Consider the following 139,420-nt stretch of genomic DNA (forward strand, 5'->3'; position numbering starts at 1 on the left):
TTATCATTCAGCTCCAAAAGCATGTCAGCAGCGGGCTGAATTTGCAGAGTATTGCTGACATACTGTAGATATCCTTACAGAAAATCTACTTATATACTACATCCATATAAAAAAAAAACAAAAGGCAGAAGCCAGAAGTGACTTTGTACCGTTTTCTTCTTGTTTTGATCTGAAATCCAAAAGCCTAAAGCAGCAAAAGCATTTTTCCGCACACTATTAGTATTCTTTCAGAGGACACTCAACTGAGTATAACATTCTGTATTTTAAATGTAAAATCCATGTAAGAAATCTAAATGAATGTAGAAAATATGTATTTTCTTGTATCTTAAATAAAACCTAATTGAAACAAATAAACGACCTTATTTATTTTTACTGTATTTGAGCATTTTGGTAACTTTGGATCACCCATGACTGGTGTACATCCCGGCCAAATTTTGCTCCGTCGGGGTTAGCCTGTTAAAGTTTATAGCTTCTGAAAAAGTGCAAAAATTGGTACAAAACATTTCAAAAAACTGAGACAGAATTGTAAATGACTGACTTCCTGTTGTTCCTGTTCCTGTGGTTGTCAGGTCATAATGAAATAAGTTAAATGTGCAATAAAATGTTTGTACGAATTGTTTTAATTGAAAAAAATGTAAATGTCGAAAAACAATGTATTCAATTCGTCTGTTATTGTAGCTTTTCTGGCTGCTGCCTACACTGATCAGGGATACCATCATGACCACCTGCCCAATATTGTGTTGGTCTCCTTTTATGCTGCTAAAACTCCTCTGACCCAGTGGGGCATCAACAAAGGACCTTTGGGGATGTCCCGTAGCACTGGGATGGTGGCAGTGAATTCTGTGGGTCCTGTGGGCTGCAGGGTGGGACTTACCTAGATCAGGTTTATCCTGGTACATCGCACACATGCTCAATAAGATCTGGATCTGGGGAGTGTGGAATTGAGGGGGTTGGGTAAAATTGGGTAATTCTGCTGCACTTGTTTATAAGGGATAGTGCTATTTTATCTTCTGTGTTCTCTTTAACATAATACAGGACATGCAGTTGTCTTTAATGCATTTATTTCTTGTCTGACTCACCGTCTCTTCCTTCTTTGTCTCTCTGCTGTAGGTGTTGATTCGTGTTCACGCCTGTGGAGTAAATCCTGTGGAAACTTACATTCGAGCCGGAAATTACGAGAAACCCGCCCTGCCATACACACCGGGCACTGATGCAGCAGGAGTGGTAGAGTCTGTTGGAGAAGGAGTCACTGCAGTGAAGGTCAGAGAATAAAACAATGCAGCATATTAGCACATGTCAATAAAAGTATCCAAATGAACCACACAGATGCAGATCTAGAGTATTTACAACTTGTTTTAGATCAAACTTCAACCTCAGGAAAGTGTGTTTTTGTTTAATAAATAGTCAGATAACTGTTAAATCACCTGCCTGTGTGTTTTCCAGAAAGGTGATCGTGTCTACACCATAGCTACCGACACAGGAAGTTATGCAGAATACACAGTCGCTGCTGAGGACTGTGTTCACAAGCTGCCTGATGCTTTAGACTTTGCTCAGGGAGCAGCCATTGGGATCCCATATTTCACCGCCTTCAGAGCTCTGGTTCACAAGTAAGATCACATCTGTTGAGGAGGAAATACAAGAAATTACAATCAGTCTGATGAGTTGCAACCAGGAAATGTGTAGAACTTGTTAAAAACAACTCACCACTAGGTGGTGATCAGTTGACAGCTCTGTTCCTCTCTCCACCCAAGTGTCTGAGCCATTCGACTGCAAGTCTGATGACAAGATTACAAAGTCAATCATCAACTTTTGGTGCTCTGGTACCAGGTACTCTTATGAGCCACTTTATGCCAAACATGGTGTTCATTATGGCCAATCCATGACTAACACAGAAGTCCAATAACAAAACACGACTCAGGTTCAGATCAGGTTGTTCCTCCCAATCACCCCTCTCCAAGTTTCTCCATCATTGCCCACGTGAGCACTGAAGTCCCCCAGGAGAACTATGGAGTCCCCAGGCCACAGCCCGTCTCAACAGCCCTGAGACTCCACAAAGGCAGATTATTCCTAACTGCTGTTTAGTGTATAAACTCAGACAACAGTCAGAGTTTTCCCCTCCGCGACACAAAGTCGCAGGGAAGCGACCCTCATGTTCTCCGGGGAGAACTCCAATAAAGCGTGGCTCAGCCAGGAACTCGTGAGTATTCCCATATCCGCCCAATGCCTCTCACCATGGGCAACTCCTGAAAAGGAGAGAGTCCAACCCCTCTCCACGATCTTGGTTCTGGAGCCCAACTGCTGAAGGACTGCATCTGTACTTCCTGGTTATCTGGTGACAGCTGCACCCTTCCTGGCTGAGAATCTGTATCTTCAGGTGTCTTTCCTGTGTTAGGTTCCTTGTTTTATCCATTTTTGTCTCTGAAGAACTTTCAAATGTGCTCACTTTATGGAGATGGCAAAGCACGGCAACAAAAATTGTGTCTTAATAAAACGCATGACCTTCATTAGTGGATTACTGGAACCAAAATGACCCAATACTCAACATTTCTTGTGTATTTTTATGGAACCAATAAATTTTAAGTTTTTAATGGCTATTTTAGGATTTGTTTTGTATTATGGTTGTGACTGTATCAAAAGAAATTGCACTTGAAGACCTAAGACTGATTCTTAATGAAATATTTCACAAATCCATGGGGGTCTGAAAACGTTTTTCCACCACTGTATTATTTATTATTTACCTGCTGTGTTCTGCAGAGCTCGTGTCAAAGCAGGACAAACTCTCCTCATCCATGGAGCCAGTGGAGGGGTGAGACTATTTTTAAAGCTTTTAAAGCATTTTTTACACAGGTTCCAAGATGTCTTCACTTTGGAAGTTTTCTTTTTGCGTTTGCATGTTAACAAAACATCAAAAAATAAAGCTACTTTTTAAAGAAAACTTGTGAACTAGTGAACTCAGCCTTGAGATTGGTTGTTAATCAAACCTTGTGTCGATTAAATAGTAATCTGAAAGGAAATAGCCATTGACGAATACATGACGTCATCCTAACTTTACATCACCCAGCTTACTGTTTCACATGTATAATTTTTTTAAAAGCCCATGTTTATAGTCTGTGTCCTTTAAAATGGTATTATAGAGACTAAATTGTGCTCTAAAATCCAATATTTCCTTCATCTCATAGGTGGGTATTGCTACCTGCCAGCTTGCTCGTGCGATGGGCCTCAAAGTTCTGGGAACAGCAGGAACTCCAGAAGGGGTGAAGCTGATTACCCAGAATGGAGCTCACCAGGCTTTCAATCACAGAGAAAAAGGATACACTGATAAAATCATGGTAACCACACACATATAGCAGGAGGAATAAGCAGGAAAAGACCTTTGAAGTCGTACTTTTTTTTATAGAAATATGGATGAAATATATTCTGTGTGTTTGTGTTTTCCAGGCAGCCACAGATGGAAAAGGTGTAGATGTGATTGTGGAGATGCTGGCAAATTCCAACCTCAATAAAGACCTGCAGATGTTGGCCAAAAGAGGACGTATTGTGGTCAGTAGGACAGAATGTGTGCTTAAAACAGCATAGTAATGACAGAAGCATTTCAGTCATGATTCTAATCAGACGTCGTGCAAAGATGAAAATTTCAAGCAAATTTACAGTGGAACAGACGTTCCTTCATTTCTAAACTCTTCATCTCTTCTGTCTCTACGTGGTCCTTCCTCCGCAGATTATTGGCTCCAGAGGTCCCATCGAGATCGACCCTGTGGACATCATGGTTAAAGAGGCCTTAGTCACGGCAGTGCTCATTTTCTATGCGAAACCGGTATGAAACTGTGACAGTTATATGTAACTACATGAAAATGAAAAATAAATTGGACTTAAAGCAACACCTGCATGCACCAGTCAGTCACAGTGATGATATCACAGTCAACAGTTATTCACATGCATTCAGTTTACTTCAATAAATAGATACATCCTGATCATATTTCCCATTCAGTAATTTCTCCTCCCTGTTTGTTTCTCAGGAGGAGAACAAGCAGAGTGCATCGTACCTCTTTTCAGGAATGGAGGCTGGTTGGCTGCGTCCACTCGTTGGTTCCAAGTATCCGCTGGACAAAGCCGCCCAGGCCCACAAAGACATCATCGAGTCCCCTGGTGCTGGTGGGAAGATGATCCTGACCATGTGATGACAGCAACATACCTCAGCTCAAAACTCACACAGTGGCTGTTTTCAAAAGGGAGAGTCTGAAGGAGCAACAAAACTGGTTCATAAAGCCTTAATCTGAAATCATGTTTGATTGTTACAGCAGTTGAGTTGAACTGCGTCTGCACACAATCTTAAAGTTTACCTGTTGTGATACTTTTATGTGCTAATATGAGGATCATTTCAAGATACAAATTATATTTTTAAGGATGTTCACTCATTCCTGTAATTCAACCTGGTTGCTATGAGTTACACGATGACCAAGTTGTGTAATTAGCATTGTAGGTCATTTGGAAGTCATGAATACGGCTGGGAATAGTTTTTCATTGTTAATCAAATAAAATTGTTTTATTACATTCAGTATTCATGTTGTGATTCTTGTCCATCCTGGCTATAGATGTTAGTCAATTCAGTCCTCATCCTGCTGAGTAGAAAACAAGGGTCCTGCAACCACAGTCCTGAAAATGAGCTCTGACATCTCTTGACTGACAGACAGACAGACAGACAGATAGACAGATAGATAGATGGATACTTTACTAATCCCAAGGGAAATTCAAGTATTCACCAACTTACATAAAACAATACGTAGAAATAACATAAAGGCCAGACAGACAGATTAACAACATTAAAGCTTAGTGTATACTCTGAAAAACTTGTTGTGCAATTCTGTAAAAAAAAAATCCAATTTTAAAATCTACAGAAATATTAAGTGCATTAAAGGTCAATATACAATCTTTATACATTTCAAGGCACCATGATTTAAAGTGACTTTGACAGGTAGTAAGTCAACGATTGTGTTAAACTACATAATGGCATTTTACAATCACATTGGCCACTATACAAAAATATATATACAAAAGCAAAATTAAATATATATTTAAAATAAACTTTTGTCATTGAATCGTTGGTGGGGCGATGATTTAAAAACTGGAGGATAATGCAGATCCAAAGGTGGGAGTCGTCTCTAAGACCATTTACAAACCGACCAGCAGAGGGCGCCGAAACAAAACCGGAACCGGAAGTCAAAAATTCAATAGGAGAAGACGAAGAGGCATAAAAGGAGGTGCGTAAGTGAGTTAGAGTGAAAGTGAAGTTTCCAACCGTGTGTGTGGAGTTTGTGTTTGGGTGCAGACATGTCGGGCAGCAGAATGATGAGAGCCATCCGGGTCAGCGAGTTCGGAGCCCCGTCAGTCCTTAAAGTGGCGTCCGGTGTGAGCGTCCCTCAGCCCGGACAGGGAAAGGTGAGACACCCGCTGATCAGACTCAGGCCAAGTTTAGGGTTTTAATGCATAGATAGAAACTTTATTCACGGTGTTGAGTAGCTCACACATTATATTTAAGAAGAATAAGGACAATATTGTGCAAATCGTGCTGTTGGAGAAAAAAAAGTGCAAAATCGCACTGGTATTTTTGAAAAAATAATTTTAAAAAAGTATAATTGCAGTATAATAACAACAATAACAATAATTTGCAGATACTATTTTTTAACTGGCCATGAGGGGAACAATTATAAAGATTTATTCATCATAAAAAAGTAACTTTGTGCAAAAAAAAACAATGTAAAATGCATCTTATAAGATCATTTCCTATTTCAGTGACTGAAGTATTGCACAAATATTGACCATACTGTCAAAAATGAACACTGTTTAAGGAGGTTATCCCTCACATTGTGATTTCATTGACATCCGAGATTCTTCCTCGTCTGACCCACAGAAAACCTACCCAGGAATTAGTCTGATCCTTAGACCCTGTGAGCATTTAAAACCCCACCTTCATTCCAGATGTGGAACAGATACAACACCTAACCTTACATATATATTTTTTCAGACACAAATAATAATAATAAAAAACTGATGTATTGTTGCAACAGTTGGTTTTACAGGGTTAATACAACCATGTAATAAATGTAATAATAGGCTCACCAATAAAGAAATGTAGGTCAATCTCTGTTGACACAACGTTGAGTATGAGTCTGATAACAGTAATAAATATTGTCGTGCTTCCCGAAATACAACTTAACACAGAATGAGAAACAAGGCCTGTATTTTTTATATGTGCATGTGCACTACTACATATATGTATGCAGTAGTGCACATACCAAATACACCCATCAGCCACAACATTCTGACCACTGACAGATGAAGTGAAAAACATCGATCATCTTGTTACAATAAAACGTTCTGCTGAGAAACCTCGAACGTACCACTTAAACATTGCGGGTAAAGCAACCCTCCACCCCCTCATCTCATGTTAACAGCAGTTCTTGATGCCAGTTTCCACCTTCAGCCGGACAATGCACCCCAACACACCACAAAAACTGCTCAGGAGTGAGCCGGGGAACACAACAGAGCTAAAGTGTTCTCCTGGGTTCCACACTCCCCAGATGCAGATCTTACTGAGCATGTGTGGGATGTACCAGGATCAGCCTGATCTAGGTAGGTCCCCACAAAGTCCACAGGACATCCCTAGAGGTCCTGAGTCCATGCCCCACTGGGTCAGAGGAGATTTAGCAGCAATAAAGATGACCAACACAATATTAGACAGGTGGTCATCATGATTGGTCTATCGTGCACATTTTAGACACAAATACAGTCTCATCCAACCTGAAATGCATCTTGACAGTAATGCTAGCATACTATTGGATGTTCTTACAAAGGATTTTGGTCTAAATAACATGAAATAAATGTGAGAAGCCACTTGGTCTTGTTTTGATTTAAAAGCCTGAAGCAGTAAAAACATTGTTTTCACTCTGAATACTTTCAGAGGGCACTCTACTGTGTGTACTGGCTGTAAAATAGATATAGGAACTCTAAATATTGCCAGTAAAATACAACTGACATAAATTACTGCTGAACATGTCATGTGTTGTCAAAGAACCAAATTTAAAAAATCAAAAATTCAATTTTGCTTTCAGACTAATTCTTTTTAAATCAATGAGAAGTCAAGTACATTTTGAAAATATGCGCATTTACTTCATCAGCACAGATTATTAGGGTCTGCTTTATGATGCATTTAAAACAACTCAGCCATGTGCATGTTTTCGTCTATGTAAATGTAAATATGCATTAAAACAATCAGTCATGTACACCCCCTGTCGAAAGTTTTGAGACACTTTCTCATTCAAATAAATTAGAACCCGTCTCAAAACTTTTGACAGGGGGTGTAGTTCTGACTCAACCTGTGCTCAAACTTGCAAAATGGTTTCATTTTTAAGCCAACATAGTGAAAGTTTTGGTTATAAAGATGCAAAACTGCAGCATGTTTTCATTTATACAGGTAACAGAATTGATTTAGAGAGTCCAGTAAATGCATTCAAAGTTAGAGTTTGTTGTTTTGTCTTTGATTTAATATGCTCTTAAAATCTTTATTATCTTCATGTGTGTGCAGTCTGTTTTAATCATGCAGCCATTTCAGCTGTATCTGTCTTTTCCTCGGTGTCTCTGCTGTAGGTGTTGATTCGTGTTCATGCCTGTGGAGTGAATCCTGTGGAAACTTACATCCGGTCTGGAACTTACGCCCGGAAACCCGCCCTGCCGTACACACCGGGCAGCGACGCAGCAGGAGTGGTGGAGTCTGTTGGAGAAGGAGTCACTGCAGTGAAGGTCAGAGAATAAAACAATGTTTGCATGTCAGGGCATGTGATTGAAATGTAGATTATCCAGATTAGCTTCACAGAGGCTAGGTTTGAATATTTACAACTTTTTTTTGTTTTAAATCAAAATTCAAGCTCAGGAAATTGTGTTTTTTGTTTGATAAGCAGCTAGATGACTGTTAAATCAGCTGCTCTGTGTGTGTTTTCCAGGACGGTGATCGTGTTTTCACCACAGGCACTGAGTCTGGAGGTTATGCAGAATACACAGTCGCTGCTGAGGACTGCGTTCACAAGCTGCCTGATGCTTTAGACTTCTCTCAGGGAGCAGCCATTGGGATCCCATATTTCACCGCCTACAGAGCTCTGGTTCACAAGTAAGGTCACATCTGTTCAGGAGGAAATAAAACAGATTATAAAGATCAGTCTGATGAGCTGCAGAAGGAAAGTGTGTAGGTCTTCAAAAGTGTCAAAGCTACTTTTGTTGTCATTATTAATAGTAGTAAAACAAGACAAACAATTAATGATAAAAGAAAACGGGAACAGACATGATGTATTATGTCAAAATAATAATGTTGGCACAAGTAAACCACACTCCAGTCTCTTACTTTTGTACCTAAAGTGGATGTTTTTTCTGTTACCTGCCGTGTTGTGTAGAGCTCGTGCCACCGCTGGAGAAACCGTCCTCATCCATGGAGCCAGTGGAGGGGTGAGACATGTTTGACGTTTTCTTTGTCTGTGTATCCTGTCAATGAACACCGTAAACATGATCGGAGACGAGGGGCAGCCCTGGCCAAGTCTGACTTTAGAACGCAAACACAGCTTTCACTTTGGCTGTATAGGGAACAAATGACTCCTAACAACGAGCCCGGTACCAAATCCCTTTTGGACAAATGATACTTGTCTGCTGCTTCAGGAGACCTCTGAGTCAATCAGGCCAGAAAGGTCTTCAGCCTTCCTTCACCGCTGTGTCCACCAGCGGGTTTTTGCATTGCCGCTACAACAGACGCCAGTGAACTTCTGCTCACATCTCCTATCAGCTGCTTCAGCAATGGAGGCTTTGAACATGGCCCACTCAGACTCCATGTCCCCACCCTCCCCGAGGATGTAGGAGAAACTCTTCCGGAGGTGTTAGTTGAAAACCCCACAGACAGGGTCCTCCACCAGAGATTCCCAGCTCACCCTCACTACACGCTTGGGTTCTCAGGTCTGTCCAACAGTCTACTCCGCCATCAGAGCCAACTCACCACCAGGTGGTGATCTGTTGACAGCTCTGCACCTCTCGAGACATACGGCCACAGGTCTGATGACTCGACTACAAAGTTGATTATCAACCTAAGGTGCTCTGGTACCAGGTACACTTCTGAGCCACTTGAGCATGGTCTTTGTTATTGCCAGTTCATGAATAGCATTGAAGTCCAATGACAAAACAACGCTTGGGTTCAGATTAGGCCAGCCGTTCTTCCACCCAGGAGAAGCACGTTGTCCCCAGGCGATACCCCTTCAAGGTCACTACCCAGAGACTCCAAGAAGACCGAGTACTCTGAGCTGTAATAATAATAATAGTGGATAGATTTATATAGCGCTTTTCTGGGCACTCAAAGCGCTTCACAATGGATCCATTATTCATTCACTCACACATTCTCACTCTGGTGGTGGTAAGCTACATTTGTAGCCACAGCTGCCCTGGGGCAGACTGAGGGAAGTGTGGCTACCAGTCCACGCCTACGGCCCCTCTGACCACCACCAACATTCACACACCAGTGTGAGAGCAGCACTGGAGGCAAGGCGGGAAAAGTGTCTTGCCCAAGGACACAACAGTACATGACTAGGTTAGAGTGGGAATCGAACCGCCGATCATTGAAGGATCATTGGACGACCCGCTCTACCACCTGAGCCACAGCCGCCCCGAGCTGTGTCACGTCACTGTTTCTGTTATAAACATATGTTTTACATATATACATTGTCCAGGTCCAATCCAGGTCCTTTAACCATAACTATGTGCTCTAAAATCCAATGTTTTCTTCATCACACAGGTTGGAATTGCTGCCTGCCAGCTCGCTCGTTCTATGGGCCTCAAAGTTCTGGGATCAGCAGGAACTCCAGACGGGATGAAGCTGATTACCAACAACGGAGCCCATCTGGCTTTCAATCACAAAGAAGAAGGATACACTGATAAAATCATGGTAACCACGCACACACACACATACACAGCAGGAGGGTCAGCAGGCAGGAAAGGAGCTTTAAAACAGTTTTTTTTTACAGAAAAATGGACTCTGTGTTTGTGTTTTCCAGGCAGCCACAGATGGCAAAGGTGTGGATGTGATTGTGGAGATGCTGGCAAACGTGAACCTGAGTAAAGACCTGCAGATGTTGGCCCAAGAAGGACGTGTGACGGTCAGTAGGGCTGTTGTCTGTAAACTACAGCCTACTCTCAGATAAGAGAATGAATGCTTAAAGTTGTTCATTATTGACAGAACCACCATGGGTCATTCCAGGTCAGATCGTCAGATTTTAAAAACAGTTTCTGCGCGTCCATCTCTGACTCACCGGATATTATAACTATAGATATGTATACAGATGTTTATGCAGTTTTAACTTGGTACATTAAGTACTTTCAGAGATAAAATGTTTTTATAAACTGCCTGTAGACCCACTTTTATCATTTTTTTTCTTGCATATAAATTCGAAGCCGTGTTTGAGTGATAATGTCTTAGGAACTATTAAAGATGAAAGCCTGAAATGTTAAGTTTTTTCTCATCATGGCATTCAATCAGGACATGTGGCTCAAAGGGTAGTTGACTGTAGGTGAGCTAAAATGTGAAACAGTAAGGCCATAAAATTCCACAGATGCTTTTTTACTAGGGCTGGGACTTCAGCGCATTAATTCCGTCTAATTAGTTCCAGAAAAAGTAACATTTAAAAATAACAACACATTTAATTGCCCCAGTCAGTGGCTGTAATGAGCCTAAAGTCTGTTTGCCAGCCGCGATAAAGAGTGAATCAGCAGAGAAACGTCAGACCAGCATTTTAGTACGAAAACTGTTCTGCAAAAACTGTTTCTGAAAGCATTTGAGACGAGAAGAAAGCTGCTGAATCTGTCCTCGTTTTAGTTCATCGACAGCTAGTTCAGAAGTTTATCAAAAGTATTTGGATCAGAAAGTAAAGATTTTTTTGTGAATGTTCTTATGAAACATTTTTAGCATTTCTTTTTTCTACCAAAAAATGTTCAAAAATTTCCCAAAAATGTTGAAAATGTGGACATCAGAAGCTTCACTGTGGACATATATTTTTTTCCTACATTTTCAAACTTTAAACCGGGTCAGTTTTGACCCGCAGGACGACACGAAGGTGAACAGTCTAAACTTATGTTTCCGTTTCTCGTGTCTCTGCAGGTTGTTGGTTCCAGAGGTTCAGTCGAGATCAATCCCAGAGACACTATGGTTAAAGAGAGTTGCATCATGGGAGTGGTCCTTGCCTTTGCTACACCGGTACGAAACACTGACGTCACAAGAAATGCCACACTTGTGTTACTGTATGTAATGAAAATCGCTGTATTTGTCAGTTCAAATAATGGAGAATAATTTTCCATTTTTGTCATTTTTCCGTCTCATTCGTCTCCCAGGAGCAGAACAGGCAGTGTGCAGCGCAGCTCTTTGCAGGGATGGAGGCTGGTTGGCTGCGACCAGTCGTCGGTTCCAAGTATCCGCTGGACAAAGCCGCCCAGGCCCACAAAGACATCATCGAGTCCTCTGGGGCTGCTGGGAAAATCGTCCTGACTATGTGATGACAGCAGCATGCTTCAGGTCTGAGGTCACAGAGATGGAGCAACACAACTAATTCATGTGCTACACTCAGGTGTAACATCTTTAATTCAAATCACATTTGCACGTTACTGCAGTAAAGAGGAAAATTGCACTTACACACAATCCTATAGTTTACTTTTGGGGATAAATGTATATGCTGACATGAAGGTCATTCCATTTCAATGAATCACATTTTTTCAATAATTTCTGTTTGTTTGCTTGAATTTTTCATAGCAGAAAATATTTACATTGATAAAGCTATTTATACATTTTTTTTGCTTGATTTATCAAAACTTTCTGACATTTTTTTTTTTTTTTTTATAAAAGTTGCCCGTTGACCCACAGATTGATATCTGTATGAGCAACATTTTCTCAGAAGCTACTTAGGATAAAAGCCTGAAGTTTTCACAGGTTTTTTTTTGTCATACTGTCATGTGATATTGGACAATTACATCAAACAGTCTCTGATCATGGAGGAGTTGAAACATGAAGCCGTCAGAGTTCCATCTTTGAACACATATGAACAAAAATATTGATCATGCAGAAGTCTGGTAGTGATACTTTTTGAGCCATGTGTAGATTTAATATCACAGTTATGCAAAACAAAACATGGAATACTTTTAAATATTCAATAATACTCCATCACAAAATGAAAAATTATGAACTTTCTGAGGTGGTTGAGCAGGCGTGACCAGTCGAACCACAGAAACAAATGCAATGATTGTTTGAAAAAAACCCCACTAATATTCAGAGATTGCATCTTCTTGTCCAGTGATGTATTTGAGGCTTTTATCTTTAATAGCCCCTGAGATCTATCTCCACACAGGATATGCTAAATGGATTCCGTTAGCATTTAACTATTCCAGTGTGATATGGAGACAAAGTGTTACGATAAGGAGCAGGAGAGGACTGTTAGCTTCCCTTATCTGCTTGGTTTGACCTGTAAAGATGAGGACAAGGTTCAAATGAAAGATATTAAATATTAACCGCCATCTTTTGGAAATGTAAATAACGTTTTTGGCAGCTGAAAGCCAAGTGCACACCTGCTACTTTGTTATTCGGTCAAGAGCAGGGCTGGCCAGCACCCAAGTCATGTTAGATTAGATAAAGTTAAAAATGAATTATCAAAATTATGTTTGCTTTTTCTGAAAGAGAAAAGACATTTAGACATGAAAATACTCTAAAAATCAATGTTTGAACGCACATTTAGCTTGTAAACGGATTAATAAACAGCTAAAAATGACACAACATGGAAAACGTACCTTTCATTTTTGACTCTGCTCATTAAAGTTCAGTTTTATTGCACATTGATTCGAATTTCATCATAAAAGTGCCAAAATAATTTCCATTTGCACTAATTTTTCTACTTTTTTAGTTTGACTGGTAGTGACATAATCGCTTGAATTGTTGAATGTAAACAAGAAAATTGGGTTAAAATGCTGAATTTTCTGAATAAAAATGGTATATTCTGGAAAAGTAAAGCATCTTTGAGCAAATTTTTGATTCCTGTCATTAATAAGAGTTTGTTTATTCAGAAAAATACAAAATGTTAGCTGTGTGCTAATTAGTAACGGGCACAATAACTCAACGTAAACTCATATTATTTATCTATTTATTTCATTTTCTCTTTGGTTTTAAAGACACAATTGATACTATGCAACATATTCTCGCTTTGAAAATAAAATAAACTAATTTTAAAAGTGCATGTTTTTGGATTCTTTTAGTGGCAATCCTATCACACTTTCTGGCATTTAAGGGTAAAAAAGGACAAAGCTTAAAGAGGGAAGTTCAAGGCTCATACTGGACTCAGGAAACCGAGTCAGACGTGACATCTGTGCATCTCAGGTGACAGCCGGCTCTACTGAGCATGCTCAGGAGACAGCCTGGTAACCGAAGCCAGAGACACTCGTACACTCAGAACATGCTACTGCGCTGTAGCAGCCAGTCAGTGATGGGAGTTTAATCAGTAAATAGAGCTGCTGATGATACATATGGATTAATAAGAGAGTGGACTGTACCATGTCGTCAGCGGGGGTGGACCTCTGGGTTCTGTTCAGCAGGTACGTTCATGTGTTTTTAAATTGTCTTTCATGGTGATCTGAGTGTTAGTGGCTCAGTTTAGTGAAGAATACGGACGTTCAGAAACTAAAACCAGACAAGAATAATCTGTCTTTGGTTTGTACTTTTGATGTAACGGTCTCAGTTATAAGCAGGAGGTGACTGAACATCTGTAGGTGATGCTGGGAAGAAGTCAAATAGCAGCTTGAATGAATCTGATTCACAGGTTGCTCAGACAGTTTTGAATTATTCCAAAACTAACACAGAAATAACACAGCTCGTGGAACACTCCCTGAAGGGCTTCAGTGAAAGTTACACTAATGCAATTGTTTGGCAAATTAGCAGTTCATTAGCAGCAGCTCATTAAAACAGCTGACAAGGAAACCAAAGCTGCTTTACCAGCCAGGCAAACTAAACCGCTCTCTGCTCTGCTATTAAAACAACTTTTTACTAATGTCATTATTTGCAAATTTGCTTGCTGCTAAAATCCCCAGATGACCATATAATTAAATAAGTGCATGAGCAAGTGTATACTGTACATTTTCTATTTATGTTGAAGTTGTTTGGTTAAATCTTCAGGTCAATTTGTGCTCAATGAAAATAAGAATAACTAGAATAAAGCAGACCTGCAGCTTCACAGTAGAGGTTAAGTCTACCATGATCTAAACCATCCAAAAGCAAAAAAAACACTGAAGAACTACAGGCAACAGTCAACACCGCAGAATATTGGAAAAAAAAAACTTTGAATAAGTAAATTAAATTAGTGCCATGTTCAGCTGAACCCCACATTCAGTAACATTATACCATTATCAGAATTTGGACTCTGATGTACCATGAGCAAAAACAACTGCAAAGAGACATAAAATAACTACAAAGAGACACAAAACAACTACAAAGAGACATAAAATAGCTACAAAAAACAGAAAATAACTACAAAGAGACACAAAACAGCTACAAAGAAATACAAAGCAACTACAAAGAGACATAAAATAACTACAAAGAGACACAAAACAACTTCAAAGAGACACAAAACAACAACAAAGAGACATAAAATAGCTACAAAAAACACAAAATAACTACAAAGAGACACAAAACAGCTACAAAGAAATACAAAACAACTACAAAGAGACATAAAATAGCAACAAAGAGAGAAAATAAAACTACAATGTGACACAAAAACAGGTACAAAGAGAAGCAAAACAATGACAGACATGAAACAACAACAAAGGAGCCCAAAATACAACTACAAGAAACTACATCGAGACAAGAAAAAACTACAAACAGCTAGAAACAACTACAAATAGGCACAAAAACAACTAAAAAGAGATTGAAAACAGCTACAAAGAGACAATAAAACTATATTTAAGTGCCAAAAAAACTACAGAGAGACAAAAACAACCACCTTGAGATGCAAAACGACTACAAAGACACAGGAAACAGCTACTAAAAGACAAAAAACTACCACAAAGAGACACGAAACAACTCCATCTAAGTGTGAAACAACTAGAAAGAGAAGCGCCACAAACAGACACAAAACAACTGCATGTAGTAAATAATCAAAAACAGACAAACTACAAACAAATAGAGACAAAACAACTGACTGAAGCTTTCAAGATGACTCATGACTGAAGATGTGCAAAAACAACTACGTACAATGACTTCAAATATTACAGAGACCCACTGCTAAGACACCCAAAACAACAAAATGACCACAAAGAAACTGAAAATGACCACTGAAAGAGACACAATGGCTACCAAGAGGTGCAAAATGACCACAAAGACGACAAACAATGCTGCCAGTGTGGGTTTCATCCTCCTACATGTGGTAGGACAAGCAGGGAGGCCTGTTGTCAGCTAATCCCTTCATGTTGACACCAATACGCTGAAATCACCAAATAAAAATAAAAGTAAAACCACTGTACTTTGGAATGACACTGTTCTGTGGTTGGTGAGCCGCTCTGGTTCATGGGTTTTGTGTAGAAACTCACATTTGTCCATCAAAGCCTCACCAGAGGAAAAGTCCATTAGCAAAAGAGCTTGGGCAGAAACGTGATCGGCCTCTTTGGCTGTCATCCATCAGTCAGCATCCTCTGGGGAGAACCTCCACCTCCCCGATGAAACGCAAACAATCACACAGGTGCGTTGCCAACACACTCATCATTGTTTGTTTGCCTAGCAACCAGAGCAAAGTGTCACATCAGGCACACATTTACCAACACGTGTATAACAGTCTGAAGCAAAACTCGTACGCTACTGTTCAAAAGTGTGAGGTCACCCAGATAATTCCATGTTTTCCATGAGAACTCCCACTTTTGTCCATGTGATAACATAACTGCACAAGGGTTTTCTAATCATCAATGAGCCTTTCAACACCATTAGCTAACACAATGTAGCATTAGAACACAGGAGTGATGGTTGCTGGAAATGTTCCTCTGTACCCCTATGGAGATATTCCATTAAACATCAGATGTTTACAGCTAGAAAAGTCATTTAGATTGGACTTCTGATTCATTTAATGCTATCTTCACTGGAGAAAGCTGCTTTTCTTTCCAAAATAAAGACATTTCTAAGTGATCCAAAACTTTGGAATGGTAGTATACATGAATAAAAGTTGCTCTACATCAGTTAAAGTTGCTCTGTATTAGCTAAAGTTGCTCTACATTAGCTAAAGTTGCTCTACATTAGGTAAAGTTACCCTAAAATGAGCTAAAGTTGCTCTATGTTAGCTAAAGTTGCTCCATATTAGTTAAAGTTGCTCTAAATTAGCTAAAGTTGCTCCATATTAGTTAAAGTTGCTCTAAATTAGCTAAAGTTGCTCCATATTAGTTAAAGTTGCTCTAAATTAGCTAAAGTTGCTTTATATTTATTAAAGTAGCTCAAATATGAATTAAAGTTGCTCGATATTAATTCAAGTTGCTCTACATTAGTTATAGTTGCTTTATATTATTTAAAGTAGCTCTAAATGAATTACAGTTGCTCCAGATTAGTTAAAAATGCTCTATATTACCGTAATTAAAGTCACTCAAAAATGAATTAAAGTTGCTTGGTATTAGTTGAAGTTTCTCTATATAAAGTTGTTCTAAATGAGTTAACGTTGCTCTAAAATGAGTTAAAGTTGCTTTATTTTAATTAAATTTGCTCTAAAATGAGCTAAAGTTGCTCTACGTTAGTTGAAGTTGCTCTAAAATGAGTTAAAGTTGCTCTATGTTAGTTGAAGTTGCTCTAAAATGAGTTAAAGTTGCTCTACGTTCGTTGAAGTTGCTCTATATTGGTTACATTTACAGGAGAAACTGCACTGACATCATTGCTGTGATGATGATGATTTTGTTCTGGTCATGCCAGAGTTTTCAATTTAGAAACAATCTGCAAGCACAGTTCAAACACATCTCTGTATTTTTCATCGCTTCGTTCATTTTCATTTTCACTTGTTCCCATTCAAACTGATGTGACTATCGTGTTTCTATGACAACGTGTCTTCACAGGCCAAACAGATGATGATGGTGATGATGATGAAGCTGAATCAGGTTACAGCTCTGTAGAAGAGATGCCACCTCATCACCATGCTGCCTCCACTGTAACACATCATGACCAGTGAGTTTAAATCAGCGGGTTTCCATCACACTTACCAGATAAATACGTCACCATCAGGCAGTCAGGAGGTTTCTGTCTCCAGGTGTTTGGCTGATGTTGCTGCTGCCAGTCATCACAGCCCAGCGAGCGTCTCCATGTCCTGCTTCCTGTGTGGTTTGTTCTGAGGATGCTGTCATCTGTCAAAGACTGGCTCACATTATAGGTAAAACACACGGCATCAGTGGTCAGTATTTAGTAAATGGAGATCTGGGTTCTGACTCGGTGACTCCTAAATAGTTACCTTATTGTTTTTACACCATCTCTGTGTAGCTTTGAATGGATGCTTCAAGGCCTGGTTTCTCTTGAAAACAAATCTTTGCCTGAATAACTTTTCTCTTGGAGACATTGGTGACGATTGACATACGTCTGTCTGTCTGTTAGTGACATTACTCAAAAACGGACAAAGAGATTTGGACGAAACTTTCAGGGAAGTTCATAAATGACACAAGGACCAAGTGATTAGATTTTGAACAAGCAGCAGTGGTTGTATTTACAGTGTTTTCCATCTCAGTTTCTGAAGCTTCAGAGGAGTCATAGGTGTCTTGGTGGCCTCTCTCGCTAGTCTCTTTCTTTCACGATAATTGTCGTAAATGCTGTAGGCAGATTTACACATTCATTCCATTCCTTAATGTTTAATTTAACTCCAATTTAAGGTATATTCAGCCATTTGGAAACTAATTTGTATCCATCCTCCGACTTCTGTTTTTCAGTAGTCTTTTCACAGCTCTTTGGAGAGAGTTCTCTTGTCTTCGTGCTGTATTTACAACCAGAAGTACTGATAGACTAGTGACTGGACCTTCTAGATAGAGGAGTCTTTATACTACAATCACCTCAGACACATTCAGGGCACTCAGTTCATCTCCATTTTACTAACTGTACAACTTTTTGTCTGCACCTGTGTTGAATTAGGTGAGCCAGTTGAACGGGGATGAATACTTTTATTTACTTCTCATCAAAAAAGCCAAGTTAAATTGACCAGGATTCAATACTGAAGGGGGTGAATACCTTTTATGGGTGCTGTAATGCAGTAATACGACAAATGAACCTGTGTAAATGTTTTCCACTGAGTTAAACTGAAGATACGAGCCTCTAGCACAGCGTAATATAAAGCTGGGATGTAGTCTCAAGCGGTTTGACCTCTGAAGCCTGATGTGCTGCTGCTGTGTGTGTTTGTGTTAACAGATGCTCCAGATTCCACTCAGGCTCTGCTGCTCACTGAAGGCTTCATCTCTACAGTCCAACCGGCCTCCCTGTCTGACCTCAGCAACATCACTGTCATAGGTCAGCACAGCGTGGATCCATATTCATGTTTACTACACCTCTCATTCCATCTACATAACCCTTCTGGATGTCTCTCTTCAGCACTCAATAAATGAGAACGTACAATCGACGGCGAGAAAAAAAAACTGAATTTTTGCCACGTTTTGGGAGAATTAAAGTTCTATAAATTAGACTATGAATGATTCAAGAACAGAGATGTAAAAAAAACATCAGATGGAGATAAAACTGCAAAGGTTGGTGTGTGTAAGTGGTGCTGACGGGGATCAGAAACAAATTTTGCAAGATATCCCACCCATTTTAATTGAAAGCCGTTATTTAAAAGTAAATATTAGGGATCATGATTTCTACAGTCATAAGTCAGGACAAATGTACATTTTACAGTAAACTATAGCTCTAATTCCATCTACATATCCCCTCTAAGCAATTTTCTGAAATTAGGCGCTGAAATACATAAATGCTAGCCTAGCCGCGCTAGACCCATGCTCTGAAGACACAAGGGTCTAGGCACGCTCGACAGGGAGGGAGGCGGGCTAAAAGGTTGTCTATCAAATCACTCTGCAGCAATTGGGTAGGTATACAACCAATCAGCACAACGAATAGGCTCCTAGAGCGCCGGAAATCAGAGGATGCGGTAGTTCGGTGAAGCCTTATTTATACAGTCAATGGGTGAAGCTCAAGTATATTACAGACATGTTAACAGAAAGATTATTCAGAGTCGGTGCTAATGGAGCTCAACGACTGTTGTCGTTTTTGTTGTCGACCCTGACAGAGAATTAAATTCGTTGCCGTGGGTTGTCTAGCGTGGCTAGGCTAGTTGTTTCCGGTTGTTTCTGTCAGAATCGTCACGCCTCTGTCGTCACTTCGTTACGCCCGCCTTCTGACTCTACACTTCATGGTGATTGGTCCGGCCAGTTTTAGGAGCATCCAACCTCGAGCCTTATGGAGGGTAACTAGACCCACCCTGGCAGAGAATTAAATTCGTTGCCGTGGGTTGTCTAGCGCGGCTAGGCTACATAAATGAGGTAATAGTTTTAGGACACTTTCTCATTCAAATAAAGTAGAACCTGTCCTACAGCTTTTGACAGGGGGTGTATCTACCAAATTTGGTACACATATGCAGCACATCAGGCTGAACAAAAAAGTCAGTGACAGCCACATTCCAAACCCAACAGGAAGTGAACTATTTTGCGTTGAATGTCAGATTTTGCTCATTTTCCATTTTTTTCTAGAGCGAACTCCTCCTAGGGTGAAACTCCAATTCACCTCAAATTGGGCCAGTACATACAGGAGGCCTTAATGATCCAAAGTTATTAAAATCTTTTTCCAAAGTCAAAGGGCGTGTCCGTGGCGGCCTCTGGAATTTTGATCCTTCTCCATGAAATTTCAAATGCTGTGTAAATGCCCTGAACATGCTCCAATCTGCCTGAAACTTTACATGTATGATCAGAGTCCTGCCCTGATCACATCCATATGATGAAATACACCCCCTGTCAAAACTTGTAGGACAGGTTCTACTTTATTTCAGAATATGCTCGTAGATTGGGATGAAACTGGAAGGTTCACTGTGTGGAAGAGCTGCTGAAGTTGCTGATAGCAAAACTAATTTTGAGAAAACAGCCTTTAAAGACATATATTGTAAAAAATTCCAAACATTTTAACAGAAAATCATTATTTAAAGGAACAAATTTAACCTAATACACATCACAAATTAAACACTCCCAGCTGATTACTAACATTAGCATTTTTTTGTCTGTATTCCAAGTTTTCCAAAATGTTATGCATAGCTGTGTAAATTAGGTTTTATCCTATTAAAGAGTCAGTAATTCAGTAACAAAATGTATTAACATATAAATCCTGATGTGTATTTTTGAGGTTTTCTCTTTAGGAGACTCAAAAAAAAGACGTTCGGTGAGAAAACATCCCAAGATCTTCTACATCAAATCTTAAAATTGACCAATGCATGAAAAAACAAGTTTGTCTGTAGTGTTTCATCATCTGATAAAGAAAAGATCCTAAAGAGGAGCTACACCCAGGCCTTCAGTCTTCAGTCAGTGCTCCTTCTGAGAACTGTGCCGTACAGCAATCCTTTAACCCACAGAGGTCAGCGATGGAAAACTCTTCGTACGAGATCAAGTGCAGAGTTGCTCTTTAAATTATGAGCCACTTGGTAAATCTGCCAGACGGTTTTAGCACAAAACTGCCCTAAAACACCAAGTATTAAGCAATGGCAGATGGCAGGAAGGGTAAAGCAAAAAAATAAAAAATAAAAATCTGCTCCATTCTGTTAATTCTCTTTCAGGTTCAGGTAGCAGGAGGTCAGCTGCATCCTGCACTTCTTTCACATTATGATCTGATATTCTCAGCGGGAGAGCGTCAGAGTCAAACATGTTACTGATTGTGGCTTTAATATGTTGAATTTGTTCACCTGTCTGCCGTCCAGGTCTCAGTAATAACCGGATCTCAGAGCTCAGTGAAGAGTCCTTCAGAAAGCTGCCCTTCCTCCACACTCTGCTGCTGGACCACAACCTCCTGACCAGCCAGGCTCTGCAAGGTGGAGCTCTGATCAACCTGACCCAGCTGCAGGTCCTCGCCCTGGGACACAACCTCATCAGCATGGTGGGTACATCTGCTGGGGGAAATCTGTGGGAGCTTTAAGATGGTTTTAATATTGGTTGGATGAGATTAACAGAGGAGTAAGAAGCAGTCAGAAGATGCTGATTTTAAAGGATATGTCACACAGCTGTGAACAAAAGGTTACATACATGTGTAAAGATCATGAATACCACAGCAGGCTCCTCCTCCTTCTAGAGCTCTGAATTTTAATTGATGGACTCATTGAAACACAAACACAAAAACAACAGTCATGCATTTTGGTTCTTTCACAGATTTATTAGGTCTTCTAGAGATATATCAGGATCACTGGTCAAGAATACTTTTAGCAGCCGTCCACAAGTTAAGGCCTATCATAAATTATAATGAATCCATCATAGAAAATTCAGTCATACAAGTCAACAGAAACTCAAGAAAAAGCATTACTTTATATATGCTCTATACAAATGTATGTAAACTTTTGTTCCTGACTTTATGCTGTACATCAATTCAATTCAGTTTTATTTATATAGCACCAATTACAATTACAATTGTCTCAAGACCCTTTCCAGAGCCCTTATGCCTGAACCCTCAGAGCAAACCCTAAGGGGAAAGTGGCAAGAAAATCACCCTTTTAATGCAAAACTTTAAGCAGAACCCGGCATGTCATGACTTTAAGTGCACTGTCAGACTGAATTTGGATTCTTACGAATTTTCCTGTTGCTGTGCAGATCCAGGCCGGATGGTTTGGGGGTATAAAGGCTCTGCGGAGCCTAAAACTGGAGGGAAACCTGCTGACCAGTTTGGACTCTGGTTCTTTTCCTCTGAATGACCTCAGAGATCTGGAGACTCTGGATCTGTCAGATAATCTGATCCAGCATATGGACAAAAACAGGTTAGTGTGATTATTCAATCCTTTCTACAACTGTTTTGTTAGTTCTTTATTGTGACAAAGCTCATAATATAGGTACAATCCTTTCTTGCCATCTTAGTTTCCGTGGGTTGGTGAGCCTGAAGACTCTGGATCTTTCCAGAAACCGCCTGAGTTCTGCTCCCGTCGAGGATTTTTCCTACCTCACCTTACTGACCAACCTCAACCTGGACCTGAACTCGTGGAACTGCTCCTGTCAGCTGCTGGACTTGGCTGCTTTCCTGTCCACCTTCATGCAACAACCCGACAAGGTGAAGGAGTTCATCGTCAACCTTTGCAAATTCACATTCACCTGTTCTCAGAAACTGTTGCATTAAGAGGAATTAACGAAGGAATAGTCGCACAATAGAGTAATAATGACTGGAAATTATGACTCCTGCAGCTCTGTAGGTAGATGTTATGAATCAGTCTTTAAGCTAACGTGTCTCTTCTTGCTGCGTTCAGACTCTGTATAACGGCCGGAGGATGGTTTGTGTGAGTGCTGATAATCCGGCTGTATCCACGGTTCTGGAGCTGACCGATGCCAACTGCGTCCCGTCCAATCAGAACATCACAGTGCAGGTAGAGACGAGAGGCAGCGTGACGCCTCAACTGTACGCTCGAGATCTGGCCATCACTGCCGTCATCTGCTTCATCGGTGAGGTTGATCCACAACACAATGACAAGAAAAATGGTTTAATTAGATTAATCCTGCTGTGCCAAGTCACTAATGAATTAACCCCTGAAGTCTAAATATCTTTCTACCTAATTTAATGCATCAGAAATGAAGCATAACAAATACTATATCCATTTATGAAAAAGTAGGTTCCCTCTTCAGTTCTTCCATCAACCAGTAGATGGCACCATAGAGGCTACATCCATCCTTTACATACAGTCTATATTGCTATAGTAATAGTTTATTCATTAGCAACAATGGAAAAGAAATCTACGATGGGACACACATTATTTAACTTCTCAACAATCTAGTTGGTGAACTAGCAAGGATGCTAGCTTGTAGCATACAAATTGGTTTATACAACACACCAGCTTACCAAATTTTGCTAATTTACTGAACCCCATTTAGCATGCTAAATGGCTTGGACAGTAACTGCATAGAAATTTGACAGACAAACTGAATCACTTACCCAACCTGCTTTTTGTCCTGTGTAGTTTCTGAAGATTTAGATGTTTGAACAGAATTAACATAGTAGAATTCTCCAGTTTGAATTTCCAGTGTCAAACCCAAGATAAAATCCATCAGACTGTTCCTTTGATGAAATTTAGTTGAAAATGTGTTTTACTGACTTCATTGTTGTAATGTATGGTCTTCTGATTGCCATTTTTGTAAAATTCAGTTTATTGTGATGCAAAAGGACACTGCGCGTTGTGTACCGGTCGATCGCAGCAGACCTGCCCTGAAATATACCTGTTTTATTGTCTATTTTATTCAAAATGGAACCATATTATGCAAAATGAACTTTATGTCGTATCGGAGGAGACTTAAAACTAACAAAGAAGACCATACATTTATTAGGAGAATCCTTATTGAGGTAACAAACCAAGGCAGAAGTAGGGTCATTTTCTTGTAGACTTATATGAAATGCTGACTTCTGGCCCCCTGCTGGTCACCACAAAGAATGCAGGTTTTGAGATACTTAATGCAGTCTATGAAGGGTAGAGATGAATGTGAATACCCATATACAGCCATGGCCATAAGGTTGGACACAGCATGACTTACTATGTCTGTTTTGATGTCTATTACAGAACATAACTAATATTTTTTGACAGCACCAGTTTAATTAGTCAACAAATCAACAAGGGATATAATATTATCAATAAATTCCAACAATTGGAAAAACTTTGTTCCCAAAACATAATATCAGAAGAAAATAACAAAAAAAATGCAGTACTTTCACAACCGAATTTGGTAAGAATAACAAAATGACACCAAACTCTTTTGATTTTTTTTTTAATATGAAACTTAATATAGTTCTCAGGAGTTGTGTACTGTATTGTAAGTGACAATTTTGTGGTATTTTCTAAGATTCACAAGCGTCATGGTACTTGTGTCCAAACTTATGGCCATGGCTGTATTCCTGTCCTCCTGTGCTTCAGGTGGCGTTGGCTTGACCCTGCTGGTGGTTCTGATCTACTATCAAGTGTCTCGAAAGAAGAAACGGAAGCAAAGTCAAAGGCTGAAAGGGGAAGAAGAAAGAAGCAGCACCGTAGTGAACCATGTAAATCATCTCGATGCTGTTGAGGGCAGGAGGGATGTTTTCTTACAGGCCAACAAGGAAACAATGATGTTAGATGCAATGAATGATGTTGGCCAGTTTAGGTCCAGAGCTGATGAGAATAGCGGCTATTTAAGGTGTCCTAACTGCAGCACCAACGGGTCGAGGATGAACCCAATGAGAAGAGACAACAGGATGAATGGAGGGATGGAAACAGAAGAGGACCGAGAAAGAAGGAGAGCGAGGATGATGATGGAGGAAGAGAGGAGGAGGACGGCGTTTCAGCAAGGTGTCTTGAACAGGGATGCTTCCGACAAGTTTCCTCCTCGTGGCAATATGACCTCATCCTCCAATCCACAGAGAGAAACCTTCATTCAGAGAACAGAAAACCTGCCTTCCTACAAGACTTTAAGAGACATGGACAATCACAGGACTGATGTGGAAGCAAAGAGCCGAGGATTTGAGAGTTTGCACTGTGAGAGCTGCCACAGGACATATAGACCACCAGATCAGAACATGAGACATGGCAGGATTCAACCCAATCCAAGAGACTCTGCAATGTTTGATGGTTTCCCTCCTCAACACCGACAGAATGACAGTGGAAGGAATGTTAGCCACCACTTTGACATGGTGAAGAACGCTGAGTCGAGAAGGGAAACAAGAAACGTAACATTCGATCTGGCGAGAACCCTCGAACAAGGAAGCAGTCGCGTTGAAGACAAGACGGACGGGAAAACCTCCAGAGACAGAGAGAAGGAAAAAGAGAGGCAACACAAAGCCCAATCCAGCCGACTACTGAAGGTTAAACTAAACTTGAACCCACTACGAAAAAGCAAAGTCCATCCCAAGAGGAAAAACGAGCAGCGGCACTCGGAGAAAAGCAGCCCCAGGAAAAGTAAAGAGAAAAAACGGGAAGGAAAAGAAAGAGAGGAGAGGGAAGGTAAAGGAAAGAAAGCAAAGAGGGGCAGCAAGTCCTCCAAGACGGAAGGATTGACTAAAGATGGTGCGATAGAAGGTGGACAGAAAGACAAAACCTCTAAGCAGAAAAAAGCAACTTCCAAAGGTGAGCAAGGCGGCCAGGAAAGAACCGAAGACGACCTGAATAAACAGCCGGAGAACTCCCAACCTGCCGATGCTGGCGCCACATCAGCCACTACTTCTGTCACTGGACAGCCACAAAATCTTCAGAATGTTCAGTATCAGGCAGCTGGAATCACTCAACTTCCCTCCCAGCATCCCGTCTCCCTCTTACCCGCTGACAGAAGTCGAACTACCAACCTCTCCCTGCTGGGCTCTGCCGGCTCACAGCTGACCGGCAGCAGCCTCTCTCTCCAAGGAGGGAACTTTCTGCTCAACAACAACATGGCCTCAGGATCTACCGCACTGTTCCCCAGCAGTCCAGGTATAGCCCTCAGTGGGCCCAGTTTGGCTCCAGGTGGTGCCCCAGACAGCCGACCAGCTGCAGTAGGAGTCATGTCCTCTGGTCCGCCTCTTCAAGCTAATGCTGTGCATACTAACCCTTTGCAAGCAAGTTCTGTCCATGCAACTGCTCTAGCAGCAAACCCAGCTGTAAATCCCATCCAGTCCGTCTCTCGGAGCCAGATGTCTACCGACAGCTCTCCTCTTGTACCCAGACTAAAGCCCGATCCAGCACCAGGACCAGTTACACCACATCAGCTACCCACTGAATCTCAACCACCCTCCACCAAAGAGAGCCTGCCCGTCCAAGATCAGAATGAAACGTCCGTGGTGACTCCTCTGAATCTGGAACCAGCGACCACGGTGGAGAATATGTCAAACAACAACAGTCAGACAGACACCGGGCAGATCTTTGCTGGGTCCACAGTGGGTACATCAACTGGGGTTGTGGCTCTAACTGAAGGAGCTGCAGTGGAGGCATCTGGTGTAACGTCCACTTTGTCCACACGGAGTGGATCATCCACAGGAGCTGCAGCCACTCTGCTGCAGCAGGAGTATCTGTCCGAGGAAGGAGGCTCCTCCCCACGGAGGAAACTGAGGCTGGTGATTCCAGAGAAGACGTCCAGCCGACCTCCCACCGCTCTGGAGAGGAAAATACGCTAGCAGCTCAGGTTAAAGTGTTGTTTTGGTAGATTTGTAAAGAACAAAGTGTAACATCAGATACTTACGATGCTCCAGCTGAATCTGACGCCGTCGTTCTTGTACATAGTTAATGTGACGTTATGAACCGACGCAAAATGTAATGTTTATGTTTTATTTTTATAAAGCTGCAGAAGAGGAAAAATCCTTGCTGTTGTTTCTGAATTCCAAAGTTCATTCATGAGCTGGGAAACAGCTTTAAACTAAAAAAAAAAAAAAAAAGTCTTACCATGAGATCCATTTAGCAGCTTTACTGGTGCTGTCAGTCATACCACGTGATCTTCATCCACAGATGTTGTCATGGAAACACACTCCTTTAGTGCTTCATGAACTTCTTCTCCATGTTAATACATCTTCAGCTAACATTAGTTCAGTGGATACACCAAAGCTTTGGATCAGATAAAGAACACTAATTTTTCTTAAATCCACGATCTTATTCAAACTATTTTTTTAACCAAGATCATGTGAATGTGATTAAAAGCTACAGAGCTGCTGCTAAATAGACCTTAATGTGCAGTTGTTTGGTCAGTTGGTGTTTGTTTTTGGGAAGGTGTAAAACTGTCCAAAGAGACTAAAATGGATTTTTGTTATTACTTTATTGTGCATACATTGTATATTGTGATAACTTTTGCAGTAAATTCAGCCCGACAGCATAGTACAGAAACACGAACACTTAACGTGGCAAACCGCAACAAAATTTAAAGAGCAGTTAAAAGAAAGACAATGACTACATTTGTTTAAAATCATGTTTGGGTGTTCTGAAGAGGAAACTAACCGAGTCTGTGCAGATTGCAGCAGGTTACTAAGGTTTCTGTGTTTCAGTGCTGGATTGTGTTTCGGTTTTGGCACCACGACGGTTGTTTGCAGTGTGTTTGGTTTCACACAGCCGACCTCTAAACACCGTCTACAGAGGGTTAAGTTTACACCAAACCTCTACTGTCCGCACCATGAGTCACTGTGATCCGTTTCACCGCTGACCAAGCCTTCCACGTCACTCTCTTATTCGTTGTGTTGCCATGCAATAAAATTAGATCCTGGAGGAGACATTTTACGCTCATGTATCTGCCGTGCTGACCATCAGAGGTCAGAAAAGGAATATTAATCAGTAAAGCGAAGTGAGAAGTCCTTAATATTAGTTGGGAGTTCAAATAGCATCCAAGCCACGAGAAGTTTAAATCTGAAAATCCTTCATAATACATGAATAAACCAACGTGTTTCAACTCCAAGAGTTCTCATCAGGGTGTTGAGTTCAATGGAAACAGGTGTTGCATTTAAAATTCATTAAGCAGTCATGTGATACAAGTCACATGATATCTGTCCCTTCAAAATAAAACACACACAGACACAACTTTACGAAATGCCATTCTAAACATCTACTAAAATGACTTGAATAAAAGACAAAAATCTTTTTTTAATAGGACAAAAAAAAGCAGTAGTCTGACCTCATGTTGGTGGACAACTCTGTAAATAAAACTCTACATTATTTAAAGCTCAAAATAAATCACCCTCTGTGGTTATTGTCTGAAATCAAAGCTTATAGTATTGGCAGCAGAGAAAAATATTTCAATTGAGAAAATATGATGATGACCTGAAATAAAATTATCACAAACTCCAGAAAAATAGTTAAAATTTTTTTTGAAAAACATCTGACTTTGTATTTTCTTCACTCTAAAACTGCCACCATCGTTGTTCTTCCTATTTTTCCATCAAGTAGCTCATAATGTTGATTATCTCGCTGCATATCAAGGTTTGTGATATTAGACGCTAAGTGAATGCAATGCGTGAATGCAGGAAAAGTGGAGCTAAATCTTTACGACCACATAGCTAGACGATGATCTGGAACAATTCTGATCCACGGAGGCTCCAACCCAACAGCTTCTATGGTTTTAAAGATCTGCTACATGACACCACAGGACATCTTCAAAGACATATTAGGGAGCAGGGGTCAAACTGCATTCGCTTATTGGTGTATATGCTAACAAAACTGACGCAATACCAGGATCAAAACAAATGAAAAACCAACAACCAGAAAAGGGCTAAAATACTAGCTTAATTGCATTTTATCCTAATTTTTAGTAGAAAATACTGATATGTGCAGCTTTAAAAGGCCTCAGCTGCGGGATCTCTGCTCTGTTATTGGCTCTTATATTCATAATTTATCATTTTGAGGCTTTTTTGTTGCATCAATTCAGTTCAATTATCAATTATTAGAACACTAACACACAGAGACTGATTTGTGGGCTCTACAACAACACCAGGAAGTGTGAAATCTATGGATCTGAGCTGGTTGCAGGTCTGTGCTGTGGTCAGTAGGGGGCAGTATGTACCTGCTGACACTCCAACAATCAGCCGGCTCTTCAGCGCAAATGTGCTTTTGATTTATTGCTGGGACAAAACTGAAATGGAGACAAAATGTAATTACAGCAGAGGAGGAAAATAGCTAATCTGTTTAATAGAGTTACGGAGCTGTGTGAACAATCCAAACTCATTATTTTACAAAAAGGCTAATTTATTCCAGGAAGGCTGACAGAATAGAATCTAACCAGTTCTTGACATTTGATATCATCTTCTAAAACAGCAAAATGTCAGCTGGAAGAAGCAGGAAATCCAAACGGTCCAGAATAAAGGTTTTTAACTCACGACACATTTTGTTGGCAAAACATGATTCTTGTAAGAAAAGACGTTCAAGCAGCATAAACAAAGAACAGAAAGGAGTCATAAGATTGACTAATACCAGCCTGCAGTAATAACTGGACTTCACCGCTGACACCTCGTATTGTTGCCGTTAATGTAACTGTGTCTGCAGGCATCTGAGTGAAATGCAAATGCTGAATGCAGGAGAAGAAACGCCTGGTGGGCTGAGAAAGCTCCCACTGTCCCCCACACCCACAGGAGGGAAAAAAAATGGAAATATATAGAAATGATTTGTCAGAGCCAATATCTCCTGATCTCTGAAAGTCTCTCATTACGCCACATTAGTGCCCAGATGGAGCTGAATTGATTATTAATCATCTGGGGGGTTATTGGTGATGATCGCACCGATGACCCGTGGTCGAATAAATCATGTTCAAATCATAAACACATCACCAGCTCTTCAGAGAGGATCCTGATCTTATTAAGTGGAGCTGAGAGAGATGCCTCGTCCAATCAGGTGAAGGTTCTACGTCTTAATTCAGTGCTGGTCCCTCAGGATTAATAAAGCATCTATCCATCAGTCAATCTGTCCATCCATCCATCATTCCTTAATAATAAGAGCAAATGATACTTCATCCATCCATCCACCCATCCTTGCCTCTAAAGTGCTGAACAATAAAATAAATGCAGCATGTAACCATCTTATTTTCTGACTAAAATAAAAAGTTGTTTGGCTAGAAAATGGTGTATTTTAGCCAGCTGTACATGAAAAGTTTCTGCGTCAAACTTGTGACAAATTCTGAACCACTGAGTTTATCCATTGGTTGGTCAGATGCGACTTTAAAGGACAATGATCAGACAGTGAGACGATCACACAAACGTCTTTGAACAATGATTATATGACATGATGCCCACCGGCGACAAAAAGCAGGAACAGAAGGCCGACATGTGATTAGCTCGAAACTTTAACGTGCACAACTCCACCATTCGTTATCGAAGAAATCATTTCAAACGGCACGGTACGACCGATAATCCGCCACGACTGAAGACCATCCACCTTGTTTATCTGAGAATACGCTTGCAATCGACTCCAGAGATGCTGATGAAGTTGTTGGAGTAAACAACCAGAGAATATTTGACTCAACCTGTGAGAAATCATCTGATAAGCTGGTTTGTAATCTTGTGACCCACACCAAGGCCTTAAAGGAACGATACTCAACTCCAGTGGGCGACCACTTCCTGTTGATGGACACCAAAGAGATTTATGAGGGTCTTTTGAATACTCTGGAATGCTATGTGTTGTACAGAGAGAGATGGCGTCAGCAGGAAAGTGCCATGAACAAAGAATACATTTGCATTCATCAATGGCAATGCTGTACGATATCGAGAGGAAGCCCTCATCGTTCTCATGGCCATCCCGTTCATTCGTCGCCATCACTTGACATTTCAACCAAACAACGTGTCCTCATGTTGCTGAAGTACGGCCTGTCCTTCTGTAGCAGCTGAAAATGTTCCAGTCCTACCACAACCTGCAAACCAACACCTATGGGGTCCTGCAAAAGTCCAACATGCCAAAACGTCCACCAACTTCACCGAGACCTTCTGTGGGACAACATTCGACAACCTCTTTAACACTCTGCTTCACAAATGTACGACTCGGTACCGACTTGTGATTCCTGTTCGATGACCCCACGCATAAAAACTCTAATAATGGAAACCATGGAGTTTGCAGGTATGAGACAAAGTGAAATTTCTATCTGAGCCACAAAGTTTGAGAACTAAAAAACAAGAAGCACTGCAATAAGATTTACTATTTGAACCAGCGTAGGTTAAAAATACATATTTTCCAAGACTTCAAAGGCATTTGTTTTGCGATTGCAAGCTACTTTGCATAAATGCAAAGGCCAAGACAGAGACAAAGAGGTGTGGTGTGTCACAGGAGTGGTAAAGGTGTACATTATTATGTGCAGTTAATTAAAGCAGCTGTCACCGAGCGTTCAGAAATAAACAACATGAAAGAGGCAGGGTTTGGAGTAATGACTGCACATCAATGCAGCGCTGACTTTATTCTCAAACACATTATTAGAATCTAAAAATAAGAAAATCTTCATGGTTGTTGTTGCCCAGAGTCCTTTCATCTGCCAAAAAAACCACATTAATACAAAGAGATACAGAGCGAGAGAGATACGTCCCTCATCATCATCATTAGCACTAAAACAAAACTTGATTTGATTAAAAAAAAACAACATTAAAACACAGCCAACCCAGCAACAGTTATAGTTTCTTAAATAGCCTCTGTGCACAGAGAGAAAAAGAGATGATAAAAGAGACCATGCAACCCAATCAAGCACTCTGCTTCTCATTAACACTTCACACACTCACACAGTTTGGATCCAAATCAATATCAGCAACAGACATATGCCAGGAGGAGGAGCCGTCATCGTACAAAGGACTATTTTTGTGTCTTTTTTTTTTTTTTTCCTCCACCAAACAACTGTTTGACATTTTTATTATTTCAAGGACTAAAATACATCGGGCTTCTTTAAGAGAACAATGAAAGTTCTTTAATCGTACACAATTATTCACAGCCGCTGCCTGGTTAAACAGACAAACAGCTCTGCGTGCCGCCCCACACCTTCCTCTCATTTGTCTTCAGCTGAATAAAGCAGCCGGATTTCACTCTTTATCACTGCGTTTAAGAGAATCGCTGAAGGTTTTCCGTCTCCTCACTCATCAAATCGAAGACTCTTGTGATTAAAGAGCCGGAGGGGAAAAACACAATTTGTGTAGTATTTGGTTTTGCGCTGTGTTCTTCCGGTTTTGGCTGTAGAAAAACACGGCAACTATGAGGTCAAAGAAACGCAAATCAGTCGGGTTTAAACTGACAACTCAAACAGTTATGTTACAGCAATTTACACGGAGCTGATGGCAAACACCATCCTTACAAAACCAGGAACTAGACGTGACGTCGTTTTCAGAGCAGACAGGAAAGTAGACGGAGGTTGGAGTATTTACACCCATCAGCATGACCTCCCTCACAGGTAGAAAAGATACAGCGGATAACAGACGCTCCCGTCAGCTCTTAACACTGTTGTACCTTAAAGAGATAGTAGTAATACACAGAAATGACTCGACTGCTGGGGTTTTTAAGTGCTGAACTCGGGTCCGGTTCAGGTGGAGGTGGTCTGGAGGTCCACGGCTCTCAGTGGGGTTCAGGTTGGAGAGGCGAGGCCGGAGGTTTGGAGGTGTGGCAGTAGAAGTGGAGACGTTTGGTGTCGTTTGGTCCTGAGATTAGCTCAGATACAGAGGTTTGTCTCTCTGAAGACTTCTGGAAGCAGAGAGAGGAGAAACAAAATGATGAAAGAGCTTAACCCGTTTTAAAGTTTGAAAATGTGGGGAAAAAATAAAAAAAATGTCACAGTCAAACTTCTGATGTCCACATTTTCAGTATTTCTGGGAAATCTCTCAACATTTTTTGTTGGGAAAAAAAAAGAAAGTTAAAAATGTTTCTTAAGAACATTCACCAAGAAAATCAACCAAAATCCAGCAAATTCCACTGATTTTGGTTGATTTTTTTGTGAATGTTATTAATATGTAATCACTTTAGATATTTTTAGGATTTTTTACTCATTTTTGGAAATATTTACAAAAATTTTATTGCCACATTTGGGGAATTGTTTTTAAATAAAACTTTTAAGGAATTATTGGAGTTTTCTTAATGAAGGTTTTGCAAACTTTTAGAAATTTGGGGAATTTCTTTGCTGATTTTTTGGATTTTTTCAGACAAGGAAACAGAATTTTTTGGTGCCCGTAAATGAAGACAACAGGAGGGTTAAATACGTCATCCAGATTAGATCAGCACAGAAACTTTTACTGTGTGTGAATTTTATTTCCATCAGGACAACTCGTCCAGCTGAGGAATGTTGTTTGCAAAGTGAACTGCAGATTTAATGCTTCATACAGTCTCTAAAAAGTCTAACTGCACATGAAAAACTCTGAGCATAAATGCTGAAAATGGGAAAAAAAAACTCCATATTTTTTTTTCTGCTTGGCAGAGGTTGAAAAGTCTGTATATGGATAAAAACTAACAGAAAGTGGTAATGGAAGCAGCTATTAGCCAATAAATGAAGCATGTGGCATCCACTGGAGAGAGGAGAAACAGACGAAACATCAGATTTGGTGGAGTGATGAGAAAACTGCCATCTTAAACAGAAATGCCACGTTTCCATCGAGTTTGTCTACAGTGTTTATCACTGTGAATCGCTTCTTTCATTGGTTTAATGACACCGACTGGAGAATTTCTGCCATCAGCTGGTCTTTAACCAACTCTGGATGGAAAACAAACATTTTCTTTTGCAGGTTTTCTCAAAATTCAGTTAAAATTTGTGCTACATTTGGAAGCAAGCCCAGCTATGGTCACATCTTTGGTGCTATATCTAAATAACATGTAGGCTGTATAGCACAGGCTGATTTACCCTAATGGAAACATAATTCTGGGGAAAAAGTGACAGGGAAATTTGACACCTCAAACACTGAAAAGCTGAAGTCCTGCGAGCCTTTTAAGAGTAATTCAACACCTAGTTTTAGCTGGAACAAGCCCCCTTCACCATTACAGAAAGTGCACTTTAAAAGCTGGCAAACAGAGTTACCTCCACCTGGAAGCACCCAGAAGTGACGTGACGATCTCCCAGAAAGAACCCACGGAGAACTTTTGGAGGAACTTAAATGTCCATAATAACCTTTTAGCACACTGTAAGTGAAGTAGCCTGAGAGGAAACTGGATTTCTGCACCTCCTCGTGGTTCAGTTTTTTAGAAAAATCAAGCTCATGATGAACATTGTAGCCAGTTACAGGGCTTCACTGAAATCAAGTGAGAGAGAATAAACGGCAACAAAGTCCGCTGTTGGACAGATGGAGGACTTTCACTCGGGAGAGCAGAGCGTAAATCCTTTGTGAAGCCACAAATAAATATTGATTTCTGGTGCGGTGACTGTGGGGATGTTAATGATTCTTGCTTAACCGAGTGCCTATTAATGATTTAACCAATAAAAAAAATTTTAACTGTTAAGGCAGAAGATGATGGACATGCATGTCAGAAAAGGTGTTGTAGATTAGCTGTAGTACCTGGTTGCACCACCAGGTGGAGCATCTTACTGTTTGAGGCCTCGACACAATTTGACATCAACAATCTTACAAGTTTACAGCTTGCTCCACTGTACGACAGCTACAATACTTCACGTTTTCACACGTCTAGACTTCTGCTTATTCAATGTTAAATCTGCAGTACAGCGTTGATGCGTACCCGTTGCCATGGTAATCAGTGCTCCAGTCCAGAGAGGGGTGGTGGTTTGGTGTGTGTCGACCCAGCTGGTGGTAGTCCACTGATGATGACATCACCGGTCCACTATTCAGCATACCTCCTCCCATTGGCTGGTAGTCAGACTGGAGGGATGGAGGGTAAGCCTGGAATTTAAAAGGATGGTTTAAAGAAGGGGATGGTTGGTCAGACAAAACTAACAATTCAGGTTCCACAGATCTGACAGATGTTAGATACATTTACAGGTGGTGCTTGATATCTGTTGATTCTACTTTGTTTAACTTCAACTGCAGTCACAAAAAACAATGAGCAGTTGCAAAACACCACAGGCGACGTGCAGGAAAAAGAAGCCCAGCAGTTCAAAATGGAAAAAAATTAGATCAGAGGCTGGAAAACTTTGAAACACTGACTCAGATACAGTGTGACGTAAAAGAGAAAGGTGATTGTTTTTGTTGTAAAAAAACAAACGGAAGCTACTTATTCTGGTTTGGACGGCAGATTAAAACTAACTGCTGAAATGCACTTATTTGGTAAAAATGCCATGTTGTAAGTGGTGTAAACGATGGCAGACTTCTTCTACTCTAGCTTAGTGCTGTGGTAGATGTGTGTTAGCGATACACTGCCCCCAGCAGTTTGGAGCAAACGCTGCATGGAGTATAAAGTCACACTGTCTTCAAGCAGCTTTCCAAGCGTCACGTTCATGCAGAAAGCATAACCCAGCCTTAAGTGGGCGTGGCTGCTAAAATGACAATTGTTCCACATGGAGCCACACAAATACATCAAGCACAAAACAAGCTTTAGGTTGAAGGCACAGTTCACCTGGACAGGTCACCAGTCTGTCACAGGGCTACATTTACAGACAATCACACTCACATTCAAACCTATGGACAATTTAGAGTAACCAATTAACCTCAGCATGTTTTTGGACTGTGGGAGGAAGCCGGAGTACCCGGAGAAAAACCACGCATGCACAGGGAGAACATGCAAACTCCATGCAGAAAGATCCTGGGAAGACCGGGATGTGAACCGGGGATCTTTCTAGCTGCAAGGTGAAAGCGCTAACCACCAAAACAGCACATTACTAGATCGACTTACTTTTGCTAAGAGTCGGTTAAAATAAAATAAAATAAAAAAACACTACCAAGAATTGGAAAAATGCTGAATATCAGACCCAGTAATCAACCAGGTCAGCTGTTTGCACTCGTTTAGTTGTCTTTGCCTCCAATCGGTCGATCACTTGATCGACCGATTGGAGGCAAAGACAACTAAAGGAGTGCAAACAGCTGATCAGTCGTGTGAGTTTAAGCGTCAGAACTCGTTCAAAAAAAGGTGTTTAGACCTCCTATGAAGTGCATTAACTATTTTGAAAGGTTTCAAATTCTGCCATTCCCATTAAACCTTTCTACTGCGATACTTGGTGGAAACGCAGCTTGTGACACAAAACTCGTAGAGACAGTTTAGGAACTTAACCGCAAAGATAACTTTCCTTTAGAACAAAAACAAACATCCATAAACCAGAACCTGCCTGCTTTGGTAAGTTTTTTTCCCAGTATATAATCCAGTTACGCGGTATATCAACCATAACACAATAAACAGAAACTTCTATCAGCTAATTAACACACTTTTAAAATGGTTGAAGTTTGGAGTCTCGGTGTCAGACATAACTTCTATTTAAATGGAAATCGACTCCACTTAAGCCCTAACAGGTCATATTACTTGGCAAAAGTGATTAAAAAGTAAAATCCTTCATATGCATTTAAGTGCCATTGAGCGGTTTTATCGGAGGCCTGTTTACTTCCTCCTTCAACGTGAATCGCTCCTTTGACGGCTGATGGTTTCTGCAAACCAGCCATTAGCGCTTCTTTAGCGGGGGAAAAAAAATGGATTCTGATGAACGGGGGACGTGTGAATGAAGTGAAAAGGGAGACAGATCAGTTGCAGGTTCATCAGCGGTAATTACAGAGTTTGGAGTATCTGGCTGATTTTATCATCTGCCAGGAGGGCGGAGGAGACGCGGAGATGAAAAGGTAAGAGGAGGAGGAAGAGGAGGTGAGCGTGTATCCAACCGAGGAGAGGGAGGAGAGGGAGACGGAAAGACGAGTGGGAAGCGACGACTAAGTGCAGAAGTGTGTGTGTGTGTGTGTGTGAGAGATGGGGAGAAAGGGGGAGAGAGAAGTCTGAAAGGGAAGTTAATCTGAGTGTTGTGAGTGAAAGAGGAGAAAGAGGAGGACAGCAGGTGGTTGGGTTCTCCCCACTCTCCTCCCCCTCTCCTCCTCTACCTCACCTATTCATCTATTGTTGGGCAAATTCTTCTCCTTCACTCCTTCACAAAGACCCCATCTGCCTCTTTTGTCTCTCTCTCTCTCTCTCTCTCCCCTCTTTCCCTTCCCCCTCCAGTTCTCACTCTTCACCCACAGAAAAAAAAAAAAGAAAAGTTGGGAGTTCTGTCACCGTGTCTTCCTCCCTTCTTTTTCCCTTCACTTTTCTTTTTTGTTTTGCTCTTTTTCTAAAAAAAAATATGCAAAATGGAGGAGAGAAAGGGGATTATGGGAGTGTGGGATTTAAAAGTGCTCTATAAAAAGGGGGATAAAACGGGAAGTGAGACTCGGTGGTAATCTATCCCGACCGTTAACGATTTGCACAATTTGCACGTCGTCTCATGTTGGACCTTCACCATGAATTCATATCACAGCTTCTCATCCTCCTGTCTTAACGACTATAAACAGACCAAATAACCGCGATGAAATCAGAGAAAGTCGACATCAGAGTTGGTCAAAAGTGACGAATGAATGCGTTTTCCTTCCTGAGGTCTCCAAACCCTCACCATCACTTCCTGTAACGTTCCAAACTACTTCTTCTCATCATCATTTCTCACATCCAGGCTGCCAAAAGACTTCATATTTATTATTTTTAATGGTTCAGCGGCTCTTCCCTTTCACTACTTTAACCCTCCTGTTGTCTTCATTTATGGGCAGCAAAAAATATTGTTTCCCAAATCCAAAAATTTAGCAAAAAATTCCCACAAATTTCTGAAAATTTGCAAAACCTTCAGGAAGAAAATTACAATGATTCCTTGAGTTTTCCTTAAAAGTAAAAAAAAAACAAATTTGGCAAGAAAATTCTTGTAAATATTTTAAAAAAAATAGTAAAAATCTTCCAAAAAAACCCCATAAAAATGTCTAAAGTGATTACATATATATCAGAAAAACTTCTGTTTTCCTTAAGAACATTGATTTAAAAAAAAAAAATCAACCAAAATCCAGTGAAATTCGCTGAATTTTGGTTGTTTTTTTAGGATTTTTTTGGAAGATTTTTACTCTTTTTTTGAAAATATTTACAAGAATTTTCTTGTCCAAATTTGGAGATTTTTTTAAAATAAAAGTTTTAAGGGAAACATTTAAGGACTTATTGGAATTTTCTTCCGGAGGTTTTGCAAATTTTTAGAAATTTAGGGATTTTTTTGCAGAATTTCTGGATTTTTTTCAGACAAGGAACAATATTTTTTGGCGCTCATAAATGAGGACAATAAGAGGGTTAATGAGAATAAAACTGTCTGTCAGAGGATGAATGCAGAATAATAAGAATAAGAGTTTTTTCAATGTTCACCCAGTGATAGACCAAAAAAATGAAAACACAGATCTGGAAAAGTGCAGGATGTCCTTTAAATGTCTACAATTCAAATCAGATTTCATTTGAGAACGCATCTCATTTGTCAGCCTTTTCACAGTGTTTCTGCTGTGTCACTGTACACAGACAACAGAGAATAACAGCCTGAACACCGAATGCCAGTCTGAAATGACCTCATTAACTAACTGTGATGGAAACAGAGAGGGAAGACGGAAACGGAGGCAGAGTGACTCAGAGGAGAGCGACTCGTTCTGTCAGCTGCTCTGCTCAGAAATGAATGTCGGCTAAACTACTTTTGAACCTGATGCCCGTTCAGACTCCTCTCATCTACCTTCCAGTGCTTTCCCACCCTTCAGCTGACATCCAAAAACATGGAGAAACTGCAGCTGAACTCTGCACATCGTGTGTTTCTTGGACTGTCTGTAGATGTGAAGCTTTCACATCAGTGACGATAAATACATTAAAGTCATTAAAATGTGAGTGTGTTACGCCGTTAGAGGCTTTCAGTGTGCTGCAGCTGCTCTGCAGGTGGCCTGCACTGTCCTATATCTGGGTGGAGGCTGTGAATAATGTATTACTTGTACAGTAAAAGTATGCAGGAGGAAAAAAACATCAGTGAGAATTTAGAAGATGAAGTGCATCGTTAGAATAAAATGTGAGCTATATGCATGTGGAAATACAGTTTTTAGCTTGATAACAAACTGTCACCACAGAAACCACACAAAATGTATTAAATCACCTCACTTTTTCATTATAATTTTAGTTTTAGTAATGGATGAACATATTTCATGTCACTCTGGTGTGAGGCTGACATGTCAAGTCTGAATAAAAAGTTTCTTCTGAAGCACCTTTTCAAAATAGTGCTTCATTATAAAACAGGTGTCAAATTAGACAAAAGGAGAAAAAAATCAACAAACTAAGGACATTGCAAACACACAACAGTTACATTTTCATGCTGCTCATTCAAGAAAAAGCCACTGAGCCTTCCAGTGTAAAGGACTGTTAGTAAAGCACCACACAGACGTTTTAGCTCAGACCCTGTGGAGTTATTTAACCCTCGTGTCGTCCTACAGGTCAAAATTGACCAGTTTTAAAGTTTGAAAATGTGGGGGAAAAATATATATTTCCACAGTGAAACTTCTGATGTCCACATTTTCAAAATTCGTTGGATTTTGTGGGAACGTTCTTAAAGAAAATATTAGAAGTTTTACTGATACACGTGATATTTTTAGGATTTTTTGTGGAAGAGTTTTACTCATTTTTTTGAAAATATTTACTTGTCAAATTTGAGGGATTTTTTAAAAAATAAAACTTTTCAGGGAAACCTTTAATTATTGGAATTTTCTTCCTGAAGGTTTTGCAAATTTTCAGAAATTTGGGGAATTTTTTTTGCTGAATTTTTGCATTTTTTTCAGACAAGGAAACAATATTTTGATGCCCGTAAATGAAGACAACAGGAGGGGTAAGGTGTAATTATACCTGAGCAATTTACATAATTAAATAAACTTTAAGGATAAGACCCTACAGAGTTACTAATTATGGAGAATAAACAAACTGATGTAATAATGTAGCCAGGACTATGGAACGCAACTTAACAAATTTAATATTGTGGCTAAAATCCTACTAATTATGGAGATTATCTGACTGTTACAGAACTTTTCTTGTACTTTTAAATGTATTTTATATTTGCAGCAGTGAAGGGGAACGACTCCTCTGGTAGCAGGTTTAAGCTACACTGTTGCTGAACAAACGTGTAAAAACAGACGGAGACAAGCAGCCAGATGAGTTCTCAGCTCTGGATATTCTGAGTGTGACTGACCTGTGTGATGGCGGGGGAGTGTGTCCATTCCCAGTGAGTGTCCACTGAGCTGCTGGTGCTGGTGGTGAGGACTGTGCAGGCCTCCCAGGTGTGCCTGGCTGTGGAGGGGAGGGCTGACCTGGAGAGGAGGGGTGGACGCCGCCGCCACGCTGCCGAGGGACAGGGCTCCCTGGTGGGGGACGCCTGGCCCGCGGCACGGTCCCTCTGGAGGACAGAGCCTGGAGCTGGGGGTGGATCTGGGGGTGAGGAGGGGTAGGTGGGGCCCGAGGCCGGGGCTGGAGGCGTGGGAAGGGTGAGCGGTGAGGGTAGGGACATGTAATGCCAGGGGTGCTGGTGGGACTGGAGAGGGTGAGGGTGGGGGAGTGAGTTGGAGGAAGGGTGCTGGCCCGGGTGGCCGGGGTAAGACCGAGGGTTTGGGTGTAAACATTGAGGTAGAAGAGGAGGATGAGGAGAAGAGTGGGGAGGCTTCATGTCAGATGGGTCGCTGTAGCTCTGGAGGAACGGAAAAAGGAAAACAGAAGATCAGTTTGCTGGTTTCATTAGGACCCTATAAGCATCATGTCTCCACAAAAGACTGTCCCACACAAAGGAACTGCATTCTCAGTCAAGGTTTTGAAGGCAACATAGTTTAGCTTTGAAATAAATGTAATATATCAACCGTGACATGTAGGAAAGAAGCCAGTTTGAGAGAGAGGGAGGACAGAGGCAAAAGAAGATCAGGGTTCACATTCCATCACGGATGAGAGATTGTAAGTTTCAGACTAAAGTTATTCTCCCTCTGCGTTTATTTTAGGTTGTACAGTCGTCCCTCGACACATCACGGTGTCACCTGCACATTTTTTGTGAGGTTTTGCAGTATATATGTTTTATCTATTTACTATTGTGGCGAGCTGTGATGAAGAACAACACTGGAGAAAGGAAATCTGCCTTTTATGCACTCAGCGACTGGTAGATGCTTTTATTTTGACACTCAGAGATCAGCACTATGAAAAATGTGTCAGGAAGTGATCAAACACACTCACAGTCCTGACAACAAGACACTGAACCAAACTAACCAGGCTGACGAAACCACGGAAACACAATAAAACACAAACACTAAAAACGCTGGAACACCAACATAAACCACAATAACGACATTTAAACCCCCAACACCCCGAACTCCCATGATGCACTGCAGCACAACAGTTCAGTCACAGCGACCAACGCGATGGCTACATTATTTTAATTATTGTTGCAGTAAAATAAGCATTTTCTAGCCTAAAAAATTGAAAACAATATAAAACATGTCTAAAAAAAATAAAAGAATATTCAATCAAAATAAAACGTGTAGCGTACAGCGCTGGGCTCTGATTGGCTCATGTATATATTGGAATTGTTTTTATTTAGAATAATTTTTTGTTTTGTTTTTTATCATGACGAGCTATTTGCATCGAAATTTCAGCCATAATGTGCAACAACTAGTGTATGCTCTGGCTGACAAAAAAGTGGCTATTCTATTCTATGTGTCCTGTGTGCAGCATTCAGCATCTCGTCTCGTCCATTTCACATCGATGTCTGATCGCTGTACATAGTGTTGCTCAGGCGGTGATGTGTGGTGTGTAGGGAGAGTTTATAAAGCCTTCAAATATATAGAAATAACAGAATAAATATGGCTCTACTTTGCGGATTTTCCCCTATCGGGAGGGGGTCTGGAAAGTAACCCCTACAATAGACGAGGGACCACTGTACTCGCTTTCAGGTTTGGTTTAGGCTCAAAAACTACAGTCAGGTTTTAGAAAATATCATCCTCTGTTAGACACTTCGACACGTTAGAAGCTTAGCTGAAGTTAGACACCAGCATTACTTTGTGAGAGTTAGCAGAAACATCATTGTTTGGGTTGAAATGTGATCATTTCACTACATGTTTGAAGCTTCTAATCCATTTTCTGGGTTACCAGGGTGACAAGTAACTCCCAGTTCAATTTATAATGGGTTAGTGGAAATGTGTGACAGCAAGGAGATAAAATAAATGCAGTTTTTATGATGCATTACAAACATAGCCCAGCTGAAAATACAGAGATACAGAATGCAGTTTAGTGAATAGGAATGTAATTCTGTGGCGACTGAGTTGGGCATCGATTAAACACAAAAAACCTGAATTAAAGTGTTTGTGAAGCACCTGTGAGACCAGACTGGCTCTGTAGGCAGCCAGTTGTTTCAGGTACTCCTTCTTAGCCGTCTCTGTCTTCTTCTTGTACACCTGAAACACAAAATCCATCACAGCTTACAGCACCTGAGACACAAAAACATGGAAGCTCTTTAGTAAAACGCAGTGGTAAATAACAGAATTAGACTGCATCTGATCGTCATAACGGCGTAAAATGCGCTCTGGCACAACCGTCACAGGGCTCATAGTATTTCCCTCAGCTGACAAATTCATCTAATAACACATAACCAAAATAATGAATTCCCAAGCGCCTCCTGCAACTCTTCTCTGGATCCAAACGCCGTTAAATTCAGCTGATACGCCACTTGTCGAAGTGTTGCGAGCACAGTAATGACTGATGGTCTCTGTGGTGTACTTAGAGCTGATGTTTCCCACAAAAACTGTTCATTCCTGTCATAAACATGATGCTGCTGCTTATTGCCCCTCTCACTGCCGCTGCATTCGTTTCCTTTATAGCGTCACTGAACAGGATAACCATGTTCTTTACTCTCACAGGGCTGAGAATCTGCAGCAGTGATTTTAGGAGGCGGTGCTTGGACACAAAACGTCAAAAATCTCACAGTGTTTGGCAGACATAATGTTTGCTGTGGTGACCGTCTTCATTTTGAAGCTAAACTGGCTCCAAACTGGACCTGATCTGAAAAGCTACAGGGTCAGCTCATGAGACAATTATTCGTATCTGTACTAAATTTAATGACTATGTGTTGAAAATTGCCGCTGAGGCACCAGAATCTGCAGGATTGATCCCAATAAATGTAGCTCCAATACATAGCAAGCGGGTGCCGGTGTCGGATGAAAAGTCAACAGATTGCTGAAGCTCTTGCAGAGAATATTGGCACCATTTCAACCCATCCAACACTGTAAAGGTATTTCAGTCCAAATCAAAGTAGTGGACGGCTAGAGCAGCTGAAAAGTTTAGCCTCTGAATCTCCTGAAGCTTTTAAGTAAACTATGAAAACAATAAATTAGATGGATTAGATTTACACCACATCAGTTTTAGCAGGAGCTTCACTAAATTACTTTGATTACAACTGTGATAATGTTGATAAAACTTTATCATCCTAAGAGGCACAGTGACTTTATTTACTCCCTATCAGCAGCAGTGACGGGCTGTTTTAACCCTCCTGTTGTCTTCGTTTATGGGCACCAAAAAAATATTGTTTCCCTGTCTGAAAAAAATACAAAAATTCAGCAAAAAAATTCCCCAAATTTCTAGAAAATTTGCAAAACCTTCAGAAAATTCCAGTGATTCCTTAAAAGCTTCCCTTAAAAGATTACATTGAAAAAATACCCCAAATTTGGCAAGAAAATTCTTGTAAATATTTAAAAAAGAAGAGTAAAAATCTTCAAAAAAAACCCTAAAAATAAAAAAAGAATCAACCAAAATCCAATAAATTTCACTGGATTTTGGTTGATTTTTTTGTCAATGTTCTGAAAGAAAACATTACAAGTGTTACTGATATATATGTAATCACTTTAGATTTTTTTAGGTGGGTTTTTCGTATTTTTTTAAATACAAAAATTCAGCAAAAAAATTCCCCAAATTTTCGAAAATTTGCAAAACTTTCAGAAAATTCCAGTGGTTCCTCAAAAGTTTTCTTTAAAAAAGAAAATACCCCAAATTTGAAAATTCTTGTAAATATTTTCAAAAAATAAAAGTAAAAATCTTCCCAAATAATCCTAAAAATATCTAAAGTGATTTATATATCAGTAGAACTTCTAGTGTTTTCTTTAAGAACATTCACAAAAAAAATCCAAATCCAGCGAATTTCGCTGGATTTTGGTTGATTTTTTTGTGAATGTTCTTAAAGAAATATTTTTTTTCAACAAAAAATGTTCAAAAACTTCCCAAAAATGTTGAAAATGTGGACATCAGAAGTTTCACTGTGAAAATATATATTTTTCCCAACATTTTCAAACGGGTCAATTTTGACCCGCAGGACGGCTGAAGGAGAACCTACCTGTTTCTGCTCTTCTCCCAGGCCGTCCCACATCGAGGCCACGATCTTCGAAACTTCCCCAAAGGTGGCGTTGGGGTTCTGGGCCTTGATGTTGGCTTGAGTGTCCCTGAAGAAGAGAGCGTAGGCAGACACCGGCTTCACCGGCTCATTGGGGTCCTTTCGTTTCTTCTTCTTTGGCGTTTTTTGGGTTGTCTGCTGCTGCCGGACGTTTTTCCCCCTGTGAAGACAAATAGAGGATTGAAACCGTATGAGAAAAGAAGTCTAGATGGATGAAGGAACAGATGGAGAAAACGACTGGTGGGTGAAAAAAAAAGAAGATCTGAAGTGGGCATAACTGTTTGGAAGTTGTGTATTGCATTGACTGACGTATCATTAAAACAGTCTGAGTGTTAAGGACCAGTTTAACAATTCACCACCCAAACTCTTGTGTTGAGGACCCACATGACTCGCATGCGACTCAGCGCTGCTGTTCGATGTGAAGCGATGTATGGTTAACCACGGGGAGGAAAGTGGGGAAGTCCCGAGCAGTCAGCAGACCCAATGGGGCCTTTCAGATGAGTGGTTCAAATCATCCATGCTAAAAGGTCAAGTCTCACGACGCCGAAGCAGAACAGCAGCTAGCGTCGACCCTGGGCCTGCTTTTGTTGTGTTCTTGAAATGGAAAATGAGGGGGTATGTTGTAAAAGAGTGAAGTGAAAATGCTGTGCAGCTGGTGTTCCAAGGGATTAATTCTCAATAAATGTCAAGCCGAGTCTTTAGTCACTGGAAATGTGAAATTTACTGCATGATTAAAGGAATATAGAATAAAAAAACTCTGTTTTGAATCAACTCTTGCAGAAGAGCTGGTGTTTATAAACTACAGACTTAACTTTTTAGAAACTGTCAGTTTGCCAGCTTTGAAAAACCCACATTTCAAATTTGCCACTGACTAAAAACTGAAATCTATTTCAGTCAAAATGCAGCAGAAATGTGTCATATTTACAGAGCGTTTGACCACATTCCCTGATTGTATTCTCGTGTATTAGTCACAAGGATAATGTGTCTGTAATGTGTTACCCACAATTCTTACTGTGATCTGTCAGTTCAGCGGCTTAGTTTCACCCCCAAACGCCCACTCATGGTACAGAAACTCTGTATATGTGAAGAACTACAGCTAGTATTGACCTTTACAGCGTGTTGTCATTTCTACAAAATGCAACTAACTGTCACTGAAGATGCCCACCAAAACCAGGACAGGAGATGGTGGACTGCTAGGCCTTTCTGGATAATAAGAATGAAGAAGAAAGAAGAAATATAAATAAGAAAATATAAATAAAGAAGAAATATAAAGAGAAAGAAGAAAATATAAGAGGAAGAAAAATATAAAGAGAGAAGAAATATAAAGAAGAAAGAAGAAGAAATATAAAGAAGAAGGAGCAAGAAATATAAAGAAGAAGAAATATAAAGAAGAAAGACGAAGAAGAAATATAAAGAAAGACAAAGAAGAAATATAAAGAAGAAGAAATATAAAGAAGAAAGACGAAGAAGAAATATAAGAAAGACAAAGAAGAAATATAAGAAGAAGAAGAAGAAAAGAAGAAATATAAGAAGAAATATGAAGAAGAAAAGAAGAAATATGAAGAAAGAAGAAGAAATATAAAGAAGAAAGAAGAAGAAATATAAAGAAGAAAGAAGAAGAAATATAAAGAAGAAAGACAAAGAAGAATATTAAAGAAGAAAGAAGAAGAAGAAAAGAGAAATATAAAGAAGAAGAAATATAAAGAAGAGAGGAAGAGGAAGAAGAAGAAATATAAAGAAGAAAGACGAAGAAGAAATATAAAGAAGAAATATGAAGAAGAAAAGAAGAAATATGAAGAGGAAAGAAGAAGAAATATAAAGAAGAAGAAGAAATATAAAGAAGAAAGAAGAAGAAATGTAAAGAAGAAGAAGGAAGAGGAAGAAAGACGAAGAAGACGAACGAAGAAGAAAGAAGAAGAAGAATCAGGCACAATAAATCAGTTGAAAGTCAACACTTCAAGTTCAACGGCTCTGCAGGGTTCACGAAGCTTTATTTTTTACATTTTTATTAAACACCACATAGAGTGCAACTGAATTATTTATTAAAAGCTTTAGCACAAAAGTGTGATAGAACACCAGCAGGGTGTCATTGAAAAACAACTCTAATTCTCAAAACGTAATTAATTGATTAATTACAACCTGAATGTGGATGAGCAGCAGAAAACTGCTTCAAAAGGTTTTTTTTTTTTATTTTTTATGGAAACCATGATGAGAACGTGGGCTGCTAGTTTTTCAAAAGAGTGAAACGTTCACTTGCTCAACATTCAGAGTCTCATCTAAGCTTCTTTATCAGGACTGTGTGTGATTTGATCAAAGTTTATCGAGAAAAAAAAAAACACTTTACACCAGCTGCCTTCAGATTCTGATTCAGGTTACATCACCGTCTTGAGTGCATTAACCTAAATTGTTGTTAAATTTGTGTGTTCGTGCTGGAGAGATGAAAAAAACCTGAGTTTAATGAGCCACAGCCTTGTACACTTTCAAATCTCAATTTAAAGCTCGTATACCTTGTTAGTGCGCCATTATAACCATATTCGTTTGGTCCACTTTTCTGTTTGTTTTATTCAGTCCCTTCATCATTATGTTATTAAGTGTTGCTCTTATGCATCTCTGTGCCTCCTTAGAGCACTTTGAATTACATGTTTGCCTGATATGCACGCTCAATTTGCATCTGTTTATTCAAAGCTAATGGCCGGTATAACTCAGATACATGTAGCCTTTGTATTTAAATTCGTAGGTGCACCGTGACGGTAAATCAGGTTCCAATTTCCTTATTTTCCATCCATCCTGAAACCATCCATCATTACCTGTGCGTTGGATAATAATGGCTGCCCGCGTACGACTCATGACAAGAACGTTATTCAGTAGCTTAACAGTGGTTTCATTTCCCCAGAATATGAACAGTGTGTTTGGTGCTTGTTTCAGACAGCTACAGTGAGGCTGCTGATGTCTGTCTAGTAGATATGCAAAGAGAAAGGCTCTATTATGACACATAACATCATCATAACTCTTCACTGTCTGCAAAACACACACACACACATGGCTGCTACAACCCAGCCAGATATGACTCATACAAACAGAGGAGAGTGTGTGTCATTGTGTTGTTTTTTGTTTGCTTTTTTTTGTTTTTACCCGGAGTCCATCATCGTTGTCGTCCTCGTGCGCTGAACTGGAGGGAGACGGGGTGGCGGATTTGCTTCCAGGAGGTGAGGGGGAATTATGGGCGATGGAGTTCCCGCTCAACCCCAGCTGGGATTGGTTGATGGTGGACAACTGGTTTTGCTGGTTCATGCCCGATTGGCTCCTGGGTCCGAGCGCCGCTTCGATCGGCTGCTGGCTGCTGGTAAACCGAGAATCCGAGTTCACCATCTGCTGCATCTGTGCCAAGACAGCGAGAGATTTGGACAGTGGATGAATTTGATGCCACTAGATTTTCTTTACATTTGCAACCCTTCGCTTTCCATTGAGCCACGTGGGGCTTTAACCCTCGTGTCGTCCTGCGGGTCAAAATTGATTCGTTTGAAAATGTGGGAAAAAAAAATATTTCCACAGTGACACTTCTGATGTCCACATTTTCAACATTTTTTTTGAAATCTTTGAACATTTTTTGGTGGAAAAAAGAAATGTTAAAAATGTTCTTAAAGAAAAGAGAAGTTTCACTGATATACATGTAATCACTTTAGGTATTTTTAGCACTTTTTTGGGAAGATTTTCACTCATTTTTTGAAATATTTACAAGAATTTTCTTGTCACATTTGGGGGATTTTTTAAATTAAAAATTGTCAGGGAAACTTGTAAGGAATTATTGGAATTCTCTTCCTGAAGGTTTTTGCAAATTTTCAGAAATTTTGGGGATTTTTTTGCTGAATTTTTGGATTTTTTTCAGACAAGGAAACAATATTTTTGGTGCCTGTAAATGAAGACCAGAGGAGGGCTAAGACCTTCAGAATAAGCTATTTGCACCCATTAATTCTTGTAGATAATAGTGTTTTGCACTGTGTCAAGACAGAAACGTGATCAACTCGTTCTTCAAAAAAAAAAAAAAAAAAGCAGATGTGAAATAAAGTGAGTCATTCTGAGCCTCTTCGTGGTCCCTTTTAAAGCTATAACGTGCACCTTTCCCCTTTTGTGGAGAGACATATCAAAAACAGTTCTTCTCCTCACTTGGTCAGGTTCTGAGTCGAACACTTGTCATAAATCCTGATGAGTTGTGTCATTTTGAAACGGCACCAGTAACGCCTGAGGTAACCGACACCCACAGAACCCCCAAAGCAGCGCCTATAATCTCCCTGGATTCGTGTCATTACTGCTGTGACACTGCTTGCTTGATTGGCGTAGCCTCGATCTGTCAAGGCCTCCACCTGTTGGGTCTTAGTTGGGCTTCGATACTTTCAACTTGGCACAAAAATTGCATTTAAAGACTTCGGACAGCATTCAGCTCAACTCTTCTCAACCTGATGGGTCAATATGATGCAGGAAATACACTGAAATGTGAAATATATCGTTTTTCTTTGGTAATTTAGACTCATTTGGAGGAGAGATGCACTGAACGATGTAAGTAGTACGGTGTGAGTATGATACGTTCTCCAGAAATGGTTTGAAATCTAAATCCAGCACATACTTTGACATGCATGTGAATTAAACATCTGCATGCTTGAGGCAACGACACTGCATGGAATTAACCAGGATAACCACACCACTCTAAATCATAAATGTAAAGCACTGTTTGAGAACAGCTACCAACATTTTTACCAATGTTTCAACAATCTACTGCATCTGAATGTTCTAATTTTATCATCATTTAAAGAAAGAAAGGGAAACATCTGTGTGAAATTTAAGACAATACTAAAATGATCCAAGTCCACTTTGTTTCAGAATATACAGGCAAATACAAAATGAATGAAGCAGAGCTAAATAACTGATGTGTCCATGTGAACATGGAGGCAAACACCTCAAAGATCGAGTGCATAAATCGCACAAATGTGAATAAAAGCAGCCCTACGCCCACAATGAAAATCACCTGCTGTTATATCTTTTATCTGGACGTTAGAAATTCTAATCATCCGTCAGCAAACATTTGTGCTTGCTTCATCTAGCTGCTTATTTAAATTATAGTTTTCCATCAACAACAGATCCAACTATTATGTGGAATGTTACAAGAGTTTATAGCGGTTTCAAAACTGCAACATGCGCAAAATCACAACAAATGTCCAAAACAACTCTGTTCAAAATGACTCAAAATGTGTCCAGTGTGACTCAAGTTGGTCCAGAATGATAAATAAATTGCCCACAATGGCATAAAATTGGTCCATAAATCACAACAAATGTCCAGAATTATATAAAGGTTGTTCAAAATTAGTTAAAAATAACTCAAAATGCTAAACAAACATTGTCATGAAGGACTCAAAATGGTCCAGGATGATTAAAAATAGTCAAAACTGACAAACAAATGTCTGAAATGACTGAAAGATTGTCCAAAGTTATACAATGTTGTTGAAAATGACCCAAAATAACAAGTGTCCAAAAGAACTTAGAATTTGGTTCAAAATGACTAAAAACCTGTCTGGTATGACTCACGTTGGTCCAGAATGACGAATAAACCGCCCAAAATGGTGTAAAATTGATCATTACATAAAGGTTGCTCAAAATGATTCAAAAATGCCCAAACTAAAAAAGAAATTGTCTTGAAGCACTCAGAATGGTCCAAAATGATTAAAAATAGTCAAAACTGACTAACAAATGTCCACGATGACTAAAAGATTGTCCACATTTGTAGAAAGTTGTTCATGAATAAAGAACTCTGCAGCGATAAATCATTTTTAGTCTGCTTTAATCAGCCGTGTCTCCAGAAAAAAGACTATTTATTACCTTCTCACCACCAAGCAGCACACAGACAAAGCATCTAGTTAGCTCTTAACCAGGCAATAAAGAACTAAACAGAGGGGGGTTATTCCTTCTCAAATCATCAGATGGCCTTCTACTCAATCATGGCTAATTTGCTTGAGATGTTTTTAATCATACACTACAGATCTTTAAAATGACTTACTTATACATGGAGGTTTCAGGCTTTTATCTTGAATAGTTCCTAAGTTACTGTCGTTTGAAAATAGCCTAAATGCATTCAAAATAACATGCCGAAACTGGGTTAAATAGGCAACTTTTTGACAGATTTTAAATCAAAAAGCGCTTGATATATGAAGCCAAGATGTCACAAATGTCTTTGTAAGCATCCATGGACATGCTAGAAAGATTTCAGGACAATTAGAGGTGGTTGAGCAGAAACTACTCTAAAAATCTGATGATTTTAAAAGAAGAACGGATATAAAACAGGACGATTCACCAAAATGATTTTATAAAGCAACTACCTGGTAAACACAGCAGAGAGTCAGATATTTTCCTAAGATGATACTCAAGATGAAAACAGCCTTTAAACCAACAAAAATTTAATTAAATGATGTGTTAAGGTGACTTATTGTCAAGTTTTGTTCCTTTATTTCCATATTGGGCTGTAACACACTCGTGTAACAGTCGTGGCTCTGAAACAGAATCTGAGTGTTCGGCGGGGTTAGCGCAGCGTGCAGCCGCCAAGGATTCACTAATAATGAAATCTGATAGTAACCGTGGCAACAGGAAATGCAGGTCTGAGGGAAGACGGGATCAGAAGTCATTTAAACATCATTTCCCACCCATGTGTAAGTACACCAGTGGAGGTTTTAAACTCCATTTGCTTCGCTCCAGAAAAAGTTGCCAAATAAGTTCACATGGAGGAGAATGAATGAACACAAGCATTGATTTATTCCCTCCTTTATCGGTTTATCAATTCATCAGAAAGAGTTTTTTACAGGATATAAAGTGACCAGACAGCCTGATCACACCTGTGAAGAATGGAGGGAATCTTAACCCTCCTGTTGTCCTCATTTACGGGCACCAAAAAATATCATTGTTTTCTCTGAAAAAAATCCAAAAATTCAGCGAAAAAAAAAAATTCCTTTAATTTATAAAAATTAGCAAAATCTTCAGGAAGAAAATTCCAAAAATTCCTTAAAAGTTTCCCTTCAATGTTATATTTTAAAAAAATCTCCCAAATTTGGCAAGAAAATTCTTGTAAATATTTAAAAAAAATATCAGTTAAAATTTTCCCAAAACATCCTAAAAATATCTAAAGTGATTACATATAAATCAGTAAAACTTCTAATATTTTCTTTAAGAACATTCACCAACAAAATTAACCAAAATTCAGTGAAATTTACTGGATTTAGGTTGATTTTTTGGTGAATCTTCTCAAAGAAACCTTTTATAACATTTCTTTATTTCCACCAAAAAATGTTCAAATATTTCCCAAAAATGTAGAAAACGTGGACATCACAAGTTTCACGGTGAAAATACTTTTTTTTCCCCACATTTTCAAACGGGTCAATTTTGACCCGCAGAATGACACGAGGGTTAAATAAATCTCATATAAAATGGAATCATTTTGTACAAATGGATGAATGCTTTTTTCCTATTTCTGAGTAAACTCTGAGCATAATGAACTTTTGCCCTCCAGTTCAGCCCCAACGGCATTAAAAAAAAATACGAGTAGTCTCAGAGTGACTCAGAGATGTTCTGTCCACTTCTCAGGAAAACAAAAGCTAACATTTCTTACACCCTCAGTGTGGGAACTTTGACACCTAACGTCACAAATAAGAAGACGGGGCTCGGCTGATGGCTTGCATTTAGAGTTTCCTCTAAGCGAGCATTGAATAATAACGGATGTGGTGCGGCGTGGCCCTCTCGGGAACACATTACCTGAGCCTATTTACCGGCAGCAGCTCTGAATGCTGCTGTGGTATTTAGATGGAACGCTGAGTGACATTTCTCTAACATGGGAAGAGGTTTCAGACTGATGCAGAGCTGGTGGAAATGCTGAAATTAGTAGCTGTGGTTTGGCATCGGCTGGGTTCAATAAATGCCATTTTAGTAAACAGTCAAAGCACCCCGCTGCTAGTCTTCCAAGAAGCTTTTACTCTGTCAAACTTAGTGGACAGCTTAAATCATCTACATGAAATGGTTTCAGGGGGACTGTTTGATGTATTGGCGATGCATTGATGGATTAAAAACACACTGCTTGAAAGGAAAAAATTGAAAAGCGACTTGTGAAAAATCAAATTTAACAACTGAAATTATCACTACATTCTATAAAACATAATTATGATAACTGAATAAAACTTTGAATGATGACAAATTGTCTGTATTCAAATGCGCAAGAGGAAAATGCAAGAAAAGTAAACAACGGAAATTAAATTTCCGCTGCGTTGATTCTGCTGCAGCATCATGACAGCAGCGAGTGCTGACAGGAATCGGAGGTCACAAGGTCTCACCGCAGGCTTTGGAGGACAACGGTGATCATCACAATCAGAAAAACCGGCTCACAACTGAAAGCATTACGAGTGGAAATACATAATTGAGATTTTCCTTTTGGGGTCATTTCTAATGAGGGCCTAAGAGAAAAACAAAGGGGGAACCCCTGATGGCTGAGCAACGACTGACTCATGACATGAAGAGGGAAAAATCTGTAGACGGCAGCTTCACATCACACATCGAGGCGTAAAGTGCAGCTGGTAAATTCTGAATCTGGTCTGGCTTTGACTCTAAAAAAAAAAAAAAAATGAATCTGTGTTTGTGTGGTATGAATGCACAAGAATATTTTACCTAAATGATCATGAAGATGTTTGGGTATCATCAAATGATGTTCAAGTAATCAGAGTAATACAGCAGTGAAATTAAATATTTGTTTAGTAAAACTTCTAATATTTTCTTTAAGGACATTCACATAAAAATCAGCGAAATTTGCTGGATTTTGGTTGATTTTTTTGTGAATGTTCTTCAGAAACATTTTTAACATTTCTTCCCCCCCACCACAAAATGTTCAAAGATTTCCCAAAAATGTTGAAAATGTGGACATCAGAAGTTTCACTGTGAAAATATTTTGTTTTCCACATTTTCAGACTCAATTTTGACCCACAGGGTTAATAAGAGAACAATGTCACTGCAAAGTCCTTTCAGTTGCTGTTCTGGAGCAAGAAATTAAATTAGATTTTATGTTATAAAGTTTTCAAAAAGCACTTAAAACACTCAAACCTGCAACTGTCTCAATGCAAGACTGAGCTGATATTAAAAGGTGTGCCCATAGGCGTCAGTTTGGGGGGGGACGGTGGGAACGTGTCCCCCCCACTTTTTGTCAGGGGTCACTTTGTCTCCAACACATTCCAATTATTCACATGTAAGCCGTTGTAAACCCAGTTATTTTCAGTAGTATAGAAAATTCCGACGCTCCTGAATGCACCATCCGCACTCGGCCGAGAGTTGCACAGACACGCAGCACACCTTCGTGAGGTTAAAAAAAAAAAAAACGTGCAGATGCTAAATTTGCGCCGGTGCCAAGTGGAAGCTCCGACCAGAGGCGTGCAGGGGCAAAATTTCGGCCCGGGAGAAATAGTATGATAGCGGCCCACAGACCCTCTACTCACATGTACCGATAGCTTAACAGCTTGAGCCTCCGCCTTTGCTGCGGTGGTTGTGAGTTTGAGCCCAGCTTGTGGCATTTTGCCGCCGTTCTTCGACATTTTCTCGAAGTGCTGTGGTCTCCATCCCCCCCACTTTTAAAAACAAACTGACGCCCATGGGTGTGCCAACACTCGTTCTCATTCCGTTTCTTGATTAATTATTTAAACCCAAAAATACCTGAATCAATGAAAAGTTCTGGAAAAAAAAAATGTAATTTACAAAACTATCAGACCAAGAAAAGTAGAAAAGTCTAATGTTTATTGCCATCTCTGCTCAACCACCTCTGATTTGCTTGAAACTTTTTAAAATGAACCATTATTATTTAAAATGAAATTCCAAAACTAATAGATCAAATAGGTTCTGAGAGGTTTTATTTTTTTTATTTTTTTATCACCCTTTGGCCCACTTTCAGCTCCTGTTTTCACACATTATAAATTGAGGTTATGCTTGATCGACAATATCTCAGGAAGTATTGAAGATAAAAGCCTGAAATTTTCGCTGTTTCTTCTCACGGTTTTGATGCAACATTAGAGAAGTAGATGAAATAATATCCGATTATGGGTGAACCGCACTAAAAAAACTGATGATGCAGGAGTGAACTACTGATGCCCAAGACAAAACAAAGCATGCAGAGTACTACAGCAAACATGATAAAGTTTTTCTCATTGAATTCATCACTGATTGAGCAGATGTGACAAGCTGTTGCACAAAAACAAAACAGGCTAAATAGCTCAATCTATTGTGGAGTTTTTAAAATATGTTATCCAAATAAAACTTCAAAAGTATTTTTTTACATTTGCAGACCTTGAATCGTTGTCACAATTAGAAATCACTGAAAAAAGTCAGACTTTTATCCTTAATAGCTCCTGAGGGATTGTTGTTCAAACATAGTCTGAAAAACATGAAAGCAGGTCAACAGGCACTTTTTAATGAAACTTTATGAAACTTTCTGGCTAATCAGAAAGTCTAAAATTAACCTGGTCTATGAACCTTGTCCTCCAATATCTGGTATTAAACACGAAAAGTGCTCGTATGATCAGCTACTGAATTCATCACCTCTATGGGACAGCAGCTGAAAATGATCTCACAGACACTTGACTTGTATTAAATGTTTTATCACAGTGCTAATGTATACCACTATGCACATTTTCTAGGAATGTAATTGAAAAACTGAGAGGGGGATGTCTATTTTGGCTCATCTGTTTACGATAAAGCACACTGACTGGCACTTTGCATTTCTGTGAAGACAAACCCAACAATGTTTTCCTTTAAAGATGGACTTTGGTGAAAGAAGGGGGGAAAAAAAACCTCCCTTTTAACTGGTAGAAACCACCAGCAGAACGGTGATCTGCCTCGCTGGGATGGAGAGAAACCAAAAAGCAAGACCGTAGACATGAGAAAGATTTCAAGTTTGGCATAAAAGCTGTAGTCTCACTGTAAATACTGCTACACCGCCGAACCAAACGGTAATGTGGAATTTGTTCTTGAAGATTTTCTTGCTGAATTTTGCTTTTTTCTTCTTCTTTCAGACAAACTGTCGGTGCCAAGTTAACAGAGCACAGCTGGAAAGATTTTTTTTCCACTGCATCAGCGCATAAAAGAAAAAAGAGGAGGGGTGGGATGTAATTTATTAAATGTAAATGTCACAGAATATGAGCTGGAACAATATCAGCAGCAGAGCATTCTGTAAGCTAATAATTCTGGAGTCAAACCTTCAATCAGACGGTAACCACACAGAAACAGAGCCGTCCACATCTCAATATGAACTGCTACCGAGTAGTCTTTCCTCCTCTAGGAATAATACACACACACATCGACTTCAGTCTTACAACCCCCCACCAATACACCCCGATTAGGCTGAGCCGAGAGCGGTTGCTAGGCAACCATAATTCATGGACTGGCAGTAAATGTATGTTAGTATGAAAATATAAGAGTGAGGTAGAGAAAAGGAGAGAGAGAGAGAAAAGTAGGACTGAGACCGACAGAGATGGAAAAATAAGAGCTTCCCTTCAGGCCACTGAAATAATTATCTCCATTGTTGTACAGTTAACAGACAGGTTAATCACAAGCAAAGAGAAGAGAAACACATCTGAATTTAATTAAAAGTTATTAGAGAACAATCTGTGTTTTGGTGTTTAACAGTCATTCTCATTCAGCTGAAGTCTGGGTTCAACGCTTCTCATGTTTTGTCAAACTGACACTTAATATTACAGCGGGCACATTCAATATGGAGATGGAGACGACAGACAGACAGATCAGGAGTGGGAGGTGAGAAAGTTTCATTCTTAATAAAAATGAGAATCATCTTTATTACAGATCCTGACACTGAACACCCCTGGCAGCCCTCTGAACAGCCAGTTTCTGTGACAGTTGAAGAAACTAGCAGTGTGGGGTTTCTTTACTGTACGTCTGAATGTCACAGCGAAAAGCAAGATTTTCACTTTACTGTGAAATGAAGACTTAAAATATGAAGCAAATGTCAGATCGACCAGCGGCCATGACCGGCCTTCAAATAACACTGCCCCGGGCAAAATCCTATTTCACACAGTTAAACTGAATAAAATATGAAAGAAAACAGTTAAAACGTATCCGCTGGCAGCCGGTTCAAATCTGAAGACTCACTGAGATCCTCAATTTCCTTCTAATCAGTAAAGTCAAAGTACATTTGAGCGAGACTCCGATTGAGAGTCCACCCTGAAGTGCGTCTTTTTAGTGTCAGACACAAACCAGTGTGTCGTTTCCTCACTGCTGGTCAGCAGCAGCTGGACTTTACCACAGTTTCAATGATTTCAGTGCTGGGGGGTTTTGCTTCAGAAAAAAGTCCCAATCCACCCCTGCAACATAACGCACTAAAGCCTAATGTAGTCCATCTGTGTGGACATTAGGTTTCAGATGATAACAGTTTTATCAAAATATGACTAAATGTACGGCTGCCGGCAACACTTCAGAGGCTCCACGACTGATCTGGACAGCAAAAACCACAGAATCAGCTCATTTCAATGAGGTTACTTCATGAAATGTTAAATAAACTCCTTTATTTGATCCATTAAATAACACATTTACTGCAACTCGAACAAAAATTTTCTACTGAAATAAATCCATCGGGTTCTCACTTGCTCTAAATCAGGGGTGTCCAACATGCGGCCCACGGGTCAAAACTGGTCCTCCAGAGGGTCCAATCCGGTCCTCAGAGTGTAAAAACTACAGAGAAGACATTAACTGCAGATTGTAAGACTATAAATTTATTATAATATTTTTCTATATCATTAAAAGTTGTTTTGATCATAAAGTAAAATACTTCATTATTCATTGTTCTATTGTCATTTTGTATCTAATTTTTGCAATATTTGGTCTTGTTTTTGTTTTTTTGTCTGACTTTTGTCACTTGTCTCATGTTATCGTTTTGTGTTAATTGTTTAGTGTATTATTGTTGTCATTTTGTGTTTTCTTTTTGTCTCGTGATTTTTTTGTCATTTTGTACTTTGCTTTATTTGTTGTTTTGTGTATCATTTGTCGTTTTGTGTTTTTTTGTCCCACTTGCGTTGCTTATCCATTTTTTAGTCATTTTTTGTCTTATTTCTGTCTTCTGTGCATTTTTTGTCGCTTTATAACTTTTTTGTCAAAATTTTTTGTCGAAGTTTTGTTTCGTGTTTTGTCATTTTCTCTCATTTTTGTAATATTTTGTCTTGTTTTTTTGTCTATTTTTGTCATTTTGATCATAAAGTACAATATGATTCAGTTCCAGATACTTGTGGCTAAATGTTGTGTTCCTTTGTAGACACTCTGATCTGGAAGTTGTAATGTGGACATGATAAACTGAGGCTGAATGTTGCTGAAACTGCACTTTTTTTCTTAAGAAATTTCAGGTTGTTCACAATATTTTTTAAAAATATTAACAACCTGTTCATTAAATGTGAACTTTTTTGCACTAAAACAAAGGGAAAAAATTAGGTTAAATTTAGGTTAAATTAGGTAAAATTACTGGTCCGGCCCACTGGAGACCAAAGTGAGCTGAATGTGGAACCTGAACTAAAACAAACTGAAGCTCTAAATGGAAACAAAAACATATTTGTAACTTCTGATTGTCAAAGCTAATGGAAAGAGCTCATTTACTTAAAAAAAAAGGGGGGGGGGGTGTAAAACACCAGCGTTTGGTCCTTATTGAGGTCTGCAAAATCTCAATCTTCCGTCCTCCACAGCTAGAAATGTACTCAAAGTTAAGAAATGACTGAGAACGGAAGATATAAAAGCAGACGCAGAAAGACCCGCACTCCACAAACGTGAGTAAAAACAAGAAAAACAGCAACGTGTTACTTCAGAGACACGCAAAACCCCCAGATACAGCTGAGCTCACAGCTATGAAGAACATTTGGTGCTACATGGACACAACCGAATGAAAAAACAAGCAAGTTTTTCCGAGGTGAATGCATTTATAAGTAAGAATCAAACTGTTAAATTCACGAAAAACCTGCTCCATCTTTAATGACCTTGCTCAGAATTACAGCGTTAACTTCCAAAAACTGACACCTAACAAGTAAAATAAAATAAAATTGGAATTAAAAACAGTGGAAATAACTTTTCAAACATTGTTGCCTTTCAAGTTCAAAATACTGTGATGAAGTTTCCACCCCTGCTAAAGCCAGAGTCAAACCATTTTCACCTTCCATTAATTTCATGAAAACGGTCACGTTAGTGTTTGGTGCAGAGGTCAAACTAAATGACATTAATAATCACCAGGTCCTTCTGTGTCAGGCCATTGGAAGACCTCTCCCCTCCCTGCTGTGTTAAACCTCTAGTGTAGTGGTTAAACACAGTGGAGGTCATATTTCTGGGGTGACTTTTACAACAGTATAACATGGGTGTAAATGGAAATCTCCTGCTTTCTTTCTCTACATTTTCAGTCTCTCTCCACTGTAAATATCAAATAAAGGTGAAAAAAAAAAAAAAAAAACAGCGAATGAATTGAAAATCAAGCGGTAAATATGCTTAAATATCACAACGGTCAATTTCATGTTGTTCGATGAAGTGATTAATTAATTAATTAATCGTCTTCATTTACAGGCACCAAAAAAAAAAGTTGTTTCCTTGTATGGAAAAAAATCCAAAAACTCAGCTAAAAATTTCCCAAATTTATAAAAATTTGTATAATCTTCAGGAAGAAAATTCCAAAAATTCCTTAAAAGTTTGTTTAATTTCTAAAAATCCCAAAATTTTGGCAAGAAATAGAAATTAAAAAAATAAAAAAATACAAAGAAAAAGGTAAATATTTTCAAAAAATGAATAACAATGTAAAAAAAAAATCCTAAAAATATCTAAAGTGATTTCATATATATGAGTAAAAGTTTGAATATTTTCTTTAAGAACATTCGGAAAAAAATCAACCAAAATCCAGCGAATTTCGCTGGATTTTGGTTGATTTTTTCCAAATGTTCTTAAAGAAACTTTTTTTTTTTAGCATTTCTTTTTTTGCACCAAAAAATGTTCAAAAATTGCACTTAAATGTTGCAAAAGTTTTCACTGTAAAAATATATTTTTCCCACATTTTCAAACTTTAAAACGGTTCAATTTGACCCGCAGGACGACACGAGGGTTAATCAACTAATCGGTGCATTTTTAGCCATATGTATGAATCCAGCTTTAAAACTCTACTCCCTCCATCTCCTTGGTGCCTGTTCCTGTTACATACATGCCAAACACACAGACTGTGTGACTTATTTGGGTCCACTCACCACAGACAGGGTGCTGGTCATCGGGCCGCCGTCCGGGCTGAACGCGCCGCCGTCCTGGCTCAGCATGGCGCCTCCATCCTGGCCACCGGGCAGACCGGGCAGATCCATGCCCTGCAGCTGGTAGGGGTGGTGAGGAGCCGAGCTGGAGGGGGGGTCCATGGGGTGGTACGGTCCGGACGGGGAGTCGTGAGGGAGGCGTGGGGGCAGCATGTGGTCTGGCAGGGTGGGCGGGGTGATGGGCGGGATGTTGAAGTCGTCATCGCCCAAACCACCCACCTGGTACGACTAAAGACAAAAATGAAAAAAAACAGTTATGTACGATTAGTATCACCTGGAGATCTCTGGTAATGTGTGGATTACCCCTCGTCATCTGAGATTATTGCAGCGTATTCGCACTTGATAAACAAAATCTGTATTTTTTGTTTGCCCACAATATTTTTATTAGAATATTTTTAATAAACAAAACAACAACAACAACAACAAAAAAAGCTACATACAGGTGCAGATTCGCAGGGGGCTCGCATTATCCAGTCCCTCTAGGATTTCGCGGGCGTTTTTCGTGATTGTTGCGGCCGAAAATGCCTGAATTCGCGGCAGCTTTTCTAAAAAATTGCAATAAAAGTTGCGATGTTTTAAGCTTATTTGTTGTGATAAAATTGCAGGAGACGGTGACAATTGCTAAAAAGCTGCATTTTTTCCAGCTTGTAGAACATGTTTCAATGCTGTAATTGACAATATTTATTCCGAAATTAATTATTTAACATTCCGACCCATTTCCACAAATGCTGGCATACCATGGTGGGACATGAGCAGCAGCCAGATACTGGTTTAATATGACGTGACCTAACTATGCAGGGGGTGACGGGAATTGACGGGACTCAGAAACACCCCCACAATTTAATCAGTTGTTCTTTGTGTCATTTCCGATAAGTCCACAGTGGTAGATTTGTTGTAGGATCACAATCATGTGATCGTCAGCGGGCCGCTGAGGTAGCGTTCACTTGTCGTCATGGTTACCATGCCGCTATCAGACGCCATCCCGCTATGAATCCTTAACAAATCCGTGGATCCAAACTTTAAGCCGTATCACTGCCGAAGTCTAATCACTTGGTCCTTGTGTCATTTCTGACCGACCCTGAAATTTTCATTTAAATCCCCGAGTCTGTTTTTGAGTGATGTTGGTAACAGAGGAAGGATTCACACACACTGATCGTCACAACTCTGCCGTGTTCTTTGGTGGAATAATTAATCTAATTTACCTTCATTCTTTCAGTGCTCTAACGGATCTGGATGTAACAGTTTCCATCATGGTGATTTGTCTGGTCTGTTGTCCGCTCATTTCAGCCGTTCTAATATATTTCATGTTAAAAAAAAAGTGTGTATCAATTGATGTTTTTTTTTTGTATTCCACCACAATATTGCACGAGTGTAAAACAGTTTAGCTCCGCTTTGGTGAAGAACATCAGGGAATTAATTGTTTATCACGGTCTTCAGCAGTAATTTTTGTTGTTAAATGAGAGACATTAGTATCGCACACGTCTGCATCTTCAAACCATAAACAGGAAGTGAATTCGGTGACGTATGTGCATTACGTTTGCGCTGGGAGCTGCTATGATTGGTGGAACTCACGGGAGGCGGGCCAAAATTGCGGGAAAGTTGCGGTGATTGGACAAAATTGCAAGGCCGTGCAAAATTTGCGGAGATTGGTTGATTTCGCGCGATCGCAACATCGCGAATTCCTGGAGGGACTGATCATCACAGGACGTCTGTGTTTGGTGAAACATGGTGGGTAATTTGCAGGGGAATTATTACTTTACAAATTACAGACATCCTTCGCAATTATTACAAATCACCACTGGTCCTGAGGTCAAACTAATCCCGTAAGAATTGGGCTTTAGATCCACCTGTTAAACCTGACTTTCGTATGTTCTATAAGTGTATTTTTAATCGTATTACGCCAAACCAAGCACACATTTGTGGTTTGAATCACTGATGTGGGACAAAGTCAAGTTTGGGGACTCTGACAGATCGTGATGGGCCACACTAAGAGCTCGGGTGGATGGGCAATGTTGCCTACAGCAGAGTGACAACTTGGGGGAAAAAAAAAATCAATAGGAATTGCATAGGGGACTATAAGAGACCCGAGTGCCATGAAACATTACTGTCAGAGTTAATAGATGGACTAGAGTGGAAAAAGCAGCCATCATCGTTACCTCAGAGCGCTGAATCCAGTCTGAACTAAAGTCAGTCTGAACTCTGTCATGTAGTCATTCCTCCTCAGCCGGAGCTCCTATCACACACTAATTATCACTAATGATATTCCCAGTCTTGAAAGAAAGCCTGAAGAACAAATAGTCGCTCATTCAGCGGCAGAACAATACAGTAATTTATATGTACGAGCCCATTTTGCTTGAGAGAATAGACACAGGCAGATCTTTGTGCGTAAAAATGCGTCAGCGCTAATCTGACATGCAAAAAGAGAAAGCCGGGAGCAGCTCCGTATATGATAACAAATTCTTCTGAGAGCAGAGACACATGAGGAGGGAAATGGAGTGAGAGAATCATGCAAGAGAAGAGTGAGAGACATGAGAGGGAAAGGAGCGAGAGAGGCAGTGTTAGAGAAGCCCTCTAATACTAATCTGACAGAGGAGATCTTTTATAGAGACTGACAGTCTTTTCTGCTTGGCTAGCCACACCAGTCTCTCCATCTCGTACTCTTTTGCTCTTCATCTCTTACCATCCTTCTCCTTCCACCCCTCTCCGTAGCTCTCTCCTAATCTCATCCTCGATTTCTCTTTCATCTCGCACTCTTTCATTCCCTCTCACTCTTCTCCGCTGTATCTCAAACCCACATGCAGCGGCGAGTTATAAGTTGCATGACTGGTGAGCTCAGTGATGAGTTAGGGGTTGAGTTATATTTATATATATATATAAGCACACACAGAGTATGTTCACTGTGTAATTCTCTAGCCGTTGTGGTGAACCGCGGTTTGAGCTCAGAGTTTAAAATAAAATGTGGGAAACGGAGAAATGAAATGTGCAATCAGGAAAATGTAAAATTATCAACCGCTGACTGTAAAATCTTCCATTATCCCCCTTTATGTTTGTTCATTTACTGGGATCTAATTATAATTGGGGACACAGTGGAACATTTTCCCACCTTCAGACGTTCTGTGATTTTGTGGGAAGGAGACCAGAAGAGGCTGTACATGTGCAACGACAGGATGTGTGCTGCTTTGTGTTTCACTTTAATACAAACTCTCGTATCCTACAGTAACAGCTAGCATCGCTCGCCTCGTCTTGGCTGCTCCTTTTGGCAGCTTTACAGTCTGAGCACACATTGCTTTCTTAAATGAATAGCAAAGTTTGAGTCGCCGACAGCATATTGTATGACTCAAACGCAATGATTTCAGGCAGAGTACACAGAAAAATAGCAAGAAAAATATTAATCCCAAAGGGAAATTGCACTGAAGCCTCATTCAAAATGTTGCAGATGGCTTGAAGAATGTAGGATTGTGTATTTATTTTGATCTAACTCCACACACACACAATCTTGTTGCTGTAAATGTTGCTGAACTGACTAAAATTATATTCATCTGGGGCTCATAATGGTCCCAAACAAATGCAATTTAGCTTCCCTTGATTGGTTCTTCTATAGGAGTAAAACAGAAACAGTGGCCAGCTGTTAAAGCAAATTACTGAGGCTCACAGAGCCATTTTAAAAGATTTATGTCTTGAACTGGAACTAAAGGGCCTGGAGCTCTTTTAGTGAGATTTGTTGGGGAAAAAAAAACCTCTGAAAAACATCATCGTAATGTTTTAGGTGCACACAATCCTACAATGAATCACAACCAAAGAGAACGAAGACATTGAAGGACAAGTCCGGCCATTTATTATTAAGCCTCTAAAAGCAGAGGGACAATTTACTCTCTAATGTAGGTCAACTCCAAAAACACTCAAGTCTTCGCCTCCTACAAGCAGCTCTAAAGCACATTTTGTGTTCCCTGTGACTCGTAAATTAACTCTGACAAGTAAAATCAGCATTGTTCCCCTTTAATTATAGTTAAAAGGGATCAACAGCAGACATTTAACTTTAGTTTCTAATTTAAGAGATGCGTCATGCGCTCTCACTGTTGTCTTCATCCAAAGTGTTCCAAAGTTTTTTCAACTTTTTCAGTCCTTCATTCTATAGGCTCGCCAAAGTGGATCTTAAAGGGGAACTTCGTGTTTTTTTTTTTTAACCTGGGGTCTGTTTTCATATGTCATTTCATACATGTGAGTAATGGAGAAATGAATTTTCGACATAGCTCCAGTATTTAGCCAGGCAGGCAGCTTAGCAGCTCGGCTAGCGAAAAGTATGGGGCAACTTGCCCCCCCGCGTCAAAGTCCGCCTTAACGTGCTTTTTTCCTCACACTGACCGGCTCGGATAGTCTCAATGAGTGTCTCACAACATACTAGAGATGAGAAGTGAGCGAAAACCTCCAAAATTGCATGATAGCTCGCGCCAAAACCAGTGTTAGCGCGAGCTATTGCGCGATTTCGGAACGAGATTTGCTTTCTGGCGTCCTGAGATTTGGATACAGACCACAACAAAGAGCGATCGCCAGGTAATGTGGAGGTTTTCGTTCACTTCTCATCTCTAGTATGTTGTGGGACACTCATTGAGACTATCCGAGCCGGTCAGTGTGGGAAAAAAAAGCACGTTAGGGCGGACTTTGACACGGGGGGGGGGGGGGCAAGTTGCCCCATACTTTTCGCTAGCTGAGCTGCTAAGCTGCCTGCCTGGCTAAACACTGGAGCTATGTTGAAAATCCATATTTCCATCACTCACATGTATGAAAAGACATATCAAAACATACCCCAGGTTGAAAAAAACCGAAGTTCCCCTTTAAATGTCATCTTCAGGGTTCATATCATACAGTTGCAACCAAAATTATTCAGTCATTTTAGTTATTAAAATTAACATTTTGTGTGGAATTTAGAGAAAACCCTTGTATTACTGTTTACATTCAGCTGTTTAAAATCCACTTCTATGTCAAATTTATTCCAAACAACTTAAAAGTAGTAGATAGTACTTAAAACCCAAATTGGCACTGAATAATTTTGGTTGCAACTGTATATTCTCATGGGGAGTTTTAATGTAGTAAACATTCTGGACCAGCGGTTCTGTAATAGACTGAAATTCTTTTTTAGTGTGTATTCGATGCATTTATGCCGGGTCATTCAGAGTTTTAGAACTACCTCTACTCTGATTTGCCTGAAATCTTTATAGCATGAAATATGTGTATTTATATAGATATGTGGGAAATTTGGGCTTAATATATGAAATACTTTCAGAGTTATTGAAAGAAATTGCCTGTTGACAAACCTTTGGCACATTTTTTACGTACTGAAATACATGTTTCAGTGACATTATTCAAGTAAAAATAAAAACGTGGACTTTTATTTCTCATCGTGTCATTGATTCAGCAGCAGACTGAAATATTAACAGTGTTCTACTAGGATTAGGTGATACAGCATTATTTCTGTGGTACAACTCGTTTAACCGGCTCCATCAGTCATGAAAGTTCAACAAAAACAGCTTGTATGACCAAGTATTTCATCCTGTACGTTTTGTTTCCTATTACTGTGACACAGAACAACATGTTGATTTCTGCATTATTAATCTTTTTCTTGACGTGTGCATTTCAACTTACTTATAACAATTTAATCTACTTGGTCACTATTACAGATTTAAAATCAGTGAGAAATAACAGTGAAAATACGGCTGTTATATCCAATAGTTGCAGAGATATTGTGATCCAAACACAGCCTCAAATTTTCATGTGTGAAAAAAACCGTGTTGCATGCTGGGTTATTTTGGAAGACGCTTGATATATCAATGTAAAATTACACAGACAAAATTAGAAAAATCCAGAGTTTATGATAAAAAAAGTTTCCTGCAAATCAGAGTTGGTAAAACAGCAGATTCCTGATGATTAGAGATGAAGGAAACCATCAATGCTGGATCTATTATACAGTCAAGCTCGAAATTATTCATACTTCTAGCAAATTTTTTTGATTAAAAGTTACTTTTAGATGTAAACAAAAGCTGAGAAATACTTTTTTCCCCCACACTGATGCCTCTTGTACATCATCTTATCTTTTGATCCATCCATTCTGAAGACGTACCTGTTCTCAGCTGCTTTTGATGAAATTGTTTTAAGTTATTGTAAATCATATTTTACGACAGTTATTTTAAACAGCCCTTGTTTTCTGACTTTTGTTTTTGATCTTTTTACTGTTCTGACCTTTTTTAATGATTTCATAAATGATTTCTTTTGTTTTTCTTTTAATAATTGTTGTCATCTTCTGTTTTAATGTCTTTGTAAAGCACTTTGAATCGCCGCGTGGTTGAAATGCGCTATATAAATAAACTTGCCTTGCCTTTTGGGAAACCCCTGTGTCATTTCCAATCAAAAACAAACTTGCTGGTTGAATAAAAGTAACTTTACGTCAAAATTTGCTAAAGGTATGAACAGGTTTGAAAGTGCCATTCAACTATAATCTGATTAAAAGTGGCAGAAATACTAACACATTGACATCACTGTATGTCAGGTGGAAATGGAGCAGTTATTTAATCACATTTCTTTACGTGTATTTTTATTGTCTCATAATGAAGTGTCAAAATTTTAATAATGCACACACTTTATGAGTAGGTTTATTTAGCTTTTATTGTTTAATCTACCACTGGATACTTCCTGTAGGTAAGTTTGACCTACTGGACGTCTTGCTGTGTGTAACCAGCATCACTCCTGCTAACCAGCACGTCCAGCTTCATGGTCTCACTCCTAGAAACGGTGTCCTGCCGGAGCTCAGGGCTCTGCATAAATTATTCTGCCTGTCTGTTGTCTGTCTGCCTCTCTTTCGCCCTCCCTCCCTCCCTCTCCTACTCTATCATTTCTTCAACTTCTGCATACATTACTCCTCTCTCTCTCCCTGCTCTTCCATTCATGTCGGTACAATAGCCGGTTCCTTGGAGAAAGACTCAGGATTAAGTCCTTTCACACGTGTTGTGTTCACGTTACAAATGCACTCCTCAAAACTCCGTGTTCATTTTACTCAACACGAAGATGATGAGTAATGTGCGACTATGGCCATCTTTAACAGAAGTATAAATGTTATCTGCTGAGGTTAGCTAACTGATACACAAATAACACACAATGGCCACTAAATTAGACTATCAGAAATGTCTAAATGTAAATATTTCTGTTCCGTTTTACTAAAAGGTGCATTTTGTGAGGATATTTCTGTGCATAATTCATGTAAATCTGTAAAAATAAACCCATTAGTATCTTTGAAATGCTATCTACCTGCATGCACGATTAGATTTTATTTGCATGACATCATATTTTGTATGTTCTAGGCCATTTTCCCTACATGTTGCATGCATCTATACCTGTTATGCTGAGTTAAACTGAATAAAATCGGTCTACTTTAAGTCTGAAGCTTCAGTGGTGTGACAAATCTTCATTCTCTGTATCTCCGAGATAACTGACATCTTAAATTAATTGTGTCCTTGAAGAGACAGACACAGATTACTGTAAAAACACTACGTTTAAACAAGACAAAGAAGCCGTATGCATGGTTATGTAAAAACCTGTCTGTAGATGTGAGAGTATGTGAGTGTAAAGCATATAAATGTGGATCACGGCTGGGAGATTCCCTCCAAACATTCTAGTACCCCACATATCACTTACTCACACAGAGAATTATTAATTCACCGACACTTGGAAGTTTCCAGTTGGCATTAAGACAAAATCGATCAACGCGCGATGCAGAGGAAACATAAATGTGTCGAGTTTTTACTAGAATTCACTCGAAATATAAACCTCAAAGTAAAATGTAACAATGACAAACAGCATGAAGACAAACGGGAAAACAAAGCTGTGAAGCTTTTTGAATCCAGTGTTTGTTGTGTTCATGAAAGAGGCAAAACCCAAGGTCAAGGTCAACGCTTCTAATAATAAACAACAAACCTCTTTCATACGACACGGGGCTCAACTGTCATGACAGCACATCAAAGCAAAACGGCGTTTAGAAGAGATGCACAGAGATTTTTTAGCTCAAGTGCACCCATTTATTATTCTGGTGATCAAGCAGGACAGCACATATTTAATGTGAATGACAGCTGTGTACGGGTTCACGGTAAAACGACAACAGATGGCACTTTGCAAAAGTTTAGAAATTCACCGAACTAGCTCGTACCACCCGAAAAAGAAAAAAAGCTTTCAGATGCTCCACAAGGGGGAGCTGTTGTCATGATCAAATCAGTTCAACACACGCAGAAGTGCGCCACCTTCAGACATGGAAAAGAAAATGCCAGCAGCAGGAATGCAGAACTGCAGATGTAAACATAGGAGACTTTCAGATCTGCAGTCCTTTCTGTTAATCTGTTAATTTAACAGAGAGCGACCTGTTCACGCTTCTATTTAAGTCACAATCTTCTAGGTGGGATGAAGCAACATTTAGATATCACTTCAACACAGCACAGGTCTGAACTGTAAGCAGACTGCGACATATTTTGAGCCGCATTTAGTGATTTAGGGAGAGGGTTTCCCACATTTTAGCACGGAGAGAGACGACACAAAACACCAGTTTTGTCTCATTAACTTGTCTGTAAAAACTTCATCTATTACACACTGGAGTGTTTAGTTTGTTGCTGAGGTTAATTGATTATTCTAAATTTGCACTTAGGTGTGAGTGTGATTTTCCTGTTTTAAGTTACTGTATTGTTTTGGAGTTATTCTCAGGTTTTAAGTTATTCTTGTCAGGGAAATTAATTACAACTTAATAATGAAGTTGCTGCTGTTGCTCTGTGTCTAAATGTGCACAACTTCCTGCAGCTGTTTTATAAACTCTGAAATAATAGTCCTAAACAACTGGAAGCAACAAACTTCAGCTCCTGTTATCTGCTTTCAGGAGTAAAATAAAGAAATAGCTCAGGTTACACTCACTACTGGTGAGTATCATTAAACTAAGCTGCTTCCATCACAGTAAAGTCAAATGATTATGAACATTTCATGATGTCCACGAACACATTTTAAATTGTAGCGCACACAAACTGTATCTTTTGCCCTCTTTGATGTTTTTGGACCAATATCGTCGTTGAAATGTGTAGAAAAGTCTTCCCTAAATGAATTCACACAACACAAAGCAGTGTTGCTTGTGTTTGGAGCAGTTCAGATTTGTGCTGTGCTGAAAGCGGTACAGAAATGTTTTTAGAGCTCATCTGGCAGAATTACAGACTTTTACTCAAAAGTGACCAGCGTGTACATTCTGACATGAAGCCGACACATTCAGCTGTTAGATTAACGAAACGCGGTGCATGTGTAAAAGGGGCAGCTTTAGCTCTCCTTTCCTATAGGTGGTGCTGGTTTTATCGGAGCTGCGGGTCTATAGCCGTCTGCTACACCGGAATGAGTGGAGATTATTGGTGAAAATGTGTGAAATCACTTGGAAGAGCTGCAGTGCTGTGTTTGTATTCACCCAGGGCAGGCGGTGTGTGTCGGCCATGTGGGCGTCCCTCCTCCAGTGCTGCGATGGAGGGTTGGGTGGCGTCACCTTGCTGAGAGGGTGAGGGGGCTGCGGCACACGGAACTGTGGGAAGAATCACAAAGACAAACAAAGATTCAGATTGGCCCCGAGGCCACGAAGAAGTCAGAGGTCAAATGAAAAGGTCAGGAAGAGGAGCAAGGACAAAGCGAGAGGGCGGGAAGGGAAGAGGAGGAGAGGTTAAACTCTCCACAAGGCTTCGCTCGAACACAAACACAGTCTACCAGGTCAAAGTGAAGTTTTATCTTTATGGATGGGTCATACTGCTTTTAGTTTTACGCCAATGTTCAGCTACCAACTGAACTAAGGTGACGTGGGAAAGAAGAGAGGAATAAAACGAGTATCAGAGCGCTATTTAGAGAAAGACAGAGACAGAGGCTGTAAATAATTGCTTGTTCGTTTCCTCCACGGCTAATCCCTGATAAGAAAAGGTTACACCGAGTGCTGGACAGGTGCAATGAGGAAAGAAAGACAAACACATAAAACACTGACACACTGCCACAAACAGTTTGAGGAAGACTAATGAGTAAGAGCAGCCATCGCCATGTTCTCTCTCAACACCTCACAGCGCTGCACTTTGATTCATTTCGGAGCAGTCACACCTGGCAGGAACCACAACCAGCGAGTAGCTCTACAAACCTGGGCAGGCGTTCTACTCATTTAAAGAAACAGTCTGACATTTTAAGGTGGAGGGGCATACGTGGATAACACTCTCACGTCTGTCCGTAAATAGGAAAATGGAGCCGGATTGCTAACTATTTGTGTTAGATGATAAATTGTTCCAGGGTTGTTGTTTTTTTTTTTGCCATTTAATGATTATTTTATGCCACTGATATAATATAATAACATAATTCCACTACACCCTCCCAAAGAGCAATGAACTTTTAATTATTGAGAGTATTCAGATATATCTTAAGTAAATAAAACAAAACCACACAACAAAAACAATGGCCTCTAATAGTCTGATAACAAAAACAGCACTTGAATAAATATTGCATGTTTGGCACATGTAAAAAATGTTCGTCTGTCCAGTGTTTCCTCTAGGATGTATTTCTGCAATTTTGGCCACATTCATTAGCAAAAAAAAAAAAAAAAAAACATGCATGTAAAATGAAGAGATAAGTGGAGAGCACCATGACGGGACTAAAGCCAGCAGTCGGTTAGTTGAGCATAAAGACTGAAAACGGGGAGAAACAGCAAGCCTGCATCTGTCCTGGCAACCAGGGGAGGTTCCAGGAAATCACTGCTCTCTGCCAAGAAATAGTCCAGCTGGTGATTCCCTATAAAATCACAACGATTCCCTATAAAAACCACAACTGATGCTCTCTGCCCTTTTTTGGGGCTTCTTTTACAGAGTAAACAAACAAAATAGATGTTCTCAATTACAGAACGATAAAGATTTACACGTAGGAGCTTGTTTTGTTGTGTTCTATACAGACATTCTACAGCTAAAAGTGTAACACCTCATCTGATCACATCTTATATCTAATAACATTATGGCATTCCCAACAGCCTCATTTGTGCTGCGTGTTTAGCATGCTAACAGGCTAAGTTATGGTGGTGAATTTTATAAATCAGCATATTATTATTGACATCAGAATTTGGCTTAAAGCACCGCTGCTTCAGGGCTGTTTCTTGAGGAAAAGGTCATTTTGTTTGAATGAAATTTTATTGGAACTATCAACTGGCAAAGTCAGGAGTTTCATGTTCATATTCAGTGTTTGTATCCCAGTTAGGACTGTTAAATTGAACATTTAGAGTGAGCTTTGAGGTCGGATGTTTGAATCAAGTTTCATATAAAACCGACTGTCAATAAAATAATCATAATTGTAAACTATAGAGTAGCAAACTCATGAATCGCTGCTTTTAAAGAATCAAACAGTCTTAGCCTTTGTCAGTGTGTATTTAACCCTCCTGTTGTTTTAATATACGGGCACCAAAAAATATTGCTTCCGTGTCTGAAAAAAACCCAAAAATTCAGGAAATTTTTTTTTTTTACCAAATTTCTGAAAATTTGCAATAATTCCTTAAAAATTCCCCAAATTTGTATATATTTTCAAAAAAAAAAAAAATCAGTAAAAATCGTCCCAAAAAATCCTAAAAATATCTAGTGATTACATATACGGTATACGAGTAGAATTTCTAAAATACTGCAAATTTCGCTGGATTTTGGTTGTTTTATGTGAATGTTCTTAAACACTTTTAGCATTTCTTTTTTCCACCAAAAAATGCTCAAAAATTTCCCGAAAATGTTGAAAATGTGGACATCATAAGGTTCACTGTGAAAATAGATATTTTTTTCCACATTTTCAAACTTTGAAACAGGTCAATTTTGACCCACAGGACAACACGATGGTAAAGATAGTATTTTATAGCATTTCATTGTTTTTAATTGAGAGTCTCACAGTCTTTCAAACCTGTACAGGTGCTGTTCTACTCAACCTTTCTGCCTTTCTAAGTACTGGTTGCCTCTCATATTTTGCAAGCAGCGTCCCTCTTTACATTTATTTATTTAAACATGGTAACATCACTGTTATTCTGTTAACAATTCAAAAAATGACAAAGACGAGGGTCAGACTGGACTGAAATTGGTCGCATTCATCACAACAACCTCTGACTTTATGGAAGCCACGGTGCTTCAATAATAAAGCCATAAATTCTAATTCCACACACCACTCCCCATCTTCTTAGGGCACAACACTATGAATAAAACATCAAATCATACATTTCTTTACCACACAATATTCTCTATATTGTACTCTATGAATAATGTATCGTAGTGCGTCTTATTAATGTGGGCTTAGCTTGGTGGTGAGGTAACTCTGTGCTAACAAACACATATCTTACTCTCTGGAGGCCTTCCTGGGCCCCTGGAAACTACATTCCGAATGCAGTTACACCCATGGCCATATAAAAACACTGTTTGCTGCATAGTGCGGCTCCAGGGCTGTTGCCAAGTAACGTAATAACAGCTGATCTTTACTATGTTGGTCATCGCACTGAGGTGACATAACAGGACAGCTGTTCATACACCGTCAACTACTCTTGAACCTAGAGCTCACTGTATGCATTGAGGGCAATGTTCTCGAGTGGAAATTTCCATCCATCCTCCATGACCAGGCCATTACTATGCATTTTCCATGAAACTGAAATGTGAGCTAGGAAAGCAAGTGATGATTATTCTGATGATCTATAAACCTGTGGATTATGTAAAATTAACCAGTCAGTCCACAAAATGTCAAGAAATTCCCATTGCAACTTCACATTGTTGACTTCTTCAAATAGCTTTTATTGGGTAACCAACAGGCAAAACCTTCAAGATTCAAGCAAATCTGTACATTTTACAAACAGGGCCTACCTCATATAGAGAGATCCTCAACTTATGTCAGACTTCTGTTCCTACAGATTGATGCAAGTCGATTTTCACCTTCAGTTGGAACTCCAGCAAAAATGCAAACAAAGCCGTTATGTGCATTACGATATCGATCGGTTCTTTGGAAAATTCATGACATTACTAACGACTTTCATGAATGAATCATCGTACAAGACGACAACAGAATACGTTGGACTGTTTTTACAACTTGATCCAAAAATGCCGATGTTCGTCGGTGTTTCGCCCTGTTCTGAGAGTTTTATTAAATCTAACTTCACTTCCATGGTCTCTTGCCCTTAACGCAGAATTATAAATGTACTGTTCACTCTTTGGACGTTTAGTTTTACACGTGTACGTGTTTTTCTGGATGCAAGGATCTCGATCTCTACTTCATAAAAGCCACAGAGGAAATGTCGTAAGTAACTAACTTCATGTTTGGACTTAGTGGTTCAGTTAAAAAGATTTATTTACATACATTTATGTTGTTTTATTCTGTCTTTGTTGCAGTTTTCACTCTGCAATGTGTGTCAAGAGCCAGAGGACAAAAGTCAAGTGTGATCTGTCTCAAGATTCATTTTGCAAGCACGAGTTTAACTCGTCGCAGCTTTTACATTGCAGTGAAGACAGCACACATGGCTTCCCTTTTCCTTTTCGTCAAAGCACTGCTATCAGAACAGTCTGACTTAAGCTTGGGAGCCATAATGAAGGGCAAAAAAGTTAGCGAATGTAGCACTATCCAAGGTGGCGTACAACCGGCGAATGTAAATAGATTCGTCTTGTAGTGCCGCTCCCGCTCCGCCAACTTGTTCCACGTAACCCACAGGACCCCCTGTACCGGCCTCATCAATTTTTGATTTACAGATGAAATAGAGATCAATCAGTTATCAAAGTAGTTGCTGCTTGCTTTTCTGTGGTTGTGTAATCACTTCATCTCAAATGCAAATGTGATCGTGACGTTCGCCAACCCAACGAAAGCGGCATTCTCAGAAATGGAATGACAACAATAGCTAGTGACGTATACATTTAGGTCAATGAATTGATTACGTACGGGCAAATGAAACACACGAGTAATTTGATAAAAGCAGGTTTGATGTGAGGAGTGTTTACTAGTCATCACTGAGCTGAAAAAACTACATGATTAACTGATTAGTCAATCAGCAGGAAATGCATCTACTGAGAATTTTGATGAAGTGTTTCAGCAATTTATCGAACCAAAATACTTTGCTGGTTCATTTATATCCTATGCTTGTCTTTGCCATATATCACTGTGAAGTGAATATCTGTTCAATGCTTTAAAGGTAAATAAGCAATAGAGAGAGTTTATTTTATTTTTTTTTAGTGAAATGACTTCCAAGCAGCCAAAAAGAAGCCCCTTTTAAAGTATTGTATTTGAACATACATGAGTGGTTAATAATAATACGGAGTACTTTCATAGCTCCCTGTTTGTGTAAGAAAAGACAGCGCTCAGAGATAGAAATTCATTGTAATGCTTTAGGTGCCTCGGGTTGGGTGCAGTAAGTGATATTGATTTGTACAAAAGGATGGGGAGGAAGTTTGTTTGATCTAACTGGAAATAACTGAAACGACTGAAATGGCTAAAGGTGAGCTCAAAGACACAGCAGCACACGATCAAATGATCTTAAAGAAAACAGAAAAAGCATCTGATGTAAAACAATAGCATTGACATATTAAACTAACCTGAATACGTGGATTAATGGCATTGCAGCTGTTGGAGAGAGACTCTTGACATGAACGTCAGCCCCTACTATCAAGTAAAATAAAACCCAAGATGTTCAGGATAATTTTTAACATTTGTGGGTTTTTTCTTCAGTAATTAATGCATACACCTTCTCTCACTGCGTTTCAATTCGTCTGTCCTCTGCAGCAGCTAAATTACAACACATGCATTCATGAATATTACATGTTCTGTCTCTTACATGTCTTTAACCATACCCGCAAGGAGGAAAAGTAGAGGGATTTCTTGCTAAAATAATAGAAAATGAAAACTTTTTACACGCATAATTTATAATCACATTAAGTCCTGCATCGCACACCTGCCATATGTCTGGTTATGTTGGCAGAAATACAGTCTCACATATATGTAAATGCATGTCATCATTTCATCCCACTTTGCAGCCGTGGAGCCAAAAATTAAACGTGCATAGAAATGTGTGCTGCTATTCACAACCACAGTCAGTGTAGTACAAACGGGGGGGTGGAGAAGTGGTTTAAAGGGCTGAACTACTGCCCTGGCAACTTAATTTAACATGTGCACCGGCCAGAGGTCATTAAGCATCACAGACGATTCTGTCATGGTGCCCCTTTACTAACTAAACACACACCGACGTGCTTGTCTTCATTACTGTTGAAACACTTTCACAAGAAATGTACAACACAGTTCAATGTAATCTGAACCTAGGAAATGTCAGAGACAGTAAGAGGCTCCACCTAATGGTGGAAGTAGGTATTACAAATCTAAAATACTTCAAGCGTGTATTATCCAGAAGATGGCATCAGATTTCAACTTAGTATTGGCAGATATTAATATTAAACGACTGATTGTATTAGCTGACATAATCTTAGTTATCTTGGATGGTTATGGCTACTTGCTCATGATTGCCAGGATAAAATGATTGGTAGCTGTTAGTCACCTAGCTAGCTGTATATCAGCGACTTTTTACTGCCATCATAGAGGTAATAGTTTGTTTGCTTCTTGTTACTTTGCCCATTAAATCTTGGTGCAGATCCAAATCACTTTTTTGAAAAGTGCAAGACAGGTATTCGCCTTGGTTGGCGCTCAATGGAGTCACTATTGCGCAGATTCCAGCTACGAGTGTCACCACCACTGATCTATGTGTAGGTTCTCGTTCATCCAGGTCATGGTTATCCAAAGTAGTTTAAATAAATCCACTGGACTTTAAGAAAGTTCCTTGAAGACGTTTCACCTCTCATCCAAGAGGCTTCAGAAGCCTCTTGGATGAGAGGTGAAACGTCTTCAAGTGGATTTATTTAAACTACTTTGAACACCACTGATCTACAATACCTCAAGTGTGTATTATCTAGACAATGGTATCAGATTGAAACTCAGTATTGGCAGATAATAAATATTAAATGACTTAGATTGATTTGGGCATCACTGCTTTCAACCACTCAGCTGCCACAATCTTGACTATCTTGGATGGCTGTGGCTACTTGCTCATGATTATCAGGATAAAAATGATGAGCTGTTAGTCACCTAGCTAGCTGTATATCAACGACTTTTTACTGCCATCACAGAGGTAATGGTTTGTTTGCCTCTTGTTACTTTGCCATTAAATCTTGGTGTAGATCCAAATCCCTTTCTTTAAAAGTGCAAGACAGGGTGTTAGTCTTGGTCGGCGCTCACTGGAGTCACTATTGTGCAGATTCCAGCTACAAATTTTGTCACCAACGTAAGATGGCAGCGCACATTTCCAAGCTTTTTTGGCTTCACTTGTGGGGTGCATGAAAGTCTTAGTCTTCACATTACTGAATGAGATGCAGAACAGCCAAGGTTACTGCTCAAACACTTTCACAAGTAATGCAGAAGATAGTTCAATGTAATCTGAACCCAGGAAATGTCAGAGAAACAACTTCACAGGGTACACTCCGTGTCTCGCGCACACAAAGGAACACACACAACCTCATAAACACTAACCTGGCTGGTTGAAGCGAAGTCAAGGCCTGCTTCTGGCATACCCAGGAACATGGTGTCCCCATCCAGCTGGAGAGAACAAAGAGCAAGCACAACAATGTCAACAAACTATAATCAAACACAGCAAACGCACAGCAGCCAGCGAGGAGACAATAAGGGGAGATGGAGGTAACAGATTACTGGCGAGCAGCCAGTCCACTATCTGTCTGCCATCTTCTTCAGACACTGAAAATCCTGTAGCAGCCAGAGTAAGAGGGTCATAAATAGACACTGATTGACTTATTGTCTACGTCCATCACACTCACTCTGACATCAGGTTGTTTTATAGTAACTGTCCAGAAGCCAGATTTAGCTTTACAGTATTTACAGAAACAGATGTCAGCAGTCATTGTTGTTTAAGTGGATTTTTGCTAAGATCTTAAATGTGTTCACCCCAATATTAAAGATGAAGAATGTACATTGTACCTACAGTACACAGAAGATATAAACAACAGTTAGGCAACACACAAGGAGAAAAGCAGAGGATGAAAAGCAGAGGATAAAAAAAAAAGAAAAACACAATGTAGCAACATATACACAGAAATGTCCTTTAGGGCAATAAAGTCAATTTATCTCATTCTGTTACACAACATGGTGGGGGTATACCACATATACCCAAAATCTAACTACATACTTTTTACCCCATGCTCAAACTGTCAGATACTGAAGCTGGATTTCTGACTGGGCGTTTACATGTTACTGGGAGATCAGCTCGGCACAGCATTACATAACTTCTTGTTATAACAGGATATCTTAATAACAACAGTACAAACCACATACTGTTGCAATCTTTAATATTTTAGTCCACAATTTCATCTATTAGCATGCAGCGTGGCCTTTTACTTCCTTCTTTGTTTCACTTATCTGCGCTACACTTCCTCCTGGAGCCCTCAGCTTTTATTCGTCCTAAAGTTCTAATGCCACTGGGTGTAAACAGTAACCACTGGACATCAACACTCAAAACATGCCAAAAGCAGGCAGTGCTGTCAGCTTTTAAAATGAAGAAGACCACGTTTTGTCCACGGTTACACTATGTACAGCCATGAAAAACATTTGCATAGTCCTTGAGTGTAAACCAGAGATCATTTCCAGTGTTTTACGTCTCGTAAGTTTGTTTTCACATAAATGAGAAGAAAAAACAGCATGTTAGTGGCACCAATATGTCCATTTGATAAAATAGTGAATGAGACTGGGAATTTTCCACACAATCCTTTGAGAACAATCAATTGCTTTGCCATGGTGACAAAAGCTACTGTGTTTGCACTTCTACAACAAAAGTGAGCTCATCATAACCCGATTCCAGGCAAAACTGTCGCCTCCTCTCCAGGTGATTTCCTGAGTCTCTAACGGGGAACAATAGTGGACGGAGTGAAGCAGGAAACGCATGTCCCACTGAGACTGTACAGCGTTAAAGTCATGCTGAAACAGTGGCTGAGTTTACAGTCACATGAGAAAGACATAACGGTGCTTTTTAGACCCTGACAGAATTATTGATTGATCAACAACAAAAAAAAAAATCAATTAAGAACAACATGTCTGATTGAAAGGAAATAAAAACCTCACTATGACCTGCAGCACTGAGCAAAAAGATGTGAATATGTAAATTCAGTAATGACTCCCGTTGCATTTTACGGCTGAAAGTAAAAAATGTGAGAATTCCAAACAGCCCGAGGCAAAAGTCTGACAAAACTGTGAACTTGTTTTGTTCAACCAGTCATCCGAAGCACAAAGATGCTCAGTTTACTTCCACACACGGCAAAGAAAAAGCAGTAAGTCCTCGTATCTGACAGGCTGGAACTGCTGCATATGTATTATCTGTGTTTGAAAAATGACTTCAAGTCGTTTTTCCAGATCCGTTCTCCATCCTGAATCTGAAGGGAAATGCTTCATTATGTGCTACAGACTGCACCAAAGTTCACTGTTAACGTCGTACCAGGACTTTTAGCTGTGAAAGAATCTATCATGTAGCTGTGTTTTTATTCACCTGTAAATAACCTGTCATTCAGAAAGCCAAATCAGTGTCTTCAAATGATTTATTTAATCTGGCAACTAGGGTTAAAAAGACATTTAAAATAACGAGGAAAAGATGGCATATGTTTAAATTTTAAAAGCTACTATCTGCTATGCACTGAAATAAAGCACTGCTTCAATCTGAAAACAGCAGTATTACCTTGAGCTAGTATTACTCACTAAACCCTTCATCCCACACTGGGAAAACGAAAGACCAAACAAATCCGCATTTGAATCCATAAACCATATTCAAATAATTAATGGTATCCTTGGTACATAATCATTGTCTTGGCTGACAAACACGAATGCAAGAACAACATTTGAACAGGTGGGTCAAGGCAAGTCTTGTGTACACGCACACGCGCACACGCGCACACACACACACACACACACACACACACACACACACACACACGGACAGACAGGTGTAGCTTCCCTGTCCATTTGCCAGCTGTTGGGTATCATGCAAATGAGGTGTAGGTTTACAGAGTCAACAGAAAGCCAAGAGAGGAAAAAAATAATAATAATAATGCAGTGTTGTGAGGGGCGGTTTGTTGGCTTGGAGCATTAACAGTTAATTTTTAATGCTTTACGTGGAGCCGTTTCATATAATAATAAAAAAGCAGCAATAGCAACAGACAAGGTGAGATTTCATTCTTCCTCTCCGTGGGGAAACGGGTTTTTTCCGACAAATCAGGGGAGAGCAACAGATCTGCTGACAAATTAGCTTCTTCCATCTACCTTATCATTAACCCGATACGCCACTTGTCTCACACAGACACACAAATACAAGACGCACAATAAGGTTAGAGTAACATCATAAAGCCTTTTAGAAAGACATACAGACATATAAGTAAAATTAAAACACAGTAACTTCTAGAAACAAAAAAGTCAAAACATACAAAGTGCGACCAGGTTTTGAGTCTAATTGATTTCACTTATACCGCATTTATATCCAGGACTAATTAGACAACTATCAGCCGACTGTGGAGCCCTAACATCTCCTTATGGCTTGTCAGAGTTGCGCCATTTCTGTCAACACCTTTCAAGATTTTCATTAAGTCAGATCGGGTGTTTGATGCTATTTATGGCTGACATTTTTTCAGCAATTAGCAGTTATTCCAGCTAAAGTAACAAGCAATTAGCCAATCAACACATAATCAAACAGCACTGCAGTTTACTAGCAGAAAAATGGTTAATTTTCTATCACATCAAACATAGAGGAAATATGTAAGGATATTTTTGATGGTGCAGCATGACTGAAAAGACTCAATTCATAGATTGACAGAATATTAGTAGACTTAGGTAGTTTCTGAGTAGAAATGTCAAACAATTATTGGTTCAAGCTTCTCAGATTGGAGGATTTGCCTCTCTTCGTTGTCGTGTGTTCCTACATGGACTATATTTGCATTTTCAACAAACAGACGTGAACTTGAGCCGTGGTAAATAAATCACATGGTAAATAAATCACTTTGGACATTTTTTTGTGGAAAAAAGAAACGATAAAAATGTTTCTTAATATTTCTTTTTCTGTGAATGATCTTAAAGAAAATATAAGTTTCACTGATGTGTATATATATATATATATATATATATATATATATATATATATATATGTGTGTGTGTGTGTGTGTGTGTGTATGTAATCACTTCAAATATTTTTAGGATTTTTTTTGAAAATTTTTACTCATTTTTTAAAAAATATTTATTTTATTTGTATTATTTATTTCTTTTTCTGCGAATGTTCTTAAATAAAATAAAAGTTTCACTGATATATATATATATATATATATATATATATATATATATATATATATATATATATATATATATATATATATATGTATATGTAATCACTTCAAATATTTTTAGGATTTTTTCTGGAAGATTTTCAAATTTTTTAAAAATTATTTTATTTTTATTTATTATTATTTATTTATTATTATTTCTTTTTCTGCGAACATTCTTAAAGAAAATATAAGTTTCACTGACATATATATATATATATATATATATATATATATATATATATATATGTATATATATATATATATATAATACTTCAAATATTTTTAGGATTTTTTCTGGAAGATTTTCTTATTTTTTAAAAATTATTTATTTATTTTTATTTATTATTATTTATTTATTTATTATTTCTTTTTCTGCAAACATTCTTAAAGAAAATATTATAAGTTTCACTGATATATATATATATATATATATGTAATCACTTCAAATATTTTTAGGATTTTTTCTGGAAGATTTCTACTCATTTTTTAAAAATATTGACAAGAATTTTGCTGCCAAATTTCTGGGATTTTTTAAAAAAAAATAAAAAGGAATTATTTTAATTTTCTTCCTGAGGGTTTTGCAAATTTTCAGAAATTTGGGGAATTTTTTTGCAGAATTTTTGGATTTTTTTCATACAAGGAAACATGTTTTAAATATGTTTTGGTGCCCGTAAATGAAGACAACAGGCGGGTTAAGTATGTTGCTGCTATCTAACATCCCTCACACTTGCCACCGTGAGCACCTACCTTTCCTTATCTAAGCCACCTTAATCTGCTTGGATCTATGGTCTAACCTCAGCCTGATGCCCAGACGCTGCAGGCTGTGGATCGAGTCCGATTCTGTGAGTTTTTGCAAATCACAAAAACCGAATCTCAAACACAACTTTAAAAAAAAAAAAAACTACCGGCAGTTTTAAGAGCTACTTTTACCAAATGAATCGGGGTCCAAACACAGTTATTTGTAGACGGTACGCTAAGTAGATAATGTGTTCCTGCTGTCCAAAGAACAGCTCTCAACCTGCAGTAAGTACCGGCAGAAGAGCAGAGATGAGAAAGAATGGGGACAGAGGGGAGAAACAGCGATGATTTCTTTTCAGCGGGCGCTCAGTCTGAGAGGCAGAGTGGAACCTATTATGCTCTTCATTAACTCAGAAGGACAGACAGACTGAGATCTCAGAGGCTGTCACTGGCTTTAATTCATCTCTGGTCGCTCCGTAGAACAGCTGTGTTGAAAAAGATGCAGATTCAACCAAAGCTGTCCTAAACGTTCTCAGTTCTGACACGTTGAGGGCAATGAAGAGGACGACTATTTGTTTTATTTCTTACTTCAGTGAGTATAATTGCTTGTACAGTGTTAAATGACACAAGGTTAACGATGTGAACACGTGACAGAAGACAAAGCTAGCCGAGTCATAGTTGGTTTGCGATGTCGCGAATGGTTCAAGAAGTAAATCCAAGGTTGTATGTGGCCATCCTAAAGGTGTTCTTAATTACTCTCTAAAATAACACGGACAGTGAAAATTTACAGCGTTGTATGTATTATAAGCTATCCATCACCGTCATCAAAACAGGATAAACTATTCAGTTCTATTTTAAACAGACTGTATGCAATGTCTGCTGCTAGGCATCTATTAATCAAAACAATGAAAAAAAGACATTTTGACAACATTATAAGGAGTGTGGAAGTCTATCTGACACGACTCAGAAATCTTTTTTATTTACATGCATTTAGTCACGTATATTCATGGTTTGTCATTTCTTTAAAACTAAATAGTCCAAAAGTAACGTTAGCGAATGTTATTCTGCAACTCACAATTAGATGAGTCAACTGTTATGGTCACAACTATCAAACAAAACTACCTGTGATCCATCATGATGGACAAATACAAACAATACAATGAAACAAATAAACAGCTAGCTAGCTTGTTCGCTAACTTTTCTTCCTTGTGTTTACCGTGTTTAACCCACCTACAGATGGTAAAGGGGGATATGATGTCACTGACACTACTAAAATGAAATATACAACATCCGGAATAATCTAAGTTCACATGTAAATAAAATATATAATATTAATCGAGTTGTTTTTAGACATTTTAAAGTGGAAATTTGATCTATTGGGCTTCTAATACAACAGTATTGTTTGCATTTTTAGAACCGCACAAAATACTGTATGCATTTCCATCTAAGTTCTGGCATTACAGATTTATTGTAATCCATTTTCCGCCCAGTTTTTAATATTGAGCTTTAACACTGCTGCACTGAACAGCCATAGGCATAATACACACAACAAGAAAAAACAATCATAATCCTGTCAAATATAAGATTTATGTTCTAGGGGAGCTTGAAACAGTCAGTTAGCATGTTAGCTAATGGCCTTTCTCCTACAAATAAAAAATGTGCAGTGCAACAGAGAGTGCAATGGCCAGGCTCTGGTACGATGCTCACGTGTTTTCTATGAATCATGTCATGTAAAATCATCACATTTTCAGAACAATTTATTTTCAACCATCTCTGATAGGCCAAAAATTTTTATAACATAAAATATTTGGAATATTTATAAAGATACTTGTGATATTTTAGCTTGATGTACCAAATATTTTCTGATATATATATTAAATTAGAAAGTATTTTATCTTTTTTATGTTGTTCTATTATGACATGCAACTATTTAGGATTAAGGAAATATCACCAGTTAACTTCTGCATGATCGATCTTCTGCTAATGTGTGCTCAAAGATGGAACTTTTGATGATGGCTTCAATTTTTTTTCAACATTTCAACTCACCCATAACTGCAGATTTTTAATTAATGTCAAGATGAGAAATAGCTGAAATATTATCTCTTATATTTACCTTATATTGCTGGTCAAACGGAACCTCAATTTCAAACGAATAAATATTTTTTTTTCTTGAATAAAATGTTTTTGAACCTGTAAAATCCATTGTTGCAGAAATGTAACATCCGTTTTATTTTATTTTTTTACATATACATATTATTTTTGCTTATTTTTTTGGCAAAAAATGAGGAAAAAAATTAGCAAAAAAGTATTATAAAAAATATAGAAAGTACCTGAGGTATCAATCTACAGTTTTACAGATATTTTACATATCTATAGTATATGATTTAAAGAAAAAAAAAACAGATGGTTGATCAGAAGGCCCCTGATTACAGATGAAATCGCCCTTTGGATGTCATTTGTACCAAACAACCTCTTCAAAATTAAACATGCTTTACCATTAAAAATAAAACTCTTCTCATAGATTCCATCACAGGGATATTTGTAAGATTTACATTGAAGCTTTCTTATCATCACAGTAAGCAGATGGGACTGCTTCGGACAGGCCTAGTTAAACCTCACATTACTTTGCATTTCAAAATAATTCAGGGTTCAGTGGGTCACAGCTGAGGCAGCACCTTAGCCTGAAAAAGCCCCGTCATTAGCATGGGTGGGCTTTTATGTGCAAAGGTGCCGTTTGGGATATTGTTGTCGTCGTTCACAGGGAAATCACATTTTGCGTGTTTTATAGTGTGACAAAGGAAATCGGTATCAGTACTGAGCGTGCATCTCCAACCTTACAGTGAGAGAACTAAATAAAAAAGGATGGCAAGGTTTGTAGTCAAACCAAATTACCCTCTTTCTCTCTCTGCCTCCCCTCATGCCTCTATCTCACTCTCTCATCTCTGCTGCTCCCTCTCTTCATTTCTGTGTGTGTGTGTGTGTGTGTGTGTGTGTGTGTGTGTGTGTGTGTGTGTGTGTGTGTGTGTGTGTGTGTGTGTGTGTGTCTGTATTTGTGTGGGTAAAGCAAAGGTTTGAATAACAAGCAGCCAGCTAAGTGGGTCAGGGTCGGAGGAAGGGGGAGAAAAGGGGGGAGAGAGACTATTAGGATGACAGACAAGGACAAAGGAAAAGAGAGGAATACAGTGTATCAAGGAAAAAAGGGGAGCAGAGTGAGGAAGAGAAACGGGGAGAGGTTGAGAAATGAAATGTGCAGCGAATGCGAGATGGAGAGCGAGATAAAGGGGGAGAGAGATGCAGCGGGAGGAGTGAGATTTTTCTCCCACAGAGCTGACTGTTGGGTGGTTTCCTCTTTAACTAAATTGACGGGGATTCATTCCGGCTTTTAAAAAATTTAGAAAAAGTAATTTAATTTACTTGGTATTCAATCTGAAGGTGTTCGATGAAGAGGGAAGAACGACGGAAAAAAGAAACGACTTCACTGCTGTAATTTTCTTACAGGGAAAAGACATAAAAGATAAATAACCTAAGGAGAACGTAGCATACCGACGGCTAAATCTACAAATGCATGTAGCGTAATAAAGGTAGTGCAGTCAGCAACCCCGTGAGCTCGTTTGCAGCCCTGGGTTCAACTTCCTCTTCAGATAAAACTCATATCGGGCGTCTTCTCGGGTTCTTTACGCAGGTGCATCAAAAAGACGCTGCTCTATTGCTCGTGGTTTTGGTTCACGTGTGAAACTATTGTGCTGGACCGGACTGAATGAATTTCAGCCGACTCTGAACTTCATCGGGGGTGGGGGGGGGACATAAATCAGCTTAAAAGTGTGCAGCGTACGACACGGACGGTGCAGACTTGTGAGTGACTTCGTGTGCAGAGGAAGGAGATTCACAGCTGTGGCGGTTCAGCTCAGCGGTTGTTTATCTGTCTTATCTCTGTCACCCTGACAACAATATAAACCCAGTTTTATTGGGCTAAATGTATCCACCCTCACTGTAAATCTCGACTGTGTGTGTGAAGGCTGTTTCTTTTGTGTTGCATTTCTTGGAACAGCTGTCTGGTAGTCATTTTAGAGCATATGCAGTGCTGTCTGTGTGGTAAATATGTCCCCGTTATACTTCCAGTGAAGACAGGCGGGGTTGTTTTTCTTTTTCTTTAAACTAGAGCCAATGAAATAACAAAACCTGAATGATTCTTCATGGACAGATATGCGTTTAGAGCCTCTTTACATTGCGGTATCTGTCCTGTACATGCGTTCTTGGTCCACGACTAGGCCCAGGGTTTGTCTTGGTTCATGACAACGCACGACAGTAAGCATGATCATTTTACGAGCACACTTAAAGAGGGGGAGGGGAAGGACTTTGAGGCATGTGGGGCTGAGAGAGGGGAGGCAGACGTTACTCATGATGCTTATAAATTGAAAACAAGCCCAAGTTCATTCATGCGCACCTGATGAGATGTCAGGCGGGAGCAATTTTAGTATCGTAAGTCGACGGCGACCGGCAATCCAGAATAAATGATCTATACACGTGTACGTACAGACGGACGACAAATTAAAGGAAAAACCCCCAACCCTCGACCCCTGTAGCGATGGGATCCAGCCGTTGACATTTTGCTGGCATAGTTCAGGTCTGCTTGTCCCTTTAGAGGTTTGATGAGGATGAAAACGATGTGAATCATATGTTATGGCCTTCACAGTCACCAGATCTCGTCCCAGTTGAACCCTACGGGGGGGATTGTAGGGCAGCAGCGTCCTCCACCGCCATCATCGAAACACAGAACGAGGGAATATCTTCAGGGAGAATAGAGTGCTTTCCACCAGTAGAGGAGAGGAGAATCAGTGTCAAGGTGCAATATAGGTGCTCTGATGGCAAGTAGCGGATCTGTCGATGCCTGATTAACACACATAAAATAAGCTAAATGTCAGGTGTTTTTCATTTAATTGTATGTTTCTTAATCGCTGACCCTGCATCGTCAGTTTGTTCTGCAGTGCATTTCTGATGTAATTTGCCTCAATGACAATAAAATAATCTGAAATCTGCACCTGGGAGTAATAGAAAGCAGTGATAGTGATCCAAAGTCGGACCAGTAACGGTGAACAGCCAGACACTGAAAAAACTCTCCATAAAGCTCTGTAAAGCTGAGGGGAGTGGCAGACTTGGACTATAATTCTCTGTAGGTTCATCTCCACAATTGATGCCTCTGCCACTATTGCATGTACCAATTTTCTCAACCAAAATTTACAAATGTTCCAGACTAGTGGAATGACTCATGAGCATAGTGCGCCTTTTAACACAAGTGGAAAACATTTGCCGTACGAACTATGAAGCTCAATGTGCAGCCCAATATGACAACTATTGAGCCCTTTACATTCATTAGGTTTCTACTTGCTAATTTATGACGGCAGAACTTAAAGCTGTGACAGCCTGGTAACACTTCTGTCACTGAAGCTTGTCCATAAACAAATTGGCACGGATCATTAAAACGCTAAAATATCACAACATGCATCTACTAATGAACCTTCATTAAATTAAGACGAGCAATTTGTGACAAGCCAAAGCAGTTAAGAGTCTGCTACAGGCCAGCGTCATGAGAAAAAGCGAGAGAGATTTTAGATAAGACGACAAAATGTTCTAGCGTGGGGCTCATTGTGAAACTCTACATCTGACATTTCACACTGCGGTAAAAAAAAAAAAATCACAGAAAAGCAGAAAAGTTTTGTTTGAAGTCGCAGATACTTTACCGGAGCAGAAGGAAACGGGGTCAAAACAGACACAAGTTTACAAATTTCAGATGTGACAAAGTTATTTCAATCTAGCCGCAGTAATTAGCACTTCACTACGACAGTTATGATTACGTGATCGCGAACAAAAGCCGAGCGCCGAAGAAAAACGGGCCACAACAGCTCCTGAATAACGCCTCGGGAACTAATCCAATCTCTCCCACCACAATTTAATTGATCCAAGTCGTTGTCACTAATACAGCGCGCACACACACTCACACACGGAACAATGCAGCAATGATTGCAGCGTGTGATTTGATTGCAATATGTTTGTTTTGGAAACGAAATCCTGATAATTAGTCTCTCCTGGCAGCGCTCTGTCTCCGCCCATCTGTTCCGCTGGCATCCGTCCACCAACCAGGAGTCCCTCGTCGCTCAGTCCCCGTGATTCAACCCACCAAAACGCTTTCAGGCGCGCCGACACATAAGCAACAGTGCTGAAAGTCACCCAATCGCCGGCGAGCACCGGGTGGTGGGAGCGCGGCGGAGGGGAGTCTGGCGAGGTGTTCCGTTGTGGGAACGACGGCCAGCACGGACAGACGGACAGACAGATTGACTGGTTGTGTTCTGATAGATAATTAGATGAAATGCCGACACTTTGGCAGGTTAGAAAACTGGCGGAGGGGACAATGGAAGCATGCGATAGACAAAAAAAAAAGAAAGAAAAAGGGCTGGGAAAGAGCCATAGGATAAGATAACTGTACATCTTTTTCAGTAGGTGTGACCAAATCATCAGAATACTGCTGATATATCATAAGAACAAGCAGCTTTAGTGTCATCACAGTCGGTTAGGTTCCCACTGTGTGCCTCTAAAAAAGCACCCATTACCACAGCACATTTACATATCGCCGCCTGACGCATGACACGTCATTTCAAACCCACTGACAAATCCATATTAATTCATTTTGGTAATCCTGACTGACAAAAATTGTTCTTTAAAAATGGTAATATTGCCGTTGGGGTTTGGTGAAGAGTGCGTTATTTTTTCACAGCGGAGAGGATCATCCTGTTTATGCCGTGGCTACTTGCCAGCAATCACAATATACTGTAAAATAAGTCAGCCAACTCATGTGGAGCAGATTTATTGTTACATGAACGCAGAGTACGCACCCTGCAGGTATACACTAAGCTGGGAGAGAACAGGCGGTGACGACAATGTTCTGTCCCCCAAGGTGACTTGCAGTGCTTTCATACATAACCGGTGTGGTTCAGCGACAACAAACTCTGGTGCGATTAGTTTGGGCTGGTATGAAACCTGTCGCTTCATCCGAGCGCCCTCTAGTCAGGCTGGAAAATTAATCGACTCAAATGGAAAGCACAAAGCTGCAATTGAGTAAATACGTCATTAGCACATCTGACACTGGGATTAAACCGTCCTGTCAGTGGTTTTACAAATTCCTACCATTCTCTGTGTGTGACTTTTGATCATGTTGCTTTCTTACACAATAAAAACTGAATGAAGCCCTGAAGGTTGACTAAAGAAGCAAATCAAGCCACAGTTTCTAAGAAAAATAAACCTCAATTAGGCATTTTCTCCAAATCCTTCAGCCCCACCCTCTGGTACAGTTTATAGGGTGCAAGCAAACAATTAATGATTGATCAATCAGACTATCAAATGGTGTGAAAACTTGTATTATTAACCCTCCTATTTGTCCTCATTTATGGGCAACAAAAAAATCCAAAAATTCAGCAAAAAAATCCCCAAATGTCTGAAAATTTGCAAAATCTTCAGGAAGAAAATTCCAATAATTCCTTAAAAGTTTCCCCTCAAATGTTTCATTTTTTAAAAAAAAAAAAAAAAAAACAATTTTGGCAAGAAAATTCTTGTAAATATTTTCAAAAAAATGAGTAAAAATCTTCCACCCAAAAATCCTAAAAATATCTAAAGCGATTACAGATACATCAGTAAAACTTCTGATATTTTCTTTAAGAACATTCACATAAAAATCAACCAAAATTCGCTGGATTTTGGTTGATTTTTATGTGAATGTTCTTAAACATTTTAACATTTCTTTTTTCCACCAAAAAATGTTCAAAGATTTCCCAAAAATGTTGAAAATGCGAACATCAGAAGTTTTACTTTTTTTCCCATATTTTCAAACTTTAAAACGGGTCAGTTTTGACCCGCAGGACAACACAACGGGTAACATAAAGTGTGACACAATGATCCCAGAAATGTCACCAAACTGCCTCTATGAGTTCGTACCAAGAGACTGATCTGTCTTAGAGTAAATAATTCTATACATTTATTTCTTTCTTTGCTGTGTCATACCAGAGAAGATAAATGCACACAATAGAAGCACTGAAGGCTGAACAGTTGTCAGTAGAAGAAGCTTGGAACCTCGTAAAACCACTAAACCTTCTCCAAGTCAGCATGCAAGCCACTCAGGACCCAGCCTTCACCTTGTGTAATGAATACAACTCATCATCAAGCTAAATAGTTTCTATTTTGATCGCTAAATTGTTAGAAACTGCTGGAGAGTCTTGTGTGTTGCAGCTGGAGTTCACCAGAGATACAGAACATGTCTCTCATTTTCTGCATTACACAATTTCTACAACTGGTGCATAGGCAATGATATGATTTAGTTGGAGGCAGATATAGACCAACTGAGCCACGATTGGAGAGATATGACATTTGTGGTATCATCACTTCGCAGTTCATGGGTCACCCTGATGAAATGAACTCCAGCCAAACTGTGCAAACTCTCCCACTGAGCTGCAATGTGCTTTGACCATCTTATCTGTCTTGAACTTGAATGTATGTTGCTTGAATGTTAGAAATAAGTTTATTAAATGCAATTTCAGATCTAAGATCAGATGCAAAACTTCCAGTAGCATTATCAGTGAATTTTCCTGTTAGCAAACACCGCGTCAACGAGCATCCCAGGATTTTCTACCACCACGTAATGCCAAGGAGCACTTCGTCTTGGTGTAATTCTGAAGGCGAGTGACACGCCAAAGGGTCGTAACAGTAACTGACAGACGTTCTGATGAAGTGTTGCTAATAAAATTAACAATAGCTCTGTTCTAATCTAGTGTCCCTTAATCAGGGTGACGGTGAACCAACATGAACGATATCAGGCCCCTGAACTAAAGCAGCCAACAGTCAGTTTATTGTTATTCCTGTGATTTTCCAGCTGCGATGTGTCAAAAGTAGACCACACTAATTGTCCCATCACTGCAGGTAAAAACTGCTTTAACTAGCGTTCAGTTAAAGTTCCAGAAGTTGAACATTGCTGTCTTTTCCATAGAGACTAGCTGCGTTTCCATTACCCTTAGATATGCGCAAAATGTGAATAGTGCAATAAAAAACTGGTAATGGAAACACCTGAATTTCGAAAAAGGACTAAAATATCGCCAAAAAGTTTTTACGCTCTCATGAGGTGGTTTTTCAGACGTTTCGAGATTGAAAAATATCCCCAAAGCGCAATGGAAACACTTTTACCGCAATTATATGTCACCAGATGTGACGTACCTGGTCACATGACCAGCTGTCTCAGAGTAAACATGACGCAGTACGTGTGGACAGAAGAGGAGACTGAGACTTTTCTTGCAGTTATTCTTGAGAAAAACATCACTGCCATACTGGACAGCAAACAGCAAAGGAATGCAGAGTGTTAGAAGGAGATAGAAACAGGTTTTGGGCGTCCATCTTCCTGCAGTGAAATCTCGCGGGATGATATTTTACGAGAGTTACGATGCTTCTGCCCAGAACAACCTTCAATGAAAACACGTTCAAAGCGCAAATATACTTTGTCAAAATTTTAGAAATATCGCTTTTATTTTGCGAAAATCTGTAATGGAAACCCAACTAATGAATGGCCAAAGCGTGTTCACAAAGCTAAAACAATGACGATGCTACACAACGCACAAAACCGACTGCAGTTTAAACATCGTACCTGCTGAATTAACATCATAATCTGCACGACTTGAAAACTATCATTTCAGTCTGCTGTGCTTCTCTACACTTCTCAAACCTTCCCCTGACAAGTTTACAGATTCCCTTTCAATCCAAATTGTCCTGTTCTTCTTTTCTCGTGCCCTCCTCTCGATCCTCTCTGCTCCCTCTTCCTCTGTATTTGCTTTAGAAATACCTCACCCAGCTTTCACAATCATTATGTTTACATTAGGCCCTCTCTCTCTCCCTCTCTGTGTCCCTCTTTCCTTCCATTCCTGCCCTCTCTGATTTATCCCATCTTGGGTTTTCTTGCTTTTACAGGGCCACAAGTTGACAAAAAAAATGACAGTGTGTTTTTCACAGTTCAACCACAAGCACTTAAATCCCAAATAATTCACTTTCTGATCAAATTCATTAACTAACATGTGCACAATCTATCCTCCAATAAAAACACACGCTGCTAATAATCAGTTAGCGTTCAATGCTGCACAAACTCTGCTCTACAGGTAACAGGAAAATGGGTGGGGCCGAGCATTTAGTGACTCCTTACACCAGGAAAACCCCACAGACAATAATTAGGAGATCTACAAAGCTATTTTACTTTCTAATTTGAGATTCCCCAGAAGAGCTTTGTCTTCGCCTGGATTTCATACCCCCCCCCCCAAACACGTTTAGTTGGACTGATAGATCAGAATGTGAACCGTGTCCTTCAGCAAATTACAGTGCATGCAAACTAAAGCATGTAATTGGTAGAACATACTGAAGGAAGTGCACAGCTTGAGCAAAAGGGTCGTCCAGACTAAAAGCTCTGAAACCGGACAAAAAGATTAAGAAAAATAAAAAAAAATCCTAAGCTGAAAGTTAAACACAATATCACTTCATCAACTACTAATTTTTAGGGCTGGAAAAATGTTTATTTACACTAGAATCCAATCTACAGATTATTTTCTAAGCATATCGTTCAACTACTTGGTGCACAAAGCATCAGACAAAAGGCAAAGTACAATATTCCACAGCCCTAGTCCATGTTAGAGGTCTTGTTTTGTGTGACCGACGTTTTTCAAAGCAAAACAGTGGAAGTGAAAGGCTGTAGTACCAAAAAAAACAAGCAGAGTGCAATTCTTTACACTTGAAATTATGAAACAAAGCAAACAAAAGTTGTGAAAACATTTTGAAATAGTTTTCTCACGATGTCCTGTCAAAACTGTTTTATATTTCACTACGGCCCACAGGGATTTAAAACTTCATTATTTATGTCATTAGAATTCATGGTAAAGACACACTCTATGCTAGCCTAGCCGCACTAGACAACCCACGGCAACGAATTTAATTCTCTGCCAGGGTGGGTCTAGTTACCCTCCATAAGGCTCGAGGCTGGATTCTCCTAAAACTGGCCGGACCAATCACCATGAAGTGTAGAGTCAGAAGGCGGGCGTAACGAAGTGACGACAGAGGCGCGACGATTCTGACAGAAACAACCGGAAACAACTAGCCTAGCCACGCTAGACAACCCACGGCAACAAATTTAATTCTCTGCCAGGGTCGACAACAAAAACGACAACAGTCGTTGAGCTCCATTAGCACCGACTCTGAATAATCTTTCTGTTAACATGTCTGTAATATACTTGAGCTTCACCCATTGACTGTATAAATAAGGCTTCACCGAACTCCCGCATCCTCTGATTTCCGGCGCTCTTGGAGTCTATTCGTTACGCTGATTGGTTGTATACCTACCCAATTGCTGCAGAGGGATTTGATAGACAACCTTTTAGCCCGCCTCCCTCCCTGTCGAGCGTCCCTAGACCCTTGTGCCTTCAAAACATGGGTCTAGCAGGGCTAGGCTAACTCTATGCAACACATTCAGAACAATTTAAAGGTTGTACACGCCTTCCACTATTGAGGCGAGTTCTGGTTTAGCTTTATGTTTTTAACAGTTGCCGTTTCCTTTATGGAGTAAAATGATGAAAACCAAAAAGCAAACTATGAATGTATCCTCACAGGATGCACAAGAGAACACGTTCCTCTTTCATTAAATGAACAAATACAAAAGAAAACTAAACACTGCTCCCAATATGTATTACCAGTTACAACAAACTCTTCAAGTCAACTCATTGTATTAAACCAAGCATAAGAAGGCGTACAACAGAGAAACCTGCAACAAATTCATTTTCTGTTAATCAATTAATTGCAACTAATGGCTGCAGCTCCTCCAATTTGTTTTGCCAATTACATTCCAAGGGGGCGTTAAACTGCAAACCTGGAACATTTTTCCTACTTTACGTGCTGTAAGCGTGGCTTTTTTGCAAGTCAACTGAGGGGAGGTGCAGTTTTGCACAATGGAGGACTTTCAAGCCCGAGTGTGAGGTTTACATCGATGCGGTTTGATTTAAGGCAAGTGCATTTGGCCGGGTTTGGAAAGGACTGCGGTTTGATTAATATAAAGTCATCCTGTCTGAGTCGGTGCTTCTGTACATAAATTCAACTGAGAGGAAAAAGCTTGAAAACTTTATATCATCATGTTTGTACTGCAAGAGCAGATATTGCTGGAAATATGTTAATGTGTGAACATTTACTGGAAACACTCAGCAATGCAGCCATCAACGAGGTTTCCTCATTATGTGGGCAAAACATCATCCAGGCAACATCACGATTCATACAAAATAAACTGCAGAACATTCACATGTGTAATGTCTGTATGGCCAGGAAAGCCATGAATGGCAATTGCTATTAGCCTAAGTTCATCCAGATTTTAACCTTCCTGTTGTCTTCATTTACGGGCACAAAAAAATAGTTTCCTTGTTTGAAAAAGAAAAATCCCAAAACTCAGCAAAAAAAATTCCCAAAATTTTGGAAAATTTGCAAGAACCTTCAGGAAGAAAAGTCCAACAATTCCTTAGGTTTCCCCTCTCATTTTTATTTAAAAAAAATCCCCCAAACTTGACAAGAAAATTATTGTAAATATTTTCCAAAAAAATTAAAAATCTTCCAAAAAAATCCTAAAAATATCTAAAATTATTACACATATATCAGCAAAACTTCTGATAGTTTCCTTTAGAATATTCACATAAATCAACCAAAATTCAGCAAAATTCACTGATTTTGGTTGAATTTTTTGTGAATGTTCTTAAAGAAACATTTTAACATTTCTATTTTTCCACCAAAAAATGCTCAGAAATTTCCTAAAAATGTTGAAAATGTGGACATCAGGAGTTTCACTATGAAAACATGATTTTTTTCCCCCACATTTTCAAACTTTAAAACGGGTCAATTTTGACCTGCAGCACAACACGAGGGTTAATGTACCATTTTTAACTCCAAACATATGTTCCACCACACAGTGACTCGCCTAAATAAAACCCAAATCTGTGACAGAGAATAGACTCACTTCTTCTGTGTACGAAGACAAAACATCATTACCTGCTTTTCAAATGTGAAATACTTTGCGGAAAGGGCTGGCAGCTTTAACTGGACTTGAGGAGCTGAACCGCTGAATCCAGACACTGCACTCCTTTCTGATTCAAGAAGCTAATATATGTACCCAAAAGACTAATTATTGTAAGACTGGTCACCATAAATCCTAATTATGGGCATAATATGTAGTGAAACACTGCCTTCTCAGTGGTAGCTGTGCAGAGGATTTTTTTCCCCTTCTTAATTGAAATGGAAAATGTAGGCCACCACTGCTATTACCTCTTTAAATTAACACATCTGTAGGACACACCCCTCCCCTTCGTAGCTCGCTCGCACACTGTTCCTCTTCTGGGTTTTTTTTTTCCTCTCTTTCGTCTCATTTTGTTTCCTCTCTCTCTCTACATTCTCTCTCCTTCTCTTCTGCTCCCCCATGCAGTAATATGATCTCGTCTATCAGGCCGACAGAGCCGTGAATCAAAAGACACACAGAGAGAAATATAGTACAAACCTTGGTGAACCAACCCCCACTACTCTCTCTTTTTTTTTTCCTTTTTCTCTCTCTCTCTCTCATCTACAACATCCCTACCCCCAACAACCCTCTCTCTCTCTCTCTCTCTCTCTCTCTCTCCAGTCCCTACCCCCAACCACTCTGATTGCACTCTCTCTCCACTTCCACAGTCTATCTTCTACCTCTCCTTCCCTCTTTCTGAAGCAAACCCACTCTCTGGCGGCAGCAGCAGCAACACCGTATACAGTCTTTCTACGCATTGTGTGATTCAGAGCTTAAACAGCAGCCTGGCATACAATACAGCGAGTTTAACCATCCAAAACAGAAAAAAAAAAAGATCGAGCTAATATCAAGCAGCATCTTTTTATTTTTAAACGCCCAATCAACACTTATGAGGTCAGAGGTCACGGTGAGCTACAGAACTTGTGAAGGATCGATGATGAATTGTTGCGTCCCAGTTTCTGCCTCTAGCATCTACCATACAATAACTGTCATAATGTACCGTTTTTGTTTTGCGCTATGGGCCTCAATCAATCTCCGGAATGATACCGTTGATTTCGTCTCATAAGACGGTTTTGCCGTCTATTCACTTCGTTTTGTGTACGGTTTCATTTCTTTTGCACACTGCACTGGAACATACAACACAAAGCATGCAGACTAGGGATTTTTAATGATTGACTGTCAATCAATTAATTGCTGTTAATAATTTAATTGATTAAAAATGCACCAACTTGTAACGACCGGAGCTGCAACGACTAATCGTACTGTTGTCAACGATAAAATCAATCACCAACTACTTTGATAATTAAGTCTTTGGTTTGAGTTTTTCTCTTTGTCAAGTCAAGATTTTCTTGATTGCAGCTTCAGGCTGGAGTTAAAACAATCTGAGTTATTTTTTCAGCAAAAATAGTCAAAATGTTCTGCTTGCCGCTTATTGAATTTGAAAGTTTTCTGGTTTCTTTACACTCCGATAAGAAAGCAGCCAACATAAGAACTAAAGCTGCACCGATTAATCAAGTCAACTCTTAAATCAATCACCAACTACTCTGATAACTTTTTTTTCTTAAAGGACAAAATTCTCTGATTCCAGGTCCTTCTATTTGAAAGTTTTCTGCTTTCTTTTCTCCTCTGAACACCTTTAGGTTGTGGATGAATCGATCCATTGAGGACTTCATTTTGGGCTACCATCATTTTCTGATGTTTTTTTTTTTAGACTAAACAACTAATTAATCGAGAATAAATGACCAGGAGAGTGTGGTATCGGGCTTGTGTTACACTTTCCACATCCACAAAGGTTTTCCATTGTCAGAGTGACGTAAATGTCTGCCCAAGTCCACGAGGAACCACGCTGACCCCTCTTTGGTCTGCAATCCAACTGGACTACAAGGACAGTGGTGCCAACATACAGCAAACACAGACGCTGATCTACTGCGCATACATGAAACTTGCCATCCCAGCAGATTCCAAGCGGACGAGAAAGTAAATCAGTAAACTGTCCACAAGGAAGTATCATCAACTGGAGCAGAAAGTTGTGCAAATCCCTTTGAGTATCATCAACTGGAGCAGAAAGTTGTGCAAATCATTCAAAGCTGATGCAAAACTGGATGGATGGATGGATGGATGGATGGATGGATGGATGGATGGATGGATGCGCTGTGAATCCCAAGGGAAATTCAAGATAAGCAAACAAAGATGAGACTCCAATAAATTGCATTTCTTTCAACTTCAGCCTATTGATGGTCAAAGTGGGCAACTATTGTTTAAGGAAACTGCAGTAACATATGTAAGAAAACAACACTGTACATCAACAGACCACTCAAAACACACTACACGCCCAAAACCTCGTATGTAACATGCAGTTAAAGTCACTATCATTGGGGCAGGTTTGATCCCAGAAGGGTTTCTTTACTCGGTAAAGCAAAGTTTTGTCATCACAACGCTGCACGTTGTCGACGAGGGCAGGACTACCATCCTGTCGGTGATTTAATGAGTGAACGGAGAGCGGATCAGACAACCCACATGTGAATAATCCAATCAATCACAAAGTTGCGCGCCACCCAGTCGGCGATGACAGTACACCCGGATATTCCTCAGTCCACTAAATCCATGACACATGAGACAGATTAGGATTTAAAGAAAAAACAGCCGGCAAAAGAGCAGAAAGTTATGCGACAGAGTTCGGTTGAGTCACTTCAGTGTTAAAGCAGAAGTTGGGGCTTAAATAGTGGTTGTGGTGTTTCAATAGGTCACAGGCCTGCTTTTGCTGTTCCCCTGAGTACTATACGGTTAAATAACTCATAGTATGTTAAGTTGAATTAGCTCACTTTTGAGCCACAGCAGATTTTTTGACAACTGGAATATAATTGGAAATGTACTTAATAGATGTCACTTGCCATGGTAAACTAGTGAAATGGTTAATACTCTACATTCCTGTTTTAATTTCAACATCCAACACAACCACACTACAAAAATCAACCCATTATGTTGCGCTAAGATTGAGGAAAGGTTAATAATCTGTTGTTAACTCTACTGGCTGCACTCATCAGCTGGAACCTAATTAAATAATTAAGCAATTCATCACTGTCAAATGAGCATGGCACCCAGACAGCTCACTCTGAAAAGCATCCCTCTGCATAGACACACACTTAATCATGTATTGAAAATTACTCGTGATGCAAGGACTCATCCATCCTGTTTAAGAGGCGTCTTACTATGAAACAGCTGGATTCCTATCAGGTCCAGTTGTGAATCCGACCCTGACCTTTGGCCTTCCCAAACACCATTTCAATTAACAATCTTTGCACATGAGATACAGTCATTTAACTATTTTCAGCCTCCCAAAAGATAAGCTCTACATGCACTTCAGTCTAACCACAACTCTTCAGTTTGGAGTGAAAATGTGGAACATATTTAAACTTGATTGCATTTCTCTTACCACAGTGGTGAAGTTTTAATTATAGGTGTCATTACACGAGTGGGGACAAAAAAATGGGAGTGAAATTACAGGCTGTGTGTCATCCAGTGAGAGGATTTGATGAAAAGAAGCTGAAATGTGGTTACTTTCAATGGCTGCGTTAATTAACTGGCGCCTAATAAGGCAATTAATTAACACTTAATTGGCAGGGCAAGAAAAAACGAGCACACAGAGAGGGAGAGATAGCTAATTTAGACCGAGTAGGACAAGGGAAATGTGGGTTTTTGTGTTTTTTTAATCCCCTGGTGGGAGTCCTTACCTTGTTGGTTCCGAAGGCCGGGTCTGGGTAGGAGAGCTGCCCCAGCCTGGTGTGGTCCGAGGCGGCCAGAGGCTGAGGAGGAGGCGGGTAAACTGTTACATCCATGGCTGAAAATACATCCACTTCTCCGCCTGTTCTTGATTTCTTTCCGTCCTCTGAGCCACTAAACTGAGCTAACTGACGTTTTTTTAACGAGTCCCTCACACAGAAAGGACGATTTTTATTTTTTTAAAAAGAGCTCAAAAACAGATAAATAAGTTGGTGAAATTCGCCGAAACCGAGCTCTGGGAGACGGTTAAGTTGATGTTCTTCTCTACACACCGGCTCCAGTAAGTGCTGCTCTCTGGGAGCAAAGTTCCCGGTAAACGCACTTTCAGCCGTTAAACGTTTAAAAAAAATGGGGGAACGGTGGGATTTTTAAAAAATAAAAGCGTCGCTTTCCCGTCCGTTGGGCCGGTGGTTTCCAGCCGCGGTGTGTCGTTTAGGACAGGGGACGGTGTCGGACCCTGTCTGTCTGTCTGTCTGTCCCTGCCTGGGACTCGGTGTTTTAACGCTCCTCTGCCGCTGCTGCTGCTGCCGCTCGGTGTGCTCGGTGCTGAGGAGCAGGCATACAAAGAGCTGCTCTGTCAAGCTAGCAGTAGTTAGCCGCGACGTACACGGATATGCCCGTCCTCATTAAATAACAACATCGGCTCAGTCAGGAGGAAAACTACAGCTCATAGACGACAGAGAAACATCTAAAAACCCTCTGCAAAATTAATTCAATAATTATTAACAGCAATTGTCACTGTTTGAGGACATACCGTATGTGAAGCAGCGATTGGGAGGTATTTTATTTTGATAGCACCCGACACTGCTGTATCCGTTTGCGTCCAACTTGACGAAGAAAACGGCGCTAAGAGGCAGCATGTGCTCCATCTAGAGGGGAGAGTGTCCAAAAAGTCCAGCCAGGTGTTTCTGTACACTCTTAAAAATAAATGGAAGAAAATAAAAAGGTCTCAAAAAATACAAATTTGGCAGCAAGGGTACCAGAAAAAAATATGTAAGCTTTCCAGCTTTAGTTTTTTTCAGTGGGCAGGTATTGATAGCTTGATTTTGTTCCTAAAACATGAGTGTGTATATATATATATATATATATATATATATATATATATATATATATAAACAAAGGGGGAAGAAATCAGTGAAAAAATACCCATATTAGCATGTAAAGGGCCTTCTCTGGTATTGTGCATGCTCACTTACTGACTCACTCACTGATTGAGACATTAATGTTAGTGTTTAAACTGCTGTGAAAATGGTTTCTTGTGATCAAATGGCAGGTTTATTTGAATAGAGTTGCATTAAAACACTGTACTACAGAAACCAGGGTGAAAACCACAGCATTGAGCCTCCATGGTTACATACAATGTGGAAGTTACCGAGTATATACTGTACATACAAACAGGTGGAGGAAGGAGATCATTCTCATGCTGCAGGATGTCTAAACAAGAAGTCCTGTGGGGCTCATTCCAGTCCGTGCTTCGGGGTTGTTGTGGGGGGTTTTTTGGTTCAAATTTTGACTCCACAAACTTTTATTTATATTCTCTTCTTTTGTCTTCCTCTCTCCTCTGTCTGGGCCGACTCAGACGAGGGTCGTGGCATCAGATCCAACTATCTGCCAGCCAGACCTTCTCCATGGATCTCCAGAGAGCTTTTGAGACCTGGAGGCAGCACAAAGCCCTGAAGGGACTGCAGGTCCATCTATCAGGCTGGAACTACACTATTGTTGCTCTTTATTCTCTTGATTACATACTTTCTTGCACCGACATGAAGACAAAGGACAACAGTTACATGTGGGACTTAATGACATACATCCTGTCTCGGTGAATGCGGGCATCAAAACGGCCACCTAATCCTTCCCAGGCAGGAGTGTCCTCCAGATTTATGGAGCTGACGTGTGATAAAAATTCAGCTTGTGGTTTGTACGGTGCAGAACACTCTCAGTGGCTCTCTTCAGCTCTCCACCATGATTATGTCATTATTGTAATGCCAGCTGCCGTTTCCTCAGTGAGAGGCTGAAGCAAGATTTTCAGGATGATGCTGATAAGGGCTGTTCACAATGTGTCCTCGTGAAGAGAAGCTCTAATGCAGGGTTCAGGTTGTCTGATAAGATGGTTATTGAAATGACAGAAGTTTAAATTTAACCAAGTAACCTGACAGACTGGAAATTGATCCACAGTTAATAAGAGCTTTGCCCCTTTGAAATGTCTTTAATCAGAAGAGAGATGTTGAACTTTGATGACACTATGAGTATTTGTACATTTGTTTTTTGTTTTCTGGTCAACGTGTTGTGAAAATTGTCGTGTGACTGGTTAAACAAGCAAAAAATCATGTTTTTGGGATATATTACACAGAATAAAACCAGGAGCTGTCATCATCAACACCCACTTTCAGTCCAGAAACACTATATCTTTGGCACATGACTTTTATTAAGCTAATATTTTTTAGAATAGAATCTGTGATCCTTAATAGAAAATTTGTAAGAGTAGCATGTTAACATAGACAAGCGAGACAACAGAAAAGGAGTGTCGTGAGGTGGGACTGAGCTAATGGAGGTAGACATTTGGGTTGAAGAGACCAGAAGCCTTTGACTCTGAGTAATACAGTCTTTCAGCCATGTTTCCGTGTAAAACATGAAGCTGCTTTCCCGGTAGAGTCTTTGGCTTCTGACAAGTGTCTCAAACTCCTCCATCTTTTTAACCGTAGAGCGAACATTTCCATGATAACAAACAGAAGAGCTGGTCTATAAGCCTCTCTCCAAACTCCGGTTTCTTTTTAGTCCAGCTCATCTCCCTCTATGTCTTTTCCGTACTAAATATCCGGCTGGCTCTGTTGCTCCGCAGGTAGAACTCCACTGAGTGATGGTAGCAATGGTCTTTTCCATTCCATTTCCTCTTCTCAATTCTCCAAGAAAATTTAAAAAAGAAGAATAAATAGACTCCTAAATCGTCAGTGATTGTAAAAGACCTTTGGCATCAAGAATAAAACACACTAAATGGAAAAACACAGGACTAAGAAGCTGCCGTAGCAGCTTTTTTCAAGAGTTTTGTCATTTATTATTAAGTATTGTGCTGTTTAATTCTAGGAGAAACTGATGCCTAGTGTGTTCAGACTTTGTATGGAGATTAAGTAGCTCTGCTCTGTCTTGAATTCATCAGCATTGGTTTAACTTCATAAGAACTTGAAAAGGCAGTTGAGCCATTTAGTGCTTTGTACTTTAGGTTTCATAAAAACTGTTTATCAGGTCCTTGAATAGCTTCTCAAACCTGCAACCCCCATACATGTTGGTTTTAGAGGCTATTTTTGCAACTGTCCAAGAGGCCGGACTATGTGTTGAAAAAGGAAGTTCTTAAGAGTGTAACATGACCCTTTAGTGTTTGATTATGGTCTTTCAACGTAGTTATTAAAGCTGCAGTAGGCACACATTTGGCAAATTAGAAAATATACTGCTGTTAACCTGCAGCTTTTCCATCTTCCCTCTTTCTCTGAGCTCCTCTTTCCAGACTACAACTAACATTAATCTGAGTACCTCCATCTCACCCCATTGTACCACACGTTGCTTTCACTGTGAACTGTGTTGCAATTACATCATCTTACCTGCACTGAGTAAAAAACATACGATTGGCCAAAACCTCTCACTACAAACTGCATTTTCTAAAGGTGCAGAAGTCCCATTTTCTCTCAGACCACTTGAGTTACAACAAGCTGAAATGTTAATGTGGAATTTCTGCTCAATAACACCCCAAAAATACTGCCTATTCCAGCTTTAGGTGGAAAATCAAATGTGTTCATAGTTGTTCTGGAGAGCTGCACTGAAAAGAATGAAAAGCCTGAAGAAGCCGACATGGAAACGAGGGGAGAGGAGGGAGGCATGAGAGAGTTTTAAAGGGCCAGCGTGAAGGATTTAGTGAAATTCTTTGCAACCAATTAAATACCCCTCCCTTTCCAAGCATGTAGGGGAATCTACAGCGGCTGCCACATCAGCGCCAGTGTTCAGTTTGTCCATTCCAGGCTACCGTAGAAACATGGACGGCTCCATGAGGTACGAGGAAATTACAGGATGACACAGACACCCACTATCTGACAGTGGAAGTCGGAGTGGGTTTCAGTTTGGACAGGCTTCATGTGTCGTTCATTAGACTTGAATTTAAGTTGTTTGCATTAATTCTACTCATAGCACTGGAATAAAATGTGAAAGTTCCTGTGGAGAAGAATATTTCCAGAGAAAAGCGATGCTCTTGTATTTAACCCTTGTGTTGTCCTGCTGGTCAAATTGGAACATTTTTAAAGTTTGAAAATGTGGAAAAAATAACTTCTGATTTCCACATTTCCAACACTGTTGAGAAACTTTTGAACATTTTTTGGTGGAAAAAAGAAATGTTAAAAATGTTTCTTAAGAACATTCACCAAAAAATCAAGCAAAATCCAGAAAAATTTGCTGGATTTTGGTTGATTTTTTGTGAATGTTTTTAAAGAAAATATTATAAATTTTACCGATATATATGGAATCACTTTGGATATTTTTAGGATTTTTTGGAAGATTTTTACTGATTTTTTGAAAATATTTACAAGAATTTTCTTGCCAAATTTGGGGGATTTTTAAAAATAAACTTTTGAAGGGAAACTTTTAATTTTCTTCCTGAAGGTTTTGCAAATTTTCAGAAATTCGGGGGATTTTTTTTGCTGAATTTTTGCATTTTTTTCAAACAAGGAAACAATATTTTTTGGTGCCCATAAATGAAGACAACAGGAGGGGTAAAACAGCAAACAGAGCCAAATGTGCCACATTATGCTCATTTTAAATGCAGTAAGTTTTGACGTAGACTTGAATTGGGGCTCAGAAGAAGTGTAAATAGTTGTTGGACAACAACATAATTCATGAATGATCTCTGGAGATTTAGAAAATGAAACAGTGAAGCAGCCTTTGTGTTACAATGTGACAGAAAAACTCCATTCAGTTCAAACCAAAGCTCTCTGAATGTTGATTTCATTCCTGTGGATGATCCTGAATGACAGACTGACATTTCCATACATGTACACAGATGCACATAAACAAAGAGGTGCTCTCCCACCCACACACAAACACAAACACACACACACACTTCTACACTCCCATCTCACTGCTTCACACACATGCAGCACACTTAAGCAGATGGTCACACATGCATATCAAATGTAGAAATCTGCTCACACACATAAAGTACCTGCAGCCACGCACATAATTATACCCTATATGGCAACACAGGCACACATAAACACACTCAAGCATGTGTATACGGTCCAAACACACACACACACACACACACACACACACACACACACACACACACACACACACACACACACGCACTTGAAACCAGTACATAAAAATGCACATACACACACTGCAGGGGTTTATGTGCACACAAATGGGTACCATAAAATGCATTTTCTCCTTTTCATACATTTGCCAGCACTCCTCTATCCCACACACACACACACACACACACACACACACGCCACAAACCAGCCCACACATACTTAGTGAACATACAGTGCATGAGTCGCCCATCCCCCCACATACATATATGCACCCCTCCCCTCTGAAAAAGGCATAATTCACTTCCACATTCTCCTCCCCCACACACAGTTCCTCTCTATAAAACTCCACACACACGCATGTGCTTACACTGTATGTACACACTAAACCACACATGCACTAAACCCATCACACTTAAAGACTCACATACAAAAACACTACACATGCACACACTGATGTAAACACGGATACGAGCACACATACGCAAACACTTTATTCCTCTGCTGCACCATATATGTTCACGCAGAAGCACACACACACACACACACACACACACACCCTCTTCCTCTCCACAGTTCTCACATTCCCATGCATGAACTTTCCAACACATCTTACGGGTTGGAATTGTAATGCGCTGTAGCATTTGAATGATGTGTGTCTCTTCATGTCAGGGGATTGCATTATAGATTCATAGCACAGCGATCCACTCCCGAGTGAAAACAGCCAGCCCTTTAGGTGTTACAGCCTTCCACTGTGAAAGACACGGTGCAACAAAAAGGAGAGGAAATCAGCAGAAAAAAGAGTTTATTAAGGAAACTGCTGGGTAGAGAAATCTGTTAAAATATTAAAGAACACGGTGAGATTTTCTTTTTTTCAATGCGCGCTTGACCAAAAGCAAGAGCATCATCTTTAAAAGCTGGAGAGTTCTGATAAGACCGTCATATGCTTGCAGTGTAAAAAGAAATAAACAAATAGGAATTAAAAGGTGAAAATCTGGCAGCAAGGGTGTCAGAAAAAAGGCAATAAAAAATTCTGGAATACTGTAATGCTCGAAAACTGTTTAAAAAATGTGAAAATTGTGGAAAATATTTGTAAAATGATATTTCAAAAATGGTAAAATAGTGTAACTTTTGATTGCAATTGGATGGTCACGCATTTTAAAAGATCAAAATATTCTTTGCAAAAACAGACATTTTTGATGTGAACTTTTTGTAGAGTTTGGCCTTTTTTCACAGTGAAGATGCATTAAGAAAGTATTTTACTAGATACTAACAATACAGGGAAATCTGGAAAACGTCTGAAAATAGCAAAAAATTATGCACCAATTTTCAATCCCTAATCTGCAAAATTTTCCCTTTAAATAATAGTGAATGGTATATATATATATATATATATATATATATATATTTTTTTTTTTTAAATTTTATTTTTTTTAATTTTTTTTGCTGATTTAAATGCAGTCAAAAAATAGTGTAAATGAAGGTTCAAACACAAAACAATTATCTTTTTTTATCCTATTTGTTTTTACTGCACTTTGTAACTGTATGTTTGGAAAAGTATTATACAAATAAATAATAATAAAAAGAAAATGATTATTATCATTATTATTATTAACAATAATAATTATTATTATTATTAGTAGTAGTATTTGTATTATTATTAACAATTATTTAAATACCTCAAGAAAACTGTGGAAATTAAACAAATATCAATAAATGAATTCTACAATTCTACAATTCTACAATTCCATTTAGCAGACGCTTTTGTCCAAAGCGACGTACAACAAATTAAAATAAATAAATGAAATGTAAAAACCAGCAAACTGACACAAACTGACTCCAAACACAGTTAAAAAGGTTTCATATTTAGTGTGGACGTGTCAGACTTTAGATAAAGGCGGAGGCTCTGCTGTTGTCCACATGAAGATCATTCTAAGTGACTACACTTACCATAACACAACAGATCACTGCCCACTTACCTGTTCTTCCACGCTCTTTCAAACCTCACGTCTTTCTTGAACTTGTCTTCCCAACACGTGGACCGGAGGCCTCAGACCTCCACCTCTGTGTTCAGTGAGCAGCTGTCTACCTCCTGAGCCACGGCTGCTACAATAATTGCACACAGCGGCCGTTTTAATGCGTTTTGGTTGCATGTTGATTTTGGTAATCAACATTTTGGGGTCCCACGGCGGTTTGAGCGTGAAGGTGCCAACCGGATCCTCACGTCTGGTTCAGTTTTTGCTCCATCTCTCTCCCTTCACATTTCCTGTCATCTCTCTGCTGTTATCATCAGAAAAAATGATCACAACATAAAACAAATAACAGTAATAATGACAGGAGCATTGAACATTTAACCCATAGGTATCAAACATGCGGTTCGCGGGCCAAAGCCGGCCCCCCAGAGGGTCCAATCCGGCCCTCAAAGTGTAAAAATTACAGAGAAGACATTAACTGCAGATTGTAAATAAGTAAAACCATAAATTTTAGAGACTTTCTAGACCATGGCAGGTTGTTTTGATCATAAAGTAAAATACTAGATTGCTCATTGATCTTTTGTCTTTTTGTGTCTCATTTTTGTAATGCGTTGTCTTGTTTATGTCTTTTTTATCTGACTTTTGCCGCTTGTCTCATGTTTCTGTCATTTTGTTTCTCGTTTTTGTCTTTTTGTGTTTCCTTTTTGTAATGTTTTGTGTTGTTTATGTCTTTTTTATCTGAGTTTTGTCGTTTGTCTCATGTTTTTGTCGTTTTGTTTCTCGTTTTTGTCTTTTTGTGTTTCCTTTTTGTAATGTTTTGTGTTGTTTACGTCTTTTTTATCTGAGTTTTGTCGTTTGTCTCATGTTTTTGTCGTTTTGTTTCTCATTTTCGTGTTTCCTTTTTGTCTCCGCTTGTGTTTTTGCCTTCTTTTTATCATTTTGCATTTTGCTTTATGCATTGTTGTCGTGTATCACTTTTGTCGTTTTGTGTCTCGCTTGTGTTGTCTATTTATTTATTTAACCTTTATGTTACCAGATGAGTTAGTTGAGAACAAGTTCTAATTTTTGATACGACCTGGTCCTGGTTTTGTCATTTTGTTTCTTGCTTTTGCCATTTTTTGCCCGTTTTATGTCTATTTTTTTGTCGTTTGTCCATCTTTTTGTCGGTCTGTAACTTATTTGTAAAATTTTTTGTCTCTTTTTTGTTTTGTTTCCTGTCATTTGTCTCATTTTTTGGTGCTTTTCTCATTTTTCTCGCTTTGTGTCTCATTTCTCTGACATTTTGTCTTGCTTTCGGTGCTTTTTGTCCGGCTTTTGTCGTTTTGATCGTGAAGTAAAATACTATATTGCTCAGTTCCAGATGACTAAATGTTGTGTTCCACTGTGATCTGGAAGTTGTAATGTGGAAATGATAAACCGAGGCTGAATGTTGTTGAAATTGAACTGTTTTTTCTTAAGAAATTTCAGGTTGTTTGTAAATTTTTGTCAAATAGATAATTCCTTAAATGTGACCTTTTGCACTAAAACAATGGAAGAATTAGAGTTGTTGTTATTTATAGGTTATTATGCTGTGATTTTTACTGGCCCAGGCCCCTGAACTGAAATGAGTTTGACACCCTAGATTTAACCAAACCTTGTGATGTAACTGAAATACATGTCACAACATGGATGACGAATACATCATGTTAAAGAGGAAGGAAGGAACGGTCATATCCCTTAATTGTTTTGTCAGAATGTCAGTATTCTCTCTCATTTCATGTCCGTACATCACTCTGTCTCCCTGGGTGTGAACTTATATTTGCTTACAGTCAACAGCTTAATGAGAAGGGAGTTGATCCTCGGGGTTTAATTGTTTTAGGTTAGTGACAGTGATGAACTGCAGCGTATACATGAGACACACTGTACTGAGATTTATTCTCACTGTACACGGAGCATACTTACATCTAAAGTGTCACTGATCTTCATACTGGCTGCTGCTCCCACAGCGTTTCTCACACCGCAGCTGTCATAGCTGTCCTCCCCTGTGGAATTTCAATTATTCACATGTTTCTGTGAAATAAAACCTCGGAGACCCTGCAGTCTATAGTTTAATGATTGAGGCTTTTGTTTTGGCTGTCACCTTGTAAATAAGAGAAGCTGAGACGCTGTCAGGAGCTGCTAAGCTCAGCTCAGCGGACTTCAGCTGGGGTCAAAGCCCCTGTGGCAAAGCTCCTCACTGATACAAACAACATGTAGCATGACCTTCACTATGTTACTGCATTTAAACATTTCATTTTTAACCCACGGAGTGCAGAGAAAGGTTCTCCCTCAGTTAGAAAAACACCAATGTATGGCTTAATGTAAGCCCAGAACATAAATAATGTCATTTTCATGTCTGTGGAATGTAATTGTTTACTCTGCTTGTTACACTTTCTAGATTTGCAGTAAATAACATGGAAAACAAGCTCCATCGTGGTAAATCAACAGCATCCTCTTTACAAGGAATTAGACATGCTGTCAGCAGATCAGAGATACGTGTTTGTAGCACAGAAAAATGCTGCAATACGACATAAAGTGCCACTTTATCTAATTCTTACTGCTTTTCCGTGTTTCATTGTGGTCTGAACTGCATGTATGCCTGTTAACTGTACGAACATTTATTGTGTTTGTGTTTTTTGTTTCCTTGCTGCAGAAAGTCTTTCTTACTGTGAAATTTTGAAAAAACAAAGATGTGAACTGAACTGCTCAGATCATTATTTATCGACACCTCTTTGTTTTTCTGTTCTGTTACTAGTGCTAGTAAGCTGTTATTTATATGTAGAGTATATTACATAAAATGTATATTATATAAAATATTTAGCATTAATCATATATATTATGCATATAATTAGTATTTTCTACTGATGTCCCTTCCCATTTTTGTTTTGCATTATCCCCTTTGCTGCTGTAACACTACAAATTACCTGCTGTGGGATTAATAAAGGCTTATCTTACCTTATCTTACCTTATCTTACCTTATCTTATCTCATCTTATATATTAAATTTATTTGCAGTTCCTCAAATGGCCACTTGGGGCTGTCTTCAAATGTGAGTCAATCCCAATACACCTCCATATTAAAATTAATACATTTAAAGCAAAAATAACCATGTTTACATCCTGGTACTAAAACATTTTTGGTCTCTATGGATAATGTCCTTGTTTTGGACAACTGTACAGTCAGTGAATATTTGTACAGCTCACCCATTTGCATTATATTAAGGCTTGAAGTTGCATTATTTAAGGGTGTGACAAGTGGGTGCTGACACAGGGCAGTCCATTGCACAGACAATGGGAACAAGAACATTAGAATTGGGCCGTGGAGCAATGGAAGAAGGTCTCCTGGTCAGTGTCAGGGCATTTGCCAGGGAGACTGCTTTGCTGTCGCTGACGCCAGATTCAAGTTATAATAAACCAATATTCATTAAGGAATGCTGACATGCATAGTAGGGATGAGTATTTTATAATCACATGCTTAACATCCAGTTCTGACAGAAGTAAATGGAAAGGGGAAAAAGGAGGTAGGAGGTTTTTATCAGCGACGGAAAAGAAGCTCAAGTGATGGTGACAAAAAAATCTAGACAAGCATGGATTTATTAACTTTTATGACCTCTATACAAACCAACATCTCCTTCTATCTGTCTGCTTTTTTGTAATCTAACACACACACACACACACACACACACACACACACACACACACACACACCCCTCCTCTGATCTGACAGTCTCATATTCGATGAATGTCAAGTCCGCTGAATTCATTTGCACATTTTTAGCTGTGGGTTGATGCATCATTCAGGCCTATTTTTCCCTGCAGTCACTGTTTTACACCCAATCTCATCATTATTTCATACAGGGCTATTTATTATGCTACTGTACAGAACACACACTCACTCACACACACACACACACACACACACACACACAGAAAAAAAAACTTTGAAGTCATGAGCGATTTAGGGATTTTATACCTTTAATGTTCTTGAATTCAGTGGATTTGTAAAGTCTGGACCAACTACAGCACTGATGCTTTTACCTTCTTAATTTAGGATAAACCCTTTTTGTGGCTTCATATACACAGATAAAGATGAGATGTGAATAAATACATCAGCATGTGTGGAGCTGAAATGAAATCATAGGCAGAAATAAATCGATTCCCTGCTATAGCTTCTACAGCTCTGTGTACCTCTATCTTATCTGGCTGGTAGATTTAAAGTGAAGTGATGCACATTTCACTGCCAGGTGTTTGGAAAAACCTGAATAAATTACCAGAGGAACATAACAAGTGCTTCTGTACGGGGAGTGAGAGCTCAGTGAATGGTGTGATGAGGATAAAAGGATGTGAGTTACGTACTTTGACCTTCACAGTGGCCAGATCTCATAATAACGCTACCTTCATTAAAATGCCAAGAGAGAGAATATCTTTCAGAAGACTGTTGCTTAACGCTGACGTTCAGCACACTTTAAAAATCCTGAAAAAAAAGAAAAAAAATGAAAGCTGTAGCACATGGTGGAACTGAAATGCTTCATGCAGGATATATGGGATGGCAACGAATGGGGAATGACAATTTAAAATAGTTCATAATTACTGTATGCTCAAAACTACTGACATTTCCATTCAAAATAAGATCTTTAAATTGCAGTTCCTAAAGTCAGTTTGTTGCCACATTTGAATGAAAGGTTAAAAATAAAAAAGAAAGGTAAAGAAGCCCAAACATAAACTCTAATTCAACGGAATCCAAACAGTAAACTGAGTCAATATATGAAGAGTTCATTTGCAAAAACAGGTAACTCCGTTTTCAGAAAACTCTTTTTTTATATATTGTTTACTTGAGATAATAGTAATAATAACATGAATAATTCATTTTTTTTCTATTTTGTCATGTACTTTCTACTGAGTCAAATCCACTCAAGTTCAGTTTAATTGATATTATTTCAAGTAAACATGAAAAAAAAGTTTTCTGAAAATGTATCAAAACGGAGTTATCTGTTTTTGCAAATGAACTCTTCATATGTAAAGAAATAAACAGCATAAAGAAATGATTTGAAATATGAAATATATACAGTTAGTTACATTGTGGGATACATCTTCAGCCCATTTAGCCAATGGTTATCTAGATAGATAGATAGCCATCTATCTAGATGGCTATCTATCTATCGAGCTAGTTAGCTAGTAATCTAGCTAGATAGCTATCTATCGAGCTAGTTAGCTAGTAATCTAGCTAGATAGCTATCTATCGAGCTAGTTAGCTAGCAATCTAGCTAGATAGCTATCTATCGAGCTAGTTAGCTAGCAATCTAGCTAGATAGCTATCTATCTATCGAGCTAGTTAGCTAGCAATCTAGCTAGCTAGCTCAATAGCTAACTCGATCGATAGATAGATAGACACATAGATAGATAGATAAATAGATAGATCGATGATAGATAGATCGATAGATAGGTAGATAGATAGGGAGATAGATTTCTTTTTACGTCTTTGTGTTTTTTTCTTCCTCCCATTGTCTCCGTTTCCCTCCTCTTTCACCTTTGTCTTGTTTCCATAGTCTTTGCGTGGTCAAATGTCTCGCCTGTCTGAGTTGCCTATTCCTGAATCTCTCCAGTCCAGACTCAGCTGTCGATGAGCCCTACAGGAAACATTTGTTTGTTCTTACTTCAGTAAATCAAGTTCGTTTTTTGTCTTTTCTACCTGCCTCCTGTGTCCTACGGTTGGTTCTTCTTGAACTGAAGTACAACAAGACTAACTCTGATTTTCTCCTTTTCTGGCTGAATTCAAACGTGCAAACCCGTCTCTTTGGAGTTATGTTTTTATTGAACCATAGTTATTTAAATTTCTCATGTAATATAATGAGGTCAGAATCAGTAAGAGGTGGCTGGGGTTGATGGTGGACCTACGAAGCACCAGAGACCATGGTTTACATCCTGTCTGTGGTTAGTTTAGAGAAGTTTGTGACATGTTTTAAAGCAGAAAAAAGTCCACAGTGATTTGAGACACAATGGTGCACTTATGTTCAGCCAAAATCATAATCTTTTCTATCTTTGCCCAAGTGCTATTAGTGGGTAAATACACAGTTTAACAAAGATGTAGACATTGCGGGTGGAGATTGTACCGCAAGACAGAACATTTTAGAGGAAAAAATGAACTGTCAGTGACCATATTTCTAATCTCAACGTGCAGTATTTTCATTACATCAATAGAAAATGTGCAATTACATTTCCTTCAAAAAGTATTTGTCTTGCAATTTATTAGTTAAAAAACAATTTTTTCTTGGAGACAGGTTTCGGAGCTCGAAGTGTGTGAAGTCAATTGCAAATCGACACTCCCTAAATCTCAGCACTTAGTATCTCGCCTCAGAGTTTTCACTGTAAATCATATCATGTCCGTGCTGTCATTTGCCATTTCCATCTTAACCCAAATAGCTGACAGGGAAATCTGTATGACAGGAAATGAGTTGCAGTTTGCAGTGGAGCATTTTAAAGTGATATAAATGGAAAATGACAGGACTGCAGCTCTGAATGGTGCTTCTGTAAAGGTCCTGTAAAGCTCAGTCAGTATGGCAGGGTGGACTGACACTGCCATTTAAAAATGTATGCGCTCATGGTGCTGGTACCACTGCAGTTCGTCCATGATGCCCAGCAAAGTGCACCAAAGAGCTGCGGTCTGATTTATTCACTAAAGCAGTTATTTATATTGAACTTATCTCAAATCAGCACGCTTAGGCTGAAGTTAGCATATTGTCTCCTTCAACATTAAAAGCACCTGAATAATTCTATGTGGATCCTCCTTTATGCCTCCAAATCAGCCGTGACCTGTTGGGTTTTTTGACGTTGGACATCTGGGGGTGGCGTGGTGGATCCTTTCGGTCCTGTGGTTGCAGGGAAGGGAATCCGTGGATTTCCTGGATGCTTGGAGGCCAGGTCAACGCCTTGGGCCCTTTGTGGTATTTCTCGAGTTGTTTCTGAGTAGTTCTTGCAGTGTGGTGGGTGTGCTGTTGCCATGGGGGGATGTTTGGTTTGCAGCGATGTTTAGGTGGGCGGTATGTGTCAGAGTAGCATCCACATGAACACCAGAACCCAGGTTACCCAGCAGAACAATGCACCGTAATGAGATAATCGATGTTTTCACTTCACCAGTCAGTGGGTTTAATGCTGTGGTTGGCTGGATAATAGTAACTTATTTACTTTATGCTGTTTTTAATTCCCAAAAGAGGTGAAAAATGAGTTATTACCACACAGTGTCGAATACAAGACTGACTGAAAACATGGCGGTTGTTTTATATTTTGTGTTCACAAGACCAGATACTGGATGATTTGGGGAAAATATCTATTTTCCATTTGTCTATAAATTCTCAGTCCTGGAGGTCGTTGTAATCCTCAAAGCTTCAGGGAAAACTTCTCTATTTGGTGCTTGAATTCCAAGAACTTCCAGTTGCTTTTTACTGACGATCTGAGGACGTGATTGTAATTTTTCCAACAGATATTGTTTTCAGTGTAATTTTGTAAAGCTTCAGTTCAACATTAATTTTTTTAATGGATTTAAAATGTGATGAATCTTTATAGCATGTGGTTAGAAGGTTGATAAATATGTTTAGACAGAACAAATAGTTCTGTTCATGTTATTCATAGTTTTTTTTCTTATTTAGGCATTTCTGAACACAGCAGTTGCTCCCTGGCTTCTCTCTGCAGGTTCACAGACGTGTATTCTGTCATTCTTCCATCAAATAGCAACAAGAATTTATGACTCTGTAATCATCTCACCGATCCGACATAAACCTGGTGTCATCTGCACTGAGCATTAACCAAAAGTTATCCTGCAGAAGTTTCTAAAAGCATGAGTAAGAGGAAATATATTCATTATGAGTGAATGTGTCCAAAATGTGCAGAAACTCGTCCATCAAACGGCGAAGAAGTTCAGCTGCTGTCACAGATGAGCTCCAGAAGACAGTCTGTTAGAAAAAATAACAATGATCGGCTTTCAGGAGCCTGACAGGAGAGTTTGTGACTTACAGAGAAGCCAAACAATCAAAGGATTTGCTTTAATTACATAATTTTTCACTTTCACAAGGCCGTAACTGTGCTGTGTGGATTACCAGCATCTCAGTGAAAGTTCTCCAACAGAACCAGCTGAAGGTAAACTGGTTCTGTTTTCAGAGATGGGGTCTCTTCTGTTCCATCTAAATCTTTCTGTGGCTGAGCTGATTAATCCTCCACACAAAAGTCTTTTCTTGGCCCAAGTGTGTCACATGACTTCTACTTTCTACCTCCACATTAACATGGAAATCGTTTCAGGATCGAGGATTCTAACAATCAGACGCCAACTTTTCAGATGCTGGTCTGTTATTCTCAGTGATCATTTTGGCTAAAAGAAGTCCAGATGTTTACTTTTAGTTCAAAGCTTCAGAGCAGAACTTCTACCTTCCTACACTCTGCATTAATACGTCGTTGGAACGGTGGAGATTTGAGCCTCTGATCGGCTGCTGAGATCACCACAGACCACAGGACGGATGGAGGGAGGGATTCAGAGAAGGGATAGTGCTGCTGACAGGCCGTCAGTTTGCATTGACAACAATGTGACGATGAGGTCTGCTCCGTTCTGACAGGTTGCCCTATAACACACACACACTGCAGCGCACAGAGGAGAAAGAGAATAATAAAACAGAAACCGCTTCACAGGGGCTCAAAGTGATGCTAGTTGTCAAGGTGACGGAGAGGCGGGGCTAAGAGCACGACAAAGAAGTGATTAGTAGAAGAAGAAAAATAAACAAAACAGAGATCTGTGTAGTTATACTACAGCTGTCTATTATACTGCAGTTGTGTATCTTTACTCCAGTTGTGTATTTATACTACAGCTGTGTAGTTGTACTACAGTTCTATAGTTTTTCTACAATTGTGTTGTTATACTACAGCTCTGCATCTTTACTACAGTTCTGTTTATTTTACACACAAGTTTTTCCCCCCAAACACTGATCAATTATTATTCAAGTATTGTTCAGTCATCAGTATTTTTTAGTAATGGATAGTCTGTAGTCTAAACGATAGCAGAGGATTTTTAAAACTACCCAGGGTGACGTGTTCTAATTGATTAAGCAATCATTTATCACTAAAAGATTTCAATAAAGTAGTGCATAAATTAAAAGTCAACAAAGATTTTATGATAAAGATTTTGTATCTAAAATAGTCTCTGAATGTTGGAGATTTATGTAAACAAGTTATGTGAAGCCGTTCTGAAATCTGATAAATGTCCTGAAGTCCCTTAAATCAGAGTCGAGTTGGAAAATGAAAACAGAAATTGTCAGCGCTAGAAAAACACACGTGGACCTCCAGCTGAACTGTTGGAAATGAATGTGTGGAATAAAAAAGAGGATAAGTTTAGTCTACAATCACTGAGACACTCAGATGATCTCCATTTCACTAAATGTGACTTTTAGCACCAGCTGCACCTGTGTTAAATGAGCTGAGTCACTTTAATGGGGACGGATATCTATGAAATCTATATTTGTATGTTTTATATTTTTATATAGTTGATATCTATAACTTTACAGAAATCAGTTTTCACTTTGACATGAAAGAGTCGTTTTTTGGGGGTAAATTCTTGTCAAAAAAAAAAAAAAAAAGCCAAAGTAAATTGACCACAAGGGAATGTTGGAAAAACTTCCACAGTTGTAGTTTTTATGACACAGACTGTGTGATATACAGCTGGAGATATTAAAGGATTCTATTCAAAGCCACAACAGACTCCAATCCAGTCCTGTGTTCCGTGGGAGGACAAACAACAGTCCTGAGCGGTGATCAAACCCCTGATCAACACTTAACTTCTCCTCCTGAGGTCATCTGCAGCTTCACGGCCGACAGAAGCACCAGAGGATCAGAAAGCTGGTGTCAGAGGGACGATGTGAGGCGCTGTGACAGTCCAGGGGTTCATAAAATGGACAAACTAATAAACTAACAAATGCCATTAACATTTTAATGTTAAAAAATGGGCTTTGAGAAATAATCTTGATGTCTAGTGTGATTTAAATGAGTCAATTCTGATGTTTTAGCACAATATATGGACCTCAGTTATACACCTTACATAATAACAGCTGTTTGTGTGCTAAAAATTAAAGAATTAAACTTCGGTTGAAAATCTGGTCCTGATTTTAAGAAGAAGAAAAATGCAGCTATGAAGGCTATTTCATTAAGCTCCCTCAACCTGCATTTTAAACCAACTAAAGCAGAAATTTGAGTTTAACTTCGACACAACGTTACGTCGAGGCGTCGTGATGTCACCTGAACCCACTGAGATAATGTTTAAAAGGTTCTGCGAAATCATTAAATTTAAATTTTTATCCTGCAGCCGTGCATTCAGCTCAGTGGTCACTTGGAGAACAGGATCAGGATGATGATGTTCTGGGGTTAGCGAGAGTTTAAAGAGCTTTACGGTGAAACACAAACACACACGGGAGGCTGATTGTCTCAGGAAGGGCAGCAGGAAAGAGCATCAAGTTAGAGGTTTGACCTTTAGAACGTGGGTTCCTTTTGACTTATTGTATGAGGAGAAAAGATCTTCAAAGGTAGAGGAGTAATATTGAAGCTAGAATTCAGGATTAAAGCTGTAATGTGGACACTATTTTTACGACAAGCTGCCCTCCTATGTGAATATAGGCGCCGTAGGGGCACTTTGATTAGCCGTGTTAACGTTTCTTTCTCTGCTTTAGAACTTTGGTTGTGGTAATTATTGGAAAAAGTGAATATTGGTAATTTATTTCTCTCTCATAAATGTCCCAGATCATGTCTGCTCTACTGTGTGTGCCATTTCTATTTTATTCTATTACATACAGGGGGTCCTCAACTTATGTCGGAGTTACGTTCCTACGGATCAATGTAAGCCCATTTTCATCGTAAGTCCGAACTCTGGTGAAAATGTACACAAAGCCGTTAAGTGCATCGCGATTTAGTGCCATAAATCTACCAACCCACTTCTGGTGGAGTGCCAGCTTGTGGAAATGGGTTGGAGCGTGTAAAAGAATTAGTTTAGGAATAAATATTGTCATTTTAAAAGCTGAGAAAAATGCAACTTTTTAGCAGCTGTCACTGTCTCTCACAGTTTCATCACAACAAAAACATTTAAGCCTCGTGTCATCCTGTTGGTCAAATTGACCCGTTTTAAAGTTTGAAAATGTCAGAAAAAAATATTTTCACAGTGAAACTTCTGATGTCCACATTTTCAAGATTTTTGGGAAATCTTTGAACAATTTTTGGTGGAAAAAAGAAATGTTAAAAATGTTTCTTTGAGGACATTCACAGAAAAATCAACCAAAATCCAGCGAATTTCGCTGGATTTTGGTTGATTTTTTTGTGAATGTTCTTAAAGAAAATATCAGAAGTTTCACTGATACATATGGAATCACTTTATATATTTTTAGGAATTTTTCAGAAGATTTTTACTCATTTTTTGAAAATATTTACAAGAATTTTCTTGCCAAATTTGGGGATTTTTTTTTTTTTTTTAATTAAGGGAAATTTTTAAGGAATTATTGGAATTTTCTTCCTGAAGGTTTTGCAAATTTTCAGAAATTTGGGGGATTTTTTTCAGACAAAGAAACAATATTTTTTGGTGCCTGTAAATGAAGACAACAGGAGGGTTAAAACATCTTAACTTATTGCAATTCAGGCATTTTAGAACACGAAAATCTGGAAAAATATCGTGAAAACCTGGAGGGACTGATGGCGTCCTCAGTCGTCTAGTTTTGTCCCGCAATCAAAATCTCAAAAGTAAATGAGAGAAGCATTTTCATGATGGGAATTCTGCGCCGGAGCTCTGGTAGAGGTCTGGGTTACCTCAGAAAAATAACCGAGCCATTAAAAACATGTCATTTTGAATCGAAGACCTCACTTTCAAAAGGCCAAAGCAGAAAAGGAGCAGATCCAGCTTGAAGAGTAATTTCTTTTACTTCGGTCGGCTGCTAATACTGACCCAGACTGGCCGGTAAAGTAATTCATTTTAACATTTATAGAGCAATTTGTGTGTAGTATATTACAGGGCTATCTATTATGACACTGCATACACCCTCCCACCCACACAGAGACAGACACAACGCCTGAGTGCTCTAATGCAATGACACAGAGGGATTGATTCAGGCTCCTAAACAGGCCACATCATATTTAATACTCTTCTTCTTCTTCTTCTTCTTCTTCGGGTTATTTATTACAAAACAAAAGCTCAAAACGTCTCCTAACAAAAAAGCCAATTTGTTAAATTGACTGTCTCTCCTTGTCAACATTTTAACGACCGCCTGTTTGTTTGTTTGTTTGCTTCTTGTTCTTCATTACCGCATGGTGTTATAAAGGCTCAGACACACAGAAATAAAAAAAAACAAGATGCAGGACAAACAGACACAGAGAGACAGACAGACTGACTGAGAGAAAAATAAGAGAAAAACAGAGAGAGAGAGAGAGAGAGTCCAAACGGGGAGAAATGGAGCGCAGCACATCAATCATTAGGATGATTATTATGGCAGTTGTCATGGCAACATCCTCCCATCCCCCCTCTCCCTCCTCTCCCTCCTCTCCCTCTATTTCTTTCTCTTTTGCTCTCAAATCAATTCAAATGCACTTAAATGCCACGGCGAGCGCAGTAAAGATGCTGTAGATGAACACGAGGAGAGGGAACATAAAGAAACCCAAAGAAGAAAGAAAATAAATCACACAACAGAAGGGACAAAATGAGACATTTAAAAAGTCATTTCATGGTGTTGGCTTAATGTGGGCCGTTTCATTTCCCTGAAGCTTCGCTGTAACGCAGATCAACCAGCTGGAAGCCTCCACTGACCGGCACATTGGAAAGTGGACCGGACGCTAATCTGCCCGGTTGTGTTAAAACACACAACAGGAAGAGGGAGTTGTTCTGTCAGCACAACCCGAGCCCAATCCTAGTGCGATGGTAGACGGAGAAGGACTGAGGGTTTTCTGTAAATATGAACCTAAAACTGAGGAGGTTTAGTTGTTTCAGGCTACAGAGCAATGTACAGCTGCCTTTATGTTGAAAATATGAGATAGTAAGTCATAATTATGAGCTACAGAAGTCATAATTATAAGATAAGTTCTCTAAAAATGGGGTTTCTTTAACTTCAGTGCTTGTATGTTTATCTTTCAGATCATCCACATTTTTCACCCTTGATACACTCTTAAAACAAATGTTTAGGCCTTTTTTAGTCATGAAATACTTGTTCAACCATCAACTGCTCTAAGTTAGAGGACTAAATTCAAGTCACTTAACCCTCCTGTTGTCTTAATTTACAGGCACCAAAAAATATTGTTTCCTTGTCTGAAAAAAATCCAAAAATTCTGCAAAAAAAATCCCCCAAATTCTGAAAATTTGCAAAACCTTCAGGAAGAAAATTCCAATAATTCCTTCAAGGTTTCCCTTAAAAATTTTATTTCAAAAATATCCTTCCAATTTGGGCAAGAAAATTCTTGGAAATATTTTCAAAACATGAGTAAAAATCTTTAAAAAATCCTAAAAATACCTAAAGTGATTACATATATATCAGTAAAACTTTTAATAATTTCTTTAAGAATATTCACATATTTCGCTGGATTTTGGTTGATTTTTATGTCAATGTTCTTAAGAAACATTTTTAACATTTCTTTTTTCCACCAAAAATGTCCACATATTTCCCAAAAACATTGAAAATGTAGACATCAGCAGTTTTACTGTGAAAATAGATTTTTTCCCTACATTTTCAAACTTTAAAAGACGACACGAGGGTTGTTGAGGGTTAATGACTGGTTGCATCAACAAACGTCTTTAGGGACCTAAAAATCCTGAAAAATGATGAGTTATCAAATCAAATCAAGTGTATTTATAAAGCAAAAACAACTGGAGTTGACCAAAGTGCTGCAGAAGTTAATCATGCAGCAGCAAAAACAGTCAGTTTGTAAAAGAGAATAACACTGTACAAAATAACAAAACAAAGAGAAACAGAATAACAAGCTATTCAAAGTTTAGCTGAAAGTAAAACTAGTAGAGATGTAGCTAACAGCATGCTACAACTTAAATTTAAATGAGAAAGTTGGTTTAAAAAGCAGCATTAACATCTGAACACAACTGATGATAACCATGTTTGCAGCTTCAAATGTTTATCTAAATCAGGAAATTACTTTTATTTTTCTTTGTGCAACCATGCATTTCATGAAGTGATCCTAGCAGGTGCTTTAAATTGAATTATAGCGTTAATACAACAGAACAGTGCATCTACAAGCACTTAAATAGAGAATGATTTGATTTGTGCTCATGCATTTTCTGATTTGCATCCTCCTGAAGAAACGCTGGCTTGTCTACAGCGTGGATGAACCCTTCATGATGTCTCCTATGTGGGCTTTGAAGCTCAGTGTCGAGGCTCCAGCTGCCATCTTGGCAGCGTCCGGCTAACTCAAGGTTAATCCCAAAATGAGGAAAGTAGTGGAGCATGTGTGGAGCTGAGGCTGGCATGCAGACGCCTTTGGGCCACGGACTGACCTGTGATGGCATCCAGCTGTCACTCAAAGTGGTCACATCCCAAAAACGCACAACTTTACATCCATCAATCCATTATCTATACACCGCTTAATGCTCATTAGCGTGGCAGAGGGCTGGAGTCTATCCCAGCTGACACCTGAACAGGTAACAGACTATCACAGGACAACATATATAGTTAAGACACGTGTCCACTAGATCCAGCACCTTCCTCCATCTCATTCATTGTCTATGTGAAACACCCTGCCCTCCATGCTGGTCTGGTTGCAGTGCGTCTCTAGCTGGGGTCGGTTTCACAAAGACTGTACGATGCTGTTTATTACTTGACTGTTTTAAAGTGGCAATCCTAAAAAATAGTTTAAAGTTTTTTGTCCTCTGGGAGCACACATGCATGTCAGATCGTTTACATAAAGCAGATTCCACTTCTGCCTTATGCAGATTCAATGCGGTGTGTGGAGGTCCGACGTATCACGAAACTTTTGTCAAACGTCTAATTTAGCCATCGGTGAACTAAAACGAGGATGGATTCAGCTGCTTCACAGGTTATTTCAAGCCTCAGATGCTTTCAGAAATACTTTTCGCTGAACTGAAAGTTTGCGACTTAGCCGAGTCGATGCGTCGGCAGGAGTTGAACACCGACTACTGGCCTCAAGTACACGGCCACCAAGCGGGAGATTTTCAGACCTTTACATGCAGGAAAACCTCATCTAGTGGACACGTAGCATTACCAGCTAACCTCAGCATGTTTTTGAGCTGCGGGAGAAAGCTGGAGAAAACCCATGCATGCACAAACATCATGGAGAAAGATCCCAGGCCAGGACGCGAATCGTGGATCCTCCAGCTGCAAGACGATGGTGCAACACACAACTTTATATATTAAGACAAATTAAACAGGTGACTTACAAAAAAATGTCCAGTTAATTTACACTACCAGTCAAAAGTTTGGACACACCTCATTCAATGGTTTTTATGTAACTATTTTTTACTGAAGACATCAAAACTACAAAAGAATACATATGGAATTATGTTGTAAACAAAAAGTGTTAATCTTCAGTTTTAATCTACAGTACAAATGAATAAAAAGCATTGAATGTAAGGTGTGTCCAAACTTTTGGCTGGTAGTGTATCTATACAGACCAAAATAGTTTTGTGTATCAGGTTGTAAACATGTTTATTTCTGCTGTAAATTTGGACATGGACGAAGTGGACTGACTGCCTTTTAGAGCCAGCCTCTTGTGGTCATTTGAGGAACTGCACTTTTTGACACTTGGCTTAATTTTTCAGCTCTGGAGGTGACTAACTGCATCACACACTGCTTAGATTTATGGATAGTGAGGTTCAGTTACCACTTATCACCATATGTGCCGCCAAGGGAAAAAACTTTACATTTTTAAGGATTTCCACTTTAAAACCGTCCAGTAATAAACGGTGCTGTGCATTCTTTGTGAATCCGAGCCCAGCTTGAGCCTGCTGGGTTTGTTTAAAGGCTTTCAGGCTGCTGGAGAGTCCGATTTGTTTCTCAAATCAGATCTTTGCTGTCCGCAGTGTGATTTGCAAGTGATTGGATTGGATTTGTGTGTGCAGACTTCACCAACCTTTCTGCACAGGTTGCTGTGGTAACGACATGGGTGTCGGTAACTATGTCGCTACGCCGCTGATGTGGTTTATGCAGTGTGGAAGCAGGAGAAATGGAGGTTCATCATCTCAGGCCTCCAAACTGCTGTCTAGCTGACCTGTAGAAAATGTATTTCTCCTTTTATTTATTTACACATGTTGTCCTTAACGTTCTCCACAGCACTCTGGTAGAAGCAGCATGGATTCTGTTGTGCGGGTTAATATATATTGTGGGACTTTTTGTATCATAGTTGACATTTTTGCTGTTTTCAGGCCTAAAATCAACATTTCTTTTATTCTAACCAAACACCACATGGTATTTTTAGAGAAAAACTCTAAATTTTTCTAAATATTACATATAAAACTGAGTAAAATTGAAGATGAAAGTGATTTATAACGATATTGTAGTAAACCTGTAAATCCACACTTGACTCACACACTACTTTATATTAAATAACTAAGAGAGGTGTTGCTGTGATGATAACTTAGTTGAAAGGGATTTCTCAGACACTGATACAATAAATTATTTTTCATCTAAAATGTGACATATTGCCAAAAAAGAAATAACCGTTCGTGATTGTCTAAACTCAATAAAAAGAACACAATCAAAACTATTTCTGAATCAGCTCATTTTATTATTGTTTAGCTAATTAGAAGGTGGTTGTTATTGAATTGGGATGATTATTTAGTTGACATTTTAGTATCCAGTCATTTTTTAATTAAATACCAGGATGGGAAACAACAAAATCGAGACAATGACAAAAATGAGAGAGGAAACGACAAAAATGAGACACAAAACAACAAAAGAGATACACAAAATGACAAAGCGAGACATGAAATGACAAAAACAAGACACGAAATGACAAAAACTGGACATGAAACGACAAAAACAAGACATGAAATGACAAAAACAAGACACGAAATGACAAAAACAAGACACGAAACGACAAAAACAAGACATGAAATGACAAAACCAAGACACGAAACGACAAAACCAAGACACGAAACAACAAAAACAAGACATGAAATGACAAAACCAAGACACGAAATGACAAAAACTAGACATGAAATGACAAAAACTAGACACGAAACGACAAAAACAAGACACGAAATGACAAAAACAAGACATGAAATGACAAAAACAAGACACGAAATGACAAAAACTAGACACGAAACGACAAAAACAAGACACGAAATGACAAAAACAAGACACGAAACGACAAAAACTAGACATGAAATAACAAAAACAAGACACGAAATGACAAAAACAAGACATGAAATGACAAAAACAAGACACGAAATGACAAAAACTAGACACGAAACGACAAAAACAAGACACGAAATGACAAAACCAAGACACGAAACGACAAAAACAAGACATGAAATGACAAAACCAAGACAGGAAATGACAAAAACAAGACACGAAACGACAAAAACAAGACATGAAATGACAAAACCAAGACACGAAACGACAAAAACTAGACATGAAATAACAAAAACAAGACAGGAAATGACAAAACCAAGACACGAAACGACAAAAACAAGACACGAAATGACAAAAACTAGACATGAAACGACAAAAACAAGACATGAAATGACAAAAACAAGACATGAAATGACAAAAACTAGACACGAAATGACAAAAACAAGACATGAAACAACAAACACTAGACAAGAAATGACAAAAACAAGACATGAAATAACAAAAAATAGACATGAAATTACAAAAACTAGACACGAAACGACAAAAACAAGACATGAAATAACAAAACAAGACAGGAAATGACAAAAACTAGACACGAAATGACAAAAACTAGACACGAAATGACAAAAACTAGAAACGAAACGACAAAAACTAGACACCAAACGACAAAACTAGACACGAAACGACAAAAACAAGACATGAAATAACAAAACAAGACAGGAAATGACAAAAACTAGACACAAAATGACAAAAACTAGACACGAAACGACAAAAACTAGAAACGAAACGACAAAAACTAGACACCAAACGACAAAAACAAGACACGAAACGACAAAAACTAGACAGGAAACGACAAAAACTAGACACGAAATGACAAAAACTAGACACGAAATGACAAAAACTAGACACGAAATGACAAAAACTAGACACGAAACGACAAAAACTAGACATGAAATGACAAAAACTAGACACAAACACGGACTTTAAAAATCCCTTTTATATACTGACCTGTGTGTTGTGTTGCAATTGATACTTTGAACTGAAATCTGAGCGGTCAGAGTGTCTGAACTGAGACAGATTTGCAGAAATCCGATTGAAATTACATTCGGAATCACCTCAGAATCAGAATGTAAAAGTAGGTTTTCACATAAAAGGAATTTGACTTTCAGTGCAAAACACTCACTAAATTAAAAAGTGTAGCTTTAAATGCGCTTCAGATCTGATTGGATCGAGTGTTTCTTTGCTTCTAAAATCTATCTGGATTCAGTCTCTACGTGACAGAAAATGGATTTGGGCTGCGAGAACAAGGACTCACTGACATGTAACCAATCTGTGGACTTTCAAGGATGAATTCTCAGCTCAGTTTCTGATCACATGATTCTCTGCAGACGATGGAGGTTGGTGAACATGAAGCCGACAGGTCTCCTCTTCCATTTTCCAACCGCTCCACGACACACAAATCAAATCACATGTTCTGGTGAAAGTATTCACTATCTAGCTGCTGGTTATGCTTTTAAAAGAAGTCCTCTAATACAGTCTGTTTATTATGCACGTCTTCATCATTCCAGCCGTTCTCTCTCTGCTTTCCTGGCCATCAAACCCTCTTTTCTTTGCCGTGTTGGTGTATAAATAGACTTTATTACTTCACATCACTTCACCACACATCTGCTGAAAGAAATGAAGGGAAAAAAGCATTTGAGCTCTTCTCTTTTGGCTCCCCCTCCTTCCATCTAATATTTTCTATTTTCTCAGACACGAGGAGATCGATGCAGGCTGATGGGAACATATAATGACCCTATTAGCGAGAGTGTGTGTGTGTGTGTTTATTATTTAAAAGCAGGACATTCTCATGCACTTTAAAAGAACCTTTGAAGGCCAGGAATCCACATCAGACTAAAGAATCAATAAGAGATATTCCTATGATTTTTGTGTTTTCTCAGGTGGTTTACCTGTTTTATAATGTTTTATTGTAAAGGACTGTTTCACCTAAATTACAAAGAATTGATCAAGTCTATTTTTTCATGCACTCAAAGATAGTTTTTGTTTTGTTTTAGTTTCCACTCAAAGCAGTTTGACTAGAAAGGTCAAATGTGGTGAAATGAAACCAAAACTACTGGTATCACTGAATTTAAAAAGGAATAATTAATGATATACAGTCATGGAAAATAATTATTAGACCACCTTTGTTTGTTTTCAAAAACACAGATACAATTTGTTAAAAATTTGATATATAAAAAAGAAATACATGTTATTTAGTTGACATTTTGGTGATGTCCAGTCATTTTTCATTTTTCAATACCGAGACACAAAATGAGGAAATTGAGACACAAAATGACAAAATCGAGACACAAAATGACAAAATCGAGACATAAAATGACAAAAACGAGACATGACACGACAAAACCGTGTCAGAAAATGACAAAAACGAGACATGAAACGACAAAATCGAGACATGAAACGAAAAAAACGAGTCAGAAAATGACAAAAACGAGGCACAAAACGACAAAACCGAGTCAGAAAATGACAAAAACGAGACATGAAACGACAAAAACGAGGCATAAAACGACAAAAAAGAGTCCGAAAATGACAAAAACGAGACACAAAACGACAAAACTGAGTCAGAAAATGACAAAACCGAGACACGAAACGACAAAAACTAGACATGACACGACAAAAACGAGTCAGAAGATGACAAAAATGAGACATGAAACGACAAAATCGAGACATGAAACGACAAAAACGAGTCAGAAAATGACAAAAACGAGACATGAAACAACAAAACTGAGTCAGAAAATGACAAAAACGAGACATGAAACAACAAAACTGAGTCAGAAAATGACAAAAACGAGACATAAAACGACAAAACCAAGACACGAAACGACAAAAACTAGACATGACACGACAAAAACGAGTCAGAAAATGACAAAAACGAGACATGAAACGACAAAAACGAGTCAGAAAATGACAAAAACGAGTCAGAAAATGACAAAACCGAGACACGAAACGACAAAAACTAGACATGACATGACAAAAACGAGTCCGAAAATGACAAAAACTAGACACGACACGACAAAAACGAGTCAGAAAATGACAAAAACTGGACATGACACGACAAAAACGAGTCAGAAAATGACAAAAACGAGACATGAAACGACAAAACCGAGACACGAAACGACAAAACCGAGACATGAAATGACACAAACGAGTCAGAAAATGACAAAAACGAGACATGAAACGACAAAACCGAGACACGAAACGACAAAACCGAGACATGAAACGACAAAAACGAGTCAGAAAATGACAAAAACGAGTCAGAAAATGACAAAGCCAATACACAAAACGACAAAGACAGGAAATGAGAAAACCCAGACACAAAATGATAACGAGACACAAAACGACAAAACCAACACACAATATGACAAAAACAAGCCAGGAAATGACAAAACCGAGACACAAAATTGGAGTTTGTAAAGACATGATCATAATGAACATAAAAACATGAGTTTTTTACTTTTAATAAAAACGTTTATCCCACATGGACTTCAGAGTCCCTCAGCTGATATCCTACTCATAAGACTGTGGTTGTATTCGGTTTCTATTTCTTTCAGCGTAGCAGCTTTAACGTGTTTAATCAAAGAAATGTATGAATATGTGCACGTTAACGGTCTGTTTTAGCAGCAGCTGAACACGTGAAGCAGGTTGGAGGCCGATGAGTCAAACAGAAATCGTTCCTGTGAGCAGGAGTACAAAATAGTAAAATGCCTGGATGGATGACATTTAGCTAAGTTCAGGAAGACGGGGGGAGACTCTCTTTCTCTTACTGTCTCTATCTATCTGTCTGTCTCTCTGTGTTTTCTGGGTCTTTGCTCTGACACAATTACACTTCAGCTCCGATCAGCTCCCAGGATGCTTCAGTGCACCGCAGGAATGGACGGACACGCACACTCAGTCTGTGCTGCAGCAGAATTCATGCTCCGAGTTTATTATATTCCTTCATTCTTACACTGGAAATAGACTTTTAAATCAAAACAGCAAGCCTTAACCGATGTAAGAGAAACAGTGGAATACCAACAAGCTTTACACTGGAAAAAATGCCTGTATCAAAGCAAGAAAAAAATAACTTATTTCAAGGAACTTTTACCTTGAAATAAGTGAAAAAATCTGCCAATAGAACAAGAGAAAAATGGCTTGGTAAGATTTCTTGAAGTAAGATATGATCATGAGATCTTAAATTTAGCTGGGAAAACTTATTTTGAGCTGTATTTTTATCAGGATTGTCAAGCTTTGGTGTCTTATCCCTCCAGTTGTCCTCACTTACGACACCAAAAAATATTGTTTCCTTGTCTGAAAAAAATCCAAACATTCAGCAAAAAAATTCCCCAAATTCATAAAAAAATTCTTAAGTAACAAGTTTCCCCTAAAAAATTTTTTTTTAACAAAAACCCAAAATTTGACAAGAAATAATTAAAAAAAAAAATATATATATATATATATATATATATAAATTGTAAATATTTCCAAAAAAATCAATAAAAATCTTCCAAAAAAATCTTAAAAATACCAAAAGTGATTACATATATATCAGTAAAATTTCTAATATTTTCTTTAAGAACATTTGGGAAAAAATCAACCAAAATCCAGAAACATTTTTTTAAATATTTATTTATTTCAAGCAAAAAATGTTCAAAAATTTCCCCAAAGATTTTAGAAAATGTGGAAGTCTTCACTGTGAAAATATTTTTCCCCACATCTTTAAACTTTAAAATGGGTCAACTTGACCAGCAGGACAACGGGAGGGTCAAACCAAGACAATTTCAAGACTGTTTGACTTAACGAGATATTTAAGATGCGTTGCCTTAAAGCAAGTCCCTCCATGGTGCTAGAATGTCACTTGTTCAGTGAATTTATCTTAAATCAAGTGGGATGAGACATTTTGACTAAAAATAAGACAAATAGACTTGGTGAGATTTTGAGTTTTTGCAGTGTAGCTGAATAAACATGAATATGATGAAGTGAAATTCTCCACTAAGACTCAAATCAAAATGTCATCATGTGTTTATTATCTAGACCAGGAGAGTCAAACTCATTCTAGTTCAGGTTCCACGTTCAGCCCAATTTGATCTCAAGTGTAAAATCACAGCATAGTAACCGATAAATAACTACAACTCCAAATGTTTACTTTGTCTTAGTGCAAAAAAGTACGTCCTGAAAATGTTCACATTTAAGGAATTATCGTTTTACAAAACATGATAAACAACCTGGAAGTTCTTAAGAAAAATAAGTTCAATTTCAACAATATTATGCCTCAGTTGATCATTTACACATTGTATCTTATGGATCACAGAGTGTCCACAAAGGAGCACAACATTCAGTCATCTGGAACTGGATGATACAGGATTTTACTTTATGATCAAAACTGACAAATGTTGGACCAAAAAAAGACAAAAAACAACAAAAACAGGACAAAATCCTACAAAAATGGGACGAACGACACGATACAAAACAATAAAGACACAAAAAAGTTACAAAGTGACAAAAATAGAGACAAAAAATGACAAATAAAGAAACAAAATGACAAAAATAGACAAAAAACACAAAACGACAAAAACATGAGATAAAAACAACAAATACAAGACAAAATACTACAAAAATGATACACAAAAGAACTACGAACAATCTAGTATTTTAATTTATGATCAAAACAAGTTGTCATGGTTTAGAAATTACTTTAAATTTATAATTTTACTAATTTACAATCTGCAGTTAATGTCTTCTCTGTAATTTTTACACTTTGAGGGGCGGATTGGACCCTCTGGAGGACCACTTTTGGCCCGCGTGCCGCATGTTTGACACCCCTAATCTAGACAATCAGACGTGGAGCCAAATCTAGGTCAGATACTCAAAGTCCACCTTAAAATAGAACAGCAAGGGTTTAGTATTAACACAGATTTGAAGATAAATTTCACCATGTTCTGTGTAAAACTACGGATAAATTCAAGGCTCTGACAAGATTTCTGCATTTCTGCACTCTGAGTTGAGTGTGCAGTAATGTGTTGAATAATTTAAGATTTTCCACCTGTTGAATTCGTGATTCACGCTGTTTAAGGCACAAAAACAGCTTTTTATTGTGATGTAGCCTGAAGCTCTGCATTGTTCTGGTTTGTTTCTCTTTGTGCTCAAACATCTCAGTGATCCCCCGCTCAGAAATCTACCCGTAGACTGAAAGAAATCTCACCTTCCTCATTCTGAAAACCTCAGTCATGAAGCTGAACGCACTTATGTATGGAATCACAAGAGTGCCATAATAGAGGATAAATCTATTAAAAATAAGGAAATATATGTGTAAATATAAAGAGGATTTTTTAAATTATTAATTAATTAAAAATATGGCAATATAAAGGTAAATTTTGTCTTTGCTTTTCCCTTTTTCCTTTGTTTTTTTCCTTTTGTTTTTCCTTTTATCATTGCTTTTACTTGATGGACTGGGCTGTCAATCAAATGGCTTTGGGCGGGGCTTTCTGTCCAGGTGAGTAGTAAGTACCTGAAACAAAAAACAAAAACGGAAAAAACAAATGGAAAAGGGAAAAGCAAAGACAAAATTCACCTTTATATTTCCGTACTTTTTAATTTATTTACCTTTTTTTGTTCCTCTTTACATTTACACATTTATTTCTCTATTTTTAAAAGATTTTTTTATTCCTCTTTATATTTTCACATTTATTTCCTTATTTTTTCAAATGTGTTCTTTTATTTTTTCCTCGTCATATTTATACATTTATTTCCTTATATTTTTAACAGATTTATTTTTATCTATTCTTTTATTTATTCTTCTTTACATTTATATATTTATTTCCTTATTTTTTAACAAATTTATTTTTATTTATTCCTCTTTATATTTGCATATTTATTTCCTTATTTTTAACAGATTTTTTAATTTTATTTGTTATTTTATTTATTCTTCTTTATATTGACAAATTTATTTCCTAATTTTTTAAAGATTTTTTCTTTTATTTATTCGTTCCTCTATATACATTTATTTCCTTATTTTTCAAATGTAGTCTTTTATCTTTTCCTTATTTTTGAACAGATTTATCTTTTATTATGGCAGTCCTGTGATTCCACACTTGGGTCCAACATTAACGACGATGCTGTAAAACCACTTGGTGTGACGTCAGGTTGTGTGTCGCCATCAGCAGCTTCTTACTTACCTCTCGTTTTCTACTCACATTCTGTCTCCAGCTCCTCTTCCATCTTCCTCTCCATCCCTGAACATCCTTCGTGCTGTGGTCATTCAGGAGCTAATGATGTCTCTGCTGATGTGATGGAGGCCAAGGGCACAATGAGACTCTGGGTCAGCAGTGCAAAGGTCAGACAGATGGTCAAGTTAACAAACAGCAGGAGGATTCACGACACGATCTACAAAAACCACACGCACACATTACTGCACACACAACATGGCTGAACTGTGGATTTATTTCCAAAAATGTGACCTAAAATTCTTAGCATAAGTGAACTACTAATGCTAATGCTAAACTACCATCTTCTGTCTTCATCTTTACACCTTTGAGAGGACGTTTGGTCCTTAGATGTCATTGAAAAATGATGAAAACACCGTTCAGTTTTCACATTTAGTTGCTTATTTTTTTAACAGAATTGTTTTTTATTTATTCTTCTTTACATTTACACATTAATTTCCTTGTTTTTTTAAAAACAGATTTATTTTTCTATTATGGCACTCCTGTGATTCCATACCCCAGTACATCCCCACTGTTAATCAATACATGGCAAATATTAATCCATTTCTGAGCTAACAAACAGTATTTTGAAAGAATCTTAATTGAGTATCCACTTATAACCTTTCAGCTACATTGCATTGGGTCTGTGTAGGTTCTCAGTCCTCTCAGTGGCCATGATCGTATAGTGGTTAGTACTCTGCGTTGTGGCCGCAGCAACCCCGGTTCGAATCCGGGTCATGGCAGGACTTCACACTGCTTTCTTCTTCACTTATGGAGTTTACTTATCTATACATGCTTTGTTGCTGTACCATTAATAGCTCCAAAAAAAGAGTATCAACTGAACGCAGAGAATCAATGTTTTTTAAATCAAACATATGCGTTTTTTTATGCTTTAAGCCATGGGAAGACTATTTCTAGATGCAGAAGATGTACATACACTTGCTAGCCTATGACACTGTCCCTTTTGATTCTGAACTCATAACTGTGTTTGAACGTGAGTGGAAATTACATATTTTAACTGTAATGACCTGTTTAAATTTTATTCTTTAATGACAACAGACAACTTAAAGTAGTTTGCTTTGCGGTCCAGCAGAGGGAGCTCCTACAATCAGTCTGACCCAGAGGTGACGTTTATGATTGCCACCATCTTTTCCAAATCCGGGACTCTTGAAATGAGAAGCAGAGACAAACGGAACCTGAAGTCGGCAGCAGCTAACTTACAGGAAGCACCAACAAGCCTATGCTATCATTAGCTACTTTAGCTAACAGGGCAGATATCAACTACAGACATTTAACTTTGCGAAATATTGCACGGAAATATCCTTAAAAGGTCTCGACTTCTGAACCACAAATGGAGAAAAATCTCAAATCTGCAAAAAAAAAAATCTAAGTTTATTCGTTCAACCACAGGGGACAACAGGTAAAACCACTATCTGTCAGTGAAGGCTCCTAGAAACTTTGAAATAATATGAAAGGAGTTGTAATTTGGAAATAGTCACCATCACATTTTACAGGGCCTGAATTTAGAAACTGGAGTGAAAAATAATGTTTATCAAATGTATCCAGGGATGTTTTGGAGGCAGCACCTAGTGGCTGTTAGTGGTATTGCACTTTAAGTAACTTCAGTAAAGGCTTAAGCTAACTTTGGCAAGTAACTTTCACCAAAAACACGTTGAGTTGAACGGTACAATCTCATCTGATCTCATCACCTTGACTTTTTGAAAAGCGCCCAACTGGCCCACAATGGTCAAAAAGCAACAGTAGAGCAGATTGTAGAAAGATGCAACTTTAACTTTTGTCTAACTTTAACGTTCAGATCTCAGCACTATTTAGCATTTATTTCAATATTTGTGACTACATGGGCAATAAGCAAAGTTAAAGCTGTAAATGTGCCCTTTTTTATACTAGTCACATGAAAACTTTCTCAAATATTAATTATTTCACAGTGCATAAGTCCATAAAATGACACTACTTCACTATATTTAAATCATCTAGAAATATTGTCTTACAAATATTTCACTATTTTGACAGTTTTGCAATACTTTACCTTAGTCAACTGTTTTTATCTTATTGTTTTTGGCATCTTTATTGTCAGATTTTTACAATGGTTTTTTGCATTTTTTTTTTTTTTTACAGTGCAGCTATTTCCTTTAGCACTCTGATTCTAACAGCAAGGAAATGACAAATGATTCAAGAAAGGTCATTTTCATGTGTAATGGAAATAAATGTCATTTTCTGACTTTACCAGCACATACATTTTTCATGCATTTCAGTGAAAAACACATTTTCAAGAAAATAATAGCAAAAAAAAAGAAAGAAAAAAAAGCCTTGAGTACTGTGTTACACTGAATATTTGTGTCAGTTTGCATCGACTTACTGTGTTCAAGAGCCCAGATCCAAACCAAATCTGTGTTCTGGTGTTCTTAAACCTAAAGTTCACCATCCAGGATCACGCCTCGCTCGGATTAGGGAGACGGCTAAAGTGTCTTTCAGCAGGAAACTGGATCTTTATCAGTTTACGGGTTATTCTTTCTGCACATGATCTCACTTCTGACCTCTGAACCCAACCAAACGCTAAAGGTTTGTCATGAACCTCTCAATTTTTATCTCATTTCGTCTCCACCAGACTCAGCAGGTCAACTAAATTCTTTCATGTCAATACAGCGTCTCCTGCTGGACATCAATAGAACTGCTACTGGCTGCATTCACACTGCAGGAGGACTGATGCTTTTGGGGGGGGGGGGGGGGCAAAATTCAACAAAAAAAATGATGCCTACCATTTCCATAATTAATTAATCAACCAAGACTGTGACTTCCCTTTACACTCTGATCTTTATCTGTGCCACTGAAACTCAGTGTAAGCACAGACTTTTGTCATACACCTGAAAAAAGAGAAAGAAATCAGTCATAAACAGGATCATCAGGGTTGTTTTCAACAACTTCTAGCCACAGACGACACTCTACCACTGTTTTTAGATGCAGAGTTGTATTACTCATCAAAAGTAAAACAATATTTATATGGAAAATCACTGAATTAATGCTTTAGTATCCTCCAGTGAGCCACAACATTAAAAGGTAAGGCAAAGTCAGCAACAATGACACGTACCACCTACCTAAACCGTGTTAAAGACCAACTACCCCAAAGTTAAGAACTGGACACGACAAAGAGCCCAAATTGGTACTTTCCTCCAAACCAACTAGATCCCAGTCTGACTGAACTCAGCCAGAATAAGTTCGATTCAAAGAGGCCTCAACCCAAAGTATCCACAACAACGTCCAAGTGGCAGACACCACAGGACTCCTTCAGAGGTCTGGTGTCCACATCTGAATGCTTCAGAAGTGTTTTGGGAGGATGAGAAGCACCTACGAGGCAGAGATAGAATAACAACCGCAAGAAGATGCCTCCTTTACAATCCCAGGGTTATTATGTGAAGGTTTATTTCCAGATTTGATTTATTTTATCAGCAGTGCTTTCAGTCCAGGCAGCACTGTGGGGCAGTCACAACAAGAAGTTGTGGTGATGAAACAAAGACACTTCCTGTCGTCTGCTAGTTTTCTGAACATCCCCGTGTAGTCCTAAACCACTCAAAGGCTGTTCATCCCAAAGGGCAAAGCAATGTTTCCATGTGAAGTTCTTCTCCCTGTGCGTTGGAGGGTTCTTCCCACATTACAGACACATGGATGTTTGATGCAAGTTTGAACAATTGTACGTCTCCATAGAGGTGAAATGTGTTCCCATGTGGTCTAGCGGTTAGGATTCCTGGTTTTCACCCAGGTGGCCCAGGTTCAACTCCCGGCATGGGAACAAGCCTTTAATAAATAGATCAATGCTTAGTACCTCTGACTTTCGCATGGGAGAATGGTGGTCCTAGACACGGTGCAGTTGTCCAACAATAACCCATAGGCAGTGTCCTTAGTGCTGCCCTATCTACCTACTTTCAAATATATCTTTATTTGGATTAAAGCCTCTGCTAAATGGATCTGTGACCTGACCAAAGACTAACAAAGACTTCTCAAACACTGTCAGCCGGGTTCGGGTGAAGTTGGTATAGAGAATGACTAGATGACCTGATTTCAAGCTTTTAACCCTTTGATGTGCAACATGGGTCAAAAGATACCCATATTCAATGGAATATGGGTTAAAAAAAAGAACTGATCTCCAAAGCGTCCTCTGATTAATGGTCCAATAGACGGATCCTCACTTTTCAAGTTCATCCTCACTTAGTCTACCAAACTTTACATTTATGACACACTGTGGACATAAATATCATGGATTAATATGAGATTCACAGTTTACATAGTGAAAAATCTAAATGAGAGGGATGTAAAAACAACATGAAAATTAGCTGTTTCTGAGCATTAAACTTAAGAAAGGGTAGTTTTTGTTATTGGTGGCCGTTTTTGTGCAGTGAGTTGTGATGCATCTTTCCAACAGCAGGGGGCAGCACAGTTACACACTGATCCTTAACTCTTCACAGGAGCATGGAATCACATTATTACGCATAAAGTGACTTATATTGCTTACCCATATTTCTTTTATTATATACTATACTACAGCATGTAGCAGCTTCGTACAATTCTAGTCTTTTTAACTAAAACCTTCACAGATTACAAATGTACATTTAGCCAAAGCTGTAAACAGCCACAACCATCTGCAACAACAGTCTTTACAAGCTTCGTTTGTGAGCCTCCCTTGTTTGTTTGTTTTTTAAATATTTTATATATCTGTCTTTATCTCGTGGTCGTGGATGACTACAGTGTGTCTCAGGTCTTTATGTGGATGTTCTGCTTCTCTGTGTTGGAGGAACGTTGTTGTTCTTTTTCCACTATAAACTTCATGTTGTGTTTTTGTTCTGTTTCATGGATGTTGGCGTGTGAGCGTCACTAAAACACCAGTTTCACTTTGACTTCCACAGGTTTCCTTTTGAAAACTCAAAGTAGGAGTAGTGTCTGTCCTTCAGGTCGAGGTTGTGTAAACAGTGAATTCTGCATGTCGTTGTTTTTCACAGACACATTCTGACCTTGTGCTGTTGGTGGTTCTGAGGCTCCTATTCCTGCAGCTTTACTTCAGTTCATGTGACGAAGTTACTGATCCTAACGCTGTAAAGCCCACTGTTGCAAAAATACATCAGTTCTATTTTTAAACTGTTTAAATTAAAGAAAAATGATTTGAGGAAAATGAGCAAAATAGATAAATACAATTAAAATACATATATATGATTTAGTTTTTATTTTATTTATTTATTTGATTTTTTTTTCATAATGCATGTTATATTTTATATATTTTTATATATTACATATATACATACATTATACATTTTTTGTTTAGTATTATTTTCTGTATTTTTTGCGTTTTTCTGTATAATATATATTATATTTTATATATTTTAAATATATTTTGCAAAAAATTCTATACATATATTGCAATTTATTTTTGTTTAGTTTTATTTTCTTTATTTTTGCTCATTTTTTCATTTTTATTATATATATATATATATATATATATATATAGATAGATAGATATAGATAGATAGATAGATAGATAGATAGATAGATAGATAGATATAGATATATAGATATATAGATATATATATATGCTTTGTTTTGTTTTATTCTATTATTAATTTTTTGCTCATATTTTTTCCATATTTTGGTCTTTCAGGGTTAATGAAGTCTGAGAGAAAACAAACTCACAGGTTCTATTCTACCCTCATATATAATGCTCATACAGCTAACCTTTGCTGTAAATTACATGTTTGCCTTTTGTTGCTCTGCCGTTTTACTTGGGATCTCCCGTTTATAGTGTAGTCTGTCTAGCTTGTTGCTGTACATTAAACTATTTCAAATCATTTAATTATTTTATTGATGTTTTTTCTGTACACTCTATATGTACTTCCCACATCACAGTTTCACTCCTGTAGTCTACGGTACTTTGTCTTATATATTGTCTTGTATGTACTCTGAAGCATTTTCTTACCTAATTCCGTCAGTCTGTCTCTTTTTTCCTCATCAGTTGCTTCCTCAGTCTGTATCTGTGCTGCTGTAACACATTAATTTCCATTTGGGGATCTAATAAGTTGGTCCTCCTGCTGGCTGTTGGTTTCTTTAGTGTTTTTTGGGTTTATGGATCATCTTCAGGCCATTTTCCTTTCAAAACCTATTTCCCTGATAAGTTTCAAAGCAACGTCACACCACTGAGGCACATTTGTTCATCAGGCCACAGCGGTTCTTCTGTTAAGTTCTGCTCAAATGCAGTATTTGAACAGAAAGATGGTTTTTAAAATACTGAAAACTGAACAAAAACATCAACAATTTTATACATAACAAATGTCTTTTTCAAGAGACAGGTGAAGAAGGAAAGAACATAAGTGCAGGGCCACCATGTACCAAAGAGTCTGTTGGACACCATTCTTCTGATAGACGTTTCCTCATTTGTTGTTTTAATGATGATCACAATCAAACACCTCCAAAAAAAAGTGAGTTTAGTTTTTTCCCCTATCCTCGCCACTCTCCTGTCGAGCATCCTGGGTCTCAGGACATCTTGTTCTTTCATGAGAGCACCATTTTGGAAGCGTCTGTCCTTGTGAAGGCGTTTACCAGGAAGCAGCACAATGAGGAAGAAGAGGAGGTAGAGGAGGATACAGCCGGTTGAGACGAGGGAACCAATCACAGGGCAGAAATGTGAGATGGGCGTGAACATTGACCAGTCAGGTCTTTCTTTCTCTTGATTCCCAATGGAATAAAACCAGCCATCCATTCAGAATTCCAGTTAGGAAAATCAGAATATTATGCTTGGAACATGGGGATGCTATTCCAAACACTGTGGGGTTGGAACGGATGGAAAAGGACATACAAAGGTCCAAATGGTAAATGGTCTGTATGTAGCACTTTACTATACCTGCAAGGTACCCAAAGCACTTTACAAGATACGTCACATTCACCCATTCACACACTGATGGCAGAAGCTGCCATGCAAGGTGCTAACCACGACCCATCAGGAGCAATTAGGGGTGTCTTGCTCAGTTACTCCTTAACATGAGCACGACGGGCCGAGGATCAAACCAGCAACCCTCTGATTGCAAGACGGCCACTCTACCCACTGAGCCATGCCACCAAATGTCCAAAATCTCCCATAAGTGTTCAGCTGAATTAAGATCTGGTGACTGCAGCATAAGATTAGCATCATTTTTATACTCATCAAATCATTCATTGACCCCTCCGTGTCCTGTAATCCTTGAAGAGACCAATTCAATCAGGACAAAATTTCCCTTTAAGAAGACAAGTGGACCTAGCCTAGCCGCACTAGACAACCCACGGCAACGAATTTAATTCTCTGCCAGGGTGGGTCTAGTTACCCTCCATAAGGCTCGAGGTTGGATGCTCCAAAAACTGGCCGGACCAATCACCATGAAGTGTAGAGTCAGAAGGCGGGCGTAACTAAGTGACGACAGAGGCGCGACGATTCTGACAGAAACAACCGGCACACAATAAACTGTTATCTTTCGACTCGGCTTTGGCCACAGTCCTTAAAGATTTGAAGCTAAAATTCAAGTTGAAAGATAAACAAAGGACGGCACTGAAGTGTTTTATTGAGAAGAAAGACGTGTTTGGACTTATGCCGACGGGATATGGCAAAACCTTAATATACCAGTTGGCTCCGCTGGTTGGGAAGCTAATGGGACTTAGCCACAATCCGGCGCTGTCAGCCTATTCGTTGCACTGATTGGTTGTATACCTACCCAATTGCTGCAGAGTGATTTGAAAGACAACCTTTTAGCCTGCCTCCCTCTCTGTCGAGTGTTCCTAGAGCCTTGTGTCTTAAGAGCTGGGTCTAGTGCAGCTAGGCTAAAGTGGACCCAAACCGTGTCACCAAACTGTCTCCTACAGCATAACAGACCCAACCCTCGCTGTAGGGGTCAAAAGTTTATGTTTTTCCTTTAATTTGTCACCCATATGTGTGGAAGAACCATCTTTAAAGCCTTTAGAAGGAGCTATGTGAGGCCTTGTCAATGTCCTGATCAATACCTGGTCAGTGACTTCAAGTTTGAGAAAGAAGAAAAGTCTTGGTGTCAGAGAGTCAAGGCTCAATCAGCCTTTTTTCAATCGAGTTGCATTGTGGGTAATGTAGGCCCCAGTATTTGATACAGAAGACAGAAAGTGTGGAGGAGGATATCTGTGTTTTTCTGCATCCATTTTCCGACCCTTTATAAAACAAAAACAAACTGTCCATCGTCAGTCTGTCAGCGTTACAGACATGCGATGCTAAACTGCGACAGGACTCCTTTATTCTTACACAAAGAGTGCAATTATTTTCTGCATTTTTCCTCGCCGTTTAAATGAAATCACACAATGTAGCACTTCAAACACGTCAAATCAAAAGATATTTCAATAATTCATTATCACACTGACTTTGTGTAAAAGTGCTGTTACACAAAACCGAATTATTTCATAGTACAAAAGAAGAAGAAGATAAAAGTGGAAGAGGGTAAATGGGATGAACTGTGAATGATCCTGGAATACAACAAGACTAATGAGAGATGTGGTAGCACTGACAGAACATTTGTTCACACTAATTTACAGTGTAGAGCTACTTTAACACACAAACTCATTGATGTTGCTGATTTTGGATCCAAACAGAGAATAAAGGTCTTGAAGTTTGGACACTGTCTTGCTCTACAGTAACGTACTGTACAATATCCTCTAAAAAATACACTTAGACCTGTGTCCGTCTGTCTGTGTTCCTCCTGAATCCTGTTTTCAGTCCGTATGTGGACCGCAGAACAGAACAGAAGACATCTGAAACCAGCCCATGACTGCTTTAAAACTCAGCCTGAGTCCTGGAAGATTAAACAGAGTCAACAGAGTCCTGACTCCAAACAACCACACCTCGATTAATCTACCAGAACTCTTCTTTAAATATTTGAACACACCTGAGGTGCGCTTGATTTACTTTAGCAGACACAGCTGACTGAAAACAACACCTCATCAAATGAGTTAATCCTACATATTTACTCATTTAAAGCCTTTTTTCACCAGTAAGTCCAAAACAACAGCATGAGAATCCATCTCTGGATGGATGGATGGATGGATGGATGGATGGATGGATGGACGGATGGATAGATAGACAGATAGACAGATAGATAGATAGATAGATAGATAGCTTGCTTCTGATTTTTGGGAGGCTTCATTAAAGATTTTAAAAGAAAGATGTCATGTATGTTCTGCTCATTAGGATAGGGCTGATATGTGGGCATACACTGATCAGGCAGAACATTATGACGCAGATGAGGTTTTCTTGTTCAGCTTTGACTTTTTGTCTTTTTGTAGGTCGTCAAACTGTTTCTTTTTCGCATTCTGTCTGGTGTTCCTTTTGTCTTGTACTGAATGATCTTCCTGTTTCTTCTATGTATGTTTTCTCGTAGCCTAGCCGCGCTAGACCCATGTTTCTGATGGCACAAGGGTCTAGGAACACTCGACAGGGAGGGAGGCGGGCTAAAAGGTTGTCTTTCAAATCACTCTGCAGCAATTGGGTAGGTATACAACCAATCAACGCAACGAATAGGCTGACGTAGTTCCTAGAGCGCCGGCGGATTGTGGCTAAGTCCCATTAGCTTCCCAACCAGCGGAGCCAACTGGTATATTAAGGTTTTGCCATATCCCGTCGGCATAAGTCCAAATACGTCTTTCTTCTCAATGAAACACTTCAGTGCCGTCCTTTGTTCATCTTTCAAGTTGAATTTTAGCTTCAAATCTTTAAGGGCTGTGGCCAAAGCCGAGTCGAAAGATAACTGTTTATTGTGTGCCGGTTGTTTCTGTCAGAATCGTCGCGCCTCTGTCGTCACTTAGTTACGCCCGCCTTCTGACTCTACACTTCATGGTGATTGGTCCGGCCAGTTTTAGGAGAATCCAGCCTCGAGCCTCGAGCCGGGTAACTAGACCCACCCTGGCAGAGAATTAAATTCGTTGCCGTGGGTTGTCTAGCGCGGCTAGGCTAGTTTTCTCGCATAACTTGCACGGAATTTCCTATATGACATTGCATTTTTTTGCCCAGTTCTATTGAGTTTCATGGATTCAGAGTGTTAGTGCCAAATTCTACCCTACAATCTGCAGCCTCAGCAGGATGAAGATTCAACAGATCAGGCAACGAATTTCCATCTTCAACTACTGTCTAGTTTGGGTGAACCTATTTT

At 38.9% G+C, this 139,420-nt stretch overlaps 4 protein-coding genes and 2 non-coding genes across 6 annotated transcripts in view; 5 read left to right on the forward strand and 1 right to left on the reverse strand.

The window, feature by feature from the left end:
- LOC110964848 (quinone oxidoreductase-like) overlaps positions 1-4,555 on the forward strand; it is a 5,769-nt gene extending 1,214 nt beyond the window's left edge. Inside the window, exons 2-8 of the mRNA XM_022213688.2 lie at positions 1,111-1,260; positions 1,444-1,607; positions 2,755-2,806; positions 3,180-3,329; positions 3,439-3,540; positions 3,719-3,814; positions 4,017-4,555. Coding sequence (XP_022069380.1) covers positions 1,111-1,260; positions 1,444-1,607; positions 2,755-2,806; positions 3,180-3,329; positions 3,439-3,540; positions 3,719-3,814; positions 4,017-4,178 — 876 coding nt within the window. The 3' untranslated portion in view covers positions 4,179-4,555. The remainder of the gene's footprint in view (positions 1-1,110; positions 1,261-1,443; positions 1,608-2,754; positions 2,807-3,179; positions 3,330-3,438; positions 3,541-3,718; positions 3,815-4,016) is intronic.
- Positions 4,556-5,199: 644 nt separating this feature from the next.
- Positions 5,200-13,086, forward strand: LOC110964842 (quinone oxidoreductase-like). Its single transcript, XM_022213681.2, has 8 exons — positions 5,200-5,436; positions 7,645-7,797; positions 7,998-8,161; positions 8,442-8,493; positions 9,821-9,970; positions 10,080-10,181; positions 11,180-11,275; positions 11,410-13,086. The coding sequence occupies exons 1-8, from the start codon at positions 5,329-5,331 to the stop codon at positions 11,569-11,571; spliced, it is 987 nt and encodes a 328-aa protein (XP_022069373.1). The 5' UTR covers positions 5,200-5,328; the 3' UTR covers positions 11,572-13,086.
- A 3,738-nt stretch (positions 13,087-16,824) lies between these two features.
- Positions 16,825-27,449, forward strand: lrrc53 (leucine rich repeat containing 53). The gene is made up of 8 exons (XM_022213689.2): positions 16,825-17,239; positions 17,322-17,441; positions 18,461-18,559; positions 21,000-21,175; positions 21,880-22,043; positions 22,141-22,330; positions 22,524-22,716; positions 24,174-27,449. The coding sequence occupies exons 1-8, from the start codon at positions 17,233-17,235 to the stop codon at positions 26,372-26,374; spliced, it is 3,150 nt and encodes a 1,049-aa protein (XP_022069381.2). The 5' UTR covers positions 16,825-17,232; the 3' UTR covers positions 26,375-27,449.
- Positions 27,450-31,071: 3,622 nt separating this feature from the next.
- On the reverse strand, positions 31,072-97,964 carry tox (thymocyte selection-associated high mobility group box). Its single transcript, XM_022213682.2, is given in 17 exon segments — positions 31,072-32,372; positions 34,347-34,507; positions 39,808-39,831; positions 39,833-39,991; positions 39,993-40,060; positions 40,063-40,102; positions 40,105-40,209; positions 40,211-40,260; positions 40,263-40,299; positions 41,966-42,046; positions 43,975-44,164; positions 44,166-44,191; positions 47,164-47,409; positions 59,307-59,591; positions 68,836-68,946; positions 75,951-76,016; positions 97,352-97,964. Coding segments are annotated over 17 exon segments (1,791 nt in total). The 5' UTR covers positions 97,457-97,964; the 3' UTR covers positions 31,072-32,335.
- A 31,937-nt stretch (positions 97,965-129,901) lies between these two features.
- On the forward strand, positions 129,902-129,973 carry trnah-gug (transfer RNA histidin (anticodon GUG)). Its single transcript has one exon. It is a non-coding gene; the product is annotated as a tRNA-His (tRNA).
- Positions 129,974-132,963: 2,990 nt separating this feature from the next.
- Positions 132,964-133,035, forward strand: trnae-uuc (transfer RNA glutamic acid (anticodon UUC)). The gene has a single exon. It is a non-coding gene; the product is annotated as a tRNA-Glu (tRNA).
- Positions 133,036-139,420: the final 6,385 nt, after the last annotated feature.

The sequence above is a fragment of the Acanthochromis polyacanthus genome, chromosome 9 (genome assembly GCF_021347895.1).
Source record: "Acanthochromis polyacanthus isolate Apoly-LR-REF ecotype Palm Island chromosome 9, KAUST_Apoly_ChrSc, whole genome shotgun sequence".
Lineage (NCBI taxonomy): Eukaryota > Metazoa > Chordata > Actinopteri > Pomacentridae > Acanthochromis > Acanthochromis polyacanthus.

Coding starts and splice junctions, on each gene's coding strand:
- LOC110964842 (XM_022213681.2), top strand. CDS start 5,329: ATGTCGGGCAGCAGAATGATGAGAGCCATCCGGGTCAGCGAGTTCGGA. Junction 5,437..7,644: donor CTCAGCCCGGACAGGGAAAG/GTGAGACACCCG, acceptor TCTCTGCTGTAG/GTGTTGATTCGTGTTCATGC. Junction 9,971..10,079: donor GATACACTGATAAAATCATG/GTAACCACGCAC, acceptor TGTGTTTTCCAG/GCAGCCACAGATGGCAAAGG.
- lrrc53 (XM_022213689.2), top strand. Junction 21,176..21,879: donor GACACAACCTCATCAGCATG/GTGGGTACATCT, acceptor GTTGCTGTGCAG/ATCCAGGCCGGATGGTTTGG. Junction 22,717..24,173: donor TGCCGTCATCTGCTTCATCG/GTGAGGTTGATC, acceptor CCTGTGCTTCAG/GTGGCGTTGGCTTGACCCTG.